The 143,141-nt window shown below is 42.1% G+C and overlaps 9 protein-coding genes across 23 annotated transcripts in view; 4 read left to right on the top strand and 5 right to left on the bottom strand.

Annotated features, from left to right (window-relative positions):
* The first annotated feature begins 7,132 nt into the window (after window positions 1-7,132).
* Window positions 7,133-9,784, top strand: LOC131727653 (GTPase IMAP family member 4-like). The gene is made up of 3 exons (XM_059018964.1): window positions 7,133-7,379; window positions 7,762-8,712; window positions 9,156-9,784. Exons 1-3 carry the CDS (start codon window positions 7,349-7,351, stop codon window positions 9,464-9,466), a joined length of 1,293 nt encoding a protein of 430 aa, XP_058874947.1. The 5' UTR covers window positions 7,133-7,348; the 3' UTR covers window positions 9,467-9,784.
* A 4,705-nt stretch (window positions 9,785-14,489) lies between these two features.
* On the top strand, window positions 14,490-23,530 carry LOC117970587 (trichohyalin-like). The gene is made up of 3 exons (XM_059018954.1): window positions 14,490-14,812; window positions 15,245-17,155; window positions 20,697-23,530. Exons 1-3 carry the CDS (start codon window positions 14,782-14,784, stop codon window positions 21,836-21,838), a joined length of 3,084 nt encoding a protein of 1,027 aa, XP_058874937.1. The 5' UTR covers window positions 14,490-14,781; the 3' UTR covers window positions 21,839-23,530.
* Window positions 23,531-23,953: 423 nt separating this feature from the next.
* On the bottom strand, window positions 23,954-74,152 carry LOC117968005 (RNA binding protein fox-1 homolog 2-like). 7 transcript variants are annotated; one of them, XM_059018959.1, is made up of 14 exons: window positions 72,567-74,152; window positions 63,228-63,278; window positions 45,066-45,326; window positions 44,182-44,328; window positions 43,964-44,017; window positions 42,967-43,059; window positions 36,060-36,120; window positions 35,782-35,871; window positions 35,364-35,438; window positions 34,402-34,543; window positions 33,138-33,177; window positions 30,390-30,475; window positions 29,411-29,489; window positions 23,954-28,556 (listed from the first exon to the last, which is right to left on the bottom strand). In XM_059018959.1, the coding sequence occupies exons 1-14, from the start codon at window positions 72,816-72,818 to the stop codon at window positions 28,512-28,514; spliced, it is 1,476 nt and encodes a 491-aa protein (XP_058874942.1). In that variant the 5' UTR covers window positions 72,819-74,152; the 3' UTR covers window positions 23,954-28,511. The 7 variants fall into 7 exon arrangements, 6 of the variants coding, with proteins under 6 accessions (XP_058874942.1, XP_058874941.1, XP_058874943.1 ...); XM_059018958.1 differs by having other exon boundaries at window positions 44,182-44,331; XR_009322212.1 differs by lacking the exon at window positions 33,138-33,177 and having other exon boundaries at window positions 44,182-44,331.
* Window positions 74,153-77,186: 3,034 nt separating this feature from the next.
* On the top strand, window positions 77,187-85,043 carry LOC131727654 (apolipoprotein L3-like). The gene is made up of 4 exons (XM_059018965.1): window positions 77,187-77,293; window positions 78,678-78,908; window positions 82,328-82,446; window positions 83,173-85,043. The coding sequence occupies exons 3-4, from the start codon at window positions 82,376-82,378 to the stop codon at window positions 84,047-84,049; spliced, it is 948 nt and encodes a 315-aa protein (XP_058874948.1). The 5' UTR covers window positions 77,187-77,293; window positions 78,678-78,908; window positions 82,328-82,375; the 3' UTR covers window positions 84,050-85,043.
* A 1,135-nt stretch (window positions 85,044-86,178) lies between these two features.
* On the top strand, window positions 86,179-89,004 carry LOC117432585 (uncharacterized). Of its 2 annotated transcripts, XM_059018967.1 has the most exons (3): window positions 86,179-86,438; window positions 87,739-87,852; window positions 88,031-89,004. In XM_059018967.1, the coding sequence occupies exons 2-3, from the start codon at window positions 87,785-87,787 to the stop codon at window positions 88,563-88,565; spliced, it is 603 nt and encodes a 200-aa protein (XP_058874950.1). In that variant the 5' UTR covers window positions 86,179-86,438; window positions 87,739-87,784; the 3' UTR covers window positions 88,566-89,004. The 2 variants fall into 2 exon arrangements, with proteins under 2 accessions (XP_058874950.1, XP_058874951.1); XM_059018968.1 differs by lacking the exon at window positions 86,179-86,438 and having other exon boundaries at window positions 87,388-87,852.
* Window positions 89,005-93,583: 4,579 nt separating this feature from the next.
* LOC117968050 (uncharacterized) lies at window positions 93,584-99,332 on the bottom strand. 3 transcript variants are annotated; one of them, XM_059018971.1, is made up of 4 exons: window positions 97,767-99,332; window positions 96,490-96,617; window positions 96,172-96,276; window positions 93,584-95,652 (listed from the first exon to the last, which is right to left on the bottom strand). In XM_059018971.1, exons 2-4 carry the CDS (start codon window positions 96,561-96,563, stop codon window positions 94,953-94,955), a joined length of 879 nt encoding a protein of 292 aa, XP_058874954.1. In that variant the 5' UTR covers window positions 96,564-96,617; window positions 97,767-99,332; the 3' UTR covers window positions 93,584-94,952. The 3 variants fall into 3 exon arrangements, with proteins under 3 accessions (XP_058874954.1, XP_058874955.1, XP_058874956.1); XM_059018972.1 differs by lacking the exon at window positions 97,767-99,332 and adding an exon at window positions 97,564-97,668; XM_059018973.1 differs by lacking the exon at window positions 97,767-99,332 and adding an exon at window positions 97,587-97,666.
* A 91-nt stretch (window positions 99,333-99,423) lies between these two features.
* On the bottom strand, window positions 99,424-121,018 carry LOC117968010 (uncharacterized). Of its 4 annotated transcripts, XM_059018976.1 has the most exons (4): window positions 120,747-120,992; window positions 107,964-107,981; window positions 103,173-103,274; window positions 99,424-101,795 (listed from the first exon to the last, which is right to left on the bottom strand). In XM_059018976.1, the coding sequence occupies exons 3-4, from the start codon at window positions 103,268-103,270 to the stop codon at window positions 101,078-101,080; spliced, it is 816 nt and encodes a 271-aa protein (XP_058874959.1). In that variant the 5' UTR covers window positions 103,271-103,274; window positions 107,964-107,981; window positions 120,747-120,992; the 3' UTR covers window positions 99,424-101,077. The 4 variants fall into 4 exon arrangements, with proteins under 4 accessions (XP_058874959.1, XP_058874958.1, XP_058874957.1 ...); XM_059018975.1 differs by lacking the exon at window positions 107,964-107,981 and having other exon boundaries at window positions 103,173-103,294; XM_059018974.1 differs by lacking the exons at window positions 107,964-107,981; window positions 120,747-120,992 and adding an exon at window positions 104,864-105,111 and having other exon boundaries at window positions 103,173-103,294.
* Window positions 121,019-122,903: 1,885 nt separating this feature from the next.
* LOC117968022 (cyclic nucleotide-gated cation channel beta-1-like) lies at window positions 122,904-136,790 on the bottom strand. Of its 2 annotated transcripts, none has more exons than XM_059018979.1 (4): window positions 136,734-136,790; window positions 127,000-127,121; window positions 126,539-126,787; window positions 122,904-125,556 (listed from the first exon to the last, which is right to left on the bottom strand). In XM_059018979.1, the coding sequence occupies exons 2-4, from the start codon at window positions 127,095-127,097 to the stop codon at window positions 124,725-124,727; spliced, it is 1,179 nt and encodes a 392-aa protein (XP_058874962.1). In that variant the 5' UTR covers window positions 127,098-127,121; window positions 136,734-136,790; the 3' UTR covers window positions 122,904-124,724. The 2 variants fall into 2 exon arrangements, with proteins under 2 accessions (XP_058874962.1, XP_058874961.1); XM_059018978.1 differs by lacking the exon at window positions 136,734-136,790 and adding an exon at window positions 128,702-129,032.
* Window positions 136,791-139,488: 2,698 nt separating this feature from the next.
* LOC131727655 (retinoic acid-induced protein 3-like) overlaps window positions 139,489-143,141 on the bottom strand; it is a 7,129-nt gene continuing 3,476 nt past the window's right edge. For both annotated transcript variants that reach the window (XM_059018981.1, XM_059018980.1), the window contains exons 4-5: window positions 142,582-142,622; window positions 139,489-142,235 (exon numbers count right to left, since the gene is read on the bottom strand). In XM_059018981.1, coding sequence (XP_058874964.1) covers window positions 142,128-142,235; window positions 142,582-142,622 — 149 coding nt within the window. In that variant the 3' untranslated portion in view covers window positions 139,489-142,127. The remainder of the gene's footprint in view (window positions 142,236-142,581; window positions 142,623-143,141) is intronic.

Consider the following 143,141-nt stretch of genomic DNA (forward strand, 5'->3'; position numbering starts at 1 on the left):
AAACCCTGGGGGGATTGTAATGTTGAGCAGTGTTGAGAGGCTGTGTGTCGTGCGAATGCTTTTTAAACCCTGGGAGGATTGTAATGTTGAGCAGTGTTGAGAGGCTGTGTGTCGTGTGAATGCTTTTTAAACCCTGGGAGGATTGTAATGTTGAGCAGTGTTGAGAGGCTGTGTTTCATGTGAATGCTTTTTAAACCCTGGGAGGATTGTAATGTTGAGCAGTGTTGAGAGGCTGTGTGTCGTGTGAATGCTTTTTAAACCCTGGGAGGATTGTAATGTTGAGCAGTGTTGAGAGGGTGTGTGTCGTGTGAATGCTTTTTAAACCCTGGGAGGATTGTAATGTTGAGCAGTGTTGAGAGGCTGTGTGTCGTGTGAATGCTTTTTAAACCCTGGGGGGATTGTAATGTTGAGCAGTGTTGAGAGGCTGTGTGTCGTGTGAATGCTTTTTAAACCCTGGGAGGATTGTAATGTTGAGCAGTGTTGAGAGGCTGTGTGTCGTGTGAATGCTTTTTAAACCCTGGGAGGATTGTAATGTTGAGCAGTGTTGAGAGGCTGTGTGTCGTGTGAATGCTTTTTAAACCCTGGGAGGATTGTAATGTTGAGCAGTGTTGAGAGGCTGTGTGTCGTGTGAATGCTTTTTAAACCCTGGGAGGATTGTAATGTTGAGCAGTGTTGAGAGGCTGTGTGTCGTGTGAATGCTTTTTAAACCCTGGGGGGATTGTAATGTTGAGCAGTGTTGAGAGGCTGTGTGTCGTGTGAATGCTTTTTAAACCCTGGGAGGATTGTAATGTTGAGCAGTGTTGAGAGGCTGTGTGTCGTGTGAATGCTTTTTAAACCCTGGGAGGATTGTAATGTTGAGCAGTGTTGAGAGGCTGTGTGTCGTGTGAATGCTTTTTAAACCCTGGGGGGATTGTAATGTTGAGCAGTGTTGAGAGGCTGTGTGTCGTGTGAATGCTTTTTAAACCCTGGGGGGATTGTAATGTTGAGCAGTGTTGAGAGGCTGTGTGTCGTGTGAATGCTTTTTAAACCCTGGGAGGATTGTAATGTTGAGCAGTGTTGAGAGGCTGTGTGTCGTGTGAATGCTTTTTAAACCCTGGGAGGATTGTAATGTTGAGCAGTGTTGAGAGGCTGTGTGTCGTGTGAATGCTTTTTAAACCCTGGGAGGATTGTAATGTTGAGCAGTGTTGAGAGGCTGTGTGTCGTGTGAATGCTTTTTAAACCCTGGGAGGATTGTAATGTTGAGCAGTGTTGAGAGGCTGTGTGTCGTGTGAATGCTTTTTAAACCCTGGGGGGATTGTAATGTTGAGCAGTGTTGAGAGGCTGTGTGTCGTGTGAATGCTTTTTAAACCCTGGGAGGATTGTAATGTTGAGCAGTGTTGAGAGGCTGTGTGTCGTGTGAATGCTTTTTAATCAATGTTTCTGATCATCTGCTTTCTTATCAACAAGATCTAAAGGGAACATCCCCACTAGACTGGAGCTGCCCAATGTCTTTGATTTTGTACTTGGTGTGAATGGAAAACAGAAAGCCTTGATTGGAACAACACGAGGCAGCAATTCTTATGAGAATGCGTGGGGCCGCAGCGGCAGGAGGTGATGAAGGACCCTCCACACTTTATAGCATCGTTTTCACAAGCAGAAACACCCCCATCCCTTCCAGGACAGTGAGGACAGGGTCATGTATAAAAGGGAATAGAAGCTGTGTTTCTGTGAATAAGGGCAACAAGAGCCCGGGTCTGGAACAGTAACAAGAGCCCGCAATTTAATTGTGCTTCATATCACCGGGGAAAGAAATGTTCTGCAGAAAATGTAAAAAGATGTGGTAGAAAAAAGGAAAACGGTGTAAGTGTGTGTTTTAAAATGAGTTTTGTCTACTATTTATACATATACAACAGCATTAGGTTGCAGTGCGCGCATTGCAGCGGTCCCGCTCCGGGACTGTATTTGAGGTTTCACCGCTCCACATCAAACCCACAGTAACGCCACCTGTTCAAACCCCGATACACTCCTCCGTGACGCTGCAGACGGGAGAACAACTCGGGGGGGGGGGGGGGGGGGGGGAGAAAATGACGGCGCTGACTACTGAAGAGGAGAGAACTGGTAGGAGAAGCCCCGGGCTGCTGCTGTTTGTATCGACACCTGTAAGGATGTGCTTTTATTGAGGGCTTTTACCGTTTACATCTCCTCGGCATTGCCCGCCAAAAATGAACAAACAACACAGCGGCGCGGACCCTGAGCAGCGCGAGCTGCCAATTCAAACTGGAGGAGTTCGAATCCCAACGGCTGAAGCGGCGCCGCCTGAATATATTAGCGTGGAGTTAAAGATTACAAATAACATATCTAGTAATAAATATAGTTTTAATTAAATGTTTCCATAAATGTTAATGGAATATAGAAATGGTCAAGATTATGAAGGGGAATCCGTGGAAAAAAATAAAAGTCAATATCAGGTACGTTATTATTATTATTATTATTATTATTATTATTATTATTATTATTATTAATATCATCATCAGCTTACAGAGGGGTTAATACATTAATAATTATTTTTTTAAGTTTAAATATGAATGAAAAATACATATTCAGGTGTATTACTAGTAGAGTTTTTGATTAATTGTGTATTTATTAATGTTCCATGTATTTATTATTCTGAGTTATTGAGATCCCGATGTGCGCGTTCAAACTAAAACAACAAATATCATCCGTGAATAAAATAAAGCAACACAAACTGGCATGGAAGTGCCACACAAGGCAATTCAACATAAACATAAAGAACCTCAAATCACTCGAACATGATCACCCGATTTAGATTAGGCAGGGACTGCAATTAGTCTGTGCCCATTACCAAAGCCCCCCGGAGCAGCCCCCCCCCCCCCCCAGTTTAAAAGCGAATCTCCTTTCCTAAACCGCCTCTCATCCACAGACACACACAGCACGGGCTATCTAAATGAACCCACCCCAGTTTAAAAGAGAATCTCCTTTCCTAAACCACCTCTCATCCACAGACACACACAGCACGGGCTATCTAAATGAACCCACCCCAGTTTAAAAGAGAATCTCCTTTCCTAAACCGCCTCTCATCCACAGACACACACAGCACGGGCTATCTAAATGAACCCACCCCAGTTTAAAAACGAATCTTCTTTCCTAAACCGCCTCTCATCCACAGACACACACAGCACGGGCTATCTAAATGAACCCACCCCAGTTTAAAAGAGAATCTCCTTTCCTAAACCGCATCTCATCCACAGACACACACAGCACGGGCTATCTAAATGAACCCACCCCAGTTTAAAAGAGAATCTCCTTTCCTGAACCGCCTCTCATCCACAGACACACACAGCACGGGCTATCTAAATGAACCCACCCCAGTTTAAAAGAGAATCTCCTTTCCTGAACCGCCTCTCATCCACAGACACACACAGCACGGGCTATCTAAATGAACCCACCCCAGTTTAAAAGAGAATCTCCTTTCCTGAACCGCCTCTCATCCACAGACACACACAGCACGGGCTATCTAAATGAACCCACCCCAGTTTAAAAGAGAATCTCCTTTCCTGAACCGCCTCTCATCCACAGACACACACAGCACGGGCTATCTAAATGAACCCACCCCAGTTTAAAAGAGAATCTCCTTTCCTAAACCGCCTCTCATCCACAGACACACACAGCACGGGCTATCTAAATGAACCCACCCCAGTTTAAAAGAGAATCTCCTTTCCTAAACCGCCTCTCATCCACAGACACACACAGCACGGACTATCTAAATGAACCCACCCCAGTTTAAAAGAGAATCTCCTTTCCTAAACCGCATCTCATCCACAGACACACACAGCACGGGCTATCTAAATGAACCCACCCCAGTTTAAAAGAGAATCTCCTTTCCTGAACCGCCTCTCATCCACAGACACACACAGCACGGGCTATCTAAATGAACCCACCCCAGTTTAAAAGAGAATCTCCTTTCCTGAACCGCCTCTCATCCACAGACACACACAGCACGGGCTATCTAAATGAACCCACCCCAGTTTAAAAGAGAATCTCCTTTCCTAAACCGCATCTCATCCACAGACACACACAGCACGGGCTATCTAAATGAACCCACCCCAGTTTAAAAGAGAATCTCCTTTCCTGAACCGCCTCTCATCCACAGACACACACAGCACGGGCTATCTAAATGAACCCACCCCCGTTTAAAAGAGAATCTCCTTTCCTGAACCGCCTCTCATCCACAGACACACACAGCACGGGCTATCTAAATGAACCCACCCCAGTTTAAAAACGAATCTTCTTTCCTAAACCGCCTCTCATCCACAGACACACACAGCACGGGCTATCTAAATGAACCCACCCCAGTTTAAAAGAGAATCTCCTTTCCTAAACCACCTCTCATCCACAGACACACACAGCACGGGCTATCTAAATGAACCCACCCCAGTTTAAAAGAGAATCTCCTTTCCTGAACCGCCTCTCATCCACAGACACACACAGCACAGACCAATACAGAACACAGTAACTTTTCTATTCATTCAAGTGTACCTGTCTAGTGATAAAGTTCAGATAAATCAGACCAGATAAAACGGGGAGGGGAGGAGAATATTTGCAAACAGGTGAGGGGAAGGAGGCACCGCTTTCTCTTGCCCGGGTGAATCAGGTTCAGAAAAGTGTCACAGGCCGTTTCAATGTAGTTCCTACAGCCCGGCTCCACGCTCAGCGACCAGCGACCCCACTGCTGGAGAAGCGCAGTAACTTCCGCACTGTTCAGAACTGTGTCGGTCTCACTGTCACTCAGGCAAAAGGCGCTTCTGCCCTCCCTGCCGGCTCTCCCTCTGCGGTCCTGCAACCCAGACACTGACTCACAACACCCGCACGCCAGTCAGACCGCCCTTCTCTGTTCTCTGTTAAGAACATAAGAAAGTTTACAAAAGAGAGGAGGCCCCATTCGGCCCATCTTGCTCGTTTGGTTGTTAGTAGCTTATTGATCCCAGAATCCCATCAAGCAGCTTCTTGAAGGATCCCAGGGTGTCAGCTTCAACAACATTACTGGGGAGTTGGTTCCAGACCCTCACAATTCTCTGTGTAAAAAAAGTGCCTCCTATTTTCTGTTCTGAATGCCCCTTTATCTAATCTCCATTTGTGACCCCTGGTCCTTGTTTCTTTTTTCAGGTTGAAAAAGTCCCCTGGGTTGACATTGTCTATACCTTTTAGGATTTTGAATGCTTGAATCAGATCACCTGTCTGCATTCGGCATGCCTTTTAAACCCGGGATAATTCTGGTTGCTATTCTTTGCACTCTTTCTAGAGCAGCAATATCTTTTTTGTAACGAGGTGACCAGAACTGAACTGAACTGAACTGTTCTCTGTTCCGTTTCTTCATCGTCTTCTTAGGGTTTGAGCGCCCTCTATCTTTTACATATGTACATACAGCTCTTATATCTTCTCCCGTGTCCCTGTGCTTTCTATACATTGTAATCTACATTTCTCTTTCTCCATTAGTCTTTCTCTACCTTCAGAATATCATTTACTGTTGCTGCTTCAATTTCTATATGTGCAGCGTCTATGCTCCCAAACTTTGGAATTCCCTCCCAAATATTGTAAGAAATTCAGAGACTTCAGTGATTTTTGAAACTCGTCTTAAGACGTACTTATTTGATTTGGTTTTTGTATAACTCTTTTTTTTCCTCTGTGAAGTGCCCTGGGATACTTGTTATGAAGGGCGCTATATAAATGAAATGTTGTTGTTGTATATCCCTGAACTTTCTGTTTAATCTGTTTCTTTGCTGATCACTGTTTCTTGTTCACCACAGTTATTACTTCACCCATTCTCATGACTGTGTACCCAGTTCCTCTTCCCAGTTCTGTTTTAAATAGCTGCCTCAGCGGCGATTCTCTCATTGCATTCCACGTTCATATGAATGAGCTCAGTTCAGAAGATGAGGGAAGCCTCTAACAATCAATAAACCTGTATTGGTGTTTACAATACATGAGCGCGATTGTAAAGAGACGGCTACTGCAGGTTTAGACGCGGACGCCGGTGAGTTGTGTATTTTTATTGTGTTTTAAATAAAATACGATGCCGGTATAATATGTCGATATATAAACGATTAAAAAGCAGTACATGATTCTGAGGATAATTTAAAAGTTTGCTTTCGTTTTCACCAGAAACGCCATTACCCAAAACCTCAACCCAAAATGTTTTAATTTAATTTGTATTTTTTATTATCTTAGTTGGCATTAGTAATGTCATTTGCCAAACCAATACGTGTAGAATTCACACTAGTGCTGTGCAGTTCGATTATTTTTACTGACTCGATTCGTCTGATTCAGTTCAGTTTAAATGAATCAATTCAAAATATGTGTTTGTTTGATTCCCTGACGCGAAACAAATACATCTTGGCTGAATTACTTGGTTATGAAAATGTATGTATTTATTTATGTGTTTATTGATTGTATTTACATAGCGTTTTTTATACAAAAGTATCGCAAAGCACTGTACTGAAAAAGAACAACCCACAATACATTTGTATAGCATGTCGGCCATACGACTGTCACAGTCAGAGCATTTAAAGAACAGATTTAAATAACAGTGTACACATAATGCAAAAGCACCAATCTTGACGATTCTGTCCCGGTTAATTGTTCCATGTTATTTTAGTTCTGCCTTAACTGGATTCATAGTAACCCTGTGTGTTTTTAAAAATGTTAGGTTTCAGAAGCGAGGCAGCGGTAGAATTGTGCGAGTGAGTGTGTTTTTTGTAAAGTTTCAAATGCTTTTGTATATTTTTAGTTTCTTTTTTTTTCGTTTTAAGAGACTTCATGTTACTTACTGTGCCTTTACTCAGACACACGTGTGGTTTCAATGGTTGTGTAAAGAAATCTGGTTTTGCTCTAGTGTGGGCGTCTGTGTTTCAGTGCGCTTCAGTTCTAGCTGCGCTGTCGTAGTTATTGTGAATCGGGACAGCCCTGGCTATAGGACTGCAGCTCCCAGCATGCCTCTGCGCCCGCGGGCATGGTGAGGGATGCTGGGAGCTGTAGTTCTTTAACTGCAGTGCGCTGGGCTGGGCTGTATCACATTTCTACTGGTTATAGTCCCTGTTGTTTAAATATCATTCTTATATTATCCACACATTACAATTTGAAGAAGCCTCGCCAGCGCATTTGATCCAATCCGTTCTCATGTCGGTACAGCAGCAATCCCTTCATATTAACAGATCCTCAGCGGTTGGTTTGATCCGCTTCTGTGCCGGTGTTGTAACACCTGGCTGTGGCTTATCCTGACGTCACGTCCCAGAGACACGCCCCCTGCTTCCTTGCCGTTTGAAAAGCCTCGTCAAAGCGCCGCTGTAGAGAGATGGCAGCTGCGGGTTTTGAACCCGGTGCCGGTGAGTTAAAAACATGGCGATGTAATAATTACGAGACTGCATCGAAACAAGAGTTTTATCAGGTTAAAGGAAAGAAAGAAGAACAAGTTTACTTTCGGTTTCAGGTTGAAACGAGCTCGCACAGACTCAGTTGTTACAGTTCATAGTTTTTTTTACAGTCTTATTTGATAAAATGCACGTTGCTTACTTTATCGAGTCGGATAATCTGCAGTATAAAAGCTTCTCCGTGGTTGATTTTCATTCCCCGCGAGTGTGATACATTTCCACGCATGTCTGTAATTATACAAAGTGAAAGTAAAACATGTCTCGAGCGCGTCACAGCTTCAGCAGCAGCCATGGCTTTCATTTCTAAGAGGAGCAAACTGTTCTTTCTCTTTAACAGGGCGGGGAATCATGGCTGCAGAACAAGAGGCTGAAGAAACTGTCTCTCAAGAGCTGCACAGCGCCTCTGAGCTGAGGATCGTGCTGCTTGCGAGAAGCAGGGCTGGGAAGAGTGCATCAGGAAACACCATCCTGGGCAGAGAGGAGTTTAGATCTGGATTCAGTGTCTCTGCAAGAACAAAGGAGTGTGAGAAGAGAACAGGAGAAGTGTCTGGGAGACGGGTCACTGTGGTCGACACGCCACGCTTGTTACACACAGACCAGGTTGAGATTGAGAGATGTGTTTCTCTGTCTGCCCCGGGACCCCACGCTTTCCTCCTGGTGACACCCGTGTATTCAAAAGATATGATTGACACTGACCGTCAGTATATAGTAGAACAGTATTGCAAATCCTTTGATAAAGTGCAGGAGCTGTTTGGTGAGAGAGCTGTGAGGAACATGATGATCCTTTTCACCTGCGGGGATCTTCTGGAAGGCAGGATGATTGGGCAGTACATTGAGGAAGCTGGTGAGGAGCTCCAGCAGCGTGTTGAGAAATGTGGGAACAGGTATCATGTTCTCAACAATAAGAACAGCAGCGATCGCACTCAGGTCACACAGCTCCTGGACAAGATACACAACATGGTGAAGGGAAGTGGAGGCTGCTACCTCCCAAATGAGATTTACGAGGAGGTAGAAGAAAGGATTAGACTAAAGGAACAGGAGCTGAATGAGAAACATAAAGAGGAACAGAGGAGGAGAGAAGAGGAGATGAAACAGAAATATGAGGAGGAACAGAGGAGGAGAGAAGAGGAGATGAAACAGAAATATGAGGAGGAACAGAGGAGGAGAGAAGAGGAGCTGATTGAGAAGTTGAGGAAGCAAATGAAGGAAGAGGAGCTGCAGAAAGAGGCAGAGGAATCCAAGCTGCCTGTCAGGAGAAGACACAGCATTGAAGGAGATCGTCCCAACAGTAAGTATTCCTTTAATTCCCCCGACTGTCAGTTCAGTAAAATCATCTTTCTGAGGCAAATACGAAGTTCAGTCTTTCTGTGGGACCTCTTGAGGCAAAATCATTGCTAGCTTACCTGCTGTATTGAACTGCAGTCAGTCTGTGTTATTAGTCGTGACATTGAAGCTTGCTTGCGGCTCTAGAACAAAGAAACATTGATTGATGCTTTAAATAGCAAATAAACTATTAGAAAAAAATACCAATAAATCATTCTGTATCCTGTCACTCTCTATAAAGTGTGTTTCAATATTTTAGAATACTACAGTAATATTTCCTGTAGAAATCTGACTTGCAGGTTAATCATAGAATATCTGTGGTGCTTTAGAGACATCGTGAGCAAAGTCAAGCACAGTCACAGATGTGACATTTCACTTTTCTGAAACAATACACTTGTTGTGTTTCAGTGTCTGGAGGTGAAGTAGAGGCTCACCTTGCAGATAACCAAGCGCCTCCCAGCCCCCCTGAACTGAAGATGGTGCTGCTTGGGAAGACTGGGGCTGGGAAGAGTGCAGCAGGAAACACCATCCTGGGCAGAGAGGAGTTCAGATCTGAAGCCAGCTCCTCTGCAGTAACGAGGGAGTGTGAGAAGAGAAAAGGACAAGTGGCTGGGAGACGTGTTGCTGTGATCAACACTCCAGAGCTCTCTCAGGACAAACTCCAGATTAGGATCTGTGTTTCTCTGTCTGCCCCGGGACCCCACGCTTTTATATATTGAGTGTGTGTATAACATATTTTTCCTACAGTGTAGGAGTGTGTGTGTGTCTGTGTGTGTGTGTGTGTGTGTGTGTGTGTGTGTGTGTGTGTATTGTCTGTGCTCTGATTCCCTGAGACAGCGCTGTAAAGAGATGTCTACTCAGGAGATAATAAAGTCATGAATAATAATACACAATAATATCACACTTTTAAAACCTCGTCCCGTTTTTATTTGTCATTTCTCTGAATGCATATTCTGGTGTAAAATGCTGTTGCCGTCAGCAGGTGCGATAGCTGCTAATGAGATCATGATCATTGCTGTGTTTAATCAGCACTAGCGACACAAAGCTGACATCTGTGAAATACTGAAGCCTTTATTGAAGTCTGTGTTGATGGATTAAACACAACGCGGTCTTCAAAAACTGTTGTTCAATCAGCCAGCGACGAGCTGTGAATAGCAGACTTTATTTAATTCAGCAAAAACTACTTCATAAAAAATATTTTTAAAACATTTTTATAAATCTCATGAGTTGAATCTGCGTTATAAAAACGCCTCCCAGAAAACGCAGCCGTGTACCAGCGGGTGTGAAATGCCTGTGTGTTTATTGACACAGTTTCGTATCCCGGTGATTTTAAAGGACTCCGCTAACAGAACAGCAGGTTAGGGTCTCGCTGCTGCGGTTTTATATAAGGCTGCTGTTCATGTTAAAGCTTCAGATGCCATTGCCTTGTTACTGTCCCCTTACCTTGTTATGATGCGTGCAATCACTCGCAATGCTTCTCACTGCAATTACTCACACGCAGGGTGTTTATTTTTTATTTAATTGATTGTATTTTTTGAATCCGCAGTTTTGAGTCCCCCTGCAATTCCAGAGACAAGGCTGCGCTTGATACGCAAAGGCAGGCTGTGCTGTGCAGGGGGTCAGTCTGGGGGGGTGTTTAGTTTAGGCTGCAGTGCGCGCATTGCAGCGGTCCCGCTCCGGGACTGTATTTGAGGTTTCACCGCTCCACATCAAACCCACAGTAACGCCACCTGTTCAAACCCCGATACACTCCTCCGTGACGCTGCAGACGGGAGAACAACTCGGGGGGGGAGAAAATGACGGCGCTGACTACTGAAGAGGAGAGAACTGGTAGGAGAAGCCCCGGGCTGCTGCTGTTTGTATCGACACCTGTAAGGATGTGCTTTTATTGAGGGCTTTTACCGTTTACATCTCCTCGGCATTGCCCGCCAAAAATGAACAAACAACACAGCGGCGCGGACCCCGAGCAGCGCGAGCTGCCAATTCAAACTGGAGGAGTTCGAATCCCAACGGCTGAAGCGGCGCCGCCTGAATATATTAGCGTGGAGTTAAAGATTACACATCAATAAATAAGATATTATTAAATACAGTTTAAAATAATATACGGTAGTATCAATACATTTCAAAAGTCTCGTTTACACCGGGTGGTTGTGTGAAAATGTTTCTATTAACGGAATATAAGAATGGTCAACATTAGCCTACGAAGGGGAATCTGTGGAGAAAATACAAGTTATCAGGTAGGTGTTTTTATTTTTATTATTAATATTATTATCGGGTTACGGATGGGTTAAGAGATGTTTTTAATTGTTTTTTAAAAGTTTAAATATGAATGAAAAAATGTTATATTCAGGTGTGGATTTTGTATTTTGGTAAATGTGTGGAAATGTATTTCTTATTAGCCCGGGTTCTTATTCGCAAACAGTTTTTTTTTTCGTTGTTTTTCAGGGCGCCCTTTTCCTGTCAGAATGAGTTTCTATAAAGAGTGACGCTACAAAGCGCGTTCATTTTTAAGGCTGTGGTTTGTCCCGCGGTCACGTCCCAGCGACACGCCCCCTGCTTCCTTGCCAGATTCCCAGATTCCCAGATCCTCTTTGGAAAAGCGTCGTTGAAAACCCACTGTAGAGAGATGGCAGCTGCAGGTTTTGAACCCGGTGCCGGTGAGTTAAAAACATGACTGTCTTATTAAAGTCGAGGACGATGTAATAATTAACGGACTTTATTGAACCAATAAAAAAACAAGAGTTTTATTAGGTTTTCAGACACAAAGAATACAAAGTTTACTTTCGGTTTCAGTTTTCAGTTTGTTTGTTTTTTAGAATCTTATTTGAGATGATAAAATAAACGCTTTCTTTCTTTATAACACATCTCGACGTTGCTTACTTTGATCCGCATTTGCCACGAATGTGTATAAATACCACACGGCACGTCTGTAATTATACAAAGTGAAAGTAACAAAAAGTCCGTTTCAGCGTCAGCAGCAGCAGCCATGGTTCCGGAGACAGTGGGCGCGTTAAGTAAGTAAGCCGCGCAGAGAGGACGCTCAGAAAGCACTGAGCAGATTTAAATGACTTAACGCTCTGCTCCACGAGAGCGCTGAGGGACTTTTAAAAATGGTGAATAATAATTATTTGCTTGTTTGTGTTTCTGAGGTGATGGTAGATGAAATGGCCCCGTGTGAAGTTACTGTCCCCTGCTGTACCTCGCTGAGTTCGGCTCTCTGTTTGGACTGAACCTCATATCTGGCTGTGTTTAATACCGACAATACCGACGTTAATAATGAATAATATTAATACTACAAGCCTAATAATAATAATACATCAATAACTGTAGAACAGCTCTACGTTAAAAAAATGAAATTAAATGATACAAATTCGAAAACAACCATTTTTACTATCTTATTTAGCCAATTAATACATAACTTCTTAAGTCGAAACCAGTTCATCGTTCTTGACAAACGTATTTGTCAATCCTGCCTGTGATCTCCACTTCTTTCCTGCAGGTGTCCATTCAGTCCGCTCCCTCTGATCACTGATGAGAAATGCTCAGGAGCGGCTCAGCGGGAGCGGAACTGAGCGAGTTGTTAAGTTGATTCTTTTACTGAGCCGCTCTGAGCCGCTCACTTACTTAACACACCCAGTGGAACAGTCTGAGATTCGGCGGTCAGTGAACTCGGTCTCTTCACAGGATCGCTTCTATTCTCTCACTGCTCGATAACATCTCAAGCGCTGTGGATTGAAACAGCGCTCAGGAGTCATTGCTGTTTGAGATTCTCTGCTATATTTGGTTCTATTATCAGGCTCACAAACCAGATGATATATTATCAATGATGCTGGTAAAAAAATAACATTGTTTGCAGAATTAAGAGAGTCCAAACAATGTTGTATAAAAACAATACAATACGCTCCATTTTGGACACACAGTTTGTTTTTGGAAATATTGTGAAAGTTTGTAAGATGATTGAAACAAATCTGTCATTTCATTTTTAGTTAACTTTCATTGTTTAAAGAGATGAGCTAAGACGACTATTTGTGGCTATTATTGAGTGTCCTTAAACTTTGATATTTTTTTTCCAAAATATTTGCAAACATTCCCATTGCCTACCCTGTGGGAGTATTTACAGCGTCACAGTGATTTGATCAATTTCACTTCTGGCGTTTCAACAACACTCTGCAGTAGTTCAATTTATTAGTTAATAAATTAATCAAACCCGATTTTAAGAAAACATTATTTTTGATGTTCATGTTAAATCATTGTGTTACCAGTTTAACCACAGCGTTTATTCCCAGCCCGAGTCTGGTTCCGATTAACCCTTTACTGTCCGGGTCGCTGAAACTCAAACCGGGACGAGCAGCCAGAGAGTCCCCCTGCAATTGCAGAGAGGATGCTGCGCTTGATACGCAAAGGCAGGCTGTGCTGTGCAGGGGGGTCAGTCTGGGGGGTGTAGATTTAGGCTGCAGCGCGCGCATCATTCAGCTTCAAATGCAATCTATTTATTAACCTGAACATTTACAAAAATTAAAAAAAATAAAAGCTATAAATGAAATGAAGAAATAACAGTCAAATGAAAAAGCCTACCATTAACTATTACGTATAAAACTCGTGTTTTGTATCGACGTAATTAGAAAAAAATACAAATAAAGTTTTGATACCGCCTGAGTAGTGGAGAGTATGAAACTGCCACCATTGCGGCTCCTGTATAGAGTCAGCATCACCTACTAAACTATAGGGCAGCTAAAGCCAACATGGCAGACATGGGAGTCAGTTTCATAACTTTATCAACTGCACGAGCGCGACCACACCCGGTTGCCTGGTCACGACAAATCAGAGCAAGGCAAGCTGGGAGATGAGCAGCGCCCAGCACACAAAATAACAAAGAAAACATCTTAAACAAAGAGCAGACCTGCGCATTTAAATAAACACAAGCGGCGTTTTTAGATGGCATGTATGATTTCACGCAGACGCGCATGTCCCCAGCTGCTCTCATGCGATTATGAAGCACAATGTCACGCGTTTGCGAGCTACGATCATTTGTACTCGTGTGTATAATAATTATAACGAACGTGTTTTTAATGTATTGATGTAGTTTATGCGGACTCTGTGTAGACTTGAGTTTGAGATTTCAGAAGGAGTTCGGTCCCGGTAGATTCGAGTCGTGTCTGAATCATTTCATCACTTGTTCTTGGGCTGATAACTCGAATCTCAATCGGATGCAGACGAAAGTCGAAAACTTTGTGCCCGGGGGAGATGAGATATATATTATATAAACTTTGCTAGTTTTAAACTTTTACACAATCTTGACGATTCTGTCCCGGTTAATTGTTCCATGTTATTTTAGTTCTGCCTTAACTGGATTCATAGTAACCCTGTGTGTTTTTAAAATGTTAGGTTTCAGAAGTGAGGCAGCGGTAGAATTGTGCGAGTGAGTGTGTTTTTTTGTAAAGTTTCAAATGCTTTTGTATATTTTTAGTTTCATTATTTTTTGTTTTCGTTTTAAGAAACTTCATGTTACTGTGCCTTTACTCAGACACACGTGTGGTTTCAATGGTTGTGTAAAGAAATCTGGTTTTGCTCTAGTGTGGGTGTTGGTGTTTCAGTGCGCTTCAGTTCTAGCTGCGCTGTCGTAGTTATTGTGAATCGGGACAGCCCTGGCTATAGGACTACAGCTCCCAGCATGCCTCTGCGCCCGCGGACATGATGAGGGATGCTGGGAGCTGTAGTTCTTTAACTGCAACGCGCCGGGCTGGGCTGTATCACATTTCTACTGGTTCTAGTCCCTTTTGTTTTAAATATCATTCTTATATTATCCGCGCATTACAATTTGAAGAAGCCTCGCCAGCGCATTTGATCCAATCCGTTCTCATGTCGGTACAGCAGCAATCCCTTCATATTAACAGATCCTCAGCGGTTGGTTTGATCCGCTTCTGTGCCGGTGTTGCAACACCTAGCTGCGGCTTATCCTGACGTCACGTCCCAGCGACACGCCCCCTGCTTCCTTGCCGTTTGAAAAGCCTCGTCAAAGCGCCGCTGTAGAGAGATGGCAGCTGCGGGTTTTGAACCCGGTGCCGGTGAGTTAAAAACATGACTGTCTTATTAAAGTCGAGGGCGATGTAATAATTACGAGACTGCATCGAAACAAGAGTTTTATCAGGTTAAAGGAAAGAAAGAAGAACAAGTTTACTTTCGGTTTCAGGTTGAAACGAGCTCGCACAGACTCAGTTGTTACAGTTCATAGTTTTTTTACAGTCTTATTTGATAAAATACACGCTTTCTTCTTCTTTATAATACATCTCGACGTTGCCTACTTTATCGAGTCGGATAATCTCCAGTATAAAAGCTTCTCCGCGGCTGATTTTCATTCCCCGCGAGCGTGATACATTACCACGTATGTCTGTAATTATACAAAGTGAAAGTAAAACATCTCCCGAGTGCTTCACAGCGTCAGCAGCAGCCATGGCTTTCATTTCTAAGAGGAGCAAACTGTTCTTTCTCTTTAACAGGGCGGGGAATCATGGCTGCAGAACAAGAGGCTGAAGAAACTGTTTCTCAAGAGCTGCACAGCGCCTCTGAGCTGAGGATCGTGCTGCTTGGGGGAAGCTCGTACTGGGATGCTGGGAAGAGTGCATCAGGGAACACCATCCTGGGCAGAGAGGAGTTTAGATCTGGATTCAGCCTCTCTAGAAGAACGAAGGAGTGTGAGAAGGGAACGGGAGAAGTGTCTGGGAGACGGGTCACTGTGGTCGACACTCCACACTTGTTACACACAGACCAGGTCGAGATTGAGAGATGTGTTTCTCTGTCTGCCCCGGGACCCCACGCTTTCCTCCTGGTGATACCCGTGTATTCAAAAGAAATGATTGACACTCTCCGTGAGTCTATAGTAGAAGAGTATTGCGAATCCTTTGATAAAGTGCAGAAGCTGTTTGGTGAGAGAGCTGTGAGGAACACGATGATCCTTTTCACCTTCGGGGATCTGAAAGGCAGGACGATTGAGGAGTACATTGAGGAAGCTGGTGAGGAGCTCCAGCAGCTTGTTGAGAAATGTGGGAACAGGTATCATGTTCTCAACAATAAGAACAGGAGCGATCGCACTCAGGTCACACAGCTCCTGGACAAGATAGACAACATGGTGAAGGGAAGTGGAGGCTGCTACACCATGAAGATGTACTGGGATGAGAAACTTAGACAAAAGCTTAAAGAGAAACACAAAGAGGAATGGAGCAGGAAAGAAGAGGAGATGAAACAGAAATATGAGGAGGAACAGAGGAGGAGAGAAGAGGAGATGAGACAGAAATATGAGGAGGAACAGAGGAGGAGAGAAGAGGAGATGAAACAGAAAAATGAGGAGGAACAGAGGAGGAAAGAAGAGGAGATGAAACAGAAATATGAGGAGGAACAGAGGAGGAGAGAAGAGATGAAACAGAAATATGAGGAGGAACAGAGGAGGAGAGAAGAGATGAAACAGAAATATGAGGAGGAACAGAGGAGGAGAGAAGAGATGAAACAGAAATATGAGGAGGAACAGAGGAGGAGAGAAGAGGAGATGAAACAGAAATATGAGGTGGAACAGAGGAGGAGAGAAGAGGAGCTGAGACAGAAATATGAGGAAGAACAGAGGAGGAGAGAAGAGGAGATGAAACAGAAATATGAGGAGGAACAGAGGATGAGAGGAGACGAGATGAAACAGAAATATGAGGAAGAACAGAGGAGGAGAGAAGAGATGAAACAGAAATATGAGGAGGAACTGAGGAGGAGAGAAGAGGAGATGAAAGAGAAATATGAGGAGGAACAGAGGAGGAGAGAAGAGGAGATGAAACAGAAATATGAGGAAGAACAGAGGAGGAGAGAAGAGGAGATGAAACAGAAATATGAGGAGGAACAGAGGAGGAGAGAAGAGGAGATGAGACAGAAATATGAGGAGGAACAGAGGAGGAGAGAAGAGGAGATGAAACAGAAAAATGAGGAGGAACAGAGGAGGAGAGAAGAGACGAAACAGAAATATGAGGAGGAACAGAGGAGGAGAGTAGAAGAGATGAAACAGAAATATGAGGAGGAACAGAGGAGGAGAGAAGAGATGAAACAGAAATATGAGGATGAACAGAGGAGGAGAGAAGAGGAGATTAAACAGAAATATGAGGAGGATCAGAGAAGGAGAGAAGAGGAGATGAAACAGAAATATGAGGAGGATCAGAGGAGGAGAGAAGAGGAGATGAAAGAGAAATATGAGGAGGAACAGAGGAGGAGAGAAGAGGAGATGAAACAGAAATATGAGGAGGAACAGAGGAGGAGAGAAGAGGAGCTGATGGAGAAGTTGAGGAAGCAAATGAAGGAAGAGGAGCTGGAGAAAGAGCCAGAGGAATCCAAGCTGCCTCTCAGGAGAAGGAATAGCAAAGAATTATTACCCCCCAAGAGTAAGTTCAGTTAAAATAATAATATTCTAATATACTAATGAAGCTTTTCTATTGACCTCATTGTTCAATATTAATGTATTCCCGTGTCACAGGAAAAAAGTCGATATGGCCTTTACTGCACATTCGTGAATTTCTGAAATTAAAGGGAGGGTTCACGATGGCAGTTGGTATTTTCTATCTGTGTGCTTTTATCGTTGAGCACCCTCTAGATCAACGTCTTGGTTTTAAATTGGTTACCATAAAATTGTAAAACATAGCAAACTGTTTTCAACTTAAAAAATCTTGGCTGAATCTTTATTAAAATCTACATTTCACGAGAAACATGACTTTGCTAATGAACTACAGACATAAATCACATCATTATAAATAGTAGCACTTTTTAATATGACCACAGGCGGCGCGTGAGTCTTTCGTTTGGGGAGGCTGGGCCACACTTTTCCCCTGCATTTGTTGTACAGTAAGATATATATTATTTATATATATACACAGTTTTTATTTATTTCTTAGCAGACGCCCTTATCCAGGGCGACTTACAGTCGTAAACAAAAATACATTTCAAGAATCACAGTACAAGTATTAATACAATTAAGAGCAAGATAAAATACAATGACTTCAGTTCTATATATATATATATATATATATATATATATATATATATATATGTAATTAAGACTTGCATTATTTATTACTCTGTTGCTAGTGAGTCTGAATACAAAGTTTCATTCCTTGTGTTGAGTTTGAAAAATAGTCGGACTGACGACACAAATAAAAGCTGTGAACCGGATTCATTCTGCTGCGTCTTTTTGAGAACTTGTATAATAATTTACAGCAGAAAACAGACCTCGAAACCACTCGGGGACGCTGCATAGATATTTGACATTGTTTTTTTTCTTCAATATAAGGCGGCCACATAAATGAAGTTTAGCACAGCACTGTCTTGTACTTTTAAAACATGTTCAGCCTATTTGTTTTTCTAATTTGCTTAGTCAGGATAACAAGCAGCACTGATTTTAAAACCTTTAAATCCGTTAACCTGTTCTGCAGTCCTACAGAACCTACACCAATTTCAAACACCATTTCCATCACTTCACACCAGTTTAAATCAATTATTAATACTGTCTATTAAGCTTCTAAACACACACGTACTATCATAGTTATAATCAGGGGGTATTCAACGTATTTCATAACGTATATTTGCAAAAAAAAATAACTCTACTCTTACCGTAACTGAATCCTGTATCTACAGTGTTGATTTTGATATCCCAGCTGCCCTAGCGGTCTGGCAGTTCCGCAGTAGGAAAACAAGAAATAAAATCGATTTAATTCTTTTTTCAGAGCTTTCCTTTTTGTTGATGATGCAGAGTTCATCCCCCTAGTCTCTGGAAGTCTCTTCGGAGCGCTCTGTGTAAGTTCAGGGCTGCATCCTGTATGTGCTTTGAAAGAATATTCAAGTATGGAATATCTTTAGGGCTTCTGTTTTTCGGGTTCTATTAATTGTATTTTTCGGTGCTTATTTTGAGCTATTTTCGAGTTTTATATAATTCTTTTTTGGGGGGCTTTCGTTTTTGATATACTGTATGAAAATAGTGTTTTCTGTTACTTTCCAAAATGCTTGAGCGTTTTTTTTTTCTGTCAGTATGTATAGTAGTAACTGGACAGGACTTCCACTCTTAAGCTGTCCCTTCTTTTCCTTTGCTGTCTTCCACAGTGAAATCCCTCTGGTCTCGGCACATTCTTCTGGGGTTTTTATCTGGAGGCATTTTTGTACATTTCGACACAATTCTGTTTTAAATCCTCCGCGTTTTAACTGTAATACATCTTGAAATCCCGCTAACAAGCCTCCATCCTGATTGTAATCTCGTTTTAAATCTCACAAGCGGAGTCTCCAATAGAAATGCAGGAATGTGCTGCCACTCAGTAGTTGGGGCGGGTTTAAAGCATTCAGAACGAATCACTGATAGATGCAGTTTTTCTCGTGTTTTCCTGTGTTTATTGGCTATCCATCGATTTCATTTCTTTTTTGTATCGGGGGTGTTTTGTCGGGTTTTATCGGTTAAAATCGAAACTCAGAAGCCCTGATTATGTGTAATCATTTTATTAAAACTGAACAGGAATGTGTGTGACTCCCGTCTCAATACAGTTGAGTGGAAATGATGTTTTTTTGTCGTCGTTGTTGTAACAGTGTCTAAATATCAATACTGAAACCGTATCCATTATTTTCGTTAATGTATGTGTGACACGTATTGCATGACAATCAAATTAGCTTCTTGTTATCGTGGCTTTAAAACAAACATAAATCAAACCCTGCTGCTCACCGCTGCTAAATTAAACATGAATTTACTTTACACCTAGATGAGATGACAAATGTCACATTAAAAAATAAAATAAATAAATAAAACCTTAGTTTTTGTTTCAGAATTTTTTTTTGTCCTTTAATCTTCCAACGAACTCTCCCTTTAAATTCAGAGATTCGCGCAGTATAGGCAAGATCTACCAATTTCCTGTGACACCGCAACTATCTGTTATTATTATTATTATCATTATTATTATTATTATTAACGAGTCGTTCAGCGGAGGCTTTTTCTCCAAAGCGACTTCCAGAGACTAGGGGGGTGAACTCTGCATCATCAACAACTGCTGCTGCTGCTGCAGAGTCACTTCCAATAGGAGCTCGTTTGTTTTACGTCTCATCCGAAGGACGGAGCACAAGGAGGTGAAGCGACTCGCTCAGGGTCACACACACACACACACACACACACACAGGGAGTCAGTGGCTAGTATTGAACCTGGAACCTCCTGGAATCAAGCCCCTTTCTTTAACCACTGCACCACCAGCCCCTTCCTTAATAAATATATTGGTATCCCGGAATAGATAATTATCTACTCATTAACAATATGCTAAATATTTTAATGAGTAATCTGTCCCACAAGTTCAGTGGTACCCTAAATATGATTTAATTTACTAACAATGCAGAATAACTGGGTGGAGCATTTGCTCTCTAGTTTACCCAAAAAATGATTTTTCTGAGTGCTGACTGCCGATGCTGGGACAATATTCAGGGCAGGGCTGTCCTTGGTAGTCCGTAGCCAGAAACCTATTTCTGAGGGTAAAATGAAGAGGAAATGTCATTTCGCATTGGGAGCACGTGGATCATGTTTCAGGTACCACAGAACTTATGAGAGAGGCTATTCATTAAAATCTGCAAATTCGATTGTCTATTCAGGGATATCAAGATATTTAGCGAGCGAGTCGTCTGAGTGAAGTTATCCAGCAACAAACTCCCCGTCCGCAGTGGTGCTGCTTTCCTAGAAAAAGCAGAACATTTCGGGGAACCATTCTACTTGTGAGAAATTAAAATATTTAGCATGTTTTTTAAAGAGGAAACAATTATCTGTTTACGGATACCAAAATATTTAGTAAGTCAAGGGTCTGAATGAGGAAAACTGTGGCAATACAATCACCACCCCCAGTCGTTCTGTAAATCATTTGTTGTGTTCATACTTTGTGTCAGTACTGTACATTTTTCTTGTTGTTTTTCAGTGTCTGGAGGTGAAGGAGAGGCTCCCCTTGCAGATACCCAAGCGCCTCCCAGCCCCCCTGAGCTGAGGATGGTGCTGCTTGGGAAGACTGGGGCTGGGAAGAGTGCAGCAGGAAACACCATCCTGGGCAGAGAGGAGTTCAGGTCTGAAGCCAGCTCCTCTGCAGTAACGAGGGAGTGTGAGAAGAGAAAAGGACAAGTGGCTGGGAGACGTGTTGCTGTGATCGACACTCCAGAGCTCTCTCAGGACAAACTCCAGATTAGGAGCTGTGTTTCTCTGTCTGCCCCAGGACCCCACGCTTTCCTCCTGGTGATACCGGTGGGCCGATTCACAGAGGAAGAGAGGAGAGCAGTGGAGACAGTCCAGGAGACATTCAGTGAGGAGGCTGTGAGGAGGTACATGATGCTTCTTTTCACTCACAGTGAGAAACTGAAAGGCAAGACCATTGAGGATTATATTGAGACAGGCAGCAAGGAGCTCCAGCAGTTTGTTGAGAAATGTGGGAACAGATATCATGTTCTCAACACTGAGGACAGGAGCGATCGCACTCAGGTCACACAGCTCCTGGACAAGATAGACGACATGGTGAAGGGAAACAACGGCAGCTACTACACCAGTGAGATGTACCAGCAAGCAGAAGCAAGGGCCGGAGAAGTGAGGATAGGGAAGAAGAGAGATGAGCAGATTGACAGGGTGGGGTATGAAAAGAGCAAACTGCTAAAGGAGAGGACAGGAGAGCTGGAGCTACAACTGGAGCTGAGGAGAAAGAGGGAGAGATCCAGAGTGCTGGAGAGGGAGCTGAAGAGAGCACAAGAGGGGGAGCAAGAGCTGAAGAAAGAGAGGGAGAAAAGAAAAGATAAAGAAGAGAGAGAAAAGGGAGAGCAGAAGGGAACGTTTAACTTGCAGAAGTACAATGAAAAGCCAACTTGGAGTGAATATCTAAGGCCATCAGTAGTAGTAATTGGAGGATCAGTAGGGGCAGCAATAGGGGCAGTAGCTGGAGCCGTATCGGGGCCAATCGGAGCTGCAGCAGGACTGGTTATAGGAGCTACACTAGGAGCAGCAGTAGGAGTAACATTAGGAACAGTGACAGGAGGTGGGATAGGAGCACAGGCAGTAAAAGAGCCATACAAAACACAGTGATGATAACATGGAGCACACTGATGTGGAAACTGCACCAGGCTTCCAATGCTGAACTCTTACAGCCTTCACTGTCTGTGTGTGTGATGAATAAGTACAGAGTAATGCTCACAATTCACCTGACTGTAAACGCATCACCTCTGAACCCCAAGACACATCGGATTCCAAACACACAAGATGTTAGAAAAGCCTGAGCCTTTAATACTTGAATCATGTGTTTAATGGCTGCATAGATTCTAGATAACATTCAATATGCTGTATATTATAGCTATATTGTGTAAATGATGGATACTGTATATAAACTTTATAATACTGAGATATATTGTAGCTGCAGCTAAGTAATTGAAATGATCACTCCACTCAGGAGCTGTGCTTTCACAATTAAATAAAAACAACTAAAAGTAATTTGTTTAATTGCTCAATAATGTCATACGCTCTACATGATATCTATAAGTTACTGTATAAGTTTATGATTATGTTTTTACTGTATATATAATATGTAATATTGTATGCATGAAGCTGACAAGAAATATATTTTTACTTGAATCTGTGGTGAACCAATTACTCGAGACATCTTTCATTACTTCAGACAAGATTAAAACAAACTTAAATTTGCTTCATCTTCCTACTGGGTGATTGTGCTGCAATATGTAAACTATCTCAGAACAAGTGACGCTTGAGCAGTGTTGAGAGGCTGTGTGTCGTGTGAATGCTTTTTAAACCCTGGGAGGATTGTAATGTTGAGCAGTGTTGAGAGGCTGTGTGTCAATGCTTTTTAAACCCTGGGAGGATTGTAATGTTGAGCAGTGTTGAGAGGCTGTGTGTCGTGTGAATGCTTTTTAAACCCTGGGGGGATTGTAATGTTGAGCAGTGTTGAGAGGCTGTGTGTCGTGTGAATGCTTTTTAAACCCTGGGGGGATTGTAATGTTGAGCAGTGTTGAGAGGCTGTGTGTCGTGTGAATGCTTTTTAAACCCTGGGAGGATTGTAATGTTGAGCAGTGTTGAGAGGCTGTGTGTCGTGTGAATGCTTTTTAAACCCTGGGAGGATTGTAATGTTGAGAGGCTGTGTGTCGTGTGAATGCTTTTTAATCCATGTTTCTGATCATCTGCTTTCTTATCAACAAGATCTAAAGGGAACATCCCCACTAGACTGCAGCTAACCAATGTCTTTGATTTTGTACTTGGTGTGAATGGAAAACAGAAAGCCTTGATTGGAACAACATGAGGCAGCAATTCTTATGAGAATGCGTGGGGCCGCAGCGGCAGGAGGTGATGAAGGACCCTCCACACTTTATAGCATCGTTTTCACAAGCAGAAACACCCCCGTCCCTTCCAGGACAGTGAGGACAGGGTCATGTATAAAAGGGAATAGAAGCTGTGTTTCTGTGAATAAGGGCAACAAGACCCCGGATCTGGAACAGAAACGGAGGGGCGTCCTGGACAAACAAGAGCCCGCAAATCAATCTGTAGTATTTTGCATTTAATCGTATCCTGATGTAACTATCACTGACTCTGTTATCTGCTCCGATATTGAATCATATCTTGTCATATATTTGTATAGAACTGAAGTCATTGTATTTTATCTTACTCTTAATTGTATTAATACTTCCACTGTGATTCTTGAAATGTATTTTTTGATTACGACTGTAAGTCACCCTGGGTGCTAAGAAATAAATAATAATTATTATTATTCAAGACTCGCCTCATTGTGCTTCTTATCACCCAAAAAAAAAAAAAGAAATTCTGCAGAAAATGTAAAAAGATATGGGGGAAAAAAAAGGCTGGACAAACCAGGAACTTTTCAGTTTGCAGAACACTGTACTGGGTTGGTAAAGGAAAGCAGGTTTATCTGAAGCTAGTGTTGGAATGTATTGTCGAGGTCAGGTAGTGTCAGGCAATTTCTGAAAACTCCCAGGAATCGGAAAAATAAAAATAAAAAAGAAAATTGATATTCCCCCCAAGATTGGTGCTGCTGATCAGGTGAAACCAGCACAACAGACACTCCAAAAGGCTGGTTTCACAGATCCTGGGGAGCTCTGATTCGAGGACTACCTTATCTAAGGTAATATCAGCATTCAAGTTAGAGACAGAGTGAAAAAAAACAGGCAAGACACAGAGTCTTTTTTTAGAGTTTATTTAAAAACAGTGCTCTCTTACACCCCCGGAGGCTTGTGGTGGTGGTGCGGCAGGAGGAGGGGGTCAGAATTTGAGGAGAATCAATAGAACCCCTCTTCCCCTTCTCTCTCTCACACACACACACACACACACAGAGAGACTACCGGAGATTTATAAAAAGCCAGGTACAGAATGATCAATAAGTTATATACGGGTAGAAATTCAGAAAAATAAAAAAAAAAAAAAAAAAAACACAACAATCCTCCCAAAAAAACAAAAAACAAACCAAAAAATAAAATTCTAAAACCCTACGAGACTCTACCGTCACGACGTACAGCTACGTTGTATTTATTTTATTTTTCCGGGAGGGAGAGAAAAAACCCCATCGAATACTGCATGGTTATGTGATTTCTATACCGTATCAGCTACAACGCAGCAAGGAAACATTCACACAATAAAACCACACATATATATAATTGGAATAATAAATTAGGGAAACCCCCACCACACCGAATCCTGGTGTTTCAAAACAAGACAGACAGTCTGCTAGAGGACTCTGCCCCCTAGTGTACACAACAGTTATTGCAAGTAGAGCGGTACAAAAAACACTGCTACCGAAACAGTCCGGTCTAAACTCCACACTGCCCCTTGTGTACACAACAGCCACTGCAAGTAGAGCTAAACAAGACATCACCTTCTCTAGTCTTGAGAGTCAGGTCTTAACTCTGCTAACCGCCCCCTAGTGTATACACTCAGAGCAGGCCACGGTACAGAACGCTGCCACCTAGCGGCTACATCAAGAGCAGCACCTTTAGAGAACGTCAGAAAATTACAACACAAAATTAAAAAAAAACAAAAACGAAGCAAAAAATGTGTCTATGTACATGTAGTCAGTCTGCTGTATGGCTGTAGTTTGTACAGTTGTACCAGACACTGTCTCAAAAGCATCGACTGACTCAGATCAAATCAAGTTGACTTGTATCCATGTACATAACGTAGTGTCATTTAAATACACACAATGTGACGCCAGACACAGTGGGAGGGGCTTGCCTTATTTATTTTTTTAAAAAAGGCAATTAAAATAAAACGGTTCTAAACTCCGCCCCCTAGTGTGTAAAAACAGGCAGTGGCACCAAGAGGCAACGCATTCTAGTGTCCAGCTTTAACATGCTGTCATTGTTACAGACCGCAGATCCACAGACACGATGCAGAAGGATTTACCAGCCAGCGCTCTGCACCTACAAAAAGGGAAGCGATGCGTTCTAGTGGACTGCATGATATTGCATTGTAACTTTAGTGTCTAAATACAGAGGGAAAAAACAAAGCCACTTTTTCAGGAACATGCGGCTTGAAACCAGGTTCCAGGAGACCTAGTTTGAGATTGCTGTATCGAACCCCGAAATATCATCCGGGGTGCCGTGCCGTGACTTGAAACCCCCTCTCCTGAAACCAAGTTCCCTCAACTTTATAACACATCAGCCCAGGCAGTGATTGTAATGCAGCCTCCCTTAGTGCTTAGTGTTAGAACTCAGCTGCTTCAGAATTGCAGGAGTTTAAAGAAGACAGAGGTAATGTGTGCTAGTCTCCTCCTGGTGGAGGTTAGGGGCATTACAGGGCGTTGAGACACCAAGAGCAGCTTTTAGAGTAAGCTCTACAGCAGGGAGGTGTCTAAATCAAATCAATCAAGACCTGGAGGGATATTCTACTCCGGGTTTAACAGGGAAGATCATGAACGACTTCAGGGTCTGGATGGACGGAGGTTTATTTTATTGGTTTGATTAAACGATTCAGAACAGGACAGACAGCACCTTGTCCATCTCCGCTCTACAGTAGCGGTGCAGAACGGCAAACTGAAAAGGGGGACTTTTTTCAATTATTATTATAACACCAGGATTCTGTCCGTCTGTTTCTCTGTCAGTCAAGATTGAAATTTTTTTCGTTTGATTTTATTTACACAATGTTTATTTAATTTTGGTTTGCGAATGTTTCCTCGCTGTAACATTTCTAAAACTAAAATATTTATATACATTGAAAAAAAAAAAAGTCATAAAAAGAAGAAATTTGAAACAAAAATATACGATGCCTTCGGCGAGCATTGAAGAAACGTTGAACGTAAAAAATAAACGCGAAACGGAAACAAGTCTATGCATTGCTTTAAAAAAAAAAAGACATTATTCTCCATTTTATTTCTACAGGAAGTTCAAAGGGCGATTAAAGAATCGACTTCCTGTCCTACTTCCTTTTCACTCCCCCCACCACGTCCCGCGGTCTCCCATTGGCCGAGCTGGCTTCTATTGACATGTCAAAGCCTTGTCACGGGGACACCTGCTGGCTGGGGGTATGAACTGCACCCGACTTCTCAATTTCACTCTCACCCCATATAGAGTATATTACAATAAATACACACTTTGACTAGACTGCGAACAGGGAAAAAACCACATGATTTTTCACAAAGGAGAACAAATAAGCAAGTCTTTTGCATTTAAAAAATAGTTTTTTTTCAAAACCTGATTTCAAACAACATCATGAATCTCACAGTATAATTGGAGAGCCTGCTGCATACTGTACAAGGGAAACTAAAATCATTGAAATGTTCATTATTGTGCGAGGTTGAAAAAGAGGGTGGGAGGCGGTCGGGCCAATGCTGAAAATCTTGATTGCAGTTCAAGAATTCAATGCATTGATATTTAAAACGAAAAAAAAAATGCACTGATGGTAAAGCTGAGGGAACATCACTGTGATTGAGTCCAGCAGACCAGCTCTAGTTTGGGGCTCTAGTGCCTTCATCAGCGTGACTGAAACTAAACTGAGTCCAGCAGACCAGCTCTAGTTTGGGGTTCTAGTGCCTTCATCAGCGTGACTGAAACTAAACTGAGTCCAGCAGACCAGCTCTAGTTTGGGGCTCTAGTGCCTTCATCAGCGTGATTGAAACTAAACTGAGTCCGGCAGACCAGCTCTAGTTTGGGGCTCTAGTGCCTTCATCAGCGTGATTGAAACTAAACTGAGTCCAGCAGACCAGCTCTAGTTTGGGGCTCTAGTGCCTTCATCAGCGTGATTGAAACTAAACTGAGTCCAGCAGACCAGCTCTAGTTTGGGGCTCTAGTGCCTTCATCAGCGTGATTGAAACTAAACTGAGTCCAGCAGACCAGCTCTAGTTTGGGGCTCTAGTGCCTTCATCAGCGTGATTGAAACTAAACCGAGTACAAAAAAAAAATATATCCGAAATTCAGTTTAACAGCAATAAGCAAGTGAAAGTTTTATGGACATGATTTAAAACTAAAACTATTTGAAATTCATAATTTTTGGATGGGGGCGGGGTAGAAACAAAAATCACATTTGCAGCAAACTTATGCCAGGGCGAAGGTTACAAAAAAATTATAATAATAATAATAATAAAGTCTTGCACAACAAAACAAAATATTTAGTGTTATAAGAATGCGAATTCCACCGGTTCCTTGCCTATAGCTCATATAATGGTATAATCCAACCCTCCCTCCCCCCTTACAGCCTTGAGGAATGGCTCAGTCCAGCCCCAGCATTCTATGACAGCTTCTCTAAACCCCGCCTCCAGCCCTATAGCTCCTCCCCCTCAAATTTATAACACACAAGAAAATGCTTTGCAATATACCACAGTAACAAAAAACAAAAAAACTCTTTGGAACTCAGAAATATATATACTGTAATAATCATAGTAATCATAAACAATAATAATAATGGGAATATGTATAAGGGTAATGAAGAAGGAAACACATGGTTTTTTTTGTCTTTTTTTCATTTAAGGAGAAAGTAATTGAGGTATAAAAGACTCTGTTTTTCTTTCCCTCCTCTCTCTAGAGTTTGATGATCGCTCTCTCTCTTTTTTTTACAGGGATGGAAACAAACAGCAGTTTGACAGCCAGTCCAGATTTTACATCCATTCTGTGAGCTTCATAATAAACTGCTATGCGATGGGAGTCTTATTAGGGTTAATAATGAAGCTCTCAGTCTGAACAAATGTAAAACCTGGACTGGCTCTCAAACTGCTATGCGATGGGAGTCTTATTAGGGTTAATAATGAAGCTCTCAGTCTGAACAAATGTAAAACCTGGACTGGCTCTCAAACTGCTATGCGATGGGAGTCTTATTAGGGTTAATAATGAAGCTCTCAGTCTGAACAAATGTAAAACCTGGACTGGCTCTCAAACTGCTATGCGATGGGAGTCTTATTACTAATAATATTATTATTGAGCTCTCAGAATGCATGTAAAACCTGGACTGGCTCTCAAACTGCTGTGCCATGGGAGTCTTGTTATCGGTTGATGTCCTTGTGTTTTCGTTGCTGGAGAGCGATGGGAGTCTTGTTATAGGTTGATTTCCTTGTGTTTTCGTTGCTGGAGAGCGATGGGAGTCTTGTTATCGGTTGATGTCCTTGTGTTTTCGTTGCTGGAGAGCGATGGGAGTCTTGTTTCCATCCCTGTGTTGAGCTGGTTGGTTGGTTTGTTGATTTCGTGGAGTTCCTCCATTTCTGCTCAGGTTAATGTTGCAGACAGGGGGCGCTGTGCTCCTCCACCGTGGGTTCAAATCAGTACGGGGCGAACCGGCTGTACCCACCCCGGTACAAACTCGCCTGCGGAGAGAGAATGCAAACTTCGTAAGAGATTTTACAAAACTACAAATTTGTTTTAACAAAATAAAATAAAATTGAAGTGTTTTTCAGTTGCAGTACCAATTAAAATCCACCAGGTGTCAGCAGAGAGCTGTGACGGACTCCCTGTCTGTTTGTCTAACACCCCCCTCCCCCCCAGAGACTGAAGGTCACGGTAACTCGTCCTCTGTGCCGCGAGGATCGAATCCCTCCCCCTCCTATCAGGACACAGCCAGATCAACAACAAGGGCACAGGAAGAGATACAACTCACTCACATACATACATACATACATACATACATACAGACACAGAGACACACAAAGATACAGACACATACACAGAGACATAGAAACACACACACACATATATACATTATATATACATTATATATATAACACACAGAGAAACAGAGACACAGATATATAGACACACACACTCACAAACATACAAACGCACACACATACAGAGACACAGAGAAACACACATATGAACAGACACACACAGACACACATTCGGAGGTTGACTGCTGTTGTGTTTTCTATGTAAAGTGCTCACTTGGAGGAGGCCTCTGAGGCTGTGTGGTCCAGTGGTTAAAGAAAAGGGCTTGTAACCAGGAGGTCCCCGGTTCAAATCCCACCTCAGCCACTGACTCACTGTGTGACCCTGAGCAAGTCACTTCACCTCCTTGTGCTCCGTCTTTCGGGTGAGACGTAATTGTAAGTGACTCTGCAGCTGATGCATAGTTCACACACCCTAGTCTCTGCAAGTCGCCTTGGATAAAGGCGTCTGCTAAATAAACAAATAAATAATAATAATAATAATAATAATCTCTCACCATGGCTCCCACTCCGTACGCTGCAGCGGCTGCCGGTGCGAGGGCGTGGTAGGGGTCTGTGGTGAACACCCGGCCGTAACTGAGACAGAGAGAGAGAGAGAGGAGACTCGTTAATACAATTTATAACAGTGTAGGAGGGAGAGAGAGAGAGGAGAGGGAGAGAGAGAGAGAGACACAGACAGAGAGACTCAATACATTTATAACAGTGTAGGAGAGAGAGAGAGAGAGAGAGAGAGAGAGAGAGAGAGAGAGAGACACAGACAGAGAGACTCAATACATTTATAACAGTGTAGGAGAGAGAGAGAGAGAGAGAGAGAGAGAGAGAGAGAGAGACACAGACAGAGAGACTCAATACATTTATAACAGTGTAGGAGAGATGAGAGAAAGGAGAGAGATAGAGGAGAGAGACTTGTTAATACATTTCTAACAGTGTGAGAGAGTAGAGAAAGGAGAGAGAGAGATAGAGGACAGAGATAGGAGAGAAAGGAGAGAGAGAGATAGGACAGAGAAAGGAGAGACTCGTTAATACATTTATAAACAGTGTAGGAGAGAGACAGAGACACAGATAATAAATAAATAGTTATAGAATACAGATATATCATTATTCTCATTATTATTGTTGTGATGTGTTTGAAGTACTGTGTGTTTGTTTTATTTACATGTGTTTTAAATGTTCATTGTAAAGATGGAATTTACCCATCACTGCTTTGGCAATGCCAATAAAGCACATGAAATTCAAACTGAATTGAGATAGAGATGAGAGAGAGAGAGGAGAGAGCACAGACAGAAAAAGAAGAGAGGGGAGAGATAGAGAAGAGAGAAAGAAAGGAGAAAGATGAAGAGAAACACACAGATAGAAAATAACACAAGCTAAATGTGTGTGTGAGAGAGACAGACAATACCTAAACTAACACAGAGAGAGAGACACACACACACAGAGACACAGTCCCCCAGTGTCCCAGGATGCCGTGCGGCTCACCTATCACTATACGCGGCGGCGGCTGCAGCGGTTGCCCCGGTTACCGCGGCGGTGGGCTGAGCGTATCGGTACGCAGCGTAGCCCCCCTGAACAAAACAGAGAGAGAGAGAGAGAGAGAGAAGGGTTAACTCCATGAGAGAGAGAGAGGCACACACTGCAGCACAGCACCAAACCAGCACACAGAAGCAACTTCACTGGTGATTCAAAGAGATTTTTTCACATTACAATACATCCCCCTCTCTCTCTCCCTCTCTCTCCCTCTCTCTCTCTCCTTTGCTATTCGCTGGTGTTTTGCGTCAGTCATTCGGAGCGGGTCTGGGTTCCGTCGCTCCTCTAACAAACATTTCTGACTGGCTTTTAAAAATCTGGCTTTGAGAAGCTTGTCTGTAAATCACAGTGTGGCTTTTCAACTTGTCCCTGCCTCTCCCCTCTGTCTGTACGGATGCAGAGGAGGGGGGGGGCTGCGTTTGATTGGAACGGAGGAAGGCTGTCTGGCATTTAGGATTTAAACAAGCTCCTCAAAGCCAGGTAAAAGGCAGACGTCAAACCAATCAGAAACTCGATTTATTGAAGGAGCGACGGAACCAAATCAGAATGACTGCAGTAAAACACCGGGTGAATAGGAAAGGAGAAAGAGAGAGAGGGAGGGAGGGAGGGAGGGAGGGGGGGGGGGGGGGGGGGGTTAATAAATTAATAAAAAACAAGCAATTAAAATCCCGGCTCATGCAACAGCTCTAGACTTTGGTTCAAAACAGGAAGCCTACGACATCATCACCCTCCTCCGGACTACAAAACTACAACTCCCAGCATTCCCTAAGAGGCCAAACAGGAAATGGGAGGTGGGGGAGGGATTGGAAGGAGAGAGGAAGTTTGAAAGAAAAGAGGATGAGAGAGGGAGGAGGAGGAGGGAAGAACGTAGAAGAGAGGCAAGAGACAGAGAAGGTAGAGGGAAGAATGAAGGGAGGAGAATGAAGGAAGGAGAGAGAGAGAGTAGGGGCTGCAGTAGTTCTATTCAAGGAGGGGGTAGGCATCATCACTATCATTATTATCATTATTATTATTAATTATTAGGGGAGCATGCAGACACTAAGGCAAACACTAATTCTAGTTGAAATCTCTCTCTTCCCACAATCCACTGGGGTTATTATATCATCCACCTTGCTGTGTTAGAACATAGAATTACTGCTACAAATTCCACTGCAATCTGATTGGCTGTCTGCTGCCAGCTGGGCGGGCCTACCTGAGGCAGTTTAATGATTGGTTCCTGAAACACTATTCTATAACAGAAAGACAAGAGGGCTGAATCAAGGGCTGGGCACAGGGTTCGAATTCACACAGCGAGACGCGCGCGCGCACACACAGGGATAAAACACACACCAAACTGCACACAAGTTCATATCACATTGATTTCTGCAAAGAAGTGGGGCGATTATAGCTGATAATCAGGTTTTGAGAGAAAAAATACTGTAATGAATGCATGAATGACTATATACAATTATAAAATGCTTCATGTTATTGAGTCGTTCAGCGGAGGCTTTTTCTCCCAAAGCGACTTCCAGAGACTAGGGGGGTGAACTCTGCATCATCAACAACTGCTGCTGCTGCTGCTGCAGAGTCACTTCCAATAGGAGCTCGTTTGTTTGACGTCTCATCCGAAGGACGGAGCACAAGGAGGTGAAGCGACTCGCTCAGGGTCTCACACACACACACACACACGCATGCACGCACACATACACGCACGCACGCACACACACACACACACGCACGCACACACACACACACACACACAGGGAGTCAGTGGCTGCTGCAGAGTCACTTCCAATAGGAGCTCGTTTGTTTGACGTCTCATCCGAAGGACGGAGCACAAAGAGGTGAAGCGACTCGCTCAGGGTCACACACACACACGCACACGCACACGCACACACACACACACACACACACACACACACACACACACAGGGAGTCAGTGGCTGAGCCGGGATTTGAATCTCCTGGTATCGAGACCCCTTTTCTTTAACCGCTGGATCATCAATTAAATTAAAATATATTACCCCCCCCCCCCCCCCAGAAGAATTCAAGAACGAATGCTGATCCAATGTGATTCGTACCCAGAACAGTTTGGCGCAATTCAAAAAGCAGGCACATGCTTCATATATTCACCATTACAAAACCTGACCCCAAATTCACAGGCAAATCCCCCTCAAAAAACTGGTTTCACTGGGAGTTTAATAATCAGACACACCTGAGCTTGTTAGCTAGACACACTGGGGGCTGATCAAGCTGGTAGCAGTAAAACCTGGACTGGATCACGCTGCTGTGCGATAGGAGTCTGATTCCCCAGCCCTGATCTCTCTGTCTAAATATCCCACAGTTCCCAGCAATATCCTGTAGCTCTCTTCACTATAAAATCAGCTACAAACCTCCTTCAACCAAAGTCTATCTACAGGGCTGGGAATCAGACTCCCGCTGCACAGCAGTGTGATCCAGTCCTGGTTTCACTGGGAGTTTAATAATAAGACACACCTGAGCTTGTTAGCTAGACACACTGGGGGCTGATCAAGCTGGTAGCAGTAAAACCTGGACTGGATCACACTGCTGTGCGATAAGAGTCTCATTGCCAGTCCTGGGGGCTGTGTGTATATAAATTCAGTATGTGGGAAGGCCAGTAGTGTTGGGGTCTGGTGACTTATTATAGCAAGCGCTCATGCAAGAGAGAGAGAGACACAGACAGAGAGAGTGTGTACTTACATACAGGTCAGCTCCGTAAAACCCATCCTGATACACCACACTGAGACAGAGAGAGCGAGAGGGAGATAGAGAGAGAGAGAGAGAGAGAGAGAGGATTGTTACTTCACTCAAGAATCATGCAACATGCAGTGCAACTTCCACCAAGTAGGGGGAGCTAGCGAGGTTGCTTGCTTATATCAGTTCATATCTCTGCTTGACTGTCTCTGTATCAGTTCATATCTCTGCTTGACTCTGTCTCTATATCAGTTCATATCTCTGCTTGACTCTGTCTCTATATCAGTTCATATCTCTGCTTGACTCTGTCTCTATATCAGTTCATATCTCTGCTTGACTCTGTCTCTATATCAGTTCATATCTCTGCTTGACTCTGTCTCTATATCAGTTCATATCTCTGCTTGACTCTGTCTCTATCAGTTCATATGTCTGCTTGACTCTGTCTCTATCAGTTCATATCTCTGCTTGACTCTGTCTCTATATCAGTTCATATCTCTGCTTGACTGTCTCTATCAGTTCATATCTCTGCTTGACTGTCTCTATCAGTTCATATCTCTGCTTGACTCTGTCTCTATATCAGTTCATATCTCTGCTTGACTCTCTCTCTCATATCAGTTAACATTGCCTTGTGTAAAGTTGTATATTTTTCAGAAGTTGTATTTGCTATTTTGAGATTATTTCCCCCTCATTCCTCGTTATTTAAGAAAAAAACAGCAATTTTGTGCATGAGCAAATCAAACTCATCATGCATTTTAAACACCTCCATACACAGAGAGACACACAGACACACAGACAGACACACAGACAGACAGACAGACACACACAGACAGACAGACAGACACACACAGACAGACAGACAGACACCACAAAACATGCAGCAGAAAATGTGCGCTTTAAAAAAAGACAAGTTATAATTTCCATCAAAATTAAAAATAAAAAAGGTATCACTATACAATTATATATTATGTTTAAAAAAAGGTTTCTAGAATTGAATTTATTCTATTTTCTAGTTTTTATTTCAATTCAGTTTGACTGGATTAAAACAGGACTGAATTATGACTTCTGTCAATATCATTAATGTTATCAACTATTACAATAAGCTATTAACAATACTACTATTGCTATTACAATAATGAACAGTATTTATATTAACCAACATTAATAATAATAATAATAATAATAATAATAATAATAATAATAATAATAATGTTATTAATGTTGGTTAAAAATAATAACATATTATAGTGATGATGATGATGTTGCTGCTCACCCTGGGTACGCTGGTATCGCAGTCGGGGGCACGGCTGCCCTCACTGTGCTGTACACAGTCCTCCCACGTCCTCTCAAGTGAGCCCCCCTGAACGCTGCAGCGGCCGCAGTGGTGGCAGCGGTGGGATACGGGAAGCCAGGGACTGGGGAGGGGGAGAGATTATTAACAGAGCTCGACAGACAGGGCGTGCCTTCAAAGCTTAAACCAAACACACTGGGAGCTTCTGGATCATTTGATAGTCATGTAGAGATTCTGTTTATTTATGCATACAAGTCTATTTATACAAACATTATATCATTTCTAAACAATAACCATTACTATCAAGCAATGTGACAGGCAGTAATAGTTACAGAATTTAATTACATTATTAGTATTATTTATATTATTATTCTTACTATTATTACTATTATTATTATTATTATTACTATTATTATTATTATTACTATTATTATTATTACTATTACTATTATTATTATTGAGGGGAATCAGACTCCCGCTGCACAGCAGTGTGATCCAGTCCTGGTTTCACTAGGAGTTTAATAATAAGACACACCTGAGCTTGTTAGCTATTATTAATATTTATTATTATTAATATTTATTATTATTATTATTATTATTATTTATTTCTTAGCAGACGGCCTTATCCAGGGCGACTTACAATTGTTACAAGATATCACATTATTTTTACATACAATTCCCCCATTTATACAGTTGGGTTTTTACTGGAGCAATCTAGGTAAAGTACCTTGCTCAAGGGTACAGCAGCAGGATTGAACCCACGACCCTCCGGTCAAGAGTCCAGAGCCCTAACCACTACTCCACACTGCTGCCCAGACACACTGGGGGGGCTGATCAAGCTGGTAGCAGTTAAACCTGGACTGGATCACACTGCTGTGCAATAGGAGTCTGATTCCCATCCCTGAAATATTATGACGACAGACGGAGGTAGATTAGTTTCTTACACAGTCCCAGTTCGCTCCGAGCTGCGTAGAGCTCTGGGCCATAGACAGCACCCATGACTGGACTCAACTTCCAACCTGCAAGAGAGAAACACACAGAGACGAGAGCGTCACACAGCCTGCTCAGTACAGACCACACACAGCTATGGGCAAACGTTTAGCATCACCCTCTACATAGAATAAACACATTTTGCTGGCTAGGACTACAGCTCCCAGCATGCCTCTGCACCCGCGGCAATGGTGAGGCATGCTGGGAGCTGTAGTTCTTTATGCTGTGGTCTCGTATCACAAGCGATACAGACCTCTATTACGATGCATCATGTACAGCTGTGGACAAAAGTTTAGCAGCATCACCCTCTATATAGAATGAACTGATTCAGCTGGGGGGGGGGGGGGGGGGAGGATTTAGTCTTTATTTTACCCCAGTGGTTTTCCTGAGGGCTGGCTGTTGATCCTGGGACAATATTCAAGGCAGAGCTGTCCTTAGTATTCTGCAGCCAGAAACCTATTTCTGAGGGTAAAATGAAGAGAAAATATCACACCCAGTCACTCTGCACTGATAGCAAATGGACCCCTTCCGAGCTACCACAGCACTTTCATACTGTGCCTGGAACATTATATATATATATATATATATATATACACACACACACACACACACACACACACTGAACACAGTGACTGGAGTTGGTTTCTTACCATTAGCGTAAGGGCTGACCACTTTCTTGTTGGTCATGACTCGAGCCGTCGCGTTATTTACCTGTACAGGTAACAGAGCGTTAGTCAGAGAGAGAGAGAGAGAGAGAGAGAGAGAGAGAGAGAGAGAGAGAGAGGAGACACACACACACACACAGCTACACTGAAACCTAGACTCCTGACTCTCTCACTACACTGCTAGAGACAGAACTACATTATGAAATGTCTTTATAATATACAGCGCTAGACCCTGATATCGATGCGATCCAGCCCTCTGAAATGTCTTTATAATATACAGAGCTAGACCCTGATGTCGATGCGATCCAGCCCTCTGAAATGTCTTTCTAATATACAGCGCTAGACCCTGACATCGATGCGATCCAGCCCTCTGAAATGTCTTTATAATATACAGCGCTAGACCCTGATATCGATGCGATCCAGCCCTCTGAAATGTCTTTATAATATACAGAGCTAGACCCTGATGTCGATGCGATCCAGCCCTCTGAAATGTCTTTCTAATATACAGCGCTAGACCCTGATATCGATGCGATCCAGCCCTCTGAAATGTCTTTATAATATACAGCGCTAGACCCTGATATTGATGCGATCCAGCCCTCTGAACTGTCTTTATAATATACAGCGCTAGACCCTGATATTGATGCGATCCAGCCCTCTGAAATGTCTTTATAATATACAGCGCTAGACCCTGATATTGATGCGATCCAGCCCTCTGAAATGTCTTTATAATATACAGCGCTAGACCCTGATATTGATGCGATCCAGCCCTCTGAAATGTCTTTATAATATACAGAGCTAGACCCTGATGTCGATGCGATCCAGCCCTCTGAAATGTCTTTCTAATATACAGCGCTAGACCCTGATATCGATGCGATCCAGCCCTCTGAAATGTCTTTATAATATACAGCGCTAGACCCTGATATTGATGCGATCCAGCCCTCTGAAATGTCTTTATAATATACAGCGCTAGACCCTGATATTGATGCGATCCAGCCCTCTGAAATGTCTTTATAATATACAGCGCTAGACCCTGATATTGATGCGATCCAGCCCTCTGAAATGTCTTTATAATATACAGCGCTAGACCCTGATATTGATGCGATCCAGCCCTCTGAAATGTCTTTATAATATACAGCGCTAGACCCTGATATCGATGCGATCCAGCCCTCTGAAATGTCTTTATAATATACAGCGCTAGACCCTGATATTGATGCGATCCAGCCCTCTGAAATGTCTATGAATATCCAACTAACTTCATAATCTTTCTAACTAGCCATAGACTAGAAGTCTCGGTGTCTTCACTGTAAATTCAATGGCAAACGTTTCCACTAGAGGTCACTGAAGACACAGAGAAAGACTTCTAGTGGAAACGTTCGCCTTTGAATTCATTACATTTCAACAGCAATTGAAACAGTGTAATAAAAATATTAAAAAGTCAAGTAAAACACATTTTATATTTCAAATACATTTCTTTTTAAAAAAAATGATAATAAAAATAACGATCATTCACATTTAAAATAAAAAATAAAAACAGATTAACATTTAGTGAGTGCCAAAAGAACACATCCATTTCCAAAAGTGCAAAGGCGTGTCACATTACCAATGAGAGAGAGACAGACAGAGAGAGTGACCAATCAGCAAGCTTATATACAGAACAACCAATTGCAGCACTCCAGAACAGGTAAGGGGGGCGGGCAGGAGAGGGGGGAGAGGGAGGGGGGGCCAGCCAATCACATCAACATCCAGAAAATAGCAAAACAACACAGAGAGAGACAGAGAGAGAGAGAGATATGAGGCATATCACAATTATTGGGTGCAATTTCAGGCAAAACTAGGAATACCATTCGAATATACAATTCTATGAGAAGTGTACATAGCAAACGAGAGAGAGGGAGAGGGGGCAGGGAGTCACCAACCAGATTAAAATAATCATAAAACAGCTAAGAATCAGGCATTATTCATCAAACACATTAAAAAATTAAAATATATAGATGTGTGTGTATATATATATATATACATATACATATACATACAGAGAGATAGAGAGAGCATCCACTACAAATACCCATCAGCCATTTGAAAAACAAAACGTAGAGATGGAAAAATAAAATGCTGATAATTCTAATAAAATGAATGGATTAATTGGGGGAGGGACACAGCAGTCGTGTGTGTGAGCGAGCGAGAGAGAGGCATTCAGGTCATTAGATCGCGTTCAAGGCAGAGTTAATATGAGATGGTAAAAAAATAAAATAAAATTAATTTAAAAAAAAAATGAAAGTGGTCTTAAATATATATATTTTTTTTAAATATAGAATTTTTCGTTTTTTTTTTTTTTTTTTTTCTCTTTTTCTAAAATCTGAGAGTTTGTTGACGTTCCCTCGGAAGTCTCCACTTACCGCCCTTGTAAAACTGCCGCCTTGGCGTGTGGATTTGTTACCATGGAAACTGACAACCCTAAACGTTTGAAACAAAACGTCAGGGGGACAAATAAATAAAATAAAAACAAATAAAATAAAAACAAAATGAAATAAAAGATCATTTTTTTTTCATAGTTATCTAAATATATTTGTAAAAAAAAAAAATTAAGTTGAAAAATATTATATATATTCCAAACTATTACTAAGAAAATGTGTTTTTAGATCAAAGTAGCATTGTAGGGCTAACTTATTTTTCATGCAAATTAATAATAAAAATAATAAAATAAATCCTCAATCTTTGAAAAACAATTGTGTAACTCCCCACCCCGCCCGCCCAAGTGTGATTCGAGAATTTATCCCAAAACACAATGTTTAAAAAAAAATAAATAGATAAATCAGAATCTGCTACATATCCCAAAAATGCCAAGACCTTGAAATAAAATAAAACTTAGTTCTTCACTGTACAAACATCACAGCTTTTAAACAGGACATGTCATGGCCTGGTTTTCAAATCAAACACACACTAACACTGTCACACTGTCACAGACACACTCACACACACACTAACACTGTCACAGACACACAGACACACTCACACAGACACTAACACTGTCACAGACACACTCACACAGACACTCACACTGTCACACTGTCACAGACACTCACTGTCACAGACACACACACACAGACACTAACACTGTCACACTATCACAGACACACTCACAAAGTCACTAACACTGTCACAGACACACTCACACAGACACGAACACTGTCACAGACACACAAACACATACACTAACACTGTCAGACACACTCACACAGACACTAACACTGTCACAGACACTCACACAGACACTAACACTGTCACACTATCACAGACACACTCACACTGTCACAGACACACACAGATATTATCACCGTCACAGACACACACACTATCAAAAACACACTCCAAACACACACTGTATGTAACACACACACACACACAGCGACACAGACACACGCGTACACACACACACACACACACACACACACACACAATCCAGGCCAAACTCTTAAAATGGAAAATAAAAACCTTCATCTCTTAAAAGCTCTCAGCGTTCACATTAGCCATGTCCATCTTTTTTTTTTTTTTTTGATTTCTGATTAGCCAGTGGTGTCATAAAAAAAATATATCAATTATAAAAAGAATAAAGCCTTTAAAAAAATATTAATTTAAAAGATAAAGTTGGTTGGGATCAAAATACCACAGCTTTATTAACCACTGCATTCCGCTGGTTCAAATCCTCCCCTCCACTAGAGGGCAGCAGAGTGCTGCAGGAGGAGGTACAAGACTTGTATTCAGGTCTATAAATATTTCTTAATTGTATCCAGGTCTATAGATATATTAATTACTGCTGTATCTCTCTCCTCCACCAGGGGGAAGCAGAGTAACAGGTTAATAACGGTACAAGATTTGTATTCAGGTCTATAGATATATTTCCTTACTGCTGTATCTCTCTCCTCCACCAGGGGGAAGCAGAGTAACAGGTTAATAACGGTACAAGATTTGTATTCAGGTCTATAGATATATTAATCACTGCTGTATCTCTCTCCTCCACCAGGGGGAAGCAGAGTAACAGGTTAATAACAGTACAATATTTGTATTCAGGTCTATAGATATATTTTACTGCTGTATCTCTCTCCTCCACCAGGGGGAAGCAGAGTAACAGGTTAATAACGGTACAAGATTTGTATTCAGGTCTATAGATATATTTCTTACTGCTGTATCTCTCTCCTCCACCAGGGGGAAGCAGAGTAACAGGTTAATAACGGTACAAGATTTGTATTCAGGTCTATAGATATATTTCTTATTGCTGTATCTCTCTCCTCCACCAGGGGGTACTGCAGGTTAATAACAGCTGCCCTGTGCAGTACATTATTATTAGTTTATTTATTTAGCAGACGCCTTTATCCAAGGCGACTTACAGAGACTAGGGTGTGTGAACTATGCATCAGCTGCAGAGTCACTTACAACTACGTCTCACCCGAAAGACGGAGCACAAGGAGGTGAAGTGACTTGCTCAGGGTCACACAGTGAGTCAGTGGCTGAGGTGGGATTTGAACCCGTGACCTCCTGGTTACAAGTCCTTTTCTTTAACCACTGGACCACACAGCCTTCAGTACATGGGGTAGAGGTTAGATTCTGGAGACTCTATTGAGGCCACAGGGTGGTGCTTTTAAAAAACTTAAAATAATACAAAGTGAATCTAAAATAATAAATTTATCAAATGACGAGAGCTGTGATACTTTAGACCAAGCTAACCTCCATTGAACACTTCACCAAACCGACTTCAAATCATTTTACTGGGGGGGGGGGGCTCTGCACTGCGCTGTTTTGGGGGAGGGGGGGAGAAAGGGAAGGGGGGGTAGAAGAGAAATTACTGTCATAATCCTAAATAAGGGATTCTAAAATTGCACCCCCAACTTTGATAAGTGAGTAAGATTGAAGTTAGAATGAGAGACAGACAGACAGACAGGAGAGACAGACAGACAGACAGACGAGAGACACACAGACAGTCAGACAGAGAGACAGACAGACAAAGCACTCTGTGTGCAAAACTTACTGGGGGAGGAGGAGATTGTTCTAATAATGTGTGTGTGCGTGTGTGTGTGCGTGTGTGTGTTAAACATATAAACTAATCTGTGGCGTGTCGGGGGTCTCTGATATAAAACACATACCCTGAAGAATAAGGCACCACCATGTGGATTTCAAACCGCTCCAAACTGCTGGAAGCGACTGGCAGTGCGCGGGGGGGTCTGGGGGGGGTTGTTCAGGGACTCGTCACGTCAGGTAGAATTATCCTAGCGGGAGTGGGGGGGGGGGGGGTCGAATCGAAGCTCAGGGGTTTATAAAAAGCATGAAGACACAATACAGGCTGATCTAGCACTAGAGCAGGGGTCTCCCGTCCCTCCTGAAGTTTGGTCCAACTGCACCCTAAATTAATTATTTCAGCTGCTAATAAGCATTTTAATTTGGTCTAATTAAGTAATTTAGGGTACGGTTGGAACAGAAATCAGGAGGGACACCAGCCCCCCAGGACCAGGGTGGGAGACCCCTGGACTGGAGACAGACAGAGACAGAGAGACATGAGACAAAACACACTCACTCACTCACTCTACACAGGGGAATGAAAAGGAGGGGTAGGGAGAGAGAGAGGGAGAGAGAGAGAGAGAGAGAGAGAGAGAGAGAGAGAGAGAGAGAGAGAGAGAGAGGAGAGGGGGAAGGTTTCGACCAGTTTCTGCATTTGGAATAGAAAGGGGGAGAGAGAGAGAGAGAGAGAGGTAAAAAGGGAAAAAGGAGGAGAGAGAGGAGGGGAAGAGGAGAGATGAAAAGGGAGAAAGGAGGAGAGAGAAAGGAGGAGAGAAGGGGAAGAGGAGAGAGATGAAAGGGGAGAAAGGAGGAGAGAGAAGGGGAAGAGGAGAGACGGGGAAGAGGAGAGAGATGAAAGGGGAGAAAGGAGGAGAGAGAAGGGGAAGAGGAGAGAGATGAAAAGGGAGAAAGGAGGAGAGAAGGGGAAGAGGAGAGAGATGAAAAGGGAGAAAGGAGGAGAGAGGAGAAGAGGAGAGATGAAAGGGGAGAAAGGAGGAGAGAGAAGGGGAAGAGGAGAGAGATGAAAAGGGAGAAAGGAGGAGAGAAGGGGAAGAGGAGAGAGAGATGAAAAGGGAGAAAGGAGGAGAGAGAGAAGGGGAAGAGAGAGAGAGATGAAAGGGGAGAAAGGAGGAGAGAGAGAGAAGGAGAAGAGGAGAGAGATGAAAAGGGAGAAAGGAGGAGAGAGAGAAGGAGAAGAGGAGAGAGATGAAAGGGGAGAAAGGAGGAGAGAGAGAAGGGGAAGAGATGAAAGGGGAGAAAGGAGGAGAGAGAGAGAAGGGGAAGAGGGAGAGAGAGCTGAAAGGGGAGAAAGGAGGAGAGAAGGAAAATGCAAAACCTAAGGAAGAAAAGCAGTTATACAAAAGAATATGAAGTAATAAAGAACGAGAGAGAGAAATGAAAAAGGATGAGAAGCAAGAAAGAGAAACAGAAAAACGAGGAACTAAAGAATGAACGAAGGAAGACAAGACGAATGAAAAGAAGAAAAGAAAAGAACGAAACAGATTAACAAAATGAAAAACTAAAATTAGGCCAGGATGATAAAGAATTCAAGTAAGCGATGAAACTGTTGAGAAAAAAAAGTTCAATAAAACGGAGACAGAATCTCAGGGATCTGGAAACACAGAACATGAGAGAGAGTGTCAAAAAAACCCGAAAGTTAAATACAGATTATCAATCTGCAAGCAAATCAAACACAGAGAATACAATTAATAAAGCCTTCAGAAATAAAAACAACGTTTGGGGGGAAAAAATCTGGTACGTCTCTAAAAACGCAAATAAGAAATCAAAGAGAAGGATGAGACGAGAACGAGCGAGATGAGAAACGAAAGAATGAAACACGAACCTCGATCTTCCTCCCCTCGACCAGAGAGCCGTGCAGAGCCTCCCTCGCCTTCTCAGCATCTTCACCAGCCTCGAATGTGACAAAACCAAACCCCTGAGAGAGAGGAGGGGGGAGGGAGAGAGAAAGAGGGGAGAGAGGGGGGAGAGGAGTGGAGAGAGAGGGGGGAGAGAGATAGGGTGGAGAGAGAGGGGGGAGAGAGAGGAGGGAGAGAGAGAGAGGAGAGGGGGGAGAGGAGAGAGAGGAGAGAAGAGGGGAGGGGAGAGGGGAGAGGAGAGAGAAGAGAGAGGAGAGGGGGGAGAGGAATGAGCGGAGAGAGGAGTGAGAGAAAGGGGGGAGAGAGGAATGAGCGGAGAGAGGAGTGAGAGAAAGGGGGGAGAGGAGAGGAGAGAGGGGAGAGAGGAGAGAGGGGAGAGGAGAGGAGAGGAGAGGAGAGAGGAGAGAGGGGAGAGGAGAGGAGAGAGGAGAAGGGAGGAGAGAGAAGAGAGAAGAGAGGAGAGAGGGGAGAGGGGAGAGGAGAAGAGAGGAGAGAGAAGAGAGGAGAGAGAAGAGAGGAGAAGAGAGGAGAGAGAAGAGAGGAGAGAGAAGAGAGAAGAGAGGAGAGAGGAGAGGAAAGAAGAGAGAGAAGAGAGGAGAGAGGGAGGGGAGAGAGAGGAGAGAGAGGAGTGAAAGGGAGGGGGAGAGCAGAGAGGGGGAGAGGAGATGGGAGAGGAATGGAGAGGGGGAGGGAGAGAGAGAGGAGGGGAGAGGAGAAGAGATGGAGAGAGGCGAGAGAGAAAAGAGCAATTATCAAATCAAACAACAATTAATGTAAAAAAAAAAAAAACATTTAAAAAAATTAAGAAATAAATGCATTTAGATTTAGTTATTTTTTTTTAACTGGTACAAAAAATGTAAAACATAAATACTAAGAAAAATAATACCGTGTTGATAAAGGTCCAGCTAACGGAGGCAGAGATGACATCTCACTCAGGTTAGATAAACTATCAGACTGACTTACCTTGGAGCCTCTCTCATTAAAGATGATTTCTACATCCAAGATCTTCCCAAATTGCTGAAAAAACAAAACAAATTAGAAACTTCAACCTCTTTCTAGGACGGCTGCAGGTGTCATTATTAGTTTTAAATGTAATACTGCGTTTTTTTTTTTAAAATAAATAGTTAGATGTTGTTTGTTGTTTGAGAAAGTAGTCCGGAAAATGAAGCAGGGGGACTCACCCCAAACATCTGCCTGAGATCGGGGTCCCTGAATCGGAAGGGGATGTTGGAGACGTGCAGCCTCTTGGGGGTGGCTTTGGGGTCCACACTGTCGGGGGACAGAGTCTGTCCATCTGTCTGTCCGTCTGTCTGGGCTGAACCGTCTGTCTGCTAGAGAGCAGAGAGAGAGAGAGAGATTATAACACTAATATAAAACCCTGTACAGAACTACCGCTAAATAAATTCATTTTTGTATTTTTTTTCCTTATAGGGAAGCATTGTAAAGCACAGAGAGGTCTGGTAAAGCATAGGGAAGCATTGTAAAGCACAGAGAGGTCTGGTAAAGCATAGGGAAGCATTGTAAAGCACAGAGAGGTCTGGTAAAGCATAGGGAAGCATTGTAAAGCACAGAGAGGTGTGGTAAAGCATAGGGAAGCATTGTAAAGCACAGAGAGGTCTGGTGAAGCATAGGGAAGCATTGTAAAGCACAGAGAGGTCTGGTAAAGCATAGGGAAGCATTCTAAAGCACAGAGAGGTCTGGTAAAGCATAGGGAAGCATTGTAAAGCACAGAGAGGTCTGGTAAAGCATAGGGAAGCATTGTAAAGCACAGAGAGGTCTGGTAAAGCATAGGGAAGCATTGTAAAGCACAGAGAGGTCTGGTAAAGCATAGGGAAGCATTGTAAAGCACAGAGAGGTCTGGTAAAGCATAGGGAAGCATTGTAAAGCACAGAGAGGTCTGGTAAAGCATAGGGAAGCATTGTAAAGCACAGAGAGGTCTGGTAAAGCATAGGGAAGCATTGTAAAGCACAGAGAGGTGTGGTAAAGCATAGGGAAGCATTGTAAAGCACAGAGAGGTCTGGTAAAGCATAGGGAAGCATTGTAAAGCACAGAGAGGGTTACTCACTGCGCTGGTGCCTGCGTTGCTGTTGCTCACACTGCCCCCTGTGTTGTTGGTGTTGTTGCCCCCCTGGCTGTTATTTGCCCCGCTCTCCCCCTGCGCTTGCCCCGGAGCAGCCCCGTACATACTGAGGGGCAGATCCTGCCCAGGGAACTCTGGCACGATGAACTCTGACCCCAGCCCGTTCTGAGGGGGGGGCGGGGGAGGGAAGGCAGCGAAAGGAGGGGGCAGCAAACCGTCCGTCCCAACTGCAGGATCCTGAGTGCCCTGCGGGGGGAGACAGAGAGCAGAGAGGGGGGGTTAACATCAGAGACTGAACGTGAAGATCCTCCGTCCTGCAGGGGGAGACAGAGAGCAGAGAGGGGGGGTTAACATCAGAGACTGAACGTGAAGATCCTCCGTCCTGCAGGGGGAGACAGAGAGCAGAGAGAGGGGGGGTTAACATCAGAGACTGAACGTGAAGATCCTCCGTCCTGCAGGGGGAGACAGAGAGCAGAGAGAACAGAGGAGAGACAGAGGAGAGAGAGAGGAGAGAGGAGAGACAGAGAGAGAGAGAGGAGAGAGACAGAGAGAGAGAGAGAACAGAGAGAGAGAGAGAGGGGGGAGAGACAGAGAGAGGAGAGACAGAGAGAGAGAGAGGAGAGAGAGAGCAGAGAGAGAGAAGGAGAGAGAGCAGAGAGAGAGAAGGAGAGAGAGCAGAGAAGGAGAGAGAGCAGAGAGAGAGAGAACAGAGAGAGGAGAGAGGGAGAGACAGAGAGAGAGAGGAGAGACAGAGAGAGAGAGAACAGAGAGAGAGGAGGGAGACAGAGAGAGAGAGAACAGAGAGAGAGGAGGGAGAGACAGAGAGAGAGAGAGAGAGGGGGGGGTTAACATCAGAGACTGAACGTTAAGATCCTCCGTCCTGCGGATGAGACGTCAAACAAACGAGCTCCTATTGGAAGTGACTCTGCAGCAGCAGCAGCAGCAGTTGTTGATGATGATGCAGAGTTCACCCCCCTAGTCTCTGGAAGTTGCTGAATGACTTGTTAATAATAACATATATATATAATGTCTGGTTGAGCAGGTCTCTCTCATCTGTGGCTCTAAAGGGTGGATCTGTTTAAACTCTGAGCAGCAGTGTGACTGTAACCCTGTGAAAGCGAGTCACAGCGTGAGTCATTCACAAAGCTCCCACACAACACACAAACAGAGAGAGAGAGAGAGAGAGAGAGAGAGAGACCCAGAGTGTGAGTCATTCACAAAGCTCCCAGACAACTGAAACACAGAGAGAGACGGAGAGACAGACAGAGAGAAAGATGCAGAGATGGAGAGAAAGGGAGGGGGAAGAGAGAGCACAAGAGAGAGAGAGAGCGAAGGAGAGAGACATGCACACTCTCCTGCTGAATAAATAAAGAATGCTGCCTCTCCCTCCCCATTAGTATTAAATATTGATGGTACTACAGTAATTGCACCATTGTGAACCAGACACAAAAGCTCTCCACTTCCCTCAGGACAGAGTGGAGAGGAGGGAGAGAGCTCTAATGGATTAGTTTAAAAGCATCTCTTTCTTAACAGGGGTGTCGTGTTCCATTTTGATTTAGGTCAACAGAAAACAAGGGCTGGGAATCAGACTCCCGCTGCACAGCAGTGTGATCCAGTCCTGGTTTCACTAGGAGTTTAATAATCAGACACACCTGAGCTTGTTAGCTAGACACACTGGGGGCTGATCAAGCTGGTAGCAGTAAAACCTGGACTGGATCACACTGCTGTGCGATAGGAGTCTGATTCCCAGCCCTGATCTCTCTGTCTAAATATCCCACAGTTCCCAGCAATATCCTGTAGCTCTCTCCACTATAAAATCAGCTACAAACCTCCTTCAACCAAAGTCTATCTACAAGGCTGGGAATCAGACTCCCGCTGCACAGCAGTGTGATCCAGTCCTGGTTTCACTAGGAGTTTAATAATAAGACACACCTGAGCTTGTTAGCGAGACACACTGGGGGCTGATCAAGCTGGGAGCAGTGAAACCTGGACTGGATCACACTGCTGTGCGATAGGGAGTCTACAGTGTACAAGCCAACCAGTGACATCAGTGACATCATCACCCCCCCCCCCCCCATCGCCACGGCAGCGCGTTCACAACCAGAGCTCTCAACATGTCAATCACAAGTTATTGAGAAGATCACAATCTGGGGGTGAGGAGGCTGTCTGTCTGTGTTAGTGTGAGTGGGGTACACAGACTCTCTCTCTGACTTATTTCAGGGTTCCCTGCTCAATATTTCATTGAGAAATCATGAATTTTTAATGGAGAGAGAGAGAGAGAGAGATCAGATACTCCATTAACTAATTCACTGAGCTCTAAGGTTTTTAAATGTATTGTGAATTTGTGAGCTGAAGAAGGTCCTGAGAGAGTTTCATCACAATCGGACCAGCGTTTCCCTAGATATTTGTGAAGTGAGACAGACAGACAGACAGACAGACAGACAGAGCCCCACAATCCTGTTCAGTTTGACGCTACAGTATAATATAGAATCCCTTCTTCTTGGGGTCTGTGTTAGTTTACTACATTCTGAAAAGAGTTTAGTGTCATTAAAGCTGCAGACAGACAGACAGACAGACAGACAGACAGACAGAGCCCCACAATCCTGTTCGGTTTGACGCTACAGTATAATATAGAATCCCTTCTTCTTGGGGTCTGTGTTAGTTTACTACATTCTGAAAAGAGTTTAGTGTCATTAAAGCTGCAGACAGACACACAGACACACAATATAGAATCCCTTTGTGTTTTTTTGTTTTTTTAAAATGACAAAACTCTGGAAGAACGCAGTAAACTAAACTATTATTATTATTATTATTATTATTATTATTATTATTATTATTATTATTATTAATAATAATAATAATAATATTCTAACTCGCCGTATTAGGAGGCTGTGTGGTCCAGTGGTTAAAGAAAAGGGCTTGTAACCAGGAGGTCCCCGGTTCAAATCCCACCTCAGCCACTGACTCACTGTGTGACCCTGAGCAAGTCACTTCACCTCCTTGTGCTCCGTCTTTCGGGTGAGACGTAGTTGTAAGTGACTCTGCAGCTGATGCATAGTTCACACACCCTAGTCTCTGTAAGTCGCCTTGGATAAAGGCGTCTGCTAAATAAACTAATAATAATAGTTAGCACAATCATTACTATTGATACGGCTATTATAACAATTGTCATTACCAAAACCATTATTATTATTATTATTATTATTATTTATTATTATTAATAATAGTAGTATGATCGTAATACTGGGTGTTTGGATTCCCGCATTAGCAGCGCTGCTGTCCGCTTAGACTGGAGCAGCTTTGAACCCGTATATTATTATCACATCAAAATTAACAGCATTCCTCAGGCGAGCTCACACGCCATACATGGTAGCAGGATGCCTTGAAGCGGAGAGAGAGAGAGAGAGAGAGAGAGAGAGAGAGAGAGAGAGAGAGAGAGAGAGACAGAGAGAGAGAGAGAGAGAGAGAGAGAGAGAGAGCAGCAGCAAGATGAGCTCTTAATTTAAACTAAAAAAAAATGTTAATCTAGAGTAAATTTAATTGTGAGAATTAAGAATATAAATCAGTAAGAACAAATAAAAAACAAATGGAAAACTTTTACTACAGAAATAAGACATCCAGGAAAAATTAAACAATTAAACAAGAAAGAAAGAAAGAAAGAAAGAAAGAAAGAAAGAGAAAGAAAGAAATAGAAAGAAAGCAAAAGAAAAGAACTGAACTGAAGAGGAAAAGAAAAAAAATTAGACCTCCAGGAAAATTAAACAAGAAAGAAAGAGAAAGAAAGAAAGAAACAGAAAGAAACAGAAAGAAAGAGAAAGAAACAGAAAGAAAGAGAAATAAACAGAAAGAAATAGAAAGAAATAGAAAGAAACAGACAAATTGAAATAAACAGAAAGAAAGAAAAAGAAAAGAACTGAAGAGGAAAATAAAAGGTAAGCCTTTTTAATATAACAAATTAACTAAAACCTAATAGCTAAAAACTCTCAGTCACTGAAAGCAGCTGAAACCGGTTGGTTTTTGGCAGTTGGTCGGAATGGATAAATGTATCAATTTAGACCTGCAGAGTGGGAGGGGCCAGACTAGCAGTGTAATCCGATACCCTGATGAGGTCACCAGTGCAAAGGCAAAGAAGCTGTATAAGAACAAGCTAATGAAGGAGTCCCCAGAGACACTGATAACAGACTGCAGCCTGGCTGGGGGCAAGAGGACCAAAACCAACCTGCTGTTCTATACACAGCACCCCACTGCCTGGCACACAGCCCTCTGCACAGCACATAGTAATATCAAGCTGGGAGGGATTTGCAAAGGAAGGCAACTGCGTATAGGAGACGAAACTGACCCTGACAGCACAAGGCTCAGCATCAACGTGTTTTATAATGGCACTATTATGATTCAGGGAACTGAGGCCAGCCTAGAACTATTCGAGAAAGATTTCCAGGCTCTAAAAGAACTGGCTGAGAAGGAGAAAAAAAATCCAGAGGTACTAGACCCAGAACAGCAGCCAGCTCCCCACACCGCAGACACAGCCCCCTGCAGCCCCCACACTGCAGACACAGCCCCCTGCAGCTCCCCCACTGCAGCCCCCCGCACCCCCCCGCTCACCCCCAGACTGCCCAGCACAGTGCAGCACTTGAAGGAATGCCTCTCACTGCTGGAGGTGGAGTTTGCAGAATTCAAGGAGCTCACCCTGACCACGCTGACAGAGAACGACCTCGTGCAGCAGATAAGAGACGAGGTGAGGCAGGTGAGGAACGAGGCCAGGGCTTCCATCAGGGAGCTGGGAGCTGAGATGGGAGAGCTGCGGCAGGACAACGAGGCCCTGAGAAACGAGCTGGCCAAGCTGAGAGAGGAGCTGCAGCGCAAAGAGAGGAGCATACAGAGCCTGAGAGAGCAGCTACTCAGAGTCACACCTCCTCCCCCCCACCCAGAACAGCAACACCACAGCCAGCCCAAGAACACAGGAGCTACAGCAAGCAGGGCCTGTGTGACTGACACCGACACCGATACACACACCACATCATCCCACACACACACTGATCCAAACACACACCCCACTCCCCCAGCACACCCCGACAGTGAGACACTCCCCCCCACCACACACACTACCCCCCACTCCCCCACCACACACACTACCCCCCACTCCCCCACCACACACACTGATCCAAACACACACCCCACTCCCCCAGCACACCCCGACAGTGAGACACTCCCTCCCCCCACCACACACACTACCCCCCACTCCCCCACCACACACACTGCCCCTCCCTCCCACATCACACACACTGCCCCAGAGACACAGACTCCCTCGAGTAGACAGGCTAATAAAATATACAGCTCCAAGGTAGCCATTCTTATCGACTCCAACGGGAAGTACTTGAACCAGCGAAGACTCTTCCCCAGCAGCCGGGTAGCAAAATTCTGGTGCCCAACTACAGAAAGGGCGCTCCAGCTGCTGTGCCAGTCGACCCTGAGAGACCCCGAGCACATTATCATCCACACTGGCACCAACGACCTGGGCTCTCAGGGGGAAGATGTGGCCGAGTCGGTAAGGAGAGTAGCGGAGAAGGCCACAAAGGAGTTCCCTGGTGCGAAGATAGTGATCTCCACCCTGCTGCCCAGAGAGGACGTCCCCCAGCACACTATTCAGAGGATCAACAGTGACATCTCCAGAGGCTGTGCCCTTCTGCCTAATGTCCACTTGGCACACCACCCCACCCTGAGCACGCTGCACCTGTACGACCATGTACACCTCGACCAGGAAGGCGTTAGGATCTTCGCCAAAAACCTAAAGGACACTGCCATGGGCCGAGACCCCGCCAGCCACCCCCGAAACAGGAGCACACCGGACAACCACCAAGGACAGCGCAGCCCTGTGCTTACGAGGAGACCCCCCCAAGAACACCAGCCTCTGCAGCCTGGACACCGGCAGCACACACTACAACAGACCAGAAGAGCCCAGCCCAGCAGAGCCCAGCCCAGAGGGACCCAGCCCAGCAGAGCCCAGCCCAGAGGGACCCAGCCCAGCAGAGCCCAGCCCAGAGGGACCCAGCCCAACAGAGCCCAGCCCAGAGGGATCCAGGAACAGCAGCAGCTCCAGCACAGCAGTCAGACAGAGCAGCAGCAACACAGCTATGCAGCAGCTGCTTCCAAACCAAGGACCCTAGCCAGCTCTGAGATGGGGGAGATACGGCAGCTCCTGAACTTAATTTTCAAAATCATGAGCTAAGTACACCCCACTCTAAATGTATTAGAAAAGAAATGTACAACTAATAATAATAATTAGAATAAGAAAATAATACAAATAATAACAAAATACTTAATAGTGTAAAACATGTTACTGATTTGTGTTCAATGTTTCTCACATTATATTTTATTCTAGATAATAATTATAAATAGCTTAAATTATAAATATGAGATCGCTTACAATTAGCTCCTGGAATATTCAGGGTTTGTGTTCGTCAGTGTTTGGGCTGAAGAGCACAGACCCTGAATTCATCAGAAATATAAATAACATAGATATAATTATTCTCCACGAGACGTGGTGCCGTGCTGATGTGTCCACTCACTGTCCCTCAGGCTACAGGGAGATTATAGTGCCCTCCCTGAAACACTCACACGTAAAACGTGGCAGAGACTCAGGGGGGATCATTGTGTGGTACAGAGAGGAGCTCACCGACTCTATTAGACCAATAAGAACAGGAGAGACCCACCTGTGGCTAAAAATGAGTAATAGCATTGTCACCTGCCAAACAGATATCTACCTGTGTGCAGCCTACATCCCCCCATCGGACTCCCCTTATTACAAGGAAGACACCTTCCATGATCTCCAGACAGAGATCTGCCACTTCCAGGCCCAGGGAAGTGTGCTGCTCTGCGGTGACTTTAATGCCAGAACAGGCACTCTGCCTGACTTCATGAACACACAGGGGAACAGCCACATATTCGGACAATCCCCTCTATACCACACGCACATGACCACAAACAGGAATAGCCATGACAGTGTGGTAAATAAAAATGGGAGACAATTATTGAATCTCTGTCAAGGCCTAGGCCTATATATCATGAATGGCAGGATCAGAGGGGACTCTTTAGGTAGGTTTACATACAGCTCAGCTCTTGGTAACAGTGTGGTGGACTATGCCATCACTGACCTGGACCCCTCCTTTATTAATGCATTCACTGTCAGACCACAAACCCCCCTGTCAGATCACAGTCAAATCACTGTGTTCATAAAAAGAACAGAGAAGATCAACAACACACAGACACAGCCCTGTAAGCTGTACAATCTAAACCATTCCTACAGATGGGCTCCAAACAGCACAGAAATATACAAAGAAGCAATTGGCACCAATGAAATAGAAACCCTAATACACACATTTCAAAACACACAGTATCAACACACAAAAACAGGAGTAACTCTGGCTGTAAAAGATTTGAATAACATATTTAGAAAAGCAGCAGAAAAATCTAAATTAAAAATAGTAAATCGGAAAAACAACCAAAAGAATAAATTCAAAGAAAAGTGGTTTGATGAAGAATGTAAAACTAGAAGGGAAAAACTAAGACAGCTATCCAATCAAAAACATAAAGATCCAGACAGCCCAGATTTACGCCTCAGATACTGTGAGGCACTGAATCAATACAAACACACTCTAAGAAATAAAAAACAAGACCATATTAATAAACAACTCAGCGAAATTGAGGAGTCAATAAACCAAAATCATTTTTGGGAAACCTGGAACAACCTAAATTCAACAAAAAAAGAAGAATTGGCCATCCAAAATGGAAACATTTGGAAAAAACATTTTGAAAACCTTTACAAAGAAATACAAAACAAAGAACAAAAAACTCAAAATGCCATTTGTGAAAAACTAAAAAATTTAGAATCCTGTATTAAGGACAATCAGAACCCCCTCGACACCCCAATCACGGTGGAGGAGCTGAATGATAAACTCAAGGCCCTCAAATCAAAAAAAGCAAGTGGACCTGACAGCATCAACGCTGAGATGCTCAAACACAGCAGCCCCAAGCTGCAGGAGGCCCTGCTCAAACTCCTCAATCTTGTACTGAGAGCTGGGTATTTCCCTGAGACCTGGAACCAAGGGCTTATAACACCCATATATAAAAGTGGAGACAAATTCGACCCCAATAACTACCGGGGCATCTGTGTGAGCAGTAATCTGGGGAAGGTGTTCTGCAGTATCATTAACGCCCGGATACTGGCCTTCCTTACCGAACACAGTGTCCTGAGTAAGAGTCAGATTGGATTTCTACCAAAACACCGCACTTCTGATCATGTTTACACCCTACACACCCTAATCAATAAACACGTCCATCAAACTAATAAAGGAAAAATATTCGCTTGCTTTATAGACTTTAAAAAGGCATTTGATTCAATTTGGCATAAAGGACTATTTCTTAAACTTCTTCAAAGTGGTGTAGGGGGTAAAGTCTATGACATCATAAAATCGATGTACTCAGAAAATAAGTGTGGTGTGAAAATTGGCAACAAAAGAACAGAATTCTTCACACAAGGGCGTGGGGTGAGACAGGGCTGCAGTCTGAGCCCAACACTGTTCAACATATATATCAATGAGCTGGCCACAGTGTTGGAACGGTCTGCAGCCCCTGGCCTCACTCTACATGACACTGAAGTCAAGTTTCTGCTCTATGCAGATGACCTGGTCCTGCTGTCACCCACAGAGCAGGGGCTGCAGCAGAGCCTGGCACTGCTAGAGCAGTACTGTCAGACCTGGGCCCTGACAGTAAACATGAACAAGACCAGAGTCATGATATTCCAGAAGAAAGCCAGATCTCAGGGAAATAAGTACCACTTCACTCTAGGTAACACCACCCTAGAGCACACCAGCAGCTACACATACCTGGGTCTGACCATCAGTGCATCAGGGAGCTTTAACCTGACAGTGAATGCACTAAAGGAGAAAGCACGCAGGGCTTTTTATGCCATAAAGAGGAGGCTCTACAATATAAATCCCCCCGTCAAAATTTGGCTCAAAATTTTTGAAAGTGTAATTCAGCCAATTGCTCTCTATGGCAGTGAAGTGTGGGGTCCAATCACCAACCAGGACTACACAAAATGGGACAAACACCCCACAGAAACCCTGCATGCAGAGTTCTGTAAAAACATCATGAGATTACAAAGAAAAACACCAAACAATGCATGCAGGGCTGAATTAGGCCTTTATCCATTGATTATTAACATCCAAAAAAGAGCATTAAAATACTGGATTCATCTAAAAACTAGTGATCCAAACTCACTCCATCATAAAGCCCTGCAATACCAAGAGCTCAGCCCAGAAAAGAGTCCCCTCAGCCAGCTGGTCCTGAAGCTCACTCAGCTGAGCAACACTGACATCAGTCAGCTTCAGGACAGCACTGCAAAAACAATTCCAATTAGTGTAAACCAAATTATAAAACACCTGAAACACTCCTATCTGGACCATTGGGATACAAATACTAAAACACAAAACAAACTAGAGTGCTATCGGACCCTAAATAGAAATTACACCCTGGCAGAATACCTGGTAACTGTCAGAAACACAAAGCAGAGGCAGATCCTGACCAAATACCGGCTCAGTGACCACAACCTGGCCATTGAAAAAGGCCGACAGAGGCAAACCTGGCTGGCCAGGGAGAACAGGCACTGTGGTCACTGTGAGACAGGAGAGGTCGAGACAGAGATTCACTTCCTGACACACTGTGAAAAATATAAAAACATAAGGGACATTTTCTTCCCCAAATTCTGTGATTTAGTCCCAGAATTCCCAAAAATGTGTGATACCCAGAAGCTGTCAATCCTGCTGGGGGAAGACAAACACACAGCCAGACTGGCTGGTCAATACGTGGAGACCTGTCATAGCCTGAGGGACAGACCGTGAACACGTCACACTAGAGAGGGAAAAGAGAGAGGGAGGGAGAGAGGGATTCTGTTTAATATAGAAAGAGGGAGGGAGGGAGGGAGGGGGTATTGTATAATTATGGGAGGGGGGATTCTGTTTAATATAGAGGGGGGAAGGGGGTACTGTTTGATATAGAGGGGAAGGGAGGGATTCTGTTTACTGTATTAATATAGAAGGAGGAGGGATACTGTTAGTATTAAGAAAAATTCTTTGTCTGTATATTTGAGTTGGTTATGCCATGTATGTGCTTTGGCAACACAATTATTTTTATTGTCATGCCAATAAAGCCAATTTGAATTGAATTGAGAGAGAGAGGAGAGAGAGACAGAGAGAGGGAGGAGAGAGAGAGAGAGACCACATCAGGGACAACACATTGCAAAACACAATGGGAGGAGTTTATTACTGTAACCTGGCTAATTAAAAATATTATATAGTCTCTGTAAGTCGCCTTGGATAAAGGCGTCTGCTAAATAAACAAATATAAATTTATATATATATATATATATATATATATATATATATATATATAATCACAGACACTCACAAATAGCATTAAAATCAACTAAGATAAAAAGTGATAAATGCAGAACGAACGATATTATTATTATTATATTATTTTTATAATAATGAGTAATACACACCCACATGTTCATAATACAGGAGGTATACATTTATATAAGCCTTTGACGCGCTGCAATTATACAGTACAGAGAATTACAACGGCAAACAGCGTTGTACACACACGACACACACACAGAGAGCTACAGTATCAATAGATATTAACAGCTATTAATTACTGCAACAGCGAGATTGTGGTTCATCTATAATATTTTAAAACGCACGTCGTTTAATTAAAAAGATATACACACATTTCTAAAGAAAAAACAAACACACACTCACACAAAACCGTTTCGCATTGCAACCGCGTGTTTCCTCTTCCAAAAACACACAGCAAATACAGAACCAAACGAATCCTAATTCAGAGACAGTTGAACACCAATCCTGTGCATCTATCTATCTATCTATTTATCTATATATATGAACCTAGCTTGAGCCCGGGCTGCAGTGGATCTGGCGCTTGCACACACACACACACACGCACACACACACACACAGGGTAATAAACACACTCCCGACTCTCACCTGAGTCACCATGATGATCCTGTCCATGAATCGCTCCACGCCCGCAAGAACAGAGCTGAGCTCGCTCGCTGCTGTCTGCAAACAACTAACTCGCCGTGTGCAATCGAGGTGGCGTGACTCCGTTGTTAGAAAATACCTATTATTATTATTATTATTACACGACCTAGCTAGCTATCTCTCTATCTGTGCCAAAGGTAACACGCAGCGGCCAGCGCTGTGTTACAAACTACACGCGATCAAACATTAAATAAGACTACAAAGTATCTGTTTTGATCTATCTATAGCTTCGATTGCTTTTAAAAAAAAAAAAATCGCACACGCCACGATCCCTTTCTTTCCTTCTGCGAACCCGATCCCTTGTTTTTTTTGTCAAGTCTTCCCCCTCTCTCTCTCTCTCTCTCTCTTTCTCTCTATCCCCTCTGGCCTCCTTCCATGATTAAACCCAGATGGCTCTCCTCTCTCTCTCGCCCCGCCCCCTTTCCGCTGGTGATCGATCAAAGCGACCGCAAAACTCCAAGACCCTCCCCTCCCGCGTTCTGCACACGCCCACTGCCAACTGCCAAACGTCGGCGAGAGGGACACGGAACACGCCCCCCTTTGTTCTGTCTCCGCCCAGGCATTCTAGCTCCTCCCACTGCCGTTTTGCAGATAGGGATTCAAGCCCCGCCCTCTGGCGCTTCCCTCGTCTTGACACGCCCACCGCTGCAGTCTAGCCCTGTGCAATTCAACACCGTTTCGCTGTTCTTAAAGGCATATCGTTTTAAAGCGATTAATTTATGACTTTTTTTTTTTTTTTTTAAAAGGTCGAGCGGGGATAGTTAACGACAAACGTTTCGCCCTGGATAAGGGCGTCTGCTAAGAAATAAATAATAATAATAATAAGTCTCTCATTTTCTATAAAATATAAAATTCTTTGACAAACGTTTCAACTCCAAATGCTAAAATCAAACTTGACAAAATAAATATCTGCCATACTAAAGCATTAAACAGTAACTGAATATTTACAGTAGCTGCACAGGACAAACATATTCATGTGTGTGTTTGTGAATAATATCTGTGACTAACTACACACACACACACACTGACCCTGTGCTTGCCACACAAAACGCAGCCCCGTTTTAAAATCACACAATAATAAGAGAGCCAGTCTTTACTGCAAACCACAGGAATTGCAAGCACTTGGTGTATTACTCTCAGACACACACTGATGAAAGTTACACAGGCTGAAGTTACTGCTCATTGAAACTGCATTGAAAAGACTGATTTCAAAACAGACACACATGCAGTTATGTAGTTTGAGGACTTTGCATCGACTCCAGTATTGTGTAGATTTTCCTTTATGATAAACTGAGACACACACACACACAGAGTCACTAAGACAGAGTCACAGACACACACACACAGAGTCACTAAGACAGAGTCACACAGAGTCACAGACACACTGACACACACACAGTCACTGAGACACACACACAGACACACAACAGTCAGAGACACACAGACAAACACAGACACACAGAGACACACACACACACACAGAGTCACGGAGACACACACTGTCACTGAGAAAGACACACACACACTGAAACAGAGTCACTGAGACACACACACACACTGGTCACTGAGACAGACACACACACACACTGAGACACACAGAGTCACTGAGACACACACACAGACACACAAGAGTCAGAGACACACAGACAAACACAGACACACAGAGACACACACACACACACAGACACACAGAGACACACACACACACTGACACACAGACACACACACACACACACACACAGACACACAAGAGTCAGAGACACACAGACAAACACAGACACACAGAGACACACACACACACACTGACACACACAGTCACTGAGACACACACACACACAGGGCAGGACAGGGTGTGGTTTTTTAAGTATTTGCTCTGTTATTCTGGGCGAGTGCTAACAGCATTAATTGCTTTGTCAAAACCTGTTCAAAACTCAAAGTGCAAGAGCCAAGATCTCCCGAGTCTCACACACACGGGACTGAAGGAGAGAGAGGGATAGAGGGAGTGGAGGTATTCCCTGTGCTTTACCATGCTTCCCTATGCTTTACCAGACCTCTCTGTGCTTTACAATGCTTCCCTATGCTTTACCACACCTCTCTGTGCTTTACAATGCTTCCCTATGCTTTACCAGACCTCTCTGTGCTTTACAATGCTTCCCTATGCTTTACCAGACCTCTCTGTGCTTTACAATGCTTCCCTATGCTTTACCAGACCTCTCTGTGCTTTACAATGCTTCCCTATGCTTTACCAGACCTCTCTGTGCTTCACAATGCTTCCCTATGCTTTACCAGACCTCTCTGTGCTTTACAATGCTTCCCTATGCTTTACCACACCTCTCTGTGCTTTACAATGCTTCCCTATGCTTTCACTGTGCTTGATCACACTTTGCTGTGTTTTTACGATGGGAGACGTTGCTTCTCTCTCTCTCTACACTGTTACACTCTGCACAGCAGCTGTCTCGGACTGACCTCCAGGAGAGAGGGGGAAGGTGGGGGCGGGTGTCGGTTTTAACCCTTTAATGGCTGCGGGGGACCAGCTGTCGCTCTGACTCAGGGTGAAACTGGGGGGTAGGGAAGTAGGGTTAAGCGACAAATACTGAGAGACACAGACACACTGAAATTCACACATTAGAAGAAGGGACGTTCCCCACCAGAGTCCATTTGCAGCCACTAAACTCCTAAAAGTCTCAGAGAGTGGAGATCTCACACTCCGAGCGTCAACGACAAAGCCGTCACAAAACGCCCAAACCAGAGCTGGTCTGCTGGACTCAGTTTAGTTTCAATCACGCTGATGAAGGCACTAGAGCCCCAAACTAGAGCTGGTCTGCTGGACTCAGTTTAGTTTGAATCACGCTGATGAAGGCACTAGAGCCCCAAACTAGAGCTGGTCTGCTGGACTCAGTTTAGTTTCAATCACGCTGATGAAGGCACTAGAGCCCCAAACTAGAGCTGGTCTGCTGGACTCAGTTTAGTTTCAATCACGCTGATGAAAGCACTAGAGCCCCAAACTAGAGCTGGTCTGCTGGACTCAGTTTAGCTCCCCTCTTTCTATCTTTGCCACGTGTGTTTCGAAATTAACCCTTTGCTTACCTGCACGGTCAGCCGAGAGTGACGATGGTATGGCGGGTATTCCATGGAGTAAATTCCCATCATGGTTACTGGTTCCAGTATAAAAATAAAAGTCTTGCCGTTTCTTTTTTTAAAAACCACACACACACAGAGACTTCCAAAAGGTAGAAACAGGACAGAGAATGGGACAGAGTGTGGTGATGGGAGTTCAAATCTGTGCGAGTCTCGCTCTCTCTCCTCCCTCTCTCTCCTCACAGCTGTCAGGAGTAGACAGGCACACACAGCTGTCCTCTCCAATCTCAGCTTCACACACTGGATTTTTCAAAGCAGGTTTGGAAAGGGTAAATATTTTTTCACTCCTCCCTTAACGTTTTCAAAGCAATGTGCTTCAGGCGACGCAGAGTCAGGCTTTTTATTGAAATTCCTGTGATTGTGTGAGATGGAGTCCCTCCCAAACAGTGCAAATCTGACGTGTGTGTGTGTGTGTGTCTGTGCCTCAGTGTGTGTGTGTGTCTGTGCGTGTCTGTGCCTCAGTGTGTGTGTGTGTCTGTGCCTCAGTGTGTGTGTGTCTGTGCCTCAGTGTGTGTGTGTTTCAGTGTGTCTTGTTTATTGTTAAGAAAATCGACACAAAAATCAAACACATTCCACTGTAACCAAATGTTTTTGTCTGTTTGAAAAGAAAACGTTTCCTCTAGAAATCTCTCTCAGCGTCTTCAGTGTAAATTCAATGGCAAACGTTTCCGCTAGAAGTCTCTCTCAGCGTCTTCAGTGTAAATTCAATGGCAAACGTTTCCGCTAGAAGTCTCTCTCAGCGTCTTCAGTGTAAATTCAATGGCAAACGTTTCCACTAGAAGTCTCTCTCAGCATCTTCAGTGTAAATTCAATGGCAAACGTTTCCACTAGAAGTATCTCTCAGCGTCTTCAGTGTAAATTCAATGGCAAATGTTTCCACTAGAAGTCTCTCTCAGCGTCTTCAGTGTAAATTCAACGGCAAACGTTTCCACTAGAAGTCTCTCGCAGCGCCTTCAGTGTAAATTCAATGGCAAACGTTTCCACTAGAAGTCTCTCTCAGCGTCTTCAGTGTAAATTCAACGGCAAACGTTTCCACTAGAAGTCTCTCTCAGCGTCTTCAGTGTAAATTCAATGGCAAACGTTTCCACTAGAAGTCTCTCTCAGCGTCTTCAGTGTAAATTCAACGGCAAACGTTTCCACTAGAAGTCTCTCTCAGCGTCTCCAGTGTATTTAACTGTCTCAGTATTTCTAAACTCCTGGCTGACAGCTGCACGTTGCACTTCAGGTCCTTCAGGGAGTGGTGCTGTGGTCTGGTATCACACACGACACCAGCTCCCCTCTCAGCTGTGCTTGTGTCTGAGAGCTCATGATTAACTCTGCGAGTGCTGAAAGAGGAGTCCTGTCTGCGAGTCTGAGAACAGCTGCCTGCAGACAGGCAGAGAGACAGGCAGACGGGCAGAGAGACAGGCAGAGACAGGCAGAGACAGGCTGGCACTTTGAAAAAAAAAACTCAATCAACACATTGATACTTTAAAATGTAATATTTTGTTCCGTGATATTTTGTAATGTGATTCTTTGTACTGTGATATTTTATAAATATTGTAAGTTGCCCTGGATAAGGGCGTCTGCTAAGAATTTATATATATATATATATATATAAAGAAATGTGTGTGTAATATATTATATATATATATATATATATATATATATATATATATATATATATATATATATATATATATATATATATATATATTACACACACACACACACCTATCTATATATCTACAGATATCAATAAATTTACTATTGTATTAGTAGTAAAATTTACTATATTATTATTATTATTATTATTATTATTGCTACTACAAATACTATTATTAAATGGTATACTCCTTGATTATTATAATCACTGATGCTTGTGTTTCTCGTTTGCTTCACTAGTCACTGAATTTCACAGCATCTGGTCTTTTAGACTGGGGGGGGGGGGGGGGGGGTAAACACTACAACCTTCAACCCCCCCCCCCCCCCCCCCCAAAAAAAAAACAACAACTGTGACCAGAACAGCTGAGACAACCACACAGACTCAGAGTCACACACACTCCTGTTCGGTTTGACGCTACAGTATAATATAGAATCTCTTCTTCTTGGGGTCTGTGTTAGTTTACTACATTCTGAAAAGAGTTTAGTGTCATTAAAGCTGCAGACAGACAGACAGACAGACAGACAGACAGACAGAGCCCCACAATCCTGTTCGGTTTGACACTACAGTATAATATAGAATCCCTTCTTCTTGGGGTCTGTGTTAGTTTACTACATTCTGAAAAGAGTTTAGTGTCATTAAAGAGAGAGAGAGAGAGAGAGAGAGCAAGAGAGAGAGAGAGAGAGACAGAGAGCACAAGGGATTTACAAGAATGATAGGATGAAGGGATGAGAAGAGATGAGAGGGGATTATCTCTGGATTATTAAATCCATCCTGTTAAATCTAAATGCTACTGCAAAACTACCCAGCTAATCTGCAAGATTCACACGCAGGGACAATGCCGAGGGGAGAACTACATTACCCAGGGTTCCACCGGGCCTCCCTGCACTACATAACCCAGAGTTCCACTGCACAAGAGTCCACAGAGCTCACAGGATTCCAAGACAGAAAGGACTGCAACACAGCTAAGGAACTACATTACCCAGGGTTCCACCGGGCATCCCTGCACTACATTACCCAGAGTTCCATTGCACAAAAGCCCACACAGTTCTCAGGAGTTCCACGATAAAGGACTACAAACTACCTAGAGGGAACTACATTACCCAGAGTTCCACAGCAGAGGACTGTGTCATGATTGGACATTTATTTAACTGTTCTTTTCACAGGAGGGATAGATCTGGAAGGAATAATATGGAACGGGAGTTAATTGTTAAATGTCCCTCCCTCCCTCCCTCCCTCCCTCCCTCTCTCTCCTCTGGTCCCTCTGTCCATCTTCTCTCCCTCTATCTGTGGTCTTTCTCCCTAGTCTCTCTCTCTCTCCTCTCTTCTCTTCTCTTTTTCTCCTTGGTCTCTCTCCTCTCTGCTCTTTCTCTCCCTCTTTGTTTTTTCTCCCTGGTCTCTCCTCTCCTCTCTGTGGTCTCTCTCCCCGGTCTCTCTCGTCTCCCTGGTCTCTCTCTCTCTCTCTCTCCTCCCTCTCTCTCTCTCTCTGGTTTTTCTCTCTGGTCTCTCTCCCCTCTCTCTGGTCTCTCTCTCCTCTCCTCTCTCTGGTCTCTCTCTCTCCTCTCCTCTCTCTGGTCTCTCTCTCCTCTCCTCTCTCTGGTCTCTCCCTCCTCTCCTCTCCTCTCTCTGGTCTCTCTCCTCTCCTGTCTTTCTCTTTCTCTCGCCTCTCCTCTCTCTGGTCTCTCTCTCTGGTTTTTCTCCTTGGTCTCTCTCCCCTCTCTCTGGTCTCTCTCCTCTCCTCTCTCTCTGGTTTTTCTCCCTGGTCTCTCTCGCCTCTCTCTCGCCTCTCCTCTCTCTGGTTTTTCTCCCTGGTGTCTCTCCCCTCATCTCTCTCCTCTCTTTGTCTCTCAGGGTGTAATGAATTCTTCAGAAAGGTGTGGCTGGGTGCCGTATCTCAACCTGTCAGTTTAAAATAAACCAAACAAAAACACATTCCCTGCTCCACACTGCCCTCTGCAGCAGAGTCTGCATCACAACAAGATCTGTTAGAAATTCATGATTTCCGAACTTACTAGCGCCCCCTAGATTGGAACCCAGGCCTCCAGAGGAAGGTGAAAGATCAGCCTATTGCATTAACATTAACCCACTAGCGCCCTCTAGCCCTAAACCGTTGAATCGCCTCAGTAAAATTAGGTCTGTATTTGCAATACTGATAAACACATATCTAATGTCAGGGCAAGGTCACTTCTGAAGAGCGAGCCAACATGCAACACACGTGTAAACCAGACAGGGCAAAGGTCGCCTTACCTGGCTGTGCATGGGCTGGTATCCGTGGTAACCGGAGGTCAAAGGGTCACTCTGAAAGAGAAGAGGGGGAGGAGACGAGGTGAGCAAACAGAACGAGAGGAGAGAGAGAGAACGAAGGTTTCTGAAACAGTGTATTAAAAAAAGAAAGGAGCGAGGCACAGCGGAAGGAGAGAAAGAAAATATGCTTGGAAATCCAAAACAGAATATCAGATAGATAAAATAAAAAGTTTTCATTCTAAAAAAAACAGGATTTTAAAAGAAAGGCGAGAAGCAAAGAAGGAGAGAAAGAAAGACTTCCTTCAAAAATATATTAAAGATGAATAGATAGACAGAAGCAAACTAACAGGGCAGCAGTGTGGAGTAGCGGTCAGGGCTCTGGACTCTTGACCGGAGGGTCGTGGGTTCAATCCCAGGTGGGGGACACTGCTGCTGTACCCTTGAGCAAGGTACTTTACCTAGATTGCTCCAGTAAAAACCCAACTGTATAAATGGGGAATTGTATGTAAAAATAATGTGATATCTTGTAACAATTGTAAGTCGCCCTGGATAAGGGCGTCTGCTAAGAAATAAATAATAATAATAATAATAATAATAATAATAATAATAATAATAATAATAATAATAATAATAATAATAACTAATAATAATAATAATAAATAAAGGAGATAAGGGAAGACACACACACACTGACCAAGATCAGACACACACACAAAGATCAAAGATACACACAAAGATCAAAAGATACACACACACAAAGATCACGCACACACACACAGACCCACTCACACTAGCAAGTTTATTACAGGCAAGCTAACAACTGGATGCTTCCATTTACAGTCAGAGAGGAGAGAGAGAGAGAGAGAGAGAGAGAGAGGACAGACCCCTCCCCCAGATTCTGATCCTCTCAATAACTTGCGCTAAAGATCCTGATCAAGTTTCAGTCCCGTCCCCTCCCCTCTCTCTCGGACCCCTCAGGGGGGGCTGTTTCTATTTCAGTCCCACACCCCACCCCCCCCTCCTGAACTCGGCATCATCCTGGGCTCAGCCAATCAGAGCGCAGGGACATGGCATGGTTGCCTTGGAGACGCAGTCATGGGTGAGAGAATTCCAGGAAGGAAGAAGGAATGAGGTCATCACATTCCTCCAGGCAAGGAGAAAGACAGAGAGAGGAGAGGAGAGGAGAAGAGAGGACAGGAGAGAGGAGAAGAGAGGACAGGAGAGAGGAGAGAAGAGATGAGTGGGGAGAGAGGAGAGGGGAGGAGAGGAGACAGGAGAGGAGAGACAGAGAGAGGAGGAGAGGACAGGAGAGAGGAGAGCGAGGGGAGGAGAAGAGAGGAGAGAGCTCTGTATCTAATCTATGAGATTGTGGCCTGATTTGTAATAAACTCTCAATCTCCCTCAATTCTCTCATCCATCTAGCCATCTCTCTCTCTCTCTCTCTCGTAATTGTGTAATTAAATCTCTTCACCCTTGTGATGTGTTTGCAAACTCCCGGGGGGGGGGGGGGGAGAGAGAGAGAGAGAGAGAGAGAGAGAGGGGGGGGGGGGGAGGGTTTAGTTCATTTAGAGTCTCTCTCAAATTCAAAACAGTATCGACAAGTCACACAAGCAGCATTGTTGCCAAAAAGTCCACGCAGCTATGAAAAAGTAAAATAAAACACACAGAAAATCGCTCGTGTTTGTCTCTGTATGCAACTCCCAGTGCGATCAGAGTGGACGTGTTGAAAGATCTCCACTCTGCTCTTCCAATGCTACACCGGACACACGATTCTGACGTCTCTCCCTTTTTTCCTCCCTCTCTCTCCAAAAAAAGATCTGCAGTTTCTCCTCCTTCATCCCTCCTTCTCTCCCCTCTCTCTCATCCTCCCTCTGCTCTCTCCCCCCCTCTCTCTCTCACACACAAGAGTTTCTTTGTGTTTAAATTTCCTGTCAGCATCTGGGAACGATTAAAACGATTAAAAACGCTGAGCCAACAAAAAAAAACTAAAATAACACACATCACCACCGCAATATACTGAGAATTTGAGAACTGCGATTTCCCAGTTAAAGTTGAATGTTTATCTAAGTGTATATATACACAAAGATGAAGGAAACTGGCTCCCTGGGGTGGCCATCTTGGCTCAAGCCCCTCATTAGCTCTGGGTGAGACTCGGGCTCCATCTTGGAGTCGCCATGGAGGCAGTTTCCTGGCCTGGCAGAGTTTAAGGGCGTGTTGGGAAAGTCTGGATTTCTGCTGGAGTTTGCAAAACATGGTTCTGTCTTGATTAAAAAAATATAAATAAATATAAATATATATATATATATATATATATATATATATATATATATATATATATATATATATATATATATATATATATATATATATATATATATATATATATGGAGAGAAAGACAGAGATTTAAGACAGAGAAAGACTTCTAGTGGAAACGTTTGCCATTGAATTTACACTGAAGACGCTGAGAGAGACTTCTAGTGGAAACGTTTGCCATTGAATTTACACTGAAGACACTGAGAGAGACTTCTAGTGGAAACGTTTGCCGTTGAATTTACACTGAAGACGCTGAGAGAGACTTCTAGTGGAAACGTTTGCCATTGAATTTACACTGAAGACGCTGAGAGAGACTTCTAGTGGAAACGTTTGCCATTGAATTTACACTCACACAGAGAGAGTCTGTCTGTGTCTGCATCTTCACTCTCTCAATGAATCCTTTCACAGAACTGGAGAGGTAATTCAACAAGACCAGACACACTCACTGACACACTGAGACACACACTCACAGGGCTGGGAATCAGACTCCTATTGCACAGCAGTGTGATCCAGTCCAGGTTTTACTGCTACCAGCTTGATCAGCCCCCAGTGTGTCTCGCTAACAAGCTCAGGTGTGTCTTATTATTAAACTCCTAGTGAAACCAGGATAGGATCAAGCTGGAGAGAGAGAGAAAGAGGAGCTGCCAGGTTATTTCAATCCCTCCTCTCTCTCTCTGTCAGTCTTGCTTCGTTATTATTTCAATAGCCTGGCTGTGCTGTTCTTTGTCTTTCCATTACTGACTGATTGACCCAATCTGGGAGCCAGAGACTGCCGACACAAAACAGCTTTAATTAGTGCATGTGCGTCTCAGCGAGCGAGCGTGTGTGTGTGTGTGTGTGTGTGTGTGTGTGCGTGCGTGTGGTCTCTTCCATCTGAGATGAGACACTCTGAGATCACAACAGAGGGGCGACCAGACTTATTAACTGATACAAGAGGGGGAGAGAGAGAGAGAGAGAGAGAGAGAGAGAGAGGGAGGGTGGGAGAGGCAGAGAGAGAGAGAGAAAGAGAGAGAGGGTGGGAGAGGAGAGGAGAGAGAGAGGGTGGGAGAGGAGAGGAGAGAAAGAAAGAGAGAGAGAGGGTGGGAGAGGCAGAGAGAGGGAGTGGGAGAGGTGAGGAGAGAGAGAGGGTGGGAGAGGAGAGGAGAGAGGGTGGGAGAGGAGAGAGAGAAAGAGAGGGTGGGAGAGGAGAGGAGAGAGTGGGAGAGGAGAGAGAGAAAGAGAGAGGGTGGAAGAGGTGAGGAGAGAGAGAGGGTGGGAGAGGAGAAAGAGAGAGAGAGAGAGAGAGAGAGAGGGAGAGAGGGAGGGAGAGGCAGAGAGAGAGAGAGAGAGTGGGAGAGGAGAGGAGAGGAGAGAGTGGGAGAGGAGAGGAGAGAGAGAAAGAGAGAGGGTGGGAGAGGAGGAAAGATTTTGAAGTAACTGGATGTTGGAGAGATGTGGGGGTCCCTGGAGAGGGGAGGAGGGAGGGGGGAGGGGGGGGCAGACCCCAGTACTGTAACTCTACCCCCCCCCCCACTCCCCCCTCCCCTAAAGAAACAAACATTCCTGTCCTGTGAGTCATGAGAGGAAAAACAGATGTGCAGGAAAAGAGGGGAGAGGGCTGGATTTCTCTCTTTCTTTCGTTCCCTCTCTCTCTCAAAAAACGTTTTCTAGCACGTTTGTGTATTTCCAGCAGTGATAACTCGGGGTATACAGAACACACAGAGTAAAACACGTCAACAACAATTACTTTACTGCAATTTCAGCAAACCGAGCTGCTAGAACTGGAACCGTAATTATAACTGGGACTGACCCCAGGGTCTGAGATATATATATAGATAGATAGATAGACATGGCGACTTTCACGAGATTTGATTGGCTCTCGTAATGATGATATTTGCATATCCCGATTACTCAGAATTCTATACCTCATGGCTTCTCTCACCTTAACTCAAGAGATTATAAATATAGATAGATAGAGAGATACACACATTATCTATATCTTTCTCTCTCTATATATATATCTATCAACCTCTCCGCTCCGCCTGCACTAGAAGACTGGCTCTACCTCCGCTACGCTCCCCTGCCTCCAGAGCCCGCTCCTTCTCCACCCTCGCTCCGCAGTGGTGGAATGACCTTCCTACAGATGTCAGGACTGCCCAGTCCCTGACCACATTCCGGCGCCTCCTTAAGACTCACCTCTTCAAAGAGCACCTGTAGAACTCCTCTGTTTGTATCCTGGGACACTATCACCCTTCATTTAAATGCGCTTTATTTTGCTCTTATCTGCCCCCTATTTTACTGCATTTAATCCTGTACTTCAGAATACTGTAATCTGCCAAGTGTTTAACCTGTAGTACTTTGTATTTAATCATATCCTGATGTAACTATCACTATTTAATCATATCCTGATGTAACTATCACTATTACCTGCTGTATTATTGAATTGTGGTTTGTCACACTTGAACAAAAGTTATTGTATTTCTTGCTCTTATTGTATTACTTGTATTGTAACACTTGAAATGTATTTGCTTACGATTGTAAGTCGCCCTGGATAAGGGCGTCTGCTAAGAAATAAATAAATAATCTCTCTCTCTCTATATATATATATATATATATATATATATATATATATATATATATATATACACACAAACACACACACACAGGGATCAAGGCTATACTTGCATCCTGAGCCATTCAAATAAAGTCCTAATCCCACAGCAGTGACGTCAAAAAGTGATAATTCCTCTAGAGGAAAATATACTTGAACTTTGACCCCTTTGACTCCTCGAGACCGTCCAGTTCAAACACAGAACGTCTCGTTTTCAATCACTGGACGACACCCACAGCACAGAACTGTTCATTCATGAGAATACCTTATCAAATAAAAACGATGTCAAGCTGGAACATTCGTATCTCAGAGAAACCGGAGAGGAACGGGAAATTAAAACAAGGCAAAGGCGATCATTCAAATCCAGCGAGTCTCTTCTCGTTTATTTGTTGTTAGGAGGAGGGGAGGGTGGGAAATACAGCCCCCCCCCCCCCCCCTCGCTGACACACGCGCCGACAGACCGCATTAATCTCCTGGCCCCTGTCGCCATGGTAACGAGCTTCACCGAGCGGGTAATTGGTCTGTCTGTGTGTCTCGGTCTGAATGCATTGAAAGGCTCTCGTTTTAATTGCTCTGTCGGGCTGCCCTGGTTTGTAGACGTTCAAAAGGAACGACCGACTCTCTCGTGAAGAGAGCTAGCGAATCCACAGCAGAGGCCGCGGCTCCTCGCTGCGCGTCGAGGGGTCGCCATGCTTTCTTTGATAGAGGTCTGCATCGTTTGTATCGCTGGCTCGCCGGTCCCAGAGGTTCGAGAAAGGGGTCTCGATACCAGGAGGTTCAAATCCCGGCTCAGCCACTGACTCCCTGTGTGTGTGTGTGTGTGTGTGTGTGTGTGTGTGACCCTGAGCGAGTCGCTTCCCCTCCTTGTGCTCCGTCCTTCGGATGAGACGTCAAACAAACGAGCTCCTATTGGAAGTGACTCTGCAGCAGCAGCAGCAGTTGTTGATGATGCAGAGTTCACCCCCCTAGTCTCTGGAAGTCGCTTTGGAGAAAAGCCTCCGCTGAACGACTCGTTAATAATAATAATAATAATAATAATAATAATAATAATAATAATAATAATAATAAAACAAGACCACAGGACAGCTCATGGTAGTTAAATCTATTGACTTATTGAATTGCCATCAACAGCATCTAAATACAGTACATGATGTATCGTAATAGATGCCTGTATTGTTTGTATTGGGGGGGTACAAGAATGTTAAAGAACTACAGCTCCCAGCATCCCTCACCACTGGTGCCAGTGAGGAGGCATGCTGGGAGTTGTAGTTCTAGCCAGGGGTGTACAGATTCACTGCGTCTCAAGACCACAGAACAGCTCATTGTAGTTGAACTACAGCTCCCAGCATCCCTCACCACTGGTGCCGGTGAGGAGGCATGCTGGGAGATGTAGTTCTAGCCAGGGGTGTAGAGATTCACTGCGTCTCAAGACCACAGAACAGCTCATTGTAGTTCACAGAGTGGTTCTTGAGAGCCGTGTGTTTTATAGCTGGTATGATGAACACACGCTCTCCCGGTCTCACTGAACAGAACAGCCCATAATTAAAGGATCATGTGATCTTCCTGCGCCTCAAAACACAAACATCACATGAACCTTATCAGAACACTAGTGTATCCATACACCCCAATATGAGAAGAGCGTCAACATATAGATGCAAAACTGTGACACACACACAGACAGACAGACGGACGGAGGTACAGACAGACAGACACACCCTTGTATCCCCAGAATCTGATTCTCAAGAACTTTTAGCTAAATTATGTTGATAGCGAGTTTCTTGACAATGGGAGAAACGCTTCAGAACAGATAGATGTTGGCAAGGGCTTTATTACACTGTGTGCCGCGCTTTTACTGTGGAAAAAATTATTAAAAAAAAGAAAGAAAGGGAGGGAGAGAGAGAGAGAGAGAGAGACTGAATTACATACAGGAAAGAGAGGGGATGGGAGGCAGATGTGAGAGAGAGAGAGAGAGAGAACTGAGAATTACACAAAGGAAAAAGTAGAGAGAGGGGAGGGGAAGCAGATGTGTGTGAGAGAGAACTGAAAATTACACAAAGGAAAAAGAAGAGAGAGGGGAGGGGAGGCAGATGTGGAAAGCAGATGTGAAAGAGAGAGACACACACACACAGAGGGGGAGAGGACATAGAGAGAGAGACACACAGGGAGAGAGAGAGAGAGAGAGAGAGAGAGACAGAGAGGGGGAGAGAGAGAGACAGAGAGGGGGAGAGAGAGACACACACAGAGGGGGAGAGGACAGAGAGAGAGAGACACAGAGGGAGAGAGAGAGAGAGACAGAGAGGGGGAGAGAGAGACACACACAGAGGGGGAGAGGACAGAGAGAGAGAGAGACACTGAGGGAGAGAGAGAGACACACAGAGGGAGAGAGAGACAGAGAGAGACACACAGAGGGGAGAGGAGAGAGAGACACAGGGAGAGAGACAGAGAGAGAGACACAGAGGGGGAGAGAGAGACACACACAGAGGGGGGAGAGAGACACACACACGGGGAGAGAGACAGAGAGAGGGGAGGAGAGAAGAGAGAGGGGGGTGCAGAGAGGAGATTTTTCAACACATCTGCTTCTGTTCAAACTGGGAGTTTCATACTGAGAGAAACCGGAGTGATTTCTGTGCGTTTAATTTTTTTATTTTTTATTTTTAGCCGCGTTGACTTTTGAGAGAGAGAGAGAAGGAGAGGGTTTTTCAAAGCTGGAAAACAGATGTGAGAGAGAGGGAGGAGGAAAGAGAGAGAGAGAGAGAGCGAGAGAGGGAGGAGGACAGAGAGAAAGTGGTCTCAGACACTCCCAGGAGAGAACAGGATTTCCGACTCACTGCATATAATATAAAAGATATCCCACTTCCAAATCCTTCCAAAGAAACTGCAATTGATATTTTAGAGACAGCGTACTAATAACACTACGAGCAATAATAATAATAATAATAACAATAATAATAATAATAATAATAATAATAACAGTTGTGATGGTTCAACCACTTTCATTTGAAGCCAATTATTAATTGACTAAAAAAACACAGCGTTTCTTCCAAATGAAGTGTCATTTGCTGCCCGCGGGGCTCTGTGCAGGTTTGCTGGAGCGTGTGTGTCGCTAATCCCCTGGTGAAGTGGCCCAGCGCTTGGGATCCGATTGCAATCTGATCCCCCTGCTTCAGCAAAGAGGCTTGAGCGTCCGGTAACGAGATCAGCAGGGATAAACCCCCTGTTATCCGTCATGATCCAAAAACCGGGATTAAAAACAGGGAGGGAGGGGTGAAAACGAGGCTTGATGGGACCAGCGGTTTGAGAAAAGGGGTCTCGATACCAGGAGGTTCAAATCCAGGCTCAGCCACTGACTCCCTGTGTGTGTGTGCGTGTGCGTGTGTGTGTGTGTGTGTGTGTGTGTGTGTGTGTCCCTGAGCGAGTCGCTTCACCTCCTTGTGCTCCGTCCTTCGGATGAGACGTCAAACAAACGAGCTCCTATTGGAAGTGACTCTGCAGCAGCAGCAGCAGTTGTTGATGATGCAGAGTTCACCCCCCTAGTCTCTGGAAGTCGCTCTGGAGAAAAAGCCTCAAATGAACGACTCGTTTATTAATGATAACAGAGAGAGAGAGAGGCGCGTCAGAATCGCGTGTCCAGTCTAGCATTGGAAAAGCTTCTGTTCAAACTGGGAGTTTCATACAGAGAGGAAGAGGAGCGATTTCTGTGCGGTTTTTTTTTTTTAAAGCAACGATGATGAATAAAGACCGTTTGAATTTGAGAGAGAGAGAGAGAGAGAGAGAGAGGTGTACCAACAACCGTATACCATAATTTATATATATATATATATATTATATATATATATATATATATATATATATATATATATAATGTTAAAATATAGTATTTAAACAAAGAACCCACGCAGATGTGGAAAATTAGTCTGAAATTTATCATCATTATTATTATTATTTTAATAGTTGAAAAATGTGTCTTTATCCCGTGCATAACAAATAATTACCGCTCCGAGTCTCACATCCTGCCCATTGTGTTTGAACGCAGCGGATGTCGGTCTTTGTCCAGTTTCGCCTCGACATCCTCCCCACTTTTCCACTCAAAAATATCAATTTCTAGACACGCGTGATACAGTCACACCACGCGTTCTACCATTAATAATAATAATAATAATAATAATAATAATAATGTATTTGAAAAACGTACTGCAACTTTTCCATACGCGACCTTGTAATAATAATAATAATAATAATAATAATAATAATTATTATTATTATTATTACAGGATGGAAAATATAACCCTTTGTTTACATAAAAATGTCGTCACCACCCGTACCAGTAATTTGATACCAATTTTTAATATAACATACACAAGTGGAATGTATTTAATAACTTTACATTTAAAACAATGATATTTTTAAAATAATAATAATAATAAATATTGTATCTTACCAGTGAAATCTCTCCGGCAGCCAGTCCTCCGTCCATGCGAGGCCTCTTGCACTCCGCCGCGGCCGCGTTCATCGCACTGGCCGCCAAAGACGCCTCGGAGTCCGGATCTCCTCGCTTGATTCCCCGGGTGGAGCTCAAACCGCTCCCGGGCGACGATGATAAAGCTTGGGCCGGGTTATCAACGTCCCTTTCCCGGTCTAACATTACCCGAGCTCCCGGCATCATAATGTTGGAAACGACCTCGGCCGACATAATAATAATAATAATATTTTTTAAAAATATATATATATGTACGTATGTATGTTTGCAAGCGAGAAAGGTACACACCCCACAGTCTAAATAAATAAATAAATAAATAAATAAATCGATGTGTATTTATTAAAATAAAAAGGCTGGGATAAGGTTACTGTTCTCAATGCTTATGGGATATAATGTGCAGAATATTATTGTTAGCGGCGCTGTTATTAATAATAATAATAATAATATAATATTATTATTATGAAACAAAAGACGGCGTGTTTCTGAAAAACAACCACAAACAAAAACCAGCGGGCGGGGGAAAAAAAACACAAATAAATATAAAATATATCTGAATTCAATGCTATACTACCAGCGGGTGTGAACTACACAAAATTCCGTTCAAAAGAAACGCAGGAAAACTTAAAAAAAACACGCGTGGAAATTGCAATCCTGCAGCAGAAGTAATGGAGGTGTGGGGGAAACAATGGAACAGCCAATGGATAGATTATAACAAAATATATCGGGTTATAAATATGGTGATGATTTCAATGTGCGAAGATCAATGTCCAGCCTGCGCGACACGAATGATGAAACCGGTCCTGTGGTTTTTATGTATCTATATAAAGAGAGTCCACAGCGGCGTCGCTTGTTTATTTAAACACGTCCTTTTAAAAAAAGAAAATCGATTTTCCCGTCTTGTCTTCTTGTGGCTGGATTCACATCGACTCCTGGTTTTAATTAAATCACCTCCGACAGAAAAAAACAAAGGCAGTCGTTCGTTCTCGTTCCTTCTCTCTCTCTCTCCCCCCCTCTCTTTCTTCGTGGGGGGAAAAATATATCTATTTATATATTCCACCTCTTGCTGTAAACCGATGGCCGGTGGATGGCTAATTATTTATATAACCGGCGATATACACCCTTTTTTTCTATCCTGTCTTGTATTCAACGCTATAATCCGATTTTTTGGTGCAATAATATTTTATTAGAATTATTATTATTATTATTAGCGGTCTGATTGGAGCATGTAGGAGATTGTCCAAAGAAAGCGTCTCTTATACTCCGCTAGACCTTCGACTCGTATAGTCTTTTTTTTCAGCACTAAAATGTAAATAACGTTCCTTAATTTCACGGCGCTGCTTTTTAATCCCGAACCACCCTCGTTTATCTTTCTTTCTCTCTCTCTCTCTCTCTCGATTCCTCGCCGAGGCTGATGACGAGGATTCGGCTAGACTTCGGGAATCTCCGGCAAGTGGAAAAGCCGAGGGGAATGAAAAAGAAAGAAATTAGCCCGGATCTGACGAAGGATTCTTCAATGCGGGCTCCGCTCTGTTGTTACGCAAGAATCAGGGATCAGAGAGCAGAGGAAATGGGATTGAGTGTGGCCAAGCGCGACCCCTGGCGGTCATTCATAGAAGTGCGACTCGAGTTTTTATTTTTTAATAAAATGAAGGACATGTCACGAAAGGCAGACCTTTTTTTAAATTGATATGTATTACATGTTTGTAGTATAGGCTGGAGGTCTGTAGGACCCTACCAAATATTATTATTATTTCTTAGCAGACGCCCTTATCCAGGGCGACTTACAATTGTTACAAGATATCACATTATTTTTTTACATATAATTACCCATTTATAGAGTCGGGTTTTTAGTGGAGCAATCTAGGTAAAGTACCTTGCTCAAGGGTACAGCAGCAGTGTCCCCCACCTGGGATTGAACCCACGACCCTCCGGTCAAGAGTCCAGAGCCCTAACCACTACTCCACACTGCTGCCCTATAAGGCAGAAGGCAATTTTGCTAGTACTGTACTACGGTATAGTTAGAAAAAAAATGTGTTTTAGTGACCCCCTAGTGGCGAAGAATAACATTTTCCGCTTTAAAAATCCCTTGATTGTAATACACGGTTGTCGAGCGACCTCTGGCGGTTATGTAAAAAAATAGCACCTCTTCTGCTTAAAACGTGAATTGCCGAACAAAGGCGGAAAAGAACGAAGAGTGGAGTGTGGAACAATAGGATTCGGAATTCCAAACTCGGAAGCACTCGTGGACCCCTGGACTAATTGTCAGTGCTTATTTTATGAAAAAAAGTTATACTATGTTTTCCTTTTAAATGCGTGCTGACTAAGAATTTAGCATTTTCCTAGACAAGCATAATTAAATAAAGCTTCCTTACAATTCTGCGCTGAGAGAGCGCCAGTCCGCTGCTAGGGACGTTACCGTTCGTTTTTTGGTAGAAGACAGTATATAGTTGATAGCTACCAGGTGACCAGGTGAGTTTTTATCGCGATACGGGGGCTGTGTGTCCCAACCGAACCAGCCTCACGCGCTCTGCGTCACAGGGAAGAGAAAGGAGAGTTCTTTTCAACCACGTGTGTCAGAAACACGGAATATTTAGTGACTGTTCTCTCTCTCTTTCTTTCTTTTTATTTCTTTCTAAACTGTACGGCTCTTGTCTTTATGCAAACAAAGTAATATGATACAGGAGGCGGTGTGGTTCAGCGGTTAAAGTCCAGGGCTTATAACCAGAAGAACACCGGTTCAAATCCCAGCTCTACCTCTGACTGACTGACTCGCTGTGTGTGACCCTGAGCGAATCCCTTCACCTCCTGCGGATGAGATGTTAAATCAACGTCCTATTGGAAGTGACTCTGCATATAATGCACAGCTCACAGCCTACCTCTGTAAAGCGCTTTGTGATGGTGGTCCACTAATGAAAGGCGCTATATATATATATATATATATATATATATATATATATATATATATATATATATATATATAATATAGCTAAAGAATGCTGAAGCATCCCTGAGAGAGGAGCTCGCGAGAGGGACAAGTGCCCTTTCATTTATTCGTAAAAAACGCGGAATGAGCGACAGAAAAGTTCTGAAATCTCAGATTTTTCGAAGTAAAAGCTTGACGAATCGCTCACCTCTATAAAGAAAAAAAAAAGTCAACACGGAAAACATTTCGACAAAAATCCTGAACTCTCTGATGACCGGGGGCCACGGTGTTAATGCGACCGGTAGACGCTGCTGATGAGACTGATGTTAATTAGCTAATTAGTCATTTAGAATGCTACTATTCACCCTATTAAAAGTAAATGATATTGTAAAGTTTGGACTGGAAGTCTTTCTCTGTGTCTTTAAATTATGAAAGACATCTAGTGGAAACGTTTGCCATTGAATTTACACTGAAGACGCTGGGAGAGACTTCTAGTGGAAACGTTTGCCATTGAATTTACACTGAAGACGCTGAGAGAGACTTCTAGTAGAAACGTTTGTCGTTGAATTTACACTGAAGCCGCTGAGAGAGACTTCTAGCGGAAACGTTTGCCGTTGAATTTACACTGAAGACGCTGAGAGAGACTTCTAGTGGAAACGTTTGCCATTGAATTTACACTGAAGACGCTGGGAGAGACTTCTAGTGGAAACGTTTGCCATTGAATTTACACTGAAGACGCTGAGAGAGACTTCTAGTGGAAACGTTTGCCGTTGAATTTACACTGAAGACGCTGAGAGAGACTTCTAGTGGAAACGTTTGCCGTTGAATTTACACTGAAGACGCTGAGAGAGACTTCTAGTGGAAACGTTTGCCGTTGAATTTACACTGAAGACGCTGAGAGAGACTTCTAGCGGAAACGTTTGCCATTGAATTTACACTGAAGACGCTGAGAGAGACTTCTAGTGGAAACGTTTGCCATTGAATTTACACTGAAGACGCTGAGAAAGACTTCTAGTGGAAACGTTTGCCATTTAATTTACACTGAAGACACAGAGAGAGACTTCTAGTGGAAACGTTTGCCATTGAATTTACACTGAAGACGCTGAGAGAGACTTCTAGAGGAAACGTTTGCCATTGAATTTACACTGAAGACGCTGAGAGAGACTTCTAGTGGAAACGTTTGCCATTGAATTTACACTGAAGACGCTGAGAAAGACTTCTAGTGGAAACGTTTGCAATTGAATTTACACTGAAGACGCTGAGAGAGACTTCTAGCTGAAACGTTTGCCATTTAAGTTATTATTTCTAAACGCAGCATTATTGCGTATTTCACGGTTCTGCATGTTTTTTGTACACTTTTCATGGTTTAAACTCCTTCCTGTTTGTGCCCGTGTTCTTCTGTACATTAACTTGGTGGTTTTTCTGCAGTGTTGATGAAACTGAAAGACACCGCTGACGGTACGTGACTCTTTAGAGGTACGCCTGAACTTTTCATACTTCGTGGTTTGCCGCACGCTATAGCTTAAAGTCACAACAGCAGCGTGTGGTTTTCTATCTTATATTTTCTCCGTGTGAAACATCAGCATTGACACGATTAATACCTTTATAAGTGCCTGAATTCAACCAGAAAGACCTCCCCCTCCCCCCCCCCCCCTCCCCTTCCACACGATCATATAAAGGACTCTACATTAAGAGAGGTCGGTGCTTTTCAGAAGACTCAGGAGAAAGGGCAGCGACTCGAGACTTCTTCAGCACCGCGCAAAAGGTAAAGTCTGATGGCATTACAGCTGTTTTAATGAAGCTGCATTCTCATCTTGGTTTCCATTGCCCGACAGCACAGCTCTCCGCTTTACTCAGACAGCCTCAATCTGATCACGACATGACAAGCAAAGCAAAGATGTTTCAATTGGATTGATTTCAGCGAACCATTCCCCAATTGAACCTGGTTTTGCGCAATTTCACAACAAAGGCAGCGTAAACTATGTAGCTATGCATTTAATACGGACACTAATTAATTTGCTCTTAATTGATTTTGAGGCTGGGGATCTCGCTTAAAAGACGCGCCTTTTTTAAGATAGCTTTTCCTGATGTATTTTAACTCTTTGAACTGATATTATTGTTTCATGTACCTTTGTAATAATAAAGTTTATTATTATTGTGTTGTTGTTCTTGTACAGTGCGTTGAGTCTGAGAAAAGCGCTCTAGAAATAAAATGTATTATTATTATTATTATTATTATTATTATTATTATTATTATTATTATTATTATTATTATTATTATTATTATTATTATTATTGCCTCTGGTTATACACACGGAGTTTTTTCTTTTTGTTTTGTAATATATGGACGCGAGTCTTACGTTTCGCGGGAGAGTTGCATATCGGTGGAGAGCAGGGAGATGCAGGCAGAGTAGTTATTAAGTGCCTATCTATGGCGCACAGGATCCCTCTAATGCTCGAAGGGTATTCAGAGCTTCTTTTGTTTTTTTTAATTGAAAGATAAAGTCCGCTATAATACCAGTGGCGCTGGAACAATTTGGGGGTGCTGAAAGCCATTGAACAACACTGTAACCCCTGTATATGATGGAAGCCATGCAAAGCTGCCGCACACCCGGCACCCCTAACTCCAGCGCCCCTTTATAATACTGTCGAGCTTTGGGTTGGGGGGGGGGGGGGGGGGTATGGTTTCTATTGCCAGTGACTCGCCAATTCGTGACAGGTAGGACTACAGTAGATGAACGTCGAAGACTGTTTACTTCCATGTTTGTTTTACTCGAGCGGGCAGTTGGCTTTTGGTTAGCGAAGGCGAATGTCCAGCCTGACCGCTGGAAGGCTTTCTTATGGGTAGTTTGGTTTAAAATCTTTATTGTGCCCTTTTTGTGCCCTGTTTGATTTGTGTTTAATTCATAAACGGGCTCAAACAGCTTAGACCGCAGCTCCCCAGCCTCCGAGTCTCGTTCCTGACGCGATCATATTGTATTACTTGTATTGTAACACTTGAAATGTATTTGCTTACGATTGTAAGTCGCCCTGGATAAGGGCGTCTGCTAAGAAATAAATAATAATAATAATAATAATAATAATAATAATAATAATAATAATAATAATAATAATAATAATAATAATCATGTCACATCTGTATCTTTCAGAACCCGCTACTTGCTCTTCAAGAAAAATGTGAAGGGGTCGCGCGCAAGGTATTCCTCGTTGCTGTAAACGTGATATAACACCGCCTGTATTGGAACCTTATTCGACCTGCATTTGGTGCCACAGAACCTTTCTGAAAGAGAGCAGAACAGAAGGAGCGAAACAGCAAGCTGAGAAAAGAGAGCGCTACGGACTACAGACATGGGCGCGGAAAACAGCAAACCCGGTCAACGGTAATGACTATTATTATTATTATTATTATTATTATTATTATTATTATTATTATTATTATTATTATTATTATTATTATTATTACTATTATTATTATTATTATTATTATTATTATTATTATTATTATTAGTCTTATTTTGCTGCTCCAGATTAATACGAAACCGGTGACTCCCGCAGATCAGTCAGTCGCGATTCATTATCTATGTACGAGCACGCATGAATGAGCAACCCGATCTCACAGCAAAACGTTATCATGGTAACGTTTCCACTAGGCTCTCAAACGTTACTTACATAACGTATTTCAGCGTTTTTGCTGCATTAACCACAATGCTTTGCAGGTGAAATTGTGATGTTTTCAAAACATATATTCCAATTGTTGCATTTATACCTTGATGTTTTCAAAACGTATATGTGGGATCGAGTCAGAAGTTAAGTTATATTTCAAGGTTTTAAAACGAAATTTTCCACAATACTTTTCAACGTGCGGTCCTTGCCTATTGGCTGAGCGCCGCAGAGCAAGCAGCTGGCGGCACATTCAGATTTCACTAGGCAGAAACACGGAGCACTTACCTTATATGTGTTTAATTATTATTATTTATTTCTTAGCAGAAGCCCTTATCCAGGGCGACTTACAATTGTTACAAGATATCACATTATTTTTACATACGATTCCCCATTTATACAGTTGGGTTTTTACTGGAGCAATCTAGGTAAAGTGCCTTGCTCAAGCACCCGATACGCATGCCAGCGTCAGTGACACACTGTCGCTGGAGGTGAAAAGCGCTATATAGTATTTTAAGACAAATTGGCACTGTCTTTAAAGTATTAAGTTTGAAGACAAATGCCTCCAAAAAGCTCATCGTCTTCCTCGTCTGCTTTGGATGCTCAATACCAAATATATAATATAAAGAAAAAACAGACAGCCCCCAAAGCAAGAGACGCATCCAGATTCAAATCATCAGTTAGCATGGACTGGCCATCTATTACGACGGTCACTCTCTCGTATGACAAAGGAGATCCCTCTGTACAGTCATGTAAAACAAATCACAGGGGTTGGGAGGGCTGGGTCCTGAAATATATATTTTTTAAATTCAGAAACCCATACATGTCAAAAAAAATAATAATAATACAGTACAAAACAACAACAAAAAAAACACTATGGACTTGGAGGTTATTCAAAATGTTTCTGATAGGATAATTGCACTGGCTGAATATACATAAGAGCTATTACAAATGCACATGGGGTGGAAGGAAAGGCCACTTATGTTTTCGTAATATCAGAAAAAATATTCTGAAACATTTACAAACTTTTGTTTTGATCAAGTAGTAATATATAGTACATGCAAAAGGTATACAAATTGGAATATACGTTTTGAAAACATCACAATTTCACCTGCAAAGCATTGTGGTTAATGCAGCAAAAACGCTGAAACGTTAGTGAAAACGTTACCATGAAACGTTTTGCTGTGAGAACAGGTTGCAACGAGAAAACCCATCGCCGCACCTAGTGGAAACGTTTGCCGTTTAATTTACACTGAAGTCGCTGACAAATAATTGTAGAAACGTTGGTCATCTCTAAACTGGGCGCTATTACGTGTTTCACAGTTCTGTCTGGTTTTGTTCTCTCACTGGTTCAATGTGACGGTTTTGATACCACAGTCCTCGCAGCGACACAGTGGTTAAAATGGTACTCAAACTTCTTCCAGTTTATGTCCGTGTTCTTCTGTTCATTTATTTATTTTCGTTGCGTTTATTTTCAACGCATTTTCTAAGTTCAAGCTGTTCCTTGTTTAGTTGTTTCCGTTAAATAGATGGTGAAATAAAGCACCTCTATATAAATACATTTCTGCATGCAGTGTTGATGAAACTGAAAGACGCTGCTGATTGATGGTACGTGACTCTTTAGAAGTACGCCTGAACTTTTCATACTGTGTGGGCTACCTCATGCTATAGCTTAAAGTCAGAACAGCAGCGTGTGGTTTTCTATTTTCTATTTTCAGTTTGACACCTCAGCATTGACACGATTAAGGTCAAGTGTCTGATGAAAAAAAATTATAACAAGCAAACCATGTAGCTATGAATTTAATACGGAGACTATTTAACTTGCTCTTAATTTAGGAATTGTAATAAACGGATATTGATGTAAGTGTTTGTTTTTTTTGTGGGATTTTTTTTTTAGGAAAATGCATTCGCTTGTTTTTAAGACAACCATTTTTTTTTCAAGGGGTGGTGACCTCTTGAGGTCAAATAAGTAAAAATTCAAATAAATAAATCAAATAGTAAAAACAAACACACAAACAAACTAAACTACATAAATACCTAACCTATTAAATAAATACATACAAAATTGTAAAAAAAAATAAATAAATAGTGAATAAATAAAATAGAAAAAAAAAGTATCATTATTATTAATTTCTTAGCAGACGCCCTTATCCAGGGCGACTTACAATTGTTACAAGATTTCACATTATACATTATTTCACATTATACAGATATCACATTATTTTTACATACAATTCCCCATTTATACAGTTGGGTTTTTACTGGAGCAATCTAGGTAAAGTACCTTGCTCAAGGGTACAGCAGCAGTGTCCCCCCACCTGGGATTGAACCCACGACCCTCTGGTCAAGAGTCCAGAGCCCTAACCACTACTCCACACTGCTAAGAAATAAATAATAATAATAATAGAAAAAAAAACACCGAAAAAAAAAACCATGCATAAATAGATAAATAAATCACTGTGGGGTCACAATTTTGTTTTATTGTATGTTGTGTGGCAGAATTCAAACCACGCTGCAATGCAAAGTGGAATCTTCCCACAAGGTCTGCAGAGGTCCAGCTCCGGTGAAAACGTAGAACGTTTTTGCTGTGAGATCAGGTTGCAAGCATTAGCTGATAATGACCTGCTACACCTGCTGGTAGGCTCAGTAGGTACCTACTGCCTCATTAAAATCGGACTGAAATACTGATAACGTTCATTCAATAACATACCGATCGGGTGCTCACGCACTGAATGCACGCCTGCCACAGGGCTCCGCAGGATAACAAACAGACCGTACCTGAATTTTCCACAAATTAAAGGTTTGCTGACATAAAGGGGTTTAACAGTAGAGTTTGGAGCAAACTACAGGAGAAAATCTGTCCTGGGAGCTGTCTGGGTGTTTAAAAAACGGGAGAGTCCTAGCAAATAAGCGAGAGTTGACAGGTCTGCATTAATGTGTATTGTTCCTAAAATTAACAAGTGGTATGAAACGGGAGGGGGGGGGGGGGGCAACTGCCTCCCACCCCCAAATGGCGCCCCTGAATAAGAAGTGCTCTGAATGATTGCAGACAGCATGAAAAGAGGCCGGTCTAAAGAGACAGAAAGAGAGATTTGAAGCTCTATACTCTAATAACTGACTTGTTTTAATTCTGTTGCAGAGGAGAAACAGAGATAATTGAGGAACTAGTGATTCAGTAGAGAGAGACATGGACACGACTACAAGGAGAAGAAGAAATAGTATAGAGGAACCACCTTATCTGTCAGAAGACCATGACAGGTAATCTCAGTTCTTGTTTCTTCACTGTGCAGAGGCATGCATGCTCCAGTTTAATAACATACCTGATGACTCCAGTCCAGGTTCACCAGCAGCACCAGCACCTGTGTTCAGTGTTTTTAATGAACAGTAACATGTCTCTGATGATGATTATTTACATGCGGGGGCTGGCAGAGGTGACACGTCACACTGTCACATGATGTGAGTGGAATGAGGAAGGCTGTCTGGCAGGTAGGATTCTCCAGACGAGCTTCTCAAAGCCAGGTAAAGGCAGATCTTAAAATCATAAGAAACTTGATATTAGAGGAGTGACAGAACCCAGAGCCACTGAGAATGACTGAAGCAAACCTGCCAGCGAATAGGAAAGAAGGGGAATGGAAAACTGCAATTTGTCTATCAATCAATCAGTCAGTATTTATATTATATAGCGCCTTTCATAGTGGACCACCATCACAAAGTGTTTTACAAGATAATGAGGAACAATGCAAAATACATGAAATACAGTGAAAACAATGCATAATACATTAAATACAGGGCATAGTACATTAAATACAGCCTTAAAAAAGCATTTGAAAAGCATGACAGCATGAATACATTTCAAGACAAAATCCTTTTACTTTAGTGATGTGTTTATTATGTCATGTCACAATGATATGCAAGAGAGAATATGCGAGGGTACCATTTTTAAAAACTGCAAACCATCCTAACATGATGAACCTGTCTCTGCAGAGAAAAGATTGAAGAGTTCAGCAGAGACTTCAAGAGGATTGAGGAGTTCGTCCGGCTGTTTGAAGAGGAGAAGTGGGTGATTGAAGGACTCCTCAGAGAACTCAGTGGAATCGCTGATGGACTGGACGAGGCCCACAGGAAGGCAGCCATCGCTAAGACCACAGGGAGCTGTGTTAGTGCAGTTGGGGGGATCATGACCATTACAGGGCTGGTTCTGGCTCCTTTTACATTTGGAGCCTCCACTGTACTGGCTGCTGCAGGGGTTGGTGCTGCTGTAGCTGGAGGAGCCACCAATGTTACCACAGAAATAGTACAGGCTTGCAGTGATAGAGATGATAACAAGAGAGTAGAGGAAATATTGGGTATAATTCAATCTAAAATGAGTGCACTTGGAGAATCAGTCAATAAGGCCTGCCTAACACTTTCTAAGTGGGATGAATATCATATAGAAGAGGTTCGGCTTATATTAAAAGCAGGTCGTCAGTTTGGTTCTGCATGCCGTGCTGTCGGTAACATTGCTTCCATGGTAAAGACGTTTAAAATACTTAGAGCTAACCCCGCCCTCAAAGCACTGGCGAAGCAAGTGACTGCAGTAAGCAGCAGCGCTGCAAAGGGAATTAAAGGCGTGAATGCTCTCAAAGGTGTGGTTTCCAAAGCTGCACCTGTTGGACTCTCGAAAGGAGCCAGAATAGCTGGAGGTGTTGTTGCCGGAGTCTTTGTGGCTTGGGATGTCTATGACATCGCTAAGAACTCCATTGACATTCATAAAGGGTGTAAGACTGAAAGAGCACAAGAGATTCGAGAGCTGGTGGAAAATGTAAAAGGAGTTTTGAAAAAACTGGAAGGCGTCTCTTCAGACATGAAGGGAGGTATGTGAGATGATCGTGTGTAAAACACGGCAGTCAGGGCTATCGAGGTCCGTGCATTCCAAAGCGATCTTCCTGTCAAATCTGCTCACGCCCCAGCAGTGGAAAGCGGCTTTGCGATTTAACCATTTTAAATTACAGTTAATAACATTGCACTGAACCATTGCGATTTCCAGTCTCATGATCTCAGGGACGCGACTTTCGGGGCTTGAAATATCCGTGATCTCTCGGGGCGGCGGCAGCCAAACCAACCAGCTCTGAATTTCATGTGCAAAATCCTGTAGCTTTAATATTAGCGTGTTGAGAGCATTGATCACCCAGCGGCTATCCAGTGTAAAATGAACTAATTACAGCGCGCAGCATAAACCGCTAGGATACGCAAAATACGCTTATATATACTAATCCATTGAAGCTCACGCTAACTGACTATTATTATTATTATTATTATTATTATTATTATTATTATTATTATTTATTTCTTAGCAGACGCCCTTATCCAGGGCGACTTACAATCGTAAGCAAATACATTTCAAGTATCACAGTACAAGTAATAATACAATTAAGAGCAAGATAAATACAATGACTTTGGTTCAAGCAAGTACAAGTGTGACAAAATACAATTCAATAACAGAGCAGATAACAGTGTCAGTGATAGTTACATCAGGATATAATTAAATACAAAATACTACAGATTAAACACTTGGCAGATTACAGTACTCTGAAGTACAGGATTAAATGCAGTAAAATAGGGGGCAGATAAGAGCAAATAAAGTGCATTTAAGGAAGGGTGACTATCTCTCATGTGAATTGAAAGATAATGAAATTGCAGCTGCTGTGTTTCCTTTCCTTTCCTGTTATATTTGACATAATCCTGTATTATCTGAGTCTCTGTTCTGTACGAAACGCAACCTCTGTGCTTTTGAAAGAAAATGAATAAAATGATATTAATCACATACGGGGTGTGTGCGCTGTGTGTGTTTTCAATGTCACTGGCTTTGAACTTGCTTCAGATACACAGAGCTGTATGATGAATTGCAGACACAGCAGAAGTCAGCCTGCGCCACGGAAACCACAGTGTGTGAAACTCAATCTCACCTCGTTCCCAGTATCAAACTGGGGCATCCGCCGCCGGTTCCGTCTGCAGTCAGCTGGTCAATCTGCAACCGAACATCACCTGGCTTGATTCATGCCAAAGCTGCCCGATTCCAGCCTTGTTGAAGCACACCCAGATCATCACTGATCCTCCACCACATTTCACAGTGGGTGCGAGACACTGTGGCTTGTAGGCCTCTCCAGGTCTCCATCTAACCATTAGTCGACCAGGTGTTGGGCAAAGCTGAAAATTGGACACATCTGGGGGTGCTTCAGCAAGGCTGGAATCGGGCAGATTTGTCTTTGACTTGTTTCCTTCTGCTCTGACAATGTTCCCCTACTCTGAGGATTGGTTTTTCCTGCAGGACATTGCTCCATGCCACACAGCCAGGTCAATCAAGGTGTGGATGGAGGACCACCAGATCAAGACCCTGTCATGGCCAGCCCAATCTCCAGACCTGAACCCCATTGAAAACCTCTGGAATGTGATCAAGAGGAAGATGGATGGTCACAAGCCATCAAACAAAGCCGAGCTGCTTGAATTTTTGCGCCAGGAGTGGCATAAAGTCACCCAACATCAATGTGAAAGACTGGTGGAGAGCATGCCAAGACGCATGAAAGCTATGCTTGAAAATCAGGGTTAATCCACCAAATATTGATTTCTGAACTGTTAAAACATTAGTATTGTGTTGTTTAAAAATGAATATGAACTTATTTTCTTTGCATTATTCGAGGTCTGACAACACTGCATCTTTTTTGTTATTTTGACCAGTTGTCATTTTCTGCAAATAAATGCTCTAAATGACAATATTTTTATTTGGAATTTGGGAGAAATGTTGTCAGTAGTTTATAGAATAAAACAAAAATGTTCATTTTACCCAAACACACACCTATAAATAGTAAAACCAGAGAAACTGATAATTTTGCAGTGGTCTCTTAATTTTTTCCAGAGCTGTATATATATATATATATATATATATATATATATATATATATATATATATATATATATATATATGCTTTCATTCGACTTAATGAAGCAAAATGACATTTAAAAACACATTGCAAAAGTCGACCTGGCGTATTGAAACATGACACCCAGCACGATTGGACTGAACAGGTGATGACTGATCGACACAGCAGAGGAGAACTGGTCGAACGACCGACGGTATTTAAACTTTCGATTTCCCAGTATAGAAACCAGCTCCTCACCTCCGCCCCTCTGCCGCTCCCATCAGCACAGGTAAAGCACTGTCACTTTTGATGTCACTAACTCCATTTCGACTGAAGACATTTCGACACAGCAAGGTAACTCTTTTCTTAACAATAATACATTATTTAGAAACTGGAGGAGATCGACGAACCTGTCCATTATTTTAAAAAATGATATTTTATAAGTTCAGTCAGTCATTTACACTCATTCGGAGGAATATTTTGTCACGGCTTGTTTTGGGAGTCTGCATTCCATTGTATTATACTGTAAATGAAACCGGACCCGGACTAGGCTTTATAATAATAATACGCGGTTTCTAACTCAAGTTTGGTACTTTACTGCTATACAGAAACATTACATTTTACTGTAAATTACAAATCTGTTACATTTACACAGTGTCTGAAAGTGGATATCTGCACTGGAGGGAAGTGGACCGACCTGCGTCAAAATAGTTCTCCTAATGTAGGCAAATGATTGCGTTATTATTATTATTATTATTATTATTATTATTATTATTATTATTATTATTATTATTATTATTATTATTATTAATAATGTATTTATTTATTTATTTATTTATTTATTTAGCAGACGCCTTTATCCAAGTAACGATTGCTAACATACTCAAATGAATTGTGTTCGTCTCTCCCGTCTCCCCCTCTACCCAAATGATTAATTAAATTAAATTAAACAGAAATCGGTAGAAGAAGAATAACAAATAAAAACATGCATTACAAATGAACAACACCTGACAGTGGAAGCGCGGTCCAAGGCTTTGTGAATGGAGGCTGTTCTGCTGTATATTTTTAATATATATATATATATATATATATATATATATATATATATATATATATATATATATATATATATATATATATATATATTCGGGCAAAAGCCCTTCGTTTATATCTATCTATCTATCTATCTATCTATCTATCTATCTATCTATCTATCTATCTATATATATATATATATATATATATATATATATATATATATATATATATATATATATATAGATAGATATATATATATATATAGATAGATAGATATATACGTACACACACACAGTATTAAGTTTCCAAATAATATAGTTTTTAATAAAACAAATTCAAACTCGTCGCCTCTCCTCCTCACAGCCGTTCTCTCGGCTTTCTTGGTGCTCGAGCGCCCCTTTGTGGCTCAAACTCATAATAACGGTCGAAGTGAGTGAAGACACTGAGCTCTAGGTTTTGTGAATGGAGGCTGTTCTGCTGTGAGTATATCGGGGTGCTCTGTGCTCCCCTCGTTAATGATCGCGTTGCTATAGGTTTTGTGAATGGAGGCTGTTCTGCTGTGAGTATATCGGGGTGCTCTGTGCTCCCCTCGTTGATGATTATAATTGTGTTGCAGACTCAAAACACAGCTAACGGAGGAACAAGTGATTTAAGACACAGACATGGACAGGACTCCAAGGACAAGAAACAGTCCAGCTGAACCACCTGCTCTGTCAGAAGACCATGACAGGTAATCTCAGTTCTTGTTTCTTCACTGTGCAGAGGCATGCATGCTCCAGTTTAATAACACACCTGATGACTCCAGTCCAGGTTCACCAGCAGCGCCAGCACCTCAATGACACTCCCAGGAACTGCTGCCCTTTCACTTGGGAGCTGTGTTTTTTTACATGTGTGATTCACCTCAACAGAGAGCAGGACGAGGAGGAGACGGAGAGGAGGGAGGACGAGGAGGAATTGGAGAGACTGAGGAGGGAGGAGGAGGAGAGACTGAGGAGGGAGGAGGAGGAGAGACTGAGGAGGGAGGAGGAGGAGAGACTGAGGAGGGAGGAAGAGAGACTGAGGAGGGAGGAGGAAGAGAGACTGAGGAGGGAGGAGGAGGAGAGACTGAGGAGGGAGGAGGTGGAGAAACTGAGGATGGGGATGGAGGAACTGAGGAGGGAGATGAATGAGGTGAAACTGTGGAGGGTGATGGAGGAACTGAAGAAAATAAAGGAGGAGAAACTGAGGAAGGAGCTGGAGGAGGAACTGAAGAGCGAGAAGGAGAGACTGAGGAAGGAGCTGGAGGAGAAACTGAAGAGGGAGAAGGAGAGACTGAGGAAGGAGCTGGAGGAGAAACTGAAGAGGGTGATGCAGGAGGGACGGGGGAGGGAACTGGAGCAGAAACTGAGGGATGAGATGGAGAAACTGAGAACGGAGGGGGGGAGTATGTGTAATATTTCATGATAGATGTTGTCACAAAGATTGGGTAAGAACAATAGGGGTGCATTGCTACAACAAAATGGGACCATCATCATCATCATAATAATAATAATAATAATAATAATAATAATAATAATAATAATAATAATAATAGCACTTGTGGCAGGGCTGTTGGGACCTTTACAGGTCATGCAGGGTTATGAGCTCCACTGTATAACTGTTCATATTTGTGTATCAAGTCAGTATAATTGTTTTAAGATGTGTTCATAGTAACATTTAGTATTTAGGCTCCAAGTAAACAAGACCACGCAAAAAGGTGTGTTGTGTCTCTATAGCAGCCTGAGAACAAATATCCATTTATAATTCTTATAATCTCGTAAATCCTTTTTTTTTTATCAGTATTTTTATTCACTACCGTATGAATAAATACTTAGAAATAGAAATAAATAAATCAATAATGTTTATAGTTCTTTTGTCTTTCTTTCGTTCTGTTTTTTGGAAGGGCGGGATAGGTCTTACACTACAACAAATAAATGAATAAATAAATAAATATTATCACAAATACACACAAATAAATATAACAGAAACAATAATACTAACAATAGGAAAGACTCACAACCATTGACATTAAATAATTGGAAAACTATGAGCAACTTCAACAGGAATTAAAAGATACATCTACATAATTTGAAAACAATTGACACTCGCTGGTACTTGGTATAAAGTTGATGCTGTGAAACAGGCGCCATTTCGGCTCTCACAGAGTCGCACCGCGTTGCAAACAGCAGGGCAGCTGGAGCCAAAATGGCGGACACGGTGACGCAGTTTCAGAACCTCTCCTCGGTCGCCTAGCAACAAGGCGCTCAGAGGAACGACGTCATCAGCGTTCCCGCAGATTGAGAGTTTGAATGGCGGTTGGTTTAATTTTCCAGCAGTTAAAGAGAAGACGGGAGAGCGCGTTTACTTTACTGTGTAGAAACATTTATAATGAATACAACAAAACCAAACACATTTACACGTCAAAGAGTGTCTCTGGTCTTTGAATTGCGCGTTTACTAGAGATAATAATCACACCGTTAGAGCGGTATTACACTCGCATCGTGCCCGTCGATCCCTGCTCGTCTCCCGCCTCTCTCAAGCAGGACTGTGTGTTTATTTAGTATAACACTGAACACAGTGTAACGAGGCATCATTTATTGGATGGAAAGCGGCGGTCACAGTGTTGGTGTGTCCAGCCTTGAGCCAGAGTGACCGGGATGGACATGTAATCCGATCGCGTGCCCTGTGATAAGACCGGATTTCATTAATTTACATTTATATAGAAATAAAAATCATCTAAAAAAAAAAAAAAAAACAGCGATTAATTTTTCTTTAGAAAAAATGCATTCGTATTTTAAATGATGTATTTAACAGTTAATCATAATGTGATGTGATTTAATTATTTTTATTTTCATTTAAAAACAATATCTCTGCTTGACTGTCTCTTCTATTAGTTAATATGTCTCGTTGACTCTGTCTCTCTATCAGTTCATATGTCTCATTGACTGTCTCTTTATCAGTTCATATCTCTGCTTGACTCTATCTCTATATCAGTTCATATCTCTGCTCTATATCAGTTCATATCTCTGCTTGACTCTGTCTCTATATCAGTTCATATCTCTGCTTGACTCTGTCTCTCTATCAGTTCATATCTCTGCTTGACTCTGTCTCTCTATCAGTTCATATCTCTGCTTGACTGTCTCTATATCAGTTCATATCTCTGCTTGACTCTGTCTCTATATCAGTTCATATCTCTGCTTGACTCTGTCTCTATATCAGTTCATATCTCTGCTTGACTCTGTCTCTATATCAGTTCATATCTCTGCTTGACTGTCTCTATATCAGTTCATATCTCTGCTTGACTCTGTCTCTCTATCAGTTCATATCTCTGCTTGACTGTCTCTATATCAGTTCATATCTCTGCTTGACTCTGTCTCTATATCAGTTCATATCTCTGCTTGACTGTCTCTATATCAGTTCATATCTCTGCTTGACTCTGTCTCTATATCAGTTCATATCTCTGCTTGACTCTGTCTCTATATCAGTTCATATCTCTGCTTGACTGTCTCTATATCAGTTCATATCTCTGCTTGACTCTGTCTCTATATCAGTTCATATCTCTGCTTGACTGTCTCTATATCAGTTCATATCTCTGCTTGACTGTCTCTATATCAGTTCATATGTCTGCTTGACTCTGTCTCTATATCAGTTCATATCTCTGCTTGACTCTGTCTCTATATCAGTTCATCTCTGCTTGACTGTCTCTATATCAGTTAATATCTCTGCTTGACTCTGTCTCTATATCAGTTCATATCTCTGCTTGACTGTCTCTATATCAGTTAATATCTCTGCTTGACTCTGTCTCTATCAGTTCATATCTCTGCTTGACTCTGTCTCTCTATCAGTTCATATCTCTGCTTGACTCTGTCTCTATATCAGTTCATATCTCTGCTTGACTGTCTCTCTATCAGTTCATATCTCTGCTTGACTCTGTCTCTATATCAGTTCATATCTCTGCTTGACTCTGTCTCTATATCAGTTCATATCTCTGCTTGACTGTCTCTATATCAGTTCATATCTCTGCTTGACTGTCTCTATATCAGTTAATATCTCTGCTTGACTCTGTCTCTATATCAGTTCATATCTCTGCTTGACTGTCTCTATATCAGTTAATATCTCTGCTTGACTCTGTCTCTATATCAGTTCATATCTCTGCTTGACTCTGTCTCTATCAGTTCATATCTCTGCTTGACTCTGTCTCTCTATCAGTTCATATCTCTGCTTGACTCTGTCTCTATATCAGTTCATATCTCTGCTTGACTCTGTCTCTATATCAGTTCATCTCTGCTTGACTCTGTCTCTATATCAGTTCATATGTCTGCTTGACTCTGTCTCTATATCAGTTCATATCTCTGCTTGACTCTGTCTCTTTATCAGTTCATATCTCTGCTTGACTCTGTCTCTATATCAGTTCATATCTCTGCTTGACTGTCTCTATATCAGTTCATATCTCTGCTTGACTGTCTCTATATCAGTTAATATCTCTGCTTGACTCTGTCTCTATATCAGTTCATATCTCTGCTTGACTCTGTCTCTATCAGTTCATATCTCTGCTTGACTCTGTCTCTCTATCAGTTCATATCTCTGCTTGACTCTGTCTCTATATCAGTTCATATCTCTGCTTGACTGTCTCTATATCAGTTCATCTCTGCTTGACTCTGTCTCTATATCAGTTCATATGTCTGCTTGACTCTGTCTCTATATCAGTTCATATCTCTGCTTGACTCTGTCTCTTTATCAGTTCATATCTCTGCTTGACTCTGTCTCTATATCAGTTCATATCTCTGCTTGACTGTCTCTATATCAGTTCATATCTCTGCTTGACTCTGTCTCTTACCTACATGTATTTTAAAACAATGTACAGCTGTATACACGTGGTTACATTACAGAAAAAGATAATTATCAATATTTATAGACAGACCGAGAGAGAGCAAACCAATGATTTGCAATAAAGTGATGCGGATATCTATTACACTACAACAGCGATGCAGCTAAATACCTCTTTGTCTCGGAGATAATAATTAATTTGTCTTCGTTCTTTTTCGACTTCACTCGGGAACACAAGCTGCGATTTCTATCCTGCCCGCTAGAGGTCGCTCGGAGACCTCTTTTTAGACCGCGTTCTGTGCCGGTGTGAATCCATTCACAAGTTCAGACTGCAGTGTTCGTGCGCGTGCAGTAGAATGGCACGCAGCGGCCTCGTCTGTCACAAGGGATTGAAAACAGAAAGAACGCGCTCATATCAACATGAATTTATCAAAAAATAAAATCAGGGGACGAGATGTTAAAGACAATGACATTCTGTGCATTGTGTGAAATCTTAACAAATAAAATGCAGTGTTTACAGGACAGGCTAACACTCTGAATAGTGTATTATTATTATTATTTATTTCTTAGCAGACGTCATTATCCAGGGCGACTTACAGTCGTAAACAAAAACACATTTCAAGAATCACAGTGCAAGTATTAATACAATTAAGAGCAAGATAAATACAATGACTTTGGTTCTAGCAAGTACAAGAATATGACAAAATACAATTCAATAACAGAGCAGATAACAGTGTCAGTGATAGTTACATCAGGATATCATTAAATACAAAATACTACAGGTTAAACACTTGGCAGATTACAGTATTCTGAAGTACAGGATTAAATGCAGTAAAATAGGGGGCAGATAAGAGCAAATAAAGTGCATTTAAGGAAGGGTGATAAAGTGTCCAGAGGGAAAAGAGGAGTTTCTACAGGTGCTGTCTGAAGAGGTGAGTCTTGAGAAGGCGCTGGAAGTATACGCTTATTTACACACCATGTTCGCATGTACAATACAATGTATTACAAATAGTGATTCGATCTCCAGAGAACCGAGGGGCTTTGTCTAAGTAGACAAGATATTGAAGGCAACACAATTCTGTACATTTTACAAGTCTTAGTGCTGTATATTATAAAGACATTTCAGGGGGCTGGATCGCATCAATATCAGGGTCTAGCGCTGTATATTATAAAGACATTTCAGAGGGCTGGATCGCATCAATATCAGGGTCTAGCGCTGTATATTATAAAGACATTTTAGAGGGCTGGATCGCATCGATATCAGGGTCTAGCGCTGTATATTATAAAGACATTTCAGAGGGCTGGATCGCATCGATATCAGGGTCTAGCGCTGTATATTATAAAGACATTTCAGAGGGCTGGATCGCATCGATATCAGGGTCTAGCGCTGTATATTATAAAGACATTTCAGAGGGCTGGATCGCATCAATATCAGGGTCTGGCGCTGTATATTATAAAGACATTTCAGAGGGCTGGATCGCATCAATATCAGGGTCTAGCGCTATATATTATAAAGACATTTCAGAGGGCTGGATCGCATCAATATCAGGGTCTAGCGCTGTATATTATAAAGACATTTCAGAGGGCTGGATCGCATCGATATCAGGGTCTAGCGCTATATATTATAAAGACATTTCAGAGGGCTGGATCGCATCAATATCAGGGTCTACCGCTGTATATTATAAAGACATTTCAGAGGGCTGGATCGCATCAATATCAGGGTCTAGCGCTGTATATTATAAAGACATTTCAGAGGGCTGGATCGCATCGATATCAGGGTCTAGCGCTGTATATTATAAAGACATTTCAGAGGGCTGGATCGCATCAATATCAGGGTCTAGCGCTGTATATTATAAAGACATTTCAGAGGGCTGGATCGCATCAATATCAGGGTCTAGCGCTGTATATTATAAAGACATTTCAGAGGGCTGGATCGCATCAATATCAGGGTCTAGCGCTGTATATTATAAAGACATTTCAGAGGGCTGGATCGCATCAATATCAGGGTCTAGCGCTGTATATTATAAAGACATTTCAGAGGGCTGGATCGCATCAATATCAGGGTCTAGCGCTGTATATTATAAAGACATTTCAGAGGGCTGGATCGCATCACTATCAGGGTCTAGCGCTGTATATTATAAAGACATTTCAGAGGGCTGGATCGCATTAATATCAGGGTCTAGCGCTGTATATTATAAAGACATTTCAGAGGGCTGGATCGCATCACTATCAGGGTCTAGCGCTGTACATTATAAAGACATTTCAGAGGGCTGGATCGCATTAATATCGGGGTCTAGCGCTGTATATTATAAAGACATTTCAGAGGGCTGGATCGCATCAATATCAGGGTCCAGCGCTGTATATTATAAAGACATTTCAGAGGGCTGGATCGCATCAATATCAGGGTCTAGCGCTGTGTATTATAAAGACATTTCAGAGGGCTGGATCGCATCAATATCAGGGTCTAGCGCTGTGTATTATAAAGACATTTCAGAGGGCTGGATCGCATCAATATCAGGGTCTAGCGCTGTATATTATAAAGACATTTCAGAGGGCTGGATCGCATCAATATCACGTTCTAGTGCTGTATATTATAAAGACATTTCAGAGGGCTGGATCGCATCAATATCAGGGTCTAGCGCTGTATATTATAAAGACATTTCAGAGGGCTGGATCGCATCAATATCAGGGTCTAGCGCTGTATATTATAAAGACATTTCAGAGGGCTGGATCGCATCAATATCAGGGTCTAGCGCTGTATATTATAAAGACATTTCAGAGGGCTGGATCGCATCAGTATCACATTCTAGTGCTATATATTATAAGGCTCCTCACTGCTCTAGTCTGTATTACACACAGATTCTCTGCAATATGACCCACTGCACTTCACAGGAATCCAGTATTAACAATACATGCATCCATTTCTATCACACAGAAATGATTCTACATCTCTGCATGAGATCCGATATCCCTGACTGACGGGTTTTACAGATCTCTAATAAGTGAAATATACACCTTCACGTGCGAGTAGGCTTTTGCCAGGTTTGCTAGATCTGATTCCCCATTTTCCACCCAATTGCAAATCTCTATTGCTCTTTTGTTGTTTTGCATTCTATAAAATTTGATGCTGTTTTTAATCCAGTCATAGTTATCCCAATCGACAAAGTATGTATCGAGATGTAGCACTTTGAGGGCTGGATTAGTTTCTATTGCCGTCAACACGCGAGTAGCTTCTGTCACATCAGAGGACGCAGTAGCAAGCACGGCCATATCTGCATAAAAACATCCCTTCCATTTAAAAAGTGCTTGGCAGACCTCATCGGCTGATGTACCAAGTGCAGTTATTTTATACTGACTCCTGTTCAATATTTTCAATAATCTCTTCTCGTCGATCTCAGGACTGGCAGACATGGCAAGTCCTGCGATTGCTCTACCCACAGCAAGCCCTCCCAGAGCCAGCAGAGCGGAGGTTCTGAGTGAAAGAGGAGACAGCGCTAGCCCTGCGCACCCTGCGACAGCCAAAGCGAGCCCTTTCGCAATTGCAGCCTGTTCAGCCCTGTCTCTCTCCAGCAGTGTTTGAGCCATGACTTTGAGTTCTCCGAGGTATTCCTCAATCAAGGGCTTCTCTTTTTCAAACAGCCGGGCAAACTCCTTCATGGGCTCGAGGATCTCAGCAATCATTTTACTGCAAAGACAAGGTCACAATCGTAACGTTGGGATGATTTCCAATGTGTTCAATATTATACTCACGTATTCTCTCTTTCATACCATCGTATCATGTCACAATAAACACATTGTTAAAATGAAATGATTTTGTTTTGAAACGTGTCGACGCCATCGTGTTTCTCAGATGCTTTTGTGTTGCCACATTGCTGTGTTTAAAACTGATCCCAGTTTTCGATTGCCTCAGTTCTTCATGGCCAGTTTACATTTCTGATAATACTGGAATATTGTAAAATCTGTCTGTAGCTGCTTTGAGCTGCTTGGAGCTCGTGTGGAGAATGAACAGCCTTCCTCGTCCATTCAAATCATGTGACAGTGTGACCTTTCAACTCCCACAGTACTCTACATGCACAGTTGAAAGGTCACACTGTCTCGTGACCATAAATTGGTGAGGAGGGACGTGTAGAAACACAATGAGAATTTCAATCTGCTTATTCTCTACTGTAAACCTGTGGGGGGGTGGTTAAATCGAAAAACAAACCTCTTCAGTTTCTCCCCCTCCTCCCTCATCTGTCTCTCCTCCATCACTCTCTTCAGTTCCTCCACCTCCCTCATCAGTCTCTCCAGTTGCTCCTCGCTGTTCTCTCTGTTGAGGTGAAACACGCGTGTAACTAATCATCATCACAGACGTGTTACTGTTCATTAGAAACCCTGAACACAGCTCCCAAGTGAAAGGGCAGCAGTTCCTGGGAGTGTCATTGAGGTGCTGGTGCTGCTGGTGAACCTGGACTGGAGTCATCAGGTGTGTTATTAAACTGGAGCATGCATGCCTCTGCACAGTGAAGAGACGTGAGATTACCCGGCAGAGTCTCCTGACAGAGCAGGTGGGCCCAAATTTTTATTTTTTTTTCTTCTCTTTGGATTCCCGTCCATGTCTCTCTCTCTCTCTCTCTTCTGAATCACTCGTTCCTCACTCAGCCGCTGTTTCTGCAACGAGAAACAAGTCAATTATTAGAGTATAGAGCTTCAAACGCCATTTTTTTCCTCTGACTCTCTCTCTCTTTCTTTGCCTTTCATTCCGAACGCTTCCTATTATCACAATTAGTCTGCTATTTATTTATTTATTTATTTATTTATTTATTTATTTTACATTTAATAATGAACAAATCCAAACACCATGTTGTAAAATAGCGCCTGTATGACTGCAATCCATTTTCACATAACCCAAGTGACGGTGCTGCTGTCCACAGAGCTGCGTGTTTGTAATCGATAAACAGGATCTGCTTCTCCACTAACTGTAATCGTCGTTGTATCTCCTTGTCCCTGCTGATAATATAGACTTTATACCGATAACGGGATACAGTTCTATGATACAAAGCTGTGCAGTTTTATCACACAGGGCGCGGCAGAGAGTTCAACGTTAATTAAAGAAACACAACTAAGCAGATCTTACATTAGCATTCACATAATGAGTTCTAAATTCCTTTAATGAAATTAGTTGTGTAACACAGTTCTATGGCATAAATAAGTATTTAATTCGCATGCAATAACTACTGTCTTTTCTTATTATGTCAAGCTTTACATTTGCCTGTAGTTTAGAGAAAGTTAAAAGCTGTCGTTTCATTTTAAACGTGGATGTTAAGATTAGGATTGTGTAAATATAAACACGATGCTGCTGTGAGCGACTCCAGTGAGACGCGATGAAGATCCGATTTAATAAGAACGATTTTCGAGGGTTCGGCTCTGAATTGCGGGCCGGGTTCAGTTAGAAAATCCGGGTCCGAGTTCGGTTCTTGTTTCAGACCCCGACAGAGATTCAGCAGAAACCAGACAGACTTTTTATAAACTAATAACCAACTCAATTGATTATTATTATTATTATTATTATTATTATTATTATTATTATTATTATTATTAGTTTAGGCGCTACTACCAGTATTGTGAGTGAATACAAACATTTCCATATGGACTGTGAGCCAAACAAGCCAAACCTGCTCGAATAACAAGAATGAAACGCTTCAGATAAACCGGAAGCAGTCGCGCTCAAAATAAACCATTGCCTGCATGAGAATAAGCAGCGTGACACGTGACGGGCGTTTTTTAATTTTTGGAAATAATGTTTTTATTAAACTTTACCTTTCAAAGCGCTGAAGTCTCTCGAGTCACTTTTCCCCCTCATGTCGCAGTTCTCTGTTGCAGTAGACTTTGCTCCGGTACACAGCATAGTTACCTGAGAGTTTTATGATACATTAGAAACCCATTCAGTCGCATCAGCCAATCAGCTTCCAGCCCCAGCGGGATCCTGTCATCAGACAGTGGAAAATGATTCGGTCGCATCAGCCAATCAGCTTCCAGCTCCAGCGGGCTTCTGTCAATCAGACAGTGGAAACTGATTCGGTCTCATCAGCCAATCAGCTTCCAGGGAGCTGTAATCAGTCAGGTACAGCTTGCGTGTGTTTTATGAAGCAGCGCGGCGCTTCTCAGCGAGCGTGCGTGTAAATCTCTTACCGGTACCTACTCTAGAGCAGCTCTGTTTCATTCAAACTGAACTACAGGACAGTCAGGGAGCCAAGGCATTCACACGGGAGATTGCATATACAGTTTTACAAACAGGTGCTTTGGAAGCTTATAACACAAATCAGAAATATATTCGCAAATCTTTAATCATTATTATTTATTTTCTTAGCAGACGCCCTTACCCAGGGCGACTTACAATTGTTACAAGATATCACATTATTTTTACATACAATTCCCCATTTATACAGTTGGGTTTTTACTGGAGCAATCTAGGTAAAGTACCTTGCTCAAGGGTACAGCAGCAGTGTCCCCCACCTGGGATTGAACCCACGACCCTCCGATCAAGAGTCCAGAGCCCCTGACCGCTACTCCACACTGCTGCCCTAGATGAATGTGTTCTTTTCTTATTAATAAACTTTAATATTCACTAAACCGCTAGGACGATGATTTTTGGCAGCAGTTGTCTATTGTTTTCAATACAGGTGTATGTATCTCTTAATTGCTGTTGAAGTTGCTCATAGTTTTCTCAAGGATTTCGTTTCAGTGGTTGCGAGTCTATCAGTCGCTTTTCTCTTTCCTATTGTGAATAGAATAGTTTCTATGTGTATTTCTGTATTTGTTTAGTTATGTGTGATAGTATTTATTTATATATTTGTTGTAGTGTAATGCATATCCCGCCCCTTTTTAAAAATAAATGACAGAATGACAAAATGACTACAATATAAACATTTATTTTATTTTATTCCCACAGTACATTGCAGTGAATGAAAACATGTATAGAAAAGTATTTACAAGATCTCAAGAACATTTATTAAAACTGTTCAGGTACAACCCATTTGAATTTCTTAACGTCTGCTAAGAAATAAATAAAACCAAAATAATCATTACTCCTAACAGAGCCCAAAATAAATCATACAACACAGCGTGCAAATAATATAATATAATATAATGTAAAAAAAATAGAATCAATGGAGAGGCCCAGATCACAACAACAGTCCAGGCTGGCCATGACAAGACCAGACAACATGAAGAGATTTCCTCAACAGAGAGATAAGCGTGCCTCTAGATTTAGAGAGAAATAAACGAGCGGTTACCATCAGAAAGCCTAGAAATAAATACCTGCCATGTTTGTTTTCAAACACACTTTCCCTTGACAAAGGGGTGAGCAAAAACTTACATTATATATATATATATATATATATATATATATATATATATATATATATATATATATATATATATATATATATATATTAGCTCAAAGAGCCAGCTGCCCAATGTTTCGATATGTTGTACATATCTTTCTCAAGGGAGCCTGTGTTTGAATCAAAACATTGGAGGTATTTATAGGTTTCTGACGGCACGACAACTACTTGTTATTGTTTACATTCAAATCCATGATTTATTCTTACATGATGTAATGGTGTTCTATATATTGTGACATCATTTTTACTTCTATCTTCGAATCTGTATTTATTCTAATTAACATTACTTTATATAAACTTATATTTATATTATATCATGCAAAGCTGGCTCTGAGGATCAGTCTAGATTTGGCCTCCCCAGCGCATCAGCATGCACAACTTTTGAATGAATTTTGTTTATTTATTTAAATGTTATATATTTATTGAAGTTAATTAGTTCATTCTTTTCTGTTGAGTCCCGCTGGCATAATCATGTTCAGCCTATTTATCCATTTACTTTCTTTTATTCTTCTATATGTAAATGAGGCGCTTTGGAACCTCTGGGAATGAACATTCTGTTCTAATAATCATGACATCATCCACAGAATGTTGGTATGATTCCGAATCTTGAATAACAACAAGTTTACCTCGCTGTGTTTGCTTTTCTTTTTAAATCTCTGCTGAAGGGCTTTTGCCCGAAACGTCCTGAAAATAAAAGATTTTTTAAAAATCTTTTAAACTTTGTGTACATTTTTTAAAAAACCTTTTCTTTCATATGCCTTCAATTTTGTACACTGCAGTTTTTAACCTGTAACAGACTTGTAGGACCTTGTGCGACTCAGACTTGGAGTTGAACATGCGGGCTCCGTGACTCGGAGAGATATTAACAACGAATCCTTTTTTATTTTCTATTACACAAGTAATATTACACCTACTAGGAAACTGTGCACAGTAAATAAAAACAGCCAACAAACATTATCCAAAATATATATATTGTGATAAAGCTGGGGGTAGAGTCATTAATGGGAGGTCTGTGAGGGCAAGTTTGCTGGCAAATTATGACCTCACGTTCCCGGAAGTAAGATGGCCGACCCGAGGGAAACTTCACACCACCTCAAGGCGGGAAATGATGTCACAGAATTAAGGATGAATCATCATAGAAAGGTACAGCCCACAACAGGTTAGGGAAGGAGTAAGGAGACAGCTTTGTGCTGGGGGGGGGGGAGTGAGTAGAGTGAAAAGTAAGTGCCTGTTTAGTACCTGTTTGCCTGCGATTACCGACCTTGGATTGTTCGACTACCCGACTTGTTGCCTGAACCTGAACTTTGCTGAGAACCCGTAACGTGAACCAAACCCTGTCTGTGTTTTGACCGGCTTTTGGATTGTGGGATATAAATATATCAGGTGCCGCTCTGAGTTATACCGTATTACTGGGTTGTGTAGAACTTTGTTTACGGATCACTGCTACTGTTTACGTGAGCACGTTCGGTCTTATCTCCGGACCTGCCACTATATATAAATATATGTGTGTGTGTGTGTGTGTGTGTGCACACAGCCTCTATCACTGGCAGGTTTTCCTCAGTCACAATCCTGTCAGCCTCTGAACTGGGAAAACGAGAGATCCGGGTTCATGCGCTCAAAAGGGATTTCTGTGTCAAAGCCGCCTTCCACTGCTGGTGCATCAGCACATTATTCCAGTGAAATCTCTTTCCAACGCATGAGATCCCGAGATCCCTGACTGAGACTTCACCGATCCTTAAGAACTGAGTCCATCTCTGAAGAGACGGCTTCCAGTGCTGCTAGATCGGATTCTACACTTTCCACCAGCTTGCGAATCTCTTCCGCTCGCACGCTTTTGCACCCGTGCTGAATGGCAGTGAAATTCGAGACAATGTCAAAGACATTCCAGAGCAGAAAGACTCCGTCGAGAGCCCCGAATCTTTTGGCCCCTTTAGAGATCAATGAAGCAGCATCTGCAAGCAAGACCACAGCACCCAGACGAAGTCTCGTTAGACAAGCGTTTTTTAAAACAACCCCAATATGGGCTTCATCTATTTCAGAAACTGCTCCACAAGCATCCTTGTATGATTCACCAAGTGCACTCATTTCAGACAGAAGGATATCACATTCTTGCTGCACTCTCCTGTTATAATCTCCAACACTTGAAGCCTTTACTATTTCTGTGGCGAGATTGGTGGCTCCTCCAACCACAGCAGCAGCAGCCCCTGTAGCCATGGCTCCCAATGTAAAAGGAGCCAGAACCAGCCCTGCAAAGGCCATAGTGCCCCCTATGGCACAAAGAGAACTCCCTGCAGTCTTAGCGATGGTAGCCTGCTTGTTGACCTTGTCCAGTCTGTCGGCAATTCTCTTGAGTTCTCGGAGGTGTCCTTCTATCAGCGGCTTCTCTTCTTTGAACAGTCGGACAAACTCCTCAATGATCTTGAATGTTCTGAGGATTTCTTTCCTGCAAAGACAGGTTTATAAACCCAACGTTAGAATGATTTTTAATACTGCGCTGGCATATTCTCTCCTGCATATCACCGAGACAGCATCGTATCAAGAAAGAATAACACATTATTGAAGTGGAAGTATTTTGTCTTGAAATATATTGATGCCATCATGCTTTTCAGATGCTTTGCGTGGTCAAAATTGCTGTGTTTAAAATTGAAACTGTCTTTGATTGCCTCAATTCTTTAAAGCCTCATCATTTGGTCAGTTAATATTTCTGATGGATTCTGATAATACTAGATTAACCCTTAGCGGTCCGTTTATTCAGCGCGTCTCAGGCGCGTCGGGTCCAATTTATTTTCACAAGCGCTGTTTATTTTACACACGTAGTTTAAAATCATTTATTTCACAGTAAAACAGGTTTAAAAGTCTCTGCAGATCAACAGGACTCTCAGTCCTGCATCTCCAGTCCGACTCCTTGTTCGCTGTATTTATCACATACCTCTTCATAGTCGTGCATACCGATAAATCATCTCCTGATCGCTCGTTTCATCACCAAACTCCTCGATCATGCGATCCAAGTCATTATTTTACTACTATAACATCTGAAAAAGCTCTGAAAATGTCTGTGATATTCTCTGAGCACTGGATGCAGAAGCAGCTATCTTGTTTGTGTATGTCCGTGTTATCTCTGTGGTGTCGGGGCTATCAGTATTCATGAGATATGCCCCCTTTTTTTTTTGGCTCCTATCGGTCTCACTCGGCCATTGAAAGGTTTTATCGGCTTTTTCCGGAGAAAAACCGACCAGAGACCTGTGCTTGACGTCTTTTTGATGATGTCGGACCGGAAAGGGAAAATTGTAATGTCGGATCTGGTCCGACACATTGGACCGCAAAGGGTTAATACGAGAACATTTTAAAATCTGCCTTTATCTGCTTTGAGCTCGTCTGGAGAAGCCTACCTGCCAGACAGCCCTCCTCATTCCACTCACATCATGTGACTGTGTGACCTTTCAACTCTGTTAGCTCCCCCTCCCCTACAGTATACATGTATATAGGCAGAGTTGAAAGGTCACACTACCTCCTGACCATAGATTGGTGAGGAGGGACGTGTAGAAACACAATGAGAATTTCAATCTGCTTATTCTCTACTGTAAACGTGGGCTTCAGTTTCTCCTCCTCCTCTCTCCTCAGTCTCTCCTCCTCCTCCTCTCTCCTCAAACATGTTATGATTCATTACAAACCCTGAACACAGCTTCCAAGTGAAAGGGCAGCAGTTCCTGGGAGTGTCATTGAGGTGCTGGTGCTGCTGGTGAACCTGGACTGGAGTCATCAGGTGTGTTATTAAACTGGAGCATGCATGCCTCTGCACAGTGAAGAGACATGAGATTACCTGGCAGGCTCTCCTGACATATTGGGTGGGTCAGTCTCTTTACTGTTTCTTCTTCTCCTTGGAGTCGGGTCCATGTCTGCATCTTCTGAATCACTCATTCCTCAGTTAGCAGTGTATCGACCCTGCGACAGAATTGAAACAAGTCAGTTATTACAGTATAGAGCTTCAAATGTCACTCTTTCTCTCTCTTTTCATGCTGTTTGTAATCATTCAGAGCACTTCTTGTTGTCGCAGTCACTCAAACACTTTATTTCAGCTTCATTATCCCTCATCCTCAGGGCCTGTTTGAATTAGGAGCCCGCCTCCTTCAGGACTGATTGAAACAGGCAGGAACCAGAACATACTCACTCTGACCACGTTTTTGATTTTTACACAGGGGGATGTTAATTTGGTACCCACTTCATTCGTATACCATTCCTCATACTGGGCTCTATTCTCAAACATTTGAATTTTTTCGGAGAATTGGTTCTCCAGTGGAATATGGAACTGGCGTCGAGTTGCTCCACCGATTCTCAAGGCAGTATTGAACTGTATTCTCCGCTCGCAAGGCACCATGAGAATCTCTTTCTACTCGAATTAATTCAAATCGCGCATTCGCTGTTCTCATTTTAAAGACGTGACCACGGGTGTCTCTTCCAGCACATTCCCTGATCACATTCGCCTTTGTTCTCCTGCGCAGACACGGCGGAATCAAACGGATGTCCGGACACCTCCGCGCTTGCTAATACCGCAGATGTGGAGCCCGAAGCTGTCAAAGCATTTAAGAAAACGCTAAAAACAATAGAGCTGGTCCTGCAAAATAAAACCGCGCTGTTTTTAAACAGACAGACGGGTCCCACATATGGGACACCACAGCCGCTTCTGGAAACAGTGCGGGCTCTAAAAGAAATGCATCACGTGTTCAAAAGCGCTGTTATGATATTCGCAAACACGTTAAAAAAAGGCTCAGCAATTAAGTCGCCAAGGATACCAGAAGGAATATGTATTGGTAAATAATATCCAGCCAGATAATAGGTTTCTATATATATATATATATATATACACTCGACCCGACCCGCAGTCCTTAAGTTAACATTCCAATAATTATTTCTAAATTAATTCTAAAGCTAATCCTAATTCACTTCTTCAGAAATCAAATGTTCTAAGTTTTTTTTAACAGACTTTAGAACAGTAAATATCTACCCGAGCAGTTTGCGTCTGAAACGCGTCGCTTCAACTATTGAAAGTAAAAGGAACAGGGCGTCTAAAAAACTAAAATGGACGACAGAGTTCTGTAGTTCCTAACGCTAAAAACAAACAGAAAGAAAGCGCAGGTATGTGAACCACACTCCGGTTAATATCAAGCACAGCTATATCTGTCTCGCTGCTTTCACCTGACAAATACATGAATAAGATTATTGCACAGTGTTGAAATGACACTGAATTGGTTTGGATAGAGCTCGAGTTTGAGAGGCGGCCCTATGATGCAAAGACACGAGTACAATGCATAAATATATTATGACTATTATTATTATTATTATTATTATTATTATTATTATTATTATTATTATTATTATTATTATTATGTATTTATTGTATTGTTGTTAGTATTATTATTATTATTATTATTATTATTATTATTATTATTATTATAATGAATATAGTTTTATAAACCACTATCTTCAATGATAAAAAGTATAAAATCGACTCACCAACTTCACCACAAGCGCGTCTCTTTCGTGTAGCTGAAGCGAACTGCGTTGAAAATGAAACCGAAAGTATATTAGTTCAAAAACGAGCGGTACTTGGGGTTGGACGACAACCAAACAGACCGGAATCCAAGATAAACAAACAGCTGTTCTGAGACATTCAAGTCACGAAAGAGTTTAAATAATCGTGCGTGTTTATATCACACCTCGCTCGGCTCGCTGGCAGTCTCGACAGCCCGCTTTAATAATGAACCAACCGGGGCAATGCTGAGGTGTAGCTGGGGCTCGTTAAAGCTTATTATCTGAAGAGGGAGGATAACAGTATATATATATTTTTTAAATATATACATTTACTTTTTTTTCCTCTGAAAAACCGTGAAACGAACGAAGCGAAAAGTTAAAAAAAATATCGAACCTGGGAGAAGATTTAGGGAAGAAAATTCAGGTGAGAGTTTATTTACTTTTTTTTAAGATACGAATCAAATAATAATTGACCGCTTGGTAAAAATAAAATAAAAAGGGATTTTAATTGTGAAGACACCTCACACAAGTGCAGTGGTTTGTACCCCGATTCATGTGATCCATGTTTAAGAATCTCGCAGCTTTCCCGCTCAGCTCCTCATTAATATCTTGGTGTTTGTGGTCAGTAAGCGGTCCGGGTGGTTAAGCGGTCATACATGTCCGTCCCGGTCACTCTGGCTCAAGGCTGGACACACCAACACTGTGACCGCCGCTTTACATCCAATAAATGATGCCTCGTTACACTGTGTTCAGTGTTATACTAAATAAACACACAGTCCTGCTTGAGAGAGGCGGGAGACGAGCAGGGATCGACGGGCACGATGCGAGTGTAATACCGCTCTAACGGTGAGATTATTATCTCTAGTAAACGCGCAATTCAAAGACCAGAGACACTCTTTGACGTGTAAATGTGTTTGGTTTGGTTGTATTCATTATAAATGTCTCTACACAGTAAAGTAAACGCGCTCTCCCGTCTTCTCTTTAACTGCTGGAAAAATAAACCAACCGCCATTCGAACTCTCAATCTGCTGGACCGCTGATGACGTCGTTCCTCTGAGCGCCTTGTTGCTAGGCGACCGAGGAGAGGTTCTGAAACTGCGTCACTGTGTCCGCCATTTTGGCTCCAGCTTCCCTGCTGTTTACAACGCGGTGCGACTCTGTGAGAGCCGAAATGGCGCCTGTTTCACAGCATCAACTTTATACTAAATACGAGTGTCAATTGTTTTCAAAACAAATTTATATATATATGTATATCTATATATAATCTTTTAATTGCTGTTGAAGTTACTCATAGTTTTCCAGTTATTTAATGTCAATGGTCGTGAGTTTTTCCTATTATTGTTTCTGTTTTATTGATTTGTGTGTATTTATTTATGTGTGATAATATTTATGTATTTGTTTGTTTATTTATTGGAGTGTAATGCATATCCCCCCCCCTTCCAAAAAAAAATGATAAAATGACAAAAGAACTATAAATATATATTTTATTATTTCTACCAAAAGTATTTATTCATACGGTAGTGAATAAAAACATTTATACAAAAGGTATTTACAAAATTACAAGAACATTATTCACTGATATTTGTTCTCAGATGGCTATAGAGGCACAACACAGCTTATTATGTGGTTGTGTTTACCTGGAATCTAAAAACTCATAACTGTGAACACAGCTCAAAATAATCACATACATACTGACTTAGTACACAGATATGAACAGTGATACAGTGGAGCTCCTACTGTAGCAGGAGACAGGGTTAGCGCTGCGTGACCTGTAAGGGTCCTGACCCCCCCCCCGCTGGAAGTGCAGTACATGCACCCTTCTGTTCTTGCCCAGTGTTTGAGCCACAGGTTCGAGTTCTCTGAGGTATCCTTCAATCAGCAGCTTCTGTTCTTCAGAAAGCTGAACAAACTCCCCAATCGTCTTGTAATGAATACATTTCTAATAACAAAGTCTCTGCTGATCTCTTCAGTCTCTTCACTGCACACACAGCTTCATAATCCTGATGTTAGGATGGTTTCCAAGTTCTGTTTTCAATATTATACTTGCATATTCTCTCTTGAGTATCATTGAGACAACATTGTATCATGAAATATTACACCCCCTCCGTCTCTCCTCCTCCTCTCTCTTCAGTCTCTCCTCCTCCCTCCTCAGTCTCTCATTCTCCCTCCTCCGTCTCTCCTCCTCCTTCCTCAGTCTCTCATTCTCCCTCCTCAGTCTCTCCTCCTCCTCCTCCCTCTTCAGTCTCTCATTCTCTCTCTTCAGTCTCTCCTCCTCCTTCCTCAGTCTCTCCTCCTCCCTCTTCAGTCTCTCCTCCTCCCTCTTCAGTCTCTCCTCCTCTTTCCTCTTCAGTCTCTCCTCCTCCTCCCTCTTCAGTCTCTCCTCCTCCCTCCTCAGTTTCTCCTCCTTCTCCCTCCTCAGTTTCTCCTGCTGCTCCCTCCTCAGTTTCTCCTGCTGCTCCCTCCTCAGTTTCTCCTGCTCCCTCTTCAGTTTCTCCTTCTCCCTCTTCAGTTTCTCCTTCTCCCTCTTCAGTTTCTCCTTCTCCCTCTTCAGTTTCTCCTCCTCCTCCTCCTTCAGTTTCTCCTCCTCCTCCTTCAGTTTATTCTCCTCCCTCCTCAGTTTCGCCTTCTCCCTCTTCAGTTTCGCCTTCTCCCTCTTCAGTTTCGCCTCCTTCTCCTCCTCCTCCTCCAGTTTCTCCTCCTCCTCCCTCCTCAGTGTCTCCAGTTCCTCCTCGTCCTCTCTCCTCTCTGTCTTCACCTGGACATTCCCGCTGTTGAGTTGAAACACGCGTGTAAATAATCATCATCACAGACGTGTTACTGTTCATTACAAACCCTGAACACAGCTCCCAAGTGAAAGGGCAGCAGTTCCTGGGAGTGTCATTGAGGTGCTGGTGCTGCTGGTGAACCTGGACTGGAGTCATCAGGTGTGTTATTAAACTGGAGCATGCATGCCTCTGCACAGTGAAGAGACATGAGATTACCTGGCAGAGTCTGCTGACATATCGGGTGGTTCCGTTATACTGTTTCTTCGTTTCCTTCCAGTCCTAACCATGTCTGTAACTTCTGAATCACTCGATCCTCAGTTAGCTGTGTTTCTCCTCTGCAACAGAATTGAAATAAGCCAATTATCAAAGAGTTTAGAGCTTCACTTCTCACCTTTTTCTCTCTTCTTAGACCACCCCTCGTTCTTCCTCCTCAATTTCGTTCTCTTCTCAGACCACCCCTCGTTCTTCCTCCTCACTTTCATTTTCTTTAGACCACCCCTCGTTCTTCCTCCTCACTTTCATTCCCTCTTCTTAGACCGCCCCTCATTCTTCCTCCTCACTTTCATTCTCTCTTCTTAGACCACCCCTCGTTCTTCATCCTCACTTTCGTTCTCTTTTTCTGTCTATCTTTTCGTGTTGTTTGCCATCTTTCTGAGCGCTTTTTATTATCACACTGAGTCTGCTATTTATTATTTGTATTTCATAATGAACAAATCCAAACACAATGAATATATCATATAATCAGGGCTTCTGATTTTTGGTTTTAATCGATAAAACCCGATAAAACACCCCAATACAAAAAAAATGAAATTGGTGGATAGCCAATAAACACCGGAAAACACCAGAAACACTGTGGAAATGGCTACTATTCCCATTAAAAAATAAAACCTACGACAAAAATAATAATAAATACATTTGCCAGTGCTGCAGGGCAATGTCCCGCCTTCCTGACTAGCATCTATCAGTGATTCGTTCTGAATGCTTTAAACCCGCCCCCAACTACTGAGTGACAGCACATTCCTGCATTTCTACTGGAGACTCCGCTTGCGAGACTTAAAACGAGATTACAATCAGGATGGAGGCTTGCTAGCGGGATTTCAAGCTGTATTACACTTAAGACACTGAGGATTTAAAACAGAATTGAGAAGAAATGTGAAAAAAATGCCTCGAGACAAAAACCCCAGAAGAATGTGCCGAGAGCAGAGGGGTTTCACTGTGGAAGACAGCAAAGGAAAAGAAGGGACAGCTTAAGAGTGCAAGTCCTGTCCAGCATTTTGGAAAGTAACCGAAAACACTAATTTCATACAGTATATCAAAAACGAAAGCCCCGAAAAAAAAACGATTTTCATAAAACTCGAAAATAGCTAAAAATAAGCACCGAAAAATACAATTAATAAAACCAGAAAAACAGATGCCCTGCATATACTGTGTAAAATGTATAGCGCTTGTATAATTGAAATCCATTTTCACACAATGATTAACAAAAGGGATACACCTACTAACCATAAAACGGTGTGTTTTACTGATAACAGGATCTGCTTCTCCAGTAACTGTAATTGTCTTTGTGTGTCCCTGTTGTTAACATAGACTTTGTACCGAGAACTGGATACAGTTCTATGATACAAAGCTGTTCAGTTTTATCACACAGGGCGCGGTAGAGAGTTCAACAAGAAATGAAACATTCACATGATGTGTTCTAGATTCCTTTATTAAAGTTAGTTGTACAGCATTTAAGTATTTAATGTACATGCCAGAATTATTATACTTCTTTATTGAGTCAAGCTTTAGATTTGCCTGTAGTTTAGAGAAAGGAGAAAAGGTGTCGTTTCATTTTAAACGCGGATGTTAAGATTAGGAATGTGTAAATATAAACACGACGCTGCTGTGAGCGACTCCAGTGAGAAGCGATGAAGATCCGATTTAATAAGAACGATTTTCGAGGGTTCGGCTCTGAATTGCGGGCCGGGTTCAGTTAGAAAATCCGGGTCCGAGTTCGGTTCTTGTTTCAGACCCCGATAGAGATTCAGCAGCAACCAGACAGACTTTTTATAAACTAATAATCAACTCAACTGACTGCCTTACACAGTATATATAATTATTATTATTTTAGACGCGCCTACCAGTATTGTGAGCCCAGCATTACAGTGTAATCAATGCCGGGGATACAGACAAGCCCACTGCAGATCTATTGACTGTGTATTAACATGGGACTGGACTTCAAGACGCAACTACACACCCGTTAAACACTGCTTTATAAAGCGAGGCTGCTCGCTGGTTTAGCTCTCTTTCTCTTTATAAAGCGAGGCTGCTTGCTGGTTTAGCTCTCTTTCTCTTTATAAAGCGAGGCTGCTCGCTGGTTTAGCTCTCTTTCTCTTTATAAAGCGCGGCTGCTCGCTGGTTTAGCTGTCTCTCTTTATAAAGCGCGGCTGCTCGCTGGTTTAGCTGTCTTTCTCTTTATAAAGCGCGGCTGCTCGCTGGTTTAGCTGTCTTTCTCTTTCTAAAGCGCGGCTGCTCGCTGGTTTAGCTGTCTTTCTCTTTATAAAGCGCGGCTGCTCGCTGGTTTAGCTCTCTTTCTCTTTATAAAGCGCGGCTGCTCGCTGGTTTAGCTCTCTTTCTCTTTATAAAGCGAGGCTGCTCGCTGGTTTAGCTCTCTTTCTCTTTATAAAGCGAGGCTGCTCGCTGGTTTAGCTCTCTTTCTCTTACGGGAGCAGAGTCGTGAATTACTCGGTAATATTAAACACAAGCCAAACACGATCTGATCTCGAATAACAAGAATGAAACGCTTCAGATAAACCGGAAGCAGCCGCGCTCAAAATAAACCATTACCTGCATAGAATAAGCAGCGTGACACGCGACGGGCGTTTTTTAAGTTTTTGGAAATAATGTTTTTATTAAACTTTACCTTTCAAAGCGCTGAAGTCTCTCGAGTCTCCTCTGTCGCAGTTCTCTGTTCCAGTAGACTTTGCTCGGGTACACAGTATAGTTACCTGAGAGTTTTATGATACAGTAACGCCTACCTGTGCGTTTATGAGTCTGTTAAGAGTAAAGGTCTTTTATTTGATAGTGTTTGATAAGGAAGAGTCAAGGTCCCAATGCATTCAAATTAGAAATGTGATATGCAGTTTATGCAGAGTTGCTATTAATTTTAGTTACCATTGCAAACCAAATAGAAACGGTTGGAATGTATTTGGACAGCTGTTACTAATGTGAAGTTGTGTTTTCCTCGTTGAGTTCCCGTTGATTTCTCTGAGCTGTAGTTCTGATAACTAGACTGTGTTTCAACATACCGTCGAATAATCACAAAACACCAGCTCTGCATCAAAACATTTACTGAAAATGAAAAGTTTACTAAATATGAAGCCGAGATAAATACAGACTACATATAAGCAAACACCAACTTGAATTAACACTGCCTTGGAAAATACAAGCATAACAATATCGATCATAATCGAATTAAATGCATCAGAAACATGAACCTGTACAAACACTAATTCATTACAAAAAATATATAACGTTTGTAGCAGCGTGACACGTGACGGGCGTTTTTTAGTTTTGGGAAATAATGTTTTTATTAAACTTTACCTTTCAAAGCGCTGAAGTCTCTCGAGTCTCCTCTGTCGCAGTTCTCTGTTCCAGTAGACTTTGCTCGGGTACGCAGTATAGTTACCTGAGAGTTACAGTAACGCCTACCTGTGCGTTTATGAGTCTGTTAGGTTTTATGAGTCTGTTATTTGATAGTGTTTGATAAGGAAGAGTCAAGGTCCTAATGCATTCCAATTAGAAATGTGATATGGAGTTTATGCACAGTTAGAACATAAGAACATAAGAAAGTTTCCAAACGAGAGGAGGCCACATTCGGCCCATCTTGCTCGTTTGGTTGTTAGTAGTTTATTGATCCCAGAATCTCATCAAGCAGCTTCTTGAAGGATCCCAGGGTGTCAGCTTCAACAACATTACTGGGGAGTTGGTTCCAGACCCTCCCAATTCTCTGTGTAAAAAAAGTGCCTCCTATTTTCTGTTCTGAATGCCCCTTTATCTAATCTCCATTTGCAAACCCTGGTCCTTGTTTCTTTTTTAAGGTCGAAAAAGTCCCGTGTGTGGAAGGTTTAACAATAAAAGCCGAAACGAAAATTATTTTTCTCCTATCCATTGTGACACCCGACACAGCCCCCCCGCCCCGCCCCAGTTTATCCTGCGCTGCAGTCTGCTGGAGAGGGCGGGATCGCACACTATATGCCACACTCTGATTGGTGGAAGTATTATTGGCGATCCAATCAAAACCGCCAATTAAGTCAAAATAAATTCCCAAAGAATACTTCACCAAATAAAAGTATCGTTTGTATAAAACTTCACCTTGAATAAAACAACAACAATTAAATCAATACATGCATAGCTACGCAGTGTACGCTGCCTTTGTTGTGAAATTGCGCAAAACCAGGTTCAATTGGGTAATAATTCATGTCGTGATCAGATTGAGGCTGCTGAGTAAAGCAGAGAGCTGTACTGTCGGGTAGTGGAAACCAAGTTGAGAATGCAGCTTCATTACAACAGCTGTAATGCCATCAGACTGTACCCTTTGCGGGGTGCTGAAGAAGTCTCGAGTCGCTCCCCTTTCTCCTGAGTCTTCTGATAAGCACCGAAGTCTCTTAATGTTGAGTGCTTGATATGATCGAGGGGGAGGAGTTTTTATCTGATAACGAAAAAGCCCCAGCGGTCTCAACAGGTGCAGCCGCAGTGTATTTCTGTTTTCTTCTCCTATTAGACTCGGGGTGGTTGTGGAGGACTATGGCCGCATACTATTTTTGGTGAAACGTCATTTTTCACACTCCATCTTCATTGTTATTTATCTTGAATAGTCGCTTAGTTTAATGTTCCCGACGCGTCTGCGTGCAGTCTGTGCCAAGCAGCAGCGGGAGGCGAAATGCTGTTATCACATCATCATCATCATCATCATCATCATCATCATCATCATCATAATAATAATAATAATAATAACACGTGTTGATTCAGTTGAGACATTTCTATAATAAACTAACTGAAAACTAGTATAACAGCCGATGAGAAACAGCACACAACCTCCCTCATCGATCCTGCTGTGTTCCCAGCAAGATCTCGTATTACTGTACTATCGTTACTGGGAAGGAGAATATGTCATAAAAACAACAGTCGTAAAGTTTACAAGAAAGAAAGAAAGAAAGAAAGAAAGAAAGAAAGAACAGAGACAGAAAGATTGCCTGAAATATATTAGATAAAATAAAGCACACCGTACCGGAATGCGTTTTTGTTTTTAAAACAGCGACAATATCTGTTATTTAACGATTCGGTTTGAGAGGATGTTCATCTTGAAGAGACGTTTCTGTCCTGGAGTGACTTCACATCACCAGCTCGGTGTTGAGGACTATAGCAGAAGCGGCTGTGAAACTGACGCCATTGCGGCTCTAAACTGGAGTCCAGCGCCTTTGAAATAGATCATCACACGGAGCCAAAATGGCGGACACGGGCGCGCAGTTTCTTCCCGCCTCACCTCGACCTCACATTGCGAGCTCGAGCCACGAAGCGGCGCGCGAGCACCAAGAAAACCGCGAAGACGGTTGTGAGGAGAGACGACGAGTTTGAATTATTTTTTAGTCCTATCAAACTATATTATTTTAACACTTAATAATATAATGTTTTTAAAATATATATACATTTACTTTTTTTCCCCTCTGAAAAAAACGTGAAACGATCGAAGCGAAAAGTTAAAAAAAAATATCGAACCTGGGAGAAGATTTAGGGAAGAAAATTCAGGTGAGAGTTTATTTACTTTTGTTAGATACGAATCAAATAATAATTGACCGCTTGGTAAAAATAAAATAAAAAATGATTTTAATTGTGAAGACACCTCACAAAAGTGCAGTGGTTTGTACCCCGATTCATGTGATTCGTGTTTAAGAATCTCGCAGCTTTCCCGCTCAGCTCCTCATTAATATCTTGGTGTTTGTGGTCAGTAAGCGGTCCGGGTGGTTAAGCGGTCATACATGTCCGTCCCGGTCACTCTGGCTCAAGGCTGGACACACCAACACTGTGACCGCCGCTTTACATCCAATAAATGATGCCTCGTTACACTGTGTTCAGTGTTATACTAAATAAACACACAGTCCTGCTTGAGAGAGGCGGGAGACGAGCAGGGATCGACGGGCACGATGCGAGTGTAATACCGCTCTAACGGTGAGATTATTATCTCTAGTAAACGCGCAATTCAAAGACCAGAGACACTCTTTGACGTGTAAATGTGTTTGGTTTTGTTGTATTCATTATAAATGTCTCTACACAGTAAAGTAAACGCGCTCTCCCGTCTTCTCTTTAACTGCTGGAAAATTAAACCAACCGCCATTGGAACTCTCAATCTGCGGGACCGCTGATGACGTTGATACTCTGAGCGCCTTGTTGCTAGGCGACCGAGGAGAGGTTCTGAAACTGCGTCACTGTGTCCGCCATTTTGGCTCCAGCTGCTCTGCTGTTTGCAACGCGGTGCGACTCTGTGAGAGCCGAAATGGAGCCTGTTTCACAGCATCAGCTTTATACTAAATACGAGTGTCAATTGTTTTCAAAACAAATTTATATATATATGTATATCTATATATAATCTTTTAATTGCTGTTGAAGTTACTCATAGTTTTCCAGTTATTTAATGTCAATGGTCGTGAGTTTTTCCTATTATTGTTTCTGTTTTATTGATTTGTGTGTATTTATTTATGTGTGATAATATTTATGTATTTGTTTGTTTATTTATTGGAGTGTAATGCATATCCCCCCCCCTTCCAAAAAAAAATGATAAAATGACAAAAGAACTATAAATATATATTTTATTATTTCTACCAAAAGTATTTATTCATACGGTAGTGAATAAAAACATTTATACAAAAGGTATTTACAAAATTACAAGAACATTATTCACTGATATTTGTTCTCAGATGGCTATAGAGGCACAACACAGCTTATTATGTGGTTGTGTTTACCTGGAATCTAAAAACTCATAACTGTGAACACAGCTCAAAATAATCACATACATACTGACTTAGTACACAGATATGAACAGTGATACAGTGGAGCTCCTACTGTAGCAGGAGACAGGGTTAGCGCTGCGTGACCTGTAAGGGTCCTGACCCCCCCCCGCTGGAAGTGCAGTACATGCACCCTTCTGTTCTTGCCCAGTCTTTGAGCCACAGGTTCGAGTTCTCTGAGGTATCCTTCAATCAGCAGCTTCTGTTCTTCAGAAAGCTGAACAAACTCCCCAATCGTCTTGTAATGAATACATTTCTAATAACAAAGTCTCTGCTGATCTCTTCAGTCTCTTCACTGCACACACAGCTTCATAATCCTGATGTTAGGATGGTTTCCAAGTTCTGTTTTCAATATTATACTTGCATATTCTCTCTTGAGTATCATTGAGACAACATTGTATCATGAAATATTACACCCCCTCCGTCTCTCCTCCTCCTCTCTCTTCAGTCTCTCCTCCTCCCTCCTCAGTCTCTCATTCTCCCTCCTCCGTCTCTCCTCCTCCTTCCTCAGTCTCTCATTCTCCCTCCTCAGTCTCTCCTCCTCCTCCTCCCTCTTCAGTCTCTCATTCTCTCTCTTCAGTCTCTCCTCCTCCTTCCTCAGTCTCTCCTCCTCCCTCTTCAGTCTCTCCTCCTCCCTCTTCAGTCTCTCCTCCTCTTTCCTCTTCAGTCTCTCCTCCTCCTCCCTCTTCAGTCTCTCCTCCTCCCTCCTCAGTTTCTCCTCCTTCTCCCTCCTCAGTTTCTCCTGCTGCTCCCTCCTCAGTTTCTCCTGCTGCTCCCTCCTCAGTTTCTCCTTCTCCCTCTTCAGTTTCTCCTTCTCCCTCTTCAGTTTCTCATTTTCCCTCTTCAGTTTCTCCTTCTCCCTCTTCAGTTTCTCCTCCTCCTCCTCCTTCAGTTTCTCCTCCTCCTCCTTCAGTTTCTTCTCCTCCCTCCTCAGTTTCGCCTTCTCCCTCTTCAGTTTCGCCTTCTCCCTCTTCAGTTTCGCCTCCTTCTCCTCCTCCTCCTCCTCCTCCAGTTTCTCCTCCTCCTCCCTCCTCAGTGTCTCCAGTTCCTCCTCGTCCTCTCTCCTCTCTGTCTTCACCTGGACATTCCCTCTGTTGAGGTGAAACACGCGTGTAAGTAATCATCATCACAGACATGTTACTGTTCATTACAAACCCTGAACACAGCTCCCAAGTGAAAGGGCAGCAGTTCCTGGGAGTGTCATTGAGGTGCTGGTGCTGCTGGTGAACCTGGACTGGAGTCATCAGGTGTGTTATTAAACTAGAGCATGTATGCCTCTGCACAGTGAAGAGACATGAGATTACCTGGAAGAGTCTCCTGACATATCGGGCGGGTCATAAGATTTACTGCGGCTTCGTTTCCTTCTCTTCCTAACCATGTCTGTAACTTCTGAATCACTCGATCCTCAGTTAGCTGTGTTTCTCCTCTGCAACAGAATTGAAATAAGCCAATTATTAAAGAGTTTAGAGCCTCACTTCTCACCTTTTTCTCTCTTCTTAGACCACCCCTCGTTCTTCCTCCTCACTTTCGTTCTCTTTTTCTGTCTATCTTTTCGTGTTGTTTGCCATCTTTCTGAGCGCTTCTTATTATCACAGTTAGTCTGCTATTTATTGTTTGTATTTCATAATGAACAAATCCAAACACAATGAATATATCATATAATCAGGGCTTCTGATTTTTGGTTTTAATCGATAAAACCCGATAAAACACCCCCAATACAAAAAAAATGAAATCGGTGGATAGCCAATAAACACCGGAAAACACCAGAAACACTGTGGAAATGGCTACTATTCCCATTAAAAAATAAAACCTACGACACAAATAATAATAAATACATTTCTCAGTGCTGCTGGGCAATGTCCCGCCTTCCTGACTAGCATCTATCAGTGATTCGTTCTGAATGCTTTAAACCCGCCCCCAACTACTGAGTGACAGCACATTCCTGCATTTCTACTGGAGACTCCGCTTGCGAGACTTAAAACGAGATTACAATCAGGATGGAGGCTTGTTAGCGGGATTTCAAGCTGTATTACAGTTAAGAAACGGAGGATTTAAAACAGAATTGTGGCGAAATGTCCAAAAATACCTCCAGACAAAAACCCCAGAAGAATGTGCCGAGACCAGAGGGATTTCACTGTGGAAGACAGCAAAGGAAAGAAAGGACAACTGAAGAGTGCAAGTGTCGAGTTACTAAATACTCAAGCATTTTGGAAAGTAACCGAAAACACTCATTTCATACAGTATATCAAAAACGAAACCCCCGAAAAAAAAAACGATTTACATAAAACTCGAAAATAGCTAAAAATAAGCACCGAAAAATACAATTAATAAAACCCGAAAAACAGAAGCCCTAATTATACTGTGTAAAATGTATAGCGCCTGTATTACTGTAATCCATTTTCACATCATGATTAACAAAAGGGATTCACCTGCTAACCATAAAACGGTGTGTTTTATTGATAACAGGATCTGCTTTTCCAGTAACTGTAATTGTCTTTGTGTTGCTCTGCCCTGTTAACGTAGACTTTGAAAAAGATCTGGATATTTGCAGAGCTGTGCAGTTTTATCATACAGGGCGCGGTAGAGAGTTCAACATTAATTAAAGAAACACAACTAAGCAGATCTTACATTAACATTCACATAATGAGCTCTAGATTCCTTTAATGAAGTTAGTTGTGTGTAATAATTATTACACTTTATTTAGTCTGTAGTGTACAGCAAGGAAAAGCGTCGTTTCTTTTTAAAAATGAGTTAGTGTTAGGAATTTTGGGGGGAAAATTATACTGTGAGCGACTCCAGTGAGAAATGAAGATCCGATTTGAAAAGAACGATTTTCGAGGGTTCGGCTCTGAATTGCGGGCCAGGTTCAGTTAGAAAATCCGGGTCCGAGTTCGGTTCTTGTTTCAGATCCCGACAGAGATTCAGCAGTAACCAGACAGGCTTTTTATAAACTAATAACCAACTCAACTGACTGCCTTATACAGTATATATAATTATTATTATTTTAGACGCGCCTACCACTATTGTGAGCCCAGCATTACAGTGTAATCAATGCCGGGGATACAGACCAGCCGACTGCAGATCTATTGACTGTGTATTCACATGGGACTGGACTTCAAGACGCAACTACACACCCCTTACACACTGCTTTATAAAGCGAGGCTGCTCGCTGGTTTAGCTCTCTTTCTCTTTATAAAGCGAGGCTGCTCGCTGGTTTAGCTCTCTTTCTCTTTATAAAGCGAGGCTGCTCGCTGGTTTAGCTCTCTTTCTCTTTATAAAGCGAGGCTGCTCGCTGGTTTAGCTCTCTTTCTCTTTATAAAGCGAGGCTGCTCGCTGGTTTAGCTCTCTTTCTCTTTATAAAGCGAGGCTGCTCGCTGGTTTAGCTCGCTTTCTCTTTATAAAGCGCGGCTGCTCGCTGGTTTAGCTCTCTTTCTCTTTATAAAGCGAGGCTGCTCGATGGTTTAGCTCTCTTTCTCTATAAAGCGAGGCTGCTCGCTGGTTTAGCTCTCTTTCGGGAGCAGAGACGTGAATTACTCGGTAATATTAAACACAAGCCAAACCCGGTCTGATCTCGAATAACAAGAAGAATACTTCTGCCAAATCAAAACTTCACCTTGAATAAAAAAACAAACAAACAATTACATCAATATCCGTTTATTACAATTCCTAAATTAAGAGCAAGTTAAATAGTCTCTGTATTAAATTCATAGCTACATGGTTTGCTTGTTATAATTTTTTTTCATCAGGCACTTGACCTTAATCGTGTCAATGCTGAGGTTTCAAACTGAAAATATAAACTAGAAAACCACACGCTGCTGTTCTGAGTTTAGAGATGACCAACGTTTCTACAATTATTTGTCAGCGTCTTTTTTTCAGTGTAAATTCAATGGCAGACGTTTCCACTAGAAGTCTCTCTCAGCGTCTTCTGTGTAAATTCAACGGCAAACGTTTCCACTAAGTCTCTCTCAGCATCTTCAGTGTAAATTCAATGGCAAACGTTTCCTCTAGAAGTCTCTCTCAGCATCTTCAGTGTAATTTGAAGACACAGAGAAAGACTTCTAGTCTGAACTTTAGTCACTGAATATTATTTTATTTTAAAATAAACTGTTTGAAATAAGTTTATTAACTGCTAATACACAATCTTTGTTTGGGCTTTGTATTCTTGTATTTGATCACATGAAAGAAGTCGATTGCTTTGAATCCTTTTATAAATATATCAAAATCCTGATTGATAAGCACGTGAATTATGATTTACAGACAAACTGAATCAAATTCTCTTTGTTAAGTCTATAACCAAGCTGCTAATGTAGGTTCATTAAAACAACTGTAATGCGGTCAGACTTTACCCTTTGCAGAGTGCTGAAGAAGACTCGAGTCGCTTCTCTTTCTCCTGAGTCTTCTGGAAAGTATCGTGGGTGGAGTTCAGGCACTTTACTTTAAACTAAACGGAAGCTAGGAAACCACACGCTCACACTGTTAAAATAAAATCATCTGCATGTTGAATTAACCGCCAGCAGCCATTTTGTGAAAAAAACAAAAACCAAAAAATGAACAACTTGAACGTAGAAAATGCATTGAAAATAAATGAACACAAGAAGAGGGCATGAACTGGAAGAAGGATGCAACATTGAGTTACTGAGAAAAAAAAGCGTTTCCCTCCTTCTCTGATTCCAGCTCAACACACAGGAGCTAAATTATATTCACCATGTCAGCGACATAGCAACATGAACCTGTACTAAACACCTGTGTGTGGACTGAGAGAGTGTTTTACACGAGTCAGAGGCAGAGTTAACCGCACTGGAAAAACTGTGCAATATAAACCTGTACTAAACACCTGTGTGTGGACTGAGAGAGTGTTTTACACGAGTCACAGGCAGAGTTAACCGCACTGGAAAAACTGTGCAATATAAACCTGTACTAAACACCTGTGTGTGGACTGAGAGAGTGTTTTACACGAGTCACAGGCAGAGTGAACCGCTGTGTAAAAACTGTGCAATATAAACCTGTACTAAACACCTGTGTGTGGACTGAGAGAGTGTTTTACACGAGTCACAGGCAGAGTTAACCGCACTGGAAAAACTGTGCAATATAAACCTGTACTAAACACCTGTGTGTGGACTGAGAGAGTGTTTTACACGAGTCACAGGCAGAGTGAACCGCACTGGAAAAACTGTGCAATATAAACCTGTACTGAACACCTGTGTGTGGACTGAGAGAGTGTTTTACACGAGTCACAGGCAGAGTTAACCGCACTGGAAAAACTGTGCAATATAAACCTGTACTAAACACCTGTGTGTGGACTGAGAGAGTGTTTTACACGAGTCACAGGCAGAGTTAACCGCACTGGAAAAACTGTGCAATATAAACCTGTACTAAACACCTGTGTGTGGACTGAGAGAGTGTTTTACACGAGTCACAGGCAGAGTGAACCGCACTGGAAAAACGCGTCTTATTTATTCTTAAACATGCTCGGGGAAAATAATCTCAGAAGGGCATTATGGCAAAAGTATTAGTAATATTTCAAGTAATTCACTTGTTCTGAAATCAAATGTTCGGGGTTTTTAACAGACTTTAGAACAGTAAATAACTACCCGAGCAGCTTGCGTCTGAAACGCGTCGCTTCAACTATTAAAAGTAAAAGGAACAGGGCGTCTAAAAAACTAAAATGAACGACAGAGTTCTGTAGTTCCTAACGCTAAAAACAAACAGAAAGAAAGCGCAGGCATGTGAACCACACTCCGGTTAATATCAAGCACAGCTATATCTGTCTCGCTGCTTTCACCTGACAAGTACATGAATAAGATTATTGCACAGTGTTGAAATGACACTGAAATGGTTTGGATAGCGCGTGTGTTTGAGTGGCGGCCCTATGATGCAAAGACACGAGTACAATGCATAAATATATTATGACTATTATTATTATTATTATTATTATTATTATTATTATTATTATTATTATTATTATTATTATTATTATTATTATTATTGTTGTTATTATTATGAATATAGTTTTATAAACCACTATCTTCAATGATAAAAAGTATAAAATCGACTCACCAACTTCACCACAAGCGCGTCTCTTCTGTGTAGCTGAAGCGAACTGCGTTGAACATGAAACCGAAAATATATGTGTTCAAAAACGAGCGGTACTTGGGGTTGGGCGACAACCAAACAGACCGGAATCCATGTTAAACAAACAGCTGTTCTGAGACATTCAAGTCACGAAAGAGTTTAAATAATCGTGCGTGTTTATATCACACCTCGCTCGGCTCGCTGGCAGTCTCGACAGCCCGCTTTAATAATGAACCAACCGGGGCAATGCTGAGGTGTAGCTGGGGCTCGTTAAAGCTTACTATCTGAAGAGGGAGGATTATAGGACAGCAAGAGATTCAGAGAGAAAGTAAACAGGGGGACTACTTACAATGAACAACAAAATAATACACCCCCCCTCCCCCCCCCATAAATAAATAAATAAATAAATAAATAAATAAATAAAATAACATACAACCCTTTTGCCCTAAGTATATATTACCTTTTTACCTCATGCTATTGAGAGTGGTTTGGCAGGTCTTTTTTTTCACGCATAAACACAGAGAACTTTCGACAGGCACAAATAAAACATACCGTACCTGAATGCGTTTTGTCTTTTATAACAGCGACAACATTTGTTATTTAATGATTCGGTTTGAGAGGATGCCTATCTGTCCTGGAGAGACTTCACAACAACAAGCGCGGTGTTGAGGACTATAGCAGAAGCGGCTGTGAAACTGACGCCATTGCGGCTCTACACTGGAGTCCAGCGCCTTTGAAATAGATAATCACACGGAGCCAAAATGGCGGACACGGGCGCGCAGTTTCTTCCCTCCTCACCTCGACCGTTATTTCGAGCTCGAGCCACGAAGGGGCGCGCGAGCACCAAGAAAACCGCGAAGACGGTTGTGAGGAGAGACGACGAGTTTGAATTATTTTTCAATTCTATTAAACTATATTATTTCAACACTTAATAGTATAATGTTTTTTTTTAAAAAAAATATATATACATTTACTTTTTTCCCCTCTGAAAAAAACGTGAAACGTTAAAAAAAATATCGAACCTGGGAGAAGATTTAGGGAAGAAAATTCAGGTAAAAGTTTATTTACTTTTGTTAGATACCAATCAAATAATATAATTGACCACTTGGCAAAATATAAATAAAAAGGGATTTTAATTGTGAAGACACCTCACACAAGTGCAGTGGTTTGTACCCCGATTCATGTGATCCATGTTTAAGAATCTCGCAGCTTTCCCGCTCAGCTCCTCATTAATATCTTGGTGTTTGTGGTCAGTAAGCGGTCCGGGTGGTTAAGCGGTCATACATGTCCGTCCCGGTCACTCTGGCTCAAGGCTGGACACACCAACACTGTGACCGCCGCTTTACATCCAATAAATGATGCCTCGTTACACTGTGTTCAGTGTTATACTAAATAAACACACAGTCCTGCTTGAGAGAGGCGGGAGACGAGCAGGGATCGACGGGCACGATGCGAGTGTAATACCATTCTAACGGTGTGATTATTATCTCTAGTAAACGCGCAATTCAAAGACCAGAGACACTCTTTGACGTGTAAATGTGTTTGGTTTTGTTGTATTCATTATAAATGTTTCTACACAGTAAAGTAAACGCGCTCTCCCGTCTTCTCTTTAACTGCGGGAAAAATAAACCAACCGCCATTCGAACTCTCAATCTGCTGGACCGCTGATGACGTTGATACTCTGAGCGCCTTGTTGCTAGGCGACCGAGGAGAGGTTCTGAAACTGCGTCACTGTGTCCGCCATGTTGGCTCCAGCTGCCCTGCTGTTTGCAAAGCGGTGCGACTCTGTGACTTTGTGAGAGCCGAAATGGCGCCTGTTTCACAGCATCAGCTTTATACCAAGTACCAGCGAGTGTCAATTGTTTTCAAATTATGTAGATGTATCTTTTAATTCCTGTTGAAGTTGCTCATAGTTTTCCAATTATTTAATGTCAATGGTTGTGAGTCTTTCCTATTGTTAGTATTATTGTTTCTGTTTTATTTATTTGTGTGTATTTGTGATAATATTTATTTACTTGTTTATTTCTTTATTGTAGTGTAAATGCATATCCCTCCCCCTTCCAAAAAAATAAAATGACAAAAGAACTATAAACATTTTTTTTTTTTATTTCTACCAAAAGTATTTATTAATACGATAGTGAATGAAAACATTTATAGAAAAGGATTTACAGGATTACAAGAACATTATTCACTTATATTTGTTCTAAGGCAGCTATACAGCTTCTTGTGCGGTTCTGTTCACCTGGAACCTAAAAACTCATAACTGTGAACACAGCTCAAAATAATCACATAGACACTGACTTAGAACACAGATATGAACAGCGATCATACACATGAATTCAAATGTGTGTGTGTGTATATTATATATATATATATATATATATAATGTAGAACAATAATAAAATATACAATGGAGAAATAAAACACAGTGATCATTCAAAAAGATAACTTTTTATAGTGGCTCACTGAGGACATGAAAAATCAAACAGAAAAAAGAGGTAAGCCATTATTGATCTTGTAATCACTAGATCAATCAATCGATCAATCAATCCTTATTTCATATAGCGCCTTTCACAGTGGAGCACCATCACAAAGCGCTTTACAAGATAGTGAGAAACAATTCATAATAAATTAAATACAGTGAAAACAATGCATAATAAATTAAATACAGTGAAAACAATGCATAATACATTAAATACAGTGAAAACAATGCATTAAACACGGTGAAAACAATGCATAATACATTATATACAGTGAAATACAATGCATTAAACACAGTGAAAACACTGCATAATACATTATATACAGTGAAATACAATGCATTAAACACAGTGAAAACAATGCATAATACATTATATACAGTGAAATACAATGCATTAAACACGGTGAAAACACTGCATAATACATTATATACAGTGAAATACAATGCATTAAACACGGTGAAAACACTGCATAATACATTATATACAGTGAAATACAATGCATTAAACACGGTGAAAACAATGCATAATACATTATATACAGTGAAATACAATGCATTAAACACGGTGAAAACAATGTATAATACATTATATACAGTGAAATACAATGCATTACACGGTGAAAACAATGCATAATACATTATATACAGTGAAATACAATGCATTAAACACGGTGAAAACAATGTATAATACATTATATACAGTGAAATACAAGGCTTGGTACATGAAATACAAGGCTAGGATGTGAGTTTTAAACATTGTGGATGCGTGTGCCCTACAGAATCATCACATTAACATCAATCCGAAATAGCAATTTAGACAGCAGCTAATAACGGATATCAGGCTTGAAGAGCGTGGAAAGCGAGAGAGGACAGGCGGGTCTGGAGAGTTGATTTGAAGCGACGATGGGCTGGAGTTTTTTTTTAATTGTCGAGATCCCGAGATCATTTTTTCTTCTCATGCATTATAGTTATTTTTGTTTTGTTTTATTTTCCTGTCTTTAATCAACCTTCTCTAACTTTCTAATTGGTTCTACACAAACCTGTCTTCACGCTGCAAACTCTCTGATCCGCACTTCTCTTAAAGAACTATGAACGGGGGGGAAATCTACCATAATAATATGTTTATGTGGATAACTGTTAGATAAACACGGCACAGTAGTAATACAGCTTAAAACAGGATTCTTGAGGTTTATATTATATATATATAATAATTTGTTTATTTATCAGACGCCTTTATCCAAGGCGACTTACAGAGACTAGGGTGTGTGAACTATGCATCAGCTGCAGAGTCACTTACAACTACGTCTCACCCGAAAGACGGAGCACAAGGAGGTGAAGTGACTTGCTCAGGGTCACACAGTGAGTCAGTGGCTGAGGTGGGATTTGAACCGGGGACCTTCTGGTTACAAGCCCTTTTCTGTAACCACTGGACCACACAGCCTCCATATATATATAATCGCGGCGCTCACACTGGAACTATTTCAGTTGGAAAGTGTTTTCATGGCTGTGTGGATCTCCCTCACTGCCTGCAGGTTTTCCTCAAGCTTTTCAGCGCACTCACAGATCTTACTCGCCTTCTCGTTTTTCTCCTCTTTGCTCTTAAAACTTAGAATGACAGAAAACAACTGGCCCAGGTCATTTGGAAAAACGATTTCAGCTATTTGATCTATCTGACTGTCTGCTGTGTCAGTGCCGCTAGCCCCTAGTAACTCTTCCATCCTCTCTGTCAGATCTCTGAGACCTGAGTCTGTCTCTAGCATTTCAAACACCTTTTCATAATCTGAGTCAGCAGCTGTGTCCGGTGATCCGGAGAGTCTCTTTAGGTTTAAAAGAGCTGCGATCGCTGTGGTGGCAGATCTGCTGAGCTCTGTCATCCTGCGTCTCGCATTTTCACATATATCCTCTATCTTCTTACTGTAAGATCTCAAGGTGAATGCTCCTATACTGGCAGCAACTGTTCCACTTGCTAAAGCCAGAGTGGATCCCCCAGCAACCATTCCAGCAACTGTGCCACCTGCAATAGCCTGTGTTAAACCCCCAGCAACGGCCCCAGCAACAGCCACACTGGCTCCCCCTGTGAATGTAGCCAGCCCCGCTCCTGCAAGACCTATTACACCTACAGCAGCGATCGCTGCTCCTGTTCGAATGAAAGAGGAAGCTCGAGCCCCACCAACCACAGCATCTCTCTCATTGTGAATGTCGTCAGCGACCTTCTTCAATTCCTCCACAGCGCTTTCTGTTTCTTTCAGCTGATCTGGGAACCGCTGAACAAATTCCTGGATCTTCTTCATTTCCTCCTTGAATTCAAGAGCGCTGTGTAAAAAAAAACACAAAACAAGCCATCTTCGTCATCTTCATCATCATCATCACCACCACCATCTCTACAGTGTTGTTCTCTTTCCTATAGACCTCTATACAGCTCTGCAGTGTTGAGAGTGGAGCTCTCTTTCCTATAGACCTCTATACAGCTCTGCAGTGCTGAGTTCTCTTTCCTATAGACCTCTATACAGCTCTGCAGTGTTGAGAGTGGAGCTCTCTTTCCTATAGACCTCTATACAGCTCTGCAGTGTGGAGTGGAGTTCTCTTTCCTATAGACCTCTATACAGCTCTGCAGTGTTGAGAGGAGCTCTTTCCTATAGACCTCTATACAGCTCTGCAGTGTTGAGTTCTCTTTCCTATAGACCTCTATACAGCTCTGCAGTGTTGAGTTCTCTTTCCTATAGACCTCTATACAGCTCTGCAGTGTGGAGTTCTCTTTCCTTAGACCTCTATACAGCTCTGCAGTGTTGAGTTCTCTTTCCTATAGACCTCTATACAGCTCTGCAGTGTTGAGTGGAGCTCTCTTTCCTATAGACCTCTATACAGCTCTGCAGTGTTGAGAGTGGAGTTCTCTTTCCTATAGACCTCTATACAGCTCTGCAGTGTTGAGAGTGGAGTTCTCTTTCCTATAGACCTCTATACAGTTCTGCAGTGTTGAGAGTGGAGTTCTCTTTCCTATAGATCTCTATACAGCTCTGCAGTGCTGAGTTCTCGTTCCTCCAACACTGAGTTCTTATTTTAAATCTGTCTTTACCCTGCTTTGAAATCGTCTGGAAATCATGTGACAGTGTGACCTTTCAACTCTGCCTCCCCGCCCCGCCCCGCACTACTCTACATGCACAGGCAGAGTTGAAAGGTCACGCTGTCTCGTGACCATAGATTGTTGAGGAGGGATGTGCAGAAACACAATGAGAATTTCAACCTGCTTATTCTCTACTGTAAACCTGTGGGGTATTTTTTAAATTGAAAAACAAACCTCAGTCTCTCCTCCTCTCTCTTCAGTCTCTCCTCTTCCTCCTTCCTCTTCAGTCTCTCCTCCTCCTCCTCCCTCCTTAGTCTCTCCTCCTCCTCTTTCCTCTTCAGTCTCTCCTCCTCCTCTCTCTTCAGTCTCTCCTCCTCCTCCCTCCTCAGTCTCTCCTCCTCCTCTCTCTTCAGTCTCTCCTCCTCCTCTCTCCTCAGTCTCTCCTGTTCCTCCCTCATCTCTGTCTCCTCGTCGTCCTGCTCTCTGTTGGGTGAAACACGCGTGTAAATAATCATCATCAAAGACATGTTACTATTCATTACAAACCCTGAACACAGCTTCCAAGTGAAAGGGCAGCAGTTCCTGGGAGTGTCATTGAGGTGCTGGTGCTGCTGGTGAACCTGGACTGGAGTCATCAGGTGTGTTATTAAACTGGAGCATGCATGCCTCTGCACAGTGAAGAGACAGGAGATTACCTGGAAGAGTCTCCTGACATATCGGGTGGGTCCAAATCTTTACTGCGTCTTCTTCTCCTTGGAGTCGGGTCCATGTTTGCATCTTCTGAATCACTCATTCCTCAGTTAGCAGTGTATCGACCCTGCGACAGAATTGAAACAGGTCAGTTATTACAGTATAGAGCTTCAAATGTCACTCTCTTTCTCTCTCTTTTAGCCTTGTATCTTTTCATGCTGTTTGCAATCATTCAGAGCACTTCTTGTTGTCGCAGTCACTCAAACACTTTATTTCAGCTTCATCATCCCTCAACCTCAGAGCCTGTTTGAATTAGGAGCCCTCCTTCTTCAGGACTGATTGAAACAGGCGGAACCAGAACATACTCACTCCGACCACGTTTTTGATTTTTACACAGGGGGATGTTAATTAGGTACCCACTTCATTCGCATACCATTCCTCATACTGGGCTCTATTCTCAAACATTTGAATTTTTTCGGAGAATTGGTTCTCCAGTGGAATATGGAACTGGAGTCGAGTTGCTCCACCGATTCTCAAGGCAGTATTGAACTGTATTCTCCGCTCGCAAGGCACCATGAAAATCTCTTTCTACTCGAATTAATTCAAATCGCGCATTCGCTGTTCTCAATTTTAAAGACATGACCACGGGTGTCTCTTCCAACACATTCCCTGATTACATTCGCCTTTGTTCTCCTGCGCAGACACGGCGGAATCAAACGGATGTCCAGAAACCTCCGCGCTTGCTAACACCCCAGATGTGCAGCCCGAAGCTGTGAAAGCATTTTAGAAAACGCTAAAAACAATAGAGCTGGTCCTGCAAAATAAAACCCCGCTGCTTTTAAACAGACAGACGGGTCCCACATATGGGACACCACAGCCGCTTCTGGAAACAGTGCGGGCTCTAAAAGAAATGCATCACGTGATCAAAAGCGCTGTTATGATATTCGCAAACACGTTAAAAAAAGGCTCAGCAATTAAGTCGCCAAGGATACCAGAAGGAATATGTATTGGTAAATAATATCCAGCCAGATAATAGGTTTATATATATATATATATATATATATATATATATATATATATATATATATATATATATACACTCGACCCGACCCGCAGTCCTTAAGTTAACATTCCAATAATTATTTCTAAATTAATTCTAAAGCTAATCCTAATTCACTTCTTCAGAAATCAAATGTTCTAAGTTTTTTTTAACAGACTTTAGAACAGTAAATATCTACCCGAGCAGTTTGCGTCTGAAACGCGTCGCTTCAACTATTGAAAGGAGAAGTAACAGGGCGTCTAAAAAACTAAAATGAACGACAGAGTTCTGTAGTTCCTAACGCTAAAAACAAACAGAAAGAAAGCGCAGGTATGTGAACCACACTCCGGTTAATATCAAGCACAGCTATATCTGTCTCGCTGCTTTCACCTGACAAGTACATGAATAAGATTATTGCACAGTGTTGAAATGACACTGAATTGATTTGGATAGCGCTCGAGTTTGAGAGGCGGCCCTATGACACCCGTACAATGCATAAATATTATTATTATTATTATTATTATTATTATTATTATTATTATTATTATTATTATTATTATTACTATGTATTTATTGTATTGTTGTTAGTATTATTATTGTTGTTATTATTATGAATATAGTTTTATAAACCACTATCCTCAATGATAAAAAGTATAAAATCGACTCACCAACTTCACCCCAAGCGCGTCTCTTCCGTATAGCTGAAGCGAACTGCGTTGAACATGAAACTGAAAGTATATTAGTTAAAAAACGAGCGGTACTTGGGGTTGGACGACAACCAAACAGACCGGAATCCAAGATAAACAAACAGCTGTTCTGAGACATTCAAGTCACGAAAGAGTTTAAATAATCGTGCGTGTTTATATCGCACCTCGCTCGGCTCGCTGGCAGTCTCGACAGCCCGCTTTAATAATGAACCAACCGGGGCAATGCTGAGGTGTAGCTGGGGCTCGTTAAAGCTTATTATCTGAAGAGGGAGGATTATAGGACAGCAAGAGATTCAGAGAGAAAGTAAACAGGGGGCTACTTACAATGAACAACAAAATAATACACCCCCCCTCTAAATAAATAAATAAATAAATAAATAAATAAATAAATAAAATAACACACAACCCTTTTGCCCTAACTATATATTATCTTTTTACCTCATGCTATTGAGAGTGGTTTGGCAGGTCATTTTTTTTTTTAATTTTCACGCATAAACACAGAGTTTACAATTTAAAACTAACCCGTCGAGAACTTTCGACAGGCACAAATAAAGCATACCGTACCGGAATGCGTTTTTGTTTTTAAAACAGCGATAATATTTGTTATTTAATGATTTTGAGAGGATGTTTATCTTGAAGAGACGTTCCTGTCCTGGAGTGACTTCACATCAACAAGGGAGGTGTTGAGGACTATAGCAGAAGCGGCTGTGAAACTGACGCCATTGCGGCTCTAAACTGGAGTCCAGCGCCTTTGAAATAGATAATCACACGGAGCCAAAATGGCGGACACGGGCGCGCAGTTTCTTCCCTCCTCACCTCGACCTCACATTGCGAGCTCGAGCCACGAAGGGGCGCGCGAGCACCAAGAAAACCGCGAAGACGGTTGTGAGGAGAGACGACGAGTTTGAATTATTTTTTAGTCCTATTAAACTATATTATTTTAACACTTAATAATATAATGTTTTTAAAATATATATACATTTACTTTTTTTCCCCTCTGAAAAAAACGTGAAACGATCGAAGCGAAAAGTTAAAAAAAAATATCGAACCTGGGAGAAGATTTAGGGAAGAAAATTCAGGTGAGAGTTTATTTACTTTTTTTTAAGATACGAATCAAATAATAATTGACCGCTTGGCAAAAAATAAAATAAAAAGGCATTTTAATTGTGAAGACCCCTCACACAAGTGCAGTGGTTTGTACCCCGATTCATGTGATTCGTGTTTAAGAATCTCGCAGCTTTCCCGCTCAGCTCCTCATTAATATCTTGGTGTTTGTGGTCAGTAAGCGGTCCGGGTGGTTAAGCGGTCATACATGTCCGTCCCGGTCACTCTGGCTCAAGGCTGGACACACCAACACTGTGACCGCCGCTTTCCATCCAATAAATGATGCCTCGTTACACTGTGTTCAGTGTTATACTAAATAAACACACAGTCCTGCTTGAGAGAGGCGGGAGACGAGCAGGGATCGACGGGCACGATGCGAGTGTAATACCGCTCTAACGGTGTGATTATTATCTCTAGTAAACGCGCAATTCAAAGACCAGAGACACTCTTTGACGTGTAAATGTGTTTGGTTTTGTTGTATTCATTATAAATGTTTCTACACAGTAAAGTAAACGCGCTCTCCCGTCTTCTCTTTAACTGCTGGAAAATTAAACCAACCGCCATTCGAACTCTCAATCTGCGGGACCGCTGATGACGTTGTTCCTCTGAGCGCCTTGTTGCTAGGCGACCGAGGAGAGAAGGTTCCTTTATAGGTCATAAATCTAAAAAGTGTTTGCAAAAAACAGGAGACTGGAAAACTACTTGGAAAGCACATTCAAAAGTCAGGTACAGGTCAGAGCCTGGTTAGTATAATCTTTAAGGAATAAATAATTCTAAAGAAAACTATTACCACTTAAACTTAGTGAAACTAATTGACTTAAATACTGCATGAGACAATCTTTTGTCAAATACTCTGTTAGACAATGGTATATGGAATTGAAACTGACTCATTAACAAAATGATGAAACAACATGAGGTTAAAAGAAACACATACCTTTAATTTAGTAAAACATAATCAATTAGAAGATGATGTCACATGTTAAGAACATCTCTCATATATAACACACATAAAAATAGTGTTTTGCATGCACATATAACAGTAGTGTTTTTATATTATATTATAAACCAAGATCCTGGGAACTTTGGTTCATTTAACTTTTCAGATAAAGGAGGGGCTCGGAGGAAAGCAAAGAATGAGATCATAAGAGTTGAAACAAATGTGAAGTTTTGAATTTATTTGAGTACATGACACCTATTAATTCTGAAAAGTTAGTCCGGATCTTTTGAAAACTATTATTTGTAAAAGGGATAAAGAGCTGTCTCACCTGATTAATGATTGGATTTAATGTATTCCAATGAGACGAAAAACCTATAAAAACTGCACAGTAATTTCAATGGGTACCACACTCATCCCAGACTGGGCAAGGTGGTCCATCTTCTGCAAACCAAAGACACAATTAAGCTGATTGAATTAAGCTGATTAATTTGCCTGGTGAAGACAGTTATATCCGGGTACGATTTATATTAAAGGGTAAGCATTAATCAATTATTATTTAATCTCACATGTATTGCATGTACTGATCATACTCTGATTCGTAAAAAACACTTTAGATGCATGAGTCTGTCAATTTCTTGGGTACTATATTAGTCATCTGGATATACTACGGGTCCAGAGCACGAACTATATCCCACTAGGAGTAATACCATCTCTGTCCTCCTAACATCTCCCCTGAGATAAGAGTGTGTGCTGAGCAAATAAAATGAGTACGTGAAGAAATCTGAACCCGCGGATTTCGTGACAATATATATGTGTGTGTGTGGGTGTGCACACAGCCCCCATCACTAGCAGGTTTTCCTCAGTCACAATCCTGTCAGCCTCTGAACTGGGAAAACGAGAGATCCGGGTTCATGCGCTCAAAAGGGATTTCTGTGTCAAAGCCACCTTCCACCGCTGGTGCATCTGCACATTATTCCAGTGAAATCTCTTTCCAACGCATGAGATCCCGAGAGCCCTGACTGACGGGTTTTACAGCTTCCCAAGAGTTTTTCATATGTCTGAACAGACGACTTCCATTTCTCCAAGATCTGATTCTACCATTTTCCCCAGCTTGCGAATCTGTTTCGCTATTTCAGTTTTACACCCTTTATGAATGTCAATGGAGTTTTCAGTGATGTCTTTGATATCCCAAACTATAAGCGCCCCAGCTGCAACACCTCCGAAAACTCTGGCTCCTTCACTGAGCGATTTAGCAGCTTTAACAAGTACGCCTCCAACAGCAACATGAAGGACTAGAAGAACAAATGTTTTAAAAACATCCCTAATATGCTTTGCTTTTGTTTTAGAAACTGCTTGATCAGTATTATTGTATGAATTACAAAATTTCCCCCATATAGGCTCCATTTCATTCAATATGTTCTGTACTCTCTTGATATCATTTCTATCACTCCCATACTGTACTATTTCTGTGGTAATATTGGCGAGTCTTCCAGCTGCAGTAGCCACAGCCCCTGCAGCAGCCAGTACAGCGGAGGCTCCAAATGTAAAAGGAGCCAGAACCAGCCCTGTAATTCTCATAATCCCCCCAACTGCACTAAAATAGCTCCCTGTGGTCTTAGCGATGGCACAGTTCATGTTGACCTTGTCCAGTTTATCAGCAATCTGTCTGAGTTCTCTGAGGTGTCCAACAATCAACGGCTTCTTTTCAGACAGCTGCACAAACTCCTTCAATCTGAGGATTTTATAATCAAAATGTTAGAATTATTGTTTTTATAATATACTCACATATTTCACTCTTGAATATCACCGTGACAACATCGTATCATGACATAATAAACACACCACTGCAGTAAAATGATTCTGTCTTGAAACGTGTCGACGCCATCGTGTTTTTCAGATGCTTTTGTGTTGCCACATTGCTGTGTTTAAAACTGATCCCAGTTTTCGATTGCCTCATTTTAAAATCTGTCTTTAGCTTTGAGCTGCTTGGAGCTCGTCTGGAGAATGAACAGCCTCCCTCATTCCATTGAAATCATGTGACAGTGTGACCTTTCAACTCTGACAGCCCTCCAGTACTCTACATGCACAGACAGAGTTGAAAGGTCACACTGCCTCATGACCATAAATTGTTGAGGAGGGACGTGTAGAAACACAATGAGAATTTCAATCTGCTTATTCTCTAAATAAGAAATGATATTACCTGTCATGGTCTTCTGACAGATCCTCTATACTGTTTTTCCTTCTCGTTGTAGTCTTCTCCATGTCTCTGAATCACTCGTTCCTCAGTTAGCTGTTTCTCCTCTGCACCACAATTGAAACAAGTCAGTTATTGAATAGTGCAGAGCTTCACATTTTAGTAAGAATACACATGAATGCCGACCTGTCAACTCTCCCTTATTTGCCGGGACTCTCCTGTTTTTTTGGACAAGACTCCCAGATAATTCCCGAGACAGATTCTTCTCCTGTAGTTTGCTCAAAACTACTGTTTAACCCCTTTATATCAGCAAACCTTTACTTTGCGCAAAATTCAGGTACGGTCTGTTTGTTACTGCAATCCCCGTCTGTACCGAGCAGGGTTTAGGACCCTGCGGAGCCCTGTGGCAGGCGTGCATTCAGTGCGTGAGCACCCGATCGGTATGGTATTATCAACCATTGAATGGACGTTATAAGTATTTCAGTCCGATTTTAATGAGGTACCACTGAGCCTACCAGCAGGTGTAGCAGGTCATTGTCAGCCATTGCTTGCAACCTGATCTCACAGCAAAAACGTTCTACGTTTTCACCGGAGCTGGACCTCTGCAGACCTTGTGGAAGATTCCGCTTTGCATTGCAGCGTGGTTTGAATTCAACCACACAACATACAATAAAACAAAATTGTGACCCCACAGTGATTTATCTATTTATTTATTTATTTATTTATTTATTTATTTAAGTTTTTGGTCTGTTTTACTATTTGATTTATTTATTTTGATTTTTACTTATTTGACCTCAAGAGATCAAAGCTCATTCCGTTTATGGTCTTATTCTTGGAAGACTCTTTTTATTTCTCCTCAAATTTGGACTTCACATTCACACACTCCTTGAAAAAAAAATTGGTTGTCTTAAAAACAAGCGAATGCATTTTCTTTAAAAAAAAAAAAATCACACAAAAAAAACAGCTTGGGAAAGGTTTTAAAGAAAGAAAAGGTAATAATTATAAAAATATATAAACTATATAAAAGAATACTTCTGCCAAATCAAAACTTCACCTTGAATAATAAAAAAAAAAAACAATTACATCAATATCCGTTTATTACAATTTCTAAATTAAGAGCAAGTTAAATAGTCTCCGTACTAAATTCATAGCTACATGGTTTGCTTGTTATAATTTTCTTTCATCAGGCACTTGACCGTAATCGTGTCAATGCTGAGGTTTCAAACTGAAAATATAAGATAGAAATCCACACGCTCCTGTTCTGATTTTAAGCTATAGCGTGCGGCAAACCACACAGTATGAAAACCTAAAAAGTCACGTACCATCAGCAGCGTCTTTCAGTTTCACACAATCTTTGTTTGGGCTTTGAATTCTTGTATTTGATCACATGAGAGAAGTCGATTGCTTTGAATCCTTTTATAAATACATCAAAATCCTGATTGATAAGCACGTGAATTATGATTTACAGACAAACTGAATCCAATTCTCTTTGTTAAGTCTATACCCAAGCTTCTAATGTAGGTTCATTAAAACTGTAATGCGGTCAGACTTCACCCTTTGCGCAGTGCTGAAGAAGACTCGAGTCGCTTCTCTTTCTCCTGAGTCTTCTGGAAAGTACCGAAGTCTCTCAATGTAGAGTCCTTTATATGATCGTGGGTGGAGCTGAGGCACTTGACTTTAAACTAAACGGAAGCTAGGAAACCACACGCTCACACTGTTAAAATAAAATCATCTGCGTGTTGCCAGCAGCCATTTTGTGAAAAAACAAAAACCAAAAAAATGAACAACTTGAACGTAGAAAATGCATTGAAAATAAATGAACACTGGAAGAAGGATGCAACATTGACAATGGGCACAATGCGAGTGTTACACCACTCTAACGGTGTGATTATTATCTCTAGTAAACGCGCAATTCAAAGACCAGAGACACTCTTTGACGTGTAAATGTGTTTGGTTTTGTTGTATTCATTATAAATGTCTCTACACAGTGAAGTAAACGCGCTCTCCCGTCTTCTCTTTAACTGCTGGACAAAATAAACCAACCGCCAATTACTAAATTACTAAAGCATATAGAGCTCAAATTTCATTTCTGATTCAAGCGCAACATACAGGAGCTAAATTATATTCAGCATCTCAGCGACATAGCAACATAAACCTGTACTAAACACCTGTGTGTGGACTGAGAGAGTGTTTTACACGAGTCACAGGCAGAGTGAACCGCACTGGAAAAACTGTGCAATATAAACCTGTACTAAACACCTGTGTGTGGACTGAGAGAGTGTTTTACACGAGTCACAGGCAGAGTGAACCGCTGTGTAAAAACTGTGCAATATAAACCTGTACTAAACACCTGTGTGTGGATTGAGAGAGTGTTTTACACGAGTCACAGGCAGAGTCAACCGCACTGGAAAAACTGTGCAATATAAACCTGTACTAAACACCTGTGTGTGGACTGAGAGAGTGTTTTACACGAGTCAGAGGCAGAGTTAACCGCACTGGAAAAACTGTGCAATATAAACCTGTACTAAACACCTGTGTGTGGACTGAGAGAGTGTTTTACACGAGTCAGAGGCAGAGTTAACCGCACTGGAAAAACTGTGCAATATAAACCTGTACTAAACACCTGTGTGTGGACTGAGAGAGTGTTTTACACGAGTCACAGGCAGAGTTAACCACACTGGAAAAACTGTGCAATATAAACCTGTACTAAACACCTGTGTGTGGACTGAGAGAGTGTTTTACACGAGTCACAGGCAGAGTGAACCGCACTGGAAAAACTGTGCAATATAAACCTGTACTAAACACCTGTGTGTGGACTGAGAGAGTGTTTTACACGAGTCACAGGCAGAGTGAACCGCACTGGAAAAACTGTGTTCATTTACTCTTAAACATGTTTAGGGTAAAATTCTCAGAAGGGCATTATTGCAAAAGTATTAGTAATATTTCAAAATGATTAATTTACATGTGATTTGTCTTTGTGTCGCGTGTCGCTATTGTTAATGTAATTCACTTGTTCAGAAATAAAATGTTCGGGGTTTTTAACAAAGTTTGTAACAGTAAATAACTACCCGAGCAGCTTGCGTCTGAAACGCGTCGCTTCAACTATTGAAAGTAAAAGGAACAGGGCGTCTAAAAAACTAAAACGGACGACAGAGTTCTGTAGTTCCTAACGCGAAAAACAAACAGAAAGAAAGCGCAGGTATGTGAACCACACTCCGGTTAATATCAAGCACAGCTATATCTGCCTCGCTGCTTTCACCTGACAAGTACATGAATAAGATTATTGCACAGTGTTGAAATGACACTGAAATGGTTTGGATAGCGCTCGATTTTGAGGGGCGGCCCTATGACGCAGAGACATCCGTTCAATGAACAAATATATAATGACTATTATTATTGTTGTTGTTAGTATTATTATTATTATTACTATGTATTTATTATTATTATTTATTTCTTAGCAGACGCCCTTATCCAGGGCGACTTACAATTGTTACAAGATATCACATTATTTTTACATACAATTACCCATTTATACAGTTGGGTTTTTACTGGAGCAATCTAGGTAAAGTACCTTGCTCAAGGGTACAGCAGCAGTGTCCTCCACCTGGGATTGAACCCACGACCCTCCGGTCAAGAGTCCAGAGCCCTAACCACTACTCCACACTTTATTGTTGTTAGTATTATTATTGTTGTTATTATTATAGATATAGTTTTATAAACCACTATCTTCAATGATAAAAAGTATAAAATCGACTCACCAACTTCACCACAAGCGCGTCTCTTCCGTGTAGCTCAAGTGAACTGCGTTGACCATGAAACCGAAAGTATATTAGTTCAAAAACAGGCAGTACTTGGGGTTGGACGACAAACAGACCGGAATCCATGTTAAACAAAGAGCTGTTCTGAGACATTCAAGTCACGAAAGAGTTTAAATAATCGTGCGTGTTTATATCACACCTCGCTCGGCTCGCTGGCAGTCTCGACAGCCCGCTTTAATAATGAACCAACCGGGGCAATGCTGAGGTGTAGCTGGGGCTCGTTAAAGCTTATTATCTGAAGAGGGAGGATTATAGGACAGCAAGAGATTCAGAGAGAAAGTAAACAGGGGGGCTACTTACAATGGACAACAAAATAATACAACCCCCCCCCCCCCAAAATAAATAAATAAATAAATAAATAAAATAACACACAACCCGTTTGTCCTAACTATATATTATCTTTTTACCTCATGCTATTGAGAGTGGTTTGGCAGGTCTTTTTTTTCACGCATAAACACAGAGTTTACAATTTAAAACTAACCCGTCGAGAACTTTCGACAGGCACAAATAAAGCACACCGTACCGGAATGCGGTTTTGTTTTTAAAACAGCGACAATATCTGTTATTTAACGATTCGGTTTGAGAGGATGCTCATCTTGAAGAGACGTTCCTGTCCTGGAGTGACTTCACAACAACAAGCGAGGTGTTGAGGACTATAGCAGAAGCGGCTGTGAAACTGACGCCATTGCGGCTCTACACTGGAGTCCAGCGCCTTTGAAATAGATAATCATACGGAGCCAAAATGGCGGACACAGGCGCGCAGTTTCTTCCCGCCTCACCTCGACCTCACATTGCGAGCTCGAGCCACGAAGGGGCGCGCGAGCACCAAGAAAACCGCGAAGACGGTTGTGCGGAGAGACGACGAGTTTGAATTATTTTTTAGTCCTATTAAAAAAAAACTATATTATTTAAACACTTAATAGTATAATATTTTTAAAAAATATATAAAATTTACTTTTTTTCCCCTCTTTTATTTTAGTTTGTTTGATTAAAAACTATATTATTTGAACTGTTTAAGTCGTCGTATTAGGAGGCTGTGTGGTCCAGTGGTTAAAGAAAAGGGCTTGTAACCAGGAGGTCCCCGGTTCAAATCCCACCTCAGCCACTGACTCACTGTGTGACCCTGAGCAAGTCACTTCACCTCCTTGTGCTCCGTCTTTCGGGTGAGACGTAGTTGTAAGTGACTCTGCAGCTGATGCATAGTTCACACACCCTAGTGTCTGTAAGTCGCCTTGGATAAAGGCGTCTGCTAAATAAACAAATAATAATGAAAAAGAGAAACACCAACTTATTTTTTATTGGACAAGAGAGTTGCGAGGGCTGAATTAATCTTACCCGGGAGAAGTTCACAATGAACACGGAGAACTGGATTTCAATTGCAGTTTCCACACTTCACCACTAGAGGTCAGTAGAGCCTAAGGACACAGGGAGCCGGCCGGTGCGGCGCATTGAATCCTCGCTATTCTAACCGCGTGTCCGGGCTCTGAGCGCTGCTGTGTTTATTTCACTCAGGGGGGATAGCCGACCCTCCGCGGGCTCATTCGGACCCTGAGCGACTCGCTTCACCTCCTTGTGCTCCGTCCTTCGGATGAGACGTCAAACAAACGAGCTCCTATTGGAAGTGACTCTGCAGCAGCAGCAGCAGCAGTTGTTGATGATGCAGAGTTCACCCCCCTAGTCTCTGGAAGTCGCTTTGGAGTGATCTGTGTAAGTTCAGAGCTGCATCCTATATGTGCTTTGAAAGAATATTCAAGTATGGAATATATTTAGGGCTTCTGTTTTTCGGGTTTTATTAATTGTATTTTTCGGTGCTTATTTTGAGCTATTTTCGAGTTTTATGTAAATATTTTGTTTTTTTTCTGGGGCTTTCGTTTTTGATATACTGTATGAAAATAGTGTTTTCGGTTACTTTCCAAAATGCTTCAGCGTTTTCTTTTTCTGTCACAATATGTATAGTAGTAACTGGACAGGACTTGCACTCTTAAACTGTCCCTTCTTTCCTTTGCTGTCTTCCACAGTGAAATCCCTCTGGTCTCGGCACATTCTTCTGGGGTTTTTGTCTGGAGGTATTTTTGGACATTTCGCCACAATTCTGTTTTAAATCCTCCGCGTCTTAACTGTAATACAGCTTGAAATCCCGCTAACAAGCCTCCATCCTGAGTGTAATCTCGTTTTAAATCTCGCAAGCGGATTCTCCAATAGAAATGCAGGAATGTGCTGTCACTCAGTAGTTGGGGGCGGGTTTAAAGCATTCAGAACGAATCAATGATAGATGCAAGTCAGGAAGGCGGGACATTGCCCAGCAGCACAGGGAAATGTATTTATTATTATTTTTGTAGTAGGTTTTTGTTTTTTGTTTTTTTAAAGGGTAAATTTACAGTTTTTTCCGGTGTTTATTGTCTTTCCACCGATTTATTTATTTTTGTATAGGGGGTGTTTTAACGGGTTTTATCGGTTAAAACCGAAAATCAGAAACCCTAGATATATTTGAGAGAGAGAGAGAGAGACAGACAGAGGAGAGAGATACGCTAGTCAAACGATTCTATAGAGAGAGAGAGAGACAGAGAGGAGAGAAAGAGCGAGAAAGAGGAGATACGCTAAAGTCAAACGATTCTATAGAGAGAGAGAGAGAGAGAGAGAGAGAGGAGAGAGAGAGATCAAATATAGGACACAAGAAATAGACAACACAAAGTAGTTTAATTTTTAAAAAATCAGTTTAATAAATTACCTTTACAGTTAAACGGAAGATTAAAAAAACTACAACGCCGATACTGGTCAGCTTTGTATAGTTTGATCAGAAGCTCCTGTGTTTGTGATTTATAGTTCACGAAGAGACGCTTATATAGGGTTACCATGTGGCTTCAGATTAAGCGGACGTTTTGAGACAGACCGGGATTTCAAAATCCCCCCTAAATTGAAAGTAATTCACGTATAAATGAGCTCCACCTTTGCTGAGATTAATCCTGCTGTGGTGGAATTGCTTGGGCGCAGCAAACAATTCACACTGATCAGCTGCTTCTGATCAGATCTTAATGAACGAATAGCTAATTTATCGATAGAGCAACGAGATGATGATGAGATTGTATTTGCAGAATAATATGGGCGATTGAATTTTAACAAACAGAAAAAAATAGCGACTGGCTGCAATTCATTCTTGGTATAATACAATTATTTAAGAAAGTTTACAAACGAGAGGAGGCCATTCAGCCCATCTTGCTCGTTTGGTTGTTAGTAGCTTATTGATCCCAGAATCTCATCAAGCAGCTTCCTGAAGGATCCCAGGGTGTCAGCTTCAACAACATTACTAGGGAGTTGGTTCCAGACCCTCACAATTCTCTGTGTAAAAAAAGTGCCTCCTATTTTCTGTTCTGAATGCCCCTTTATCTAATCTCCATTTATGACCCCTGGTCCTTGTTTCTTTTTTCAGGTCAAAGAAGTCCCCTGGGTTGACATTGTCTATACCTTTTAGGATTTTGAATGTTTGAATCAGATCGCCGCGTAGTCTTCTTTGTTCAAGACTGAATAGATTCAATTCTTTGAGCCTGTCTGCATACGACATGCCTTTTAAACCCGGGATAATTCTGGTTGCTCTTCTTTGCACTCTTTCTAGAGCAGCAATATCCTTTTTGTAACGAGGTGACCAGAACTGAACACAATATTCTAGGTTATTTGACGCGCCTGCGGGTATTTAAGCACCATTCTTAATTGTAGCGAAGGATGGTTCATTTACACCTTCATTTATTTCAATTTAGGGGCAAGTTTGAAATCCCGTTCTGTCTCACAGCGTCCGGCTAATCTGGAGCCATATGGTAACCCTAGCTTATAACATAATCAATTGAAACGGGTTACTAATTAACATACAGTCATCAGTCCTATAGTCCTATATATCCATATACACGCCTTTTCACATTATTATGACGTATTGGGCGAGTCACGCAGCTGTCACAGGGCAGCGCAGACAGAGTTGAAATGCAAGCTTCATACTGAAACACAGTGTCGTTTATAGCAATACAAATACTAGTGGAATACAATTTGGGATAAGGACCCGTGTAGGATTAAGATCATTTTTAATACAATTATAATTAACAAATTCAATTAAAAAAAAAGTAAGACTACGACCCTGTCACATGGTAATAATAATTATTATTGACGTTGCATTTGTTTTGAACTGTCATTTGAAGGTGCCTCTGACGTCACTAATCTCGGTCTCTCCCCGCTTGCCTTGGTCACATGATCGCTGGATGACGTTGTTACCAGGTGAGTTTGAGCGCTGCGCTTCTGCTCGGGAAATCCACGGCAGCGCCATATAAGAGCCGCTGTGAGTTATGTGTTGCCCTCTAGCGGTAAGAAGCCGCGGTGCGTTTTGCAGTCTCCTCTTCATCAGTCGCCTGTGTGAAATGCTCCGGCTGTCCGTCTCAACGCGGGTCTTTTTAAACACTTAACACCCTTCTACTTCACTTTTATGTTTTGTTTTTACAACGTTTAACATTCGATAATTGCAATGAATCAAACATTGATTGATCTGAGGCAGAATCAGGTTTCGGGATTTTAGAATCAGGGTTAGAGGTTAGATAGAAATATTGTTTCAGCTCGCGTGTGTGTGTGTGTGTCTCAATGTGTGCGTGTGTGTGTGTCTCTTTGTGTGTGTGTGTGTGTCTCAGTGTGTGTGTGTGTGTGTGTGTCAATGTGTGTGTGTGTATCTCAGTGTGTGTGTGTCTCAGTGTGTGTGTGTGTGTGTCAATGTGTGTGTGTGTGTCTCAGTGTGTGTGTGTGTGTCTCAGTGTGTGTGTGTGTCAATGTGTGTGTGTGTCTCAGTGTGTGTGTGTGTGTCTCAGTGTGTGTCAGTGTGTGTGTGTCTCAGTGTGTGTGTGTGTGTGTGTCTCAGTGTGTCTCAGTGTGTGTGTGTGTGTGTGTGTGTCTCAGTGTGTGTGTGTCTGTGTGACTCAGTGTGTGTGTGTGTGTCTCAGTGTGTCTCAGTGTGTGTGTGTGTGTGTGTGTGTGTGTGTATGTCTCAGTGTGTGTGTGTGTGTATCAATGTGTGTGTGTGTGTGTCAATGTGTGTGTGTGTGTCTCAGTGTGTGTGTGTCTCAGTGTGTGTCAATGTGTGTGTGTGTCTCAGTGTATCTGTGTGTGTGTCTCAGTGTGTGTGTGTGTGTGTCTCAGTGTGTGTCAGTGTGTGTGTCTCAGTGTGTGTGTGTCTCCGTGTGTGTGTCTCAGTGTATCTGTGTGTGTGTGTCAGTGTGTGTGTGTGTCTCAGTGTGTGTCAATGTGTGTGCGTGTGTGTGTGTCTCCGTGTGTGTATCTCAGTGTATCTCAGTGTATCTCAGTAAGTTATTATTCAGGGCTGTTTATATGTCTCCCGTAGTAGTCGCTGTAGGGGTGTTCCGCTGAAGCAGTGGTTTGGGGGCGCGGGATTGTGAAGTCCGGTTTGGGTCTCAAATTCTAAAAAAAAAAAATAAATAAAATAAATAAAATTAAACACAAATACATTCCACTTTAAAAACGAGTCAAGTTTTACAGCCGTGTCAGCTACCTAAGACACGCGGCCCCTTTAATAATTCTGCTGCGTGCTGCGCTGTAGTGTCAGTTGCAGGTTTTAACCACCAGAGGGCGGTGCAAACTAAGGTCTGATGTCACTGCGGAATGTCTTCAATATATTATATCGAATCAACAAACAACCTTAAATTAAATCTGTATCTGTAGCTAAAACTTGTGAGCTGAAGAAGATCCTGAGTTTCATCGCAATCGGACGAGCGCTTCCAGAGATATTGTCCAAAACAGAACTCACCTCCATTGGCATCGCAGTTGCGTAGGGAGATTCAGCGGCGCCTGTTGAGGAGAATCAACGCATTAGAACCCTGATCAATACCGTGCCTATCCACCCCGGGAAACCTTCTATAGGCTTTGAAGCTAAAACTGAAGGGTTTGAACCATTAAGTAGTTTGTTTTTTTCAAATAAGGGAATTATTTTTTTAAACACAACAAACTTTCATAAGGGGGTAGTTCTTTATCAATTTAAATGGACTTCGAAACAATTATTAAAACATAACAATTTAATAAGGGGTAGCTCTGAATGATTTACATGGACTTATGCATATATATATATATATATATATATATATATATATATATATATATATATATATATATATATATATATATATATATATATATATATAATTCAATATAATATATACAATTCAGATGTCATTTGTGCACAAATGTTTCTTTTCGAAGTGAGATGCTTGCCAAACAGTACTTAATTTTTGAACAAGTTCTCGCTGAATTAGCACCCGATCTGATTAGAATCAGTTGATTCAATGGGACGTTATCAAGGGAAATCATCCC

This window comes from Acipenser ruthenus, unplaced genomic scaffold (genome assembly GCF_902713425.1).
Source record: "Acipenser ruthenus unplaced genomic scaffold, fAciRut3.2 maternal haplotype, whole genome shotgun sequence".
In the NCBI taxonomy this organism is placed as follows: Eukaryota; Metazoa; Chordata; class Actinopteri; order Acipenseriformes; family Acipenseridae; genus Acipenser; species Acipenser ruthenus.

Coding starts and splice junctions, on each gene's coding strand:
- LOC131727653 (XM_059018964.1), top strand. CDS start 7,349: ATGGCAGCTGCGGGTTTTGAACCCGGTGCCG. Junction 7,380..7,761: donor GGGTTTTGAACCCGGTGCCG/GTGAGTTAAAAA, acceptor TCTCTTTAACAG/GGCGGGGAATCATGGCTGCA. Junction 8,713..9,155: donor TGAAGGAGATCGTCCCAACA/GTAAGTATTCCT, acceptor GTTGTGTTTCAG/TGTCTGGAGGTGAAGTAGAG.
- LOC117970587 (XM_059018954.1), top strand. CDS start 14,782: ATGGCAGCTGCGGGTTTTGAACCCGGTGCCG. Junction 14,813..15,244: donor GGGTTTTGAACCCGGTGCCG/GTGAGTTAAAAA, acceptor TCTCTTTAACAG/GGCGGGGAATCATGGCTGCA. Junction 17,156..20,696: donor AGAATTATTACCCCCCAAGA/GTAAGTTCAGTT, acceptor GTTGTTTTTCAG/TGTCTGGAGGTGAAGGAGAG.
- LOC117968005 (XM_059018958.1), bottom strand. CDS start 72,818: ATGTCGGCCGAGGTCGTTTCCAACATTATGATGCCGGGAGCTCGGGTA. Junction 43,060..43,963: donor TTAATGAGAGAGGCTCCAAG/GTAAGTCAGTCT, acceptor CCTCTCTCTCAG/GGGTTTGGTTTTGTCACATT. Junction 30,476..33,137: donor TTTACGGAGCTGACCTGTAT/GTAAGTACACAC, acceptor TGTTTTGTTCAG/GGGGGCTACGCTGCGTACCG.
- LOC131727654 (XM_059018965.1), top strand. CDS start 82,376: ATGGACACGACTACAAGGAGAAGAAGAAATAGTATAGAGGAACCACCT. Junction 82,447..83,172: donor CTGTCAGAAGACCATGACAG/GTAATCTCAGTT, acceptor CTGTCTCTGCAG/AGAAAAGATTGAAGAGTTCA.
- LOC117432585 (XM_059018967.1), top strand. CDS start 87,785: ATGGACAGGACTCCAAGGACAAGAAACAGTCCAGCTGAACCACCTGCT. Junction 87,853..88,030: donor CTGTCAGAAGACCATGACAG/GTAATCTCAGTT, acceptor TCACCTCAACAG/AGAGCAGGACGAGGAGGAGA.
- LOC117968050 (XM_059018971.1), bottom strand. CDS start 96,563: ATGGACGGGAATCCAAAGAGAAGAAAAAAAAATAAAAATTTGGGCCCA. Junction 96,277..96,489: donor CTGTCAGGAGACTCTGCCGG/GTAATCTCACGT, acceptor TCACCTCAACAG/AGAGAACAGCGAGGAGCAAC. Junction 95,653..96,171: donor GAGGGGGAGAAACTGAAGAG/GTTTGTTTTTCG, acceptor TTGTCTTTGCAG/TAAAATGATTGCTGAGATCC.
- LOC117968010 (XM_059018975.1), bottom strand. CDS start 103,270: ATGAGTGATTCAGAAGATGCAGACATGGACCCGACTCCAAGGAGAAGA. Junction 101,796..103,172: donor ATGTCAGGAGAGCCTGCCAG/GTAATCTCATGT, acceptor CTGTCTTTGCAG/GAAAGAAATCCTCAGAACAT.
- LOC117968022 (XM_059018979.1), bottom strand. CDS start 127,097: ATGAGTGATTCAGAAGATGCAAACATGGACCCGACTCCAAGGAGAAGA. Junction 126,788..126,999: donor ATGTCAGGAGACTCTTCCAG/GTAATCTCCTGT, acceptor TTCACCCAACAG/AGAGCAGGACGACGAGGAGA. Junction 125,557..126,538: donor AGAGAGGAGGAGAGACTGAG/GTTTGTTTTTCA, acceptor TTTTTTACACAG/CGCTCTTGAATTCAAGGAGG.